Source organism: Aquarana catesbeiana, linkage group LG11 (assembly GCF_042186555.1).
Source record: "Aquarana catesbeiana isolate 2022-GZ linkage group LG11, ASM4218655v1, whole genome shotgun sequence".
Lineage (NCBI taxonomy): Eukaryota > Metazoa > Chordata > Amphibia > Anura > Ranidae > Aquarana > Aquarana catesbeiana.
This window is the reverse complement of record NC_133334.1, coordinates 53,229,276-53,338,342: the sequence shown is the minus strand read 5'-3', so window position 1 is coordinate 53,338,342 and position 109,067 is coordinate 53,229,276. Positions and strand designations below refer to the sequence as shown.

Genomic DNA, 109,067 nt, shown 5'->3' with positions numbered 1-109,067 from the left:
GCTGATTGCCCAGAGCTATAGCTGGGACTCAGCAGGGAAGATGATGGTGTCTGACTCAGCAGAGAGACCACTGTTTCCACACAAAGAACAAGGGTCTTTCTCTACAGAATACTGGCAAGGGTTAAGGCTTTTCTAAAGAAAATGTTTTGATGCATTGAATATATATTGCTGATTTAAACTTAACATTCAATTGGTCTTTAAAAATGTTGTCTACTTTGTTGCTACTTGTTACTGTACTTTGTAATTCTTCATTGAAGTGCCGTAATCCCACATGCCTGAAGGGCCACCTTTAAAAAAAAATCAAGATAATATAATGACTTACAATGAGTACAATAAAGGATTCAGGAGTAATAACCCTCTAATTACCTAATAACCTTCAACTTCAACCTGGTAGGCAAACAGAGCATTGGGGGAGTGCAGGGAAGGTGATTATGAATGGCGGTTATCAAGAGAACCTGTCACATTTTTCTTAACGCGCAAATAGATTTACTTTACAGCTGAACTATAGGCATACAGCTAAATAGTTAAACACTTCTCTGGAAATGTTTGTCCCTGAAAACATCCTTCATTATAAATGGTCAGTCAACCCAAAACTCACATTTCAAGTTTTGTTAGATAGTGGCGAGTTAAAACGCATCCCAACCCAAAACCAAAAATGTGATATACTGTAGCTTACCAGACCTCAGATGTGGTGTTTGCATTTGTTTTCTTTTTTTTTTGCAGGTGCTTTTTTCCTTTATTTTCACCCAGTGATCCTGCCAATAACACTCCCTGTACTAGGGGGACAATGCATATCAGCTATACTCTATGGAGGAGCAGTAGTGTTGTTACCCTAGGCCAGTGATGGCGAACCTTGGCACCCCATGATGCTCAACTACACTGCAGAGCGCATGAGCATCATGGGAAATGTAGTTCCAAAACATCTGGGGTGCCAAGGTTCGCCATCACTACCCTAGGCAGCTCTCCTGATTTGGGGTACCTACAAACACCTTCCCCTCTCCTCCTCTCCATTATATAGGGTGTTCTGTAATGCACAGAAGATAGCATTGTTTGAGATTTTAGTTCAGTGTAAAGAAAGTTACAAGCATCCTGGAATTCTGGAGGATAAACAGATATTTTCTATATTTGTGTTTACATAACCTTAAAATTCGGGGGAGATGTCTGAGTTCCTGAGTCTACACAGCTTTTAGGAGGGGTTCTCACTCTCCCCAATGGAGTATCTCACATAAGTGAGTACACCCCTCCCATTTTTGTAAATATTTTATTCTATCTTTTCATATGACAACACTGAAGAAATTACACTTTGCTACAATGTAAAGTAGTGAGTGTACAGCTTGTATAACAGTGTAAATTTGTTGTCCCCTCAAAATAACTCAACACACAGCCATTAATGTCTAAACCGCTGGCAACAAAAGTGAGTACACCCCTAAGTGAAAATGTCCAAATTGGCTCCAAATTGTCATTATTTTGTGTGACCACCATAATTCTCCAGCACTGCCTTAACCCTCTTGGGCATGGAGTTCACCAGAGCTTCACAGGGTGCCACTGGAGTTCTCTTCCACTCCTCCATGACGACATCACAGAGCTGGAGGGTGTTAGAGACCTTGCTCTACTCCACCTTCCGTTTGAGGATGCCCCACAGATGTCCATGTCCAATAGGGTTTAGGTCTGGAGACATGCTTGGCCAGTCCATCACCTTTACCCTCAGCTTCTTTAGCAAGGCAGTGGTCGTCTTGGAGGTGTGTTTGGGGTCATTATGTTGGAATACTGCCCAGTCTCCGAAGGGAGGGGATCATGCTCTGCTTCAGTATGTCACAGTACATGTTGGGATTCATGGTTCGCTCATTGAACTGAAGCTCCCCAGTGCCAGTGTTCTGTCGAGAAGTGACCCCCCATCGAATAGTGCCCGCGCATGCGCAGGACGGACCCCGCACTTCAGCTGATTTGCAGATCAGCTGGAGTGACGTGACTAGGGGGCTAGCGCACATCGTAGGAGGCATCTCACGATGGGAGATACCATTTCACGGCCACCATTGAAACCTATACAAACAGCGGGGGGAGACTTTAGTTCTCACATTGTGCCTCGCTGTTGTGGGGCGGCTTTACAGTGTGCTGATGATCCAGTTTTGTCTGTGTTGCAGGGCGGGTTTGCTGTGTTGAACGGCCAGTTTTGCCTGTGTGAAAGGGCAGGTTGCAACACAGACAAAACCAGCTCTTCAACACAGCCACTAGTCGCCCTCCAGCAGCAGCGATGCACAATCTGAGAACTACAGTCTCCCCCACTGTTTGTATAGGTTTAAGTTGTGACTGTGAAATGGTATCTCCCATCGAAAGATATCTCCTACGATGTGCACATGCGCCCTGGTTACGTCAGCCCAGCTGATTGGCAAATCAGCTGTTGTGCTGTTCCGTATGGTGCATGCACACTACATACGACAGTACACCAGAAGCACTCATACAGCCCCAGACCATGACACTCTCACCACCATGCTTGACTGTAGGCAAGACACACTTGTCTTTGTACTCCTCACCTGGTTGCCGCCACACACGCTTGACACCATCTGAACCAAATTAGTTTATCTTGGTCTCAGACCATAGGACATGGTTCCAGTAATCCATGTCCTTAGTCTGCTTGTCTTCAGCAAACTGTTTGCGGGCTTTCTTGTGCATCATCTTTTGAACAGACTTCCTTCTGGGACGACAGCCATGCAGACCAATTTGATGCAGTGTGCGGCGTATGGTCTGAGCACTGACAGGCTGACCACCCCACCCCTTCAACCTTTACAGCAACGCTGGCAGCACTCATACGTCTATTTCCCAAAGACCACCTCTGGATAGGACCCTGAGTATGTGCTCTCAACTTCTTTGGTCGGCCATGGTGAGGCCTGTTCTGAGTGGAACCTGTCCTGTTAAACCGCTGTATGGTCTTGGCCACCGTACTGCAGCTCAGTTTCAGGGACCTGGCAATCTTCTTATAGCCTAGGCCATCTTTATGTAGAGCAACAATTCTTTTTTTCAGATCCTCAGAGAGTTCTTTGGCATGAGGTGTCATGATGAACTTACAGTATCCAGTATGAGAGAGTGAGAGCGATAACACCAAATTTAACACACCTGCTCCCCATTTACACCTGAGATCTTGTAACACTAACGAGTCACATGACACTGGGGAGGGAAAATGGCTAGTTGGGCCCAATTTGGACATTTTCACTCAGGGGTGTACTCACTTCTGTTGCCAGCGGTTTAGACAACCACTTACGGACCGCCCGCCATTGTTATGCGTTGGCAGTTTGAAGAGGGATATCGATGTTATGGCAGTAGCTCGCTGCCATAACCCCGGTATCCTCTTCTTCAGCGGGTGGTCAGCTTTCAGATAAAAGTGGTCTCTGCAGCGGATTCGCTGCAAGATCACTTTTATCGGCGTTGGGAGAGGTGCCCCGCCGCGCTCTGGTGCCCTCCGCCGCTTACCGGAGCCACCGGCAGCGGCGGAGGCGATCGCGTCTGCTCCGGTCTGTGGTATGGAGCTGAGTGAGGGGAAGATGGCCCCCACCTGTCTCCATACCACTGCAGGGTGGAAGCGACGTTAAAATTTCACTTCCGTCCATAGCTCTTAAAGAGACTTTTTTTTTACATTGCATTTTAGTGTAAATGTGAGATCTGAGGTCTTTTTGACCCCAGATCTCATATTTAAGAGGACCTGTCATGCTTTTTTTCTATTATAAGGGATGTTTACATTCCTTGTAATAGGAATAAAAGTGATACCATTTTTTTAAAGAACAGTGTAAAAATAAAAAATAAAAGGTAAAATAAATAAAAAAAAAAAAAAAAGGGTGCCCTGTCCCGTTGAGCTCGCGTGCAGAAGCGATCACATACGTGAGTAGCCGCATAAGAAAACGGTTTTCACCACACATGTGAGGTATCGCCGCGATCGGTAGAGTGAGAGCAATAATTCTAGCCCTAGACCTGCTCTGTAACTCAAAACATGCAACCTGTAAAAATTTTTAAATGGCGCATATGGAGATTTTAAAAGGAAAAGTTTGTCGCCATTCCACGAGCGGGCGCAACTTTGAAGCGTGACATGTTGGGTATTAATTTACTCGGCATAACATCATCTTTCACAATATAAAAAAAATTGGGCTAACTTTACTGTTGTCTTATTTTTTAGGTAAAAAACTGTATTTTTTTCAAAAAAAGTGCGCTTGTAAGACCGCTGCGCAAATATGGTGTGACAAAGTATTGCAACGACCGCCGTTTTATTCTCTAGGGTGTTAGAAAAAAATATATATAATGCTTGGGGGTTCTAAGTAATTTTCTAGAAAAAAAATGATTTTAACTTGTAAACAAGTCTGAAAAATAGGCCCGGTCTTAAAGTAGTTAATGGCTGTGTGTTGAGTTATTTTGAGGGGACAGCAAATTTACACTGTTATACAAGCTGTACACTCACTGCTTTACATTGTAGCAAAGTGTCATTTCTTCAGTGTTGTCACATGAAAAGATAGAATAAAATTTTTACAAAAATGTGAGGGGCGTACTCACTTTTGTGAGATACTGTATATTATAAGAATGAATGCGGAGCAGTGGGAACACCCCAAGATGGAAGAGCAGAGAGCAGAGACTCTGGTTGTCTTTATTGCATCCCAAATCACCTTCTGGTGTTCCCAAATAATATAAAAATCCATCCCACCAGACTCCACAAAGGGTCCTTTCACACTGGGGCGGGGGGCGTTGTCGGCGGTAAAGCGCCGCTATTGTAAGCAGCGCTTTACCGTCGGTATTCGGCCGCTAGCGTGGCGGTTTTACCCCCCTGCTAGCGGCCCAGAAAGGGTTAAAACCACCGCAAAGCGCCTCTGCAGAGGCGCTTTGCCGGCGATATAGCCGCGCCGTCCCATTGATTTCAATGGGCAGGAGCGGTGAAGGAGCAGTATACACTCCGCTCCCTCACCGCTCCGAAGATGCTGCTGGCAGGACTTTTTTTACCGTCCTACCAGCGCATAGCTCCAGTGTGAAAGCCCTCGGGGCTTTCACACTGGAATTAAAGCAGCGGCACTTTCGGGTCGGTTTGCAGGCACTATTATTAGCGCAATAGCGCCTGCAAACCGCCCCAGTGTGAAAGGACCCTTAGGACAGGTTCACATCTAAGTGCGGAGCGGCTCACGCAAGGGTCCAGTGCGTCCCTGTTTGCCAATTGCGGTCCGAATTTTTGGCTGAATTTGGACCTGAAATGGACCAGAAGACACGCAGGACTCCTGTGCAATTCGCTCCGCAGTTGTCCCGGAGATGTGTGAACTCTCCATAGAGAGCTGGTCTCAGGCTTCTGACATGCAAATTGGATGCGGAGAAATCCGCATCCGATTCGCAATTGTGTGAACTCAGCCTTAAACCTGAAATATACATTTTGGCCATGCCGACCCTTTACTCCTGACCATGTTTACTGAATAGTTTTCATTGTGATGCATGCTAGATTGAGTTATTAGTGCTTAGTGTTTTCCTGGCAGTGTACGTTTATTAGCCATAGAACATGTAAAATGCACAAACAATACTTATGTTCCAATTTAATAAACTTCATGATTTGTTATAGAATGCTCGTGGTCTATTCAGACAGCATTTGTATTACAAGTCCATCTGGATCAGTTGTAACCATACAGGGAATTGTTCTCAGTGAACAAACCTGGATTCTCATACATAAGTAATACTTCAAAGTGAACACCAGGTCTGACAATGAATAATCACATTACAATATTCATTATTTTTCATACCGATCGCTATCTCATTAGTAATCTCAAATCAAGTGCAGCTGTACGATAACAGAGAGACTTTATTCCCATCTTAAGCGAACCCTACACATTACAACCTGATTGTACGATAAATGTACAATCGCTTTTACCAAAACTGTAACATGACAGCTTACCTTAATGCCCAACTGAGCTTTCAGTTTAAATACATTCCAGCTGAATCCAAACAAAAGGTGAGCAAAGTTTGTTTTCTTTAGAAAGCAGCCACAGCCTGAGTAGAAAAGCCTGTCCCCTGCCAGCATGCTGGAGAGAAGGACCCCTGCTCTCTGTGGCTAAACGGGGACCTGTATGCAGAGGTCCAACATGCTCTTGATGAGTCCGAGCTAGAGCTTTCCATCAGGAAGGATGAGCTTTGTTGATTACAGAGCTATAGGTCTGAGTCAGCTTGGGGCATTTCAGACCTCTGCAAAGGGACCACTCCTTACACACAGAGAGCAATGGTCCCTCCCTACTGCTTGCTGGCAAGGGACAGGATTTTCTATTCAGGCTGTGGCTGCTTTCTAGAGAAAGCCAATTGTAAGACTTTAAACATCTTTATTTTTGATGCACTTGAAATACTGTATATTAGCTGATTCAACGGAAACTTAATTTAGGCTTTTAAGCGTAACTCTACTTTTGTTAACCACTTCATTCCCGGCGTATAGTGAAATGACGTCCGCAGATGGGATCTCCCATCCTGGGCAGGCGTCATATGACGCCCTCCACTTCCCGCCGGTATAGGGGGCGCGCGCCCGCCCGCAGTGCCGCTGAGGAGCCAATGCACATGCCAGGCGGCCGCGACGTCTGCTGGCCACCCGCGATCGCTCCTGACAGAGCAGGAACATGGATCTGTGTGTGTAAACACACAAATCCACATTCTGTCAGGGGAGAGGAGACAGATCGTGTCTGTAATCTGTGTACAGAACACCTTCAGGATGTCATATTGAATTGCATTTTCAGAAAATTACAGTGGCTGCAGATTGAAAAGGAAAGGTAATTTTTAATAACATTCACTTACAATATGACTTGTGTAGAAATTGTACACGCTATATTATTTTTTCTTTATCTGCTATTTTTTCCACCCATGAAAGTGGAGTTACCCTTTAACAATCCACTAATTTTCTATCCAGTTGGGCAGGCTCGTATAAAGAATGTTGTACAATCAGATTGTAATTTGTATGGTCAGTTTTATAAAATGAAAACTTCTATCTCATTTAGTTCAATGCAGCATTTGTGCCTCCTGTAATGTGCTACCCTTGTGACCAGTTATATCCAGCTGTCATTTTTCAGGTTAAAATAATAAAAGGGCATTTTCTCTGGGCTCACCCTGAACCCCCGTCAATCCTAATATATACGCCTGACACTTCATGGCTCCCAACTGCTCCTCATTTGGAGGAACCTTCCCTCTTTTGGAACCAAGTCTTTGCATCCTCAAGTGTACCTTTCTTTGGTCTGATGTATAAAATGGTATAAAAATGAATTCTGTAACTATTAATAATGTTTTTGTGCATTAAACTTTTCACTCAAGCTCTAAATCATTTCATTGCTACCTTGAAAAGCCAATATAAAGAAAAGAAGGCGTGGGCACTTGGACAGACCAGCAAGAAGGGTTGGAGGACCCAACTCTATGGTAAAGAGCTTAGTTTATAAGTTGACCGTAAATTTACTTTAAGGACATGGACAAATCTGTATAACTGAAAGTATATTCACAGAAAGTCTATGAAGAGAAAAATTTCATCTGTTATTGCTCACCTCCCTCTGAAAATGCCAATGGCCTGAATTTATATCCTCAGTACTTACTGAGTCACCAACTCAGAACAAGTATACAAACCTGGAGCTCGGACTTCACTGACTGCATGCTTTTTTTCTTGAGTGATCACTAAAGACAACTAGTCTTTTCAAAAGGAGGACAACACTGACTGCCAATGTAATTATTTGATAACAGGTTCCCTTAAATCAGCCGTTCATAATCTTTTTACACCTGAGGAACCCTTGATATAATAGTCAGGTCTCGGGGAACCCCGCTAAAACCAATTTATTGGTGGTTGTGGTCAGAATGCCTCCCTTACAAACAGCTCAAAGTCATTGGGTTCATGCCACTGGCAATGCCAAGTGGTGTTGACCCCAGAACTATGAAGGCACCATCAAATGTCAATCAGTCACAGCTCAGGGAACCTCTAGCAACCTCTGTAGGGAATCCTAGGGGTTTCACAGATAGATGGCTGAGAATTAGAAAATGGAGCCAGCATTGGCTTTCTCTATGTTTTTATGGAATTGATTTCTTTATAGTGAACATGTTCTTTACTCATGCAGGGTGAACCAACAGGTTTGCTTTAGGGTGACTCTTTCAGGGAAAAAAAAAAAATAACAGAAATAAGGGCGTCCTGCAAAAAATCTGCTTTATACTCATGTCTCCGGCCCGGATCTTCCACCTCCCTTCCTTTCCAGAATTGCAGCTTCTGCCAATGTCTGACTTTCCTGGGGAATGTTGCAGATCTGTGTCCTCCACGATGCACTGAGGTTTCTTTCTTCCTTCACCCTCTACATTGCTACAGCAGAAACATTGGAGGCATGGAGCGTGGCAGGGGACACAGGCATCAGACATTCCTGGAAGTGTGGAATTCTGACTACACTGACAGAGGCTGCTGTGCTGTAATGGTGGAAGGCATGGGTCGGAGAAGAGACTATACTGCATAAAACGTGAAAACCAGTCTAAGTGACTCAACTATTCACAAAAACATAGGAACTGGGGTGCAGAAAAATGGCAGCAGGTGCTCTGGGCTGATGAGCCAAAATGTGAAATATTTGGCTGTAGCAGAAGGCAGTTTGTTCATCAAAGGGCTGGAGAGCGGTACAATAATGAGTGTCTGCAGGCCACCGTGGAGCATGGTGGAGGTTCCTTGCAAGTTTGGGCCTGCATTACTGCAAATGGATTTGGAGATTTGGTCAGGATCAATGGTGTCCTCTATTGCTGAGAAATACAGGCAGATACTTATCTATCATACTATATCAGGGAGGAGCGTGATTGGTCCCAAATTTATTCTGCAACAGGACAACCACCCCAAATACACAGCCAATGTCATTAAGAACTATCTTTAATGTAAGGAAGAACAAGGAGTCTTGGAACTGATGGTTTGGCCCCCACAGAGCCCTGATCTCATCATCATCCTGGATTCTGTCTGCGATCACATGGAGAGAGATTTGAGGCAGCCTTCATCCACAGAAGATCTGTGGTTTGTTCTCCAAGATGTCTGGATGAAACAACCTACCTGCCGAGTTCCTTCAAAAACTGTGTGCAAGTACCTAGAATAATTGATGCTGGTTTGAAAGCAAAGGGCGGTCACACCAAATATTGATTTAATTTGGATTTCTCTTCTGTTCATTTATTTTCCATTTTGTTAATTAATAAAAAATAAACTATGAACACTTCTATTTCTGAAAGTATTCTTCATATACAGCATTTTCTCACACCTGCCTAAGCTTTTTTCACAGTACTGTAGGTAAGTGAACGCTACGGAGGATGGGGAGAAGAGCGTGAACCTGTTGCTTTTATCCTGCATGGGCAAAGAACAGGTTCACTTTATTTGCAAGTCAAAAAAGTTGCTCTCATTTTGTTACTCTATAATTTCATTTATGGCACTGTGTTAAACCTTTACATATGTTTTGTGTGTCTGGCGGCTTAGTTAAAATTCAGCCAAAGGGAGCTGGCTGTGCAGATAGGCAATCTTTATAAAAGGCAGAAACTGGCAATTTCATATAAGCAGGAATTTTTATAAAAAGTAATCTTAGAATGTGCACCTAACAGGCTTTATTCTTGTTACATTTGCTACACTTTAGCAGATTTTGTCTATTTCTTGCCATTTTTTGCACAGTGTGACATTTCATGGTAATTTTTCATAACATAGTAAAAAGAACAAGCAAAATGTCAATGCAAAATAAAGCAAAAGTAACGCCAATTATTGTGCTGACCTTTACACATAGGCCTCCAAGTAATAGCAATAGTTGTTTTGTACATGAGCAATAGTATACATACAGTAGATGTTGGTAATGGCAATTAATGTACCATGGCACCACCTACTGGCCAAAATACAGACTGCAGACGTCTAGTTACTGAGTTAAAGGGCTCTTCATGATGCAGGAGCTGTTAAAAAAAGAAAGAAAAAAAATATTATTTATTTTAAACAATACACTTTCTGAGGCAACCTACTTTATAACTAAAAAAACTTTTCATTCATTTGTAGTGCGTAGAAAAATTTAATGACCCCCCCACCCACCCACTATCCTAAATCACTAGGGCTGGAATAAGCCTTCCTGTACAGTGGCTGAGCTAAATTTTTTAGACTTGGGATCCTCAGTTTTCCCAGGATCCCATGGGGATCAGGAAAGCGTCCAGAAGCTGAGGTCCAAGGTAAGCATACAGTATACTCCACATACAACTTCCAATAATAAAGGAAACCTGTTATGAAAATATGCAGGCTGCCATTTCTGCTGAAAATGCAGGCTGTCTGGCTATTCTCATGAGGCTTTGGCTTTAACGCTTTGCATATCTGACCAATAACAGTCAGTGAGATAAAGAATATTTAGACTTTTTTACGACTTTCATTTTTTTTTTTCTGCTGGATCTGGGACTTAGACATAGGGAAGCCAAGCAGCCAGGCAACTAGCGTTTTCAGAGGGAGGCCAGCAATTTTAATGCAGTCAGAAAGGGAAAACTTTAGTGGGGCAATTATCAAGTAAATTTGTAACACAAATAATCGCAAATCAGTCTGTCCCGCGGTCAGCAATGTCCCTGCGTCAGTTTTTCTGTGTATTTGCAACCAACTACATCAGATCTACAAAGGTCTGAGACAGATTTTTGCAGAAGAGCCTCCCCTCTGGTGACGATGTGTTGAGTTTGGGGACATGGCACTTTCTACAGTGTTCATTCCCTTGGCAATATCCCCTATATTCACTTTGGTTAAGTAGAAATATGATCATTATTGTTCCTTGGTATTGTTTACCCATTTTCTAGCCCCTGGTGCGGGCGAATCACAAGCTCATTTATGAACCTCTTGTTTATTGTAAAAAAAAAAACAATAAATATATTGAAACAGAAGATGAGACAGATTTTTTACTCTAAAGCAGGGGTCTCAAACTGGCCGCCCTCCAGCTGTTGCAAAACTACAAGTCCCATGAGGCATTGCAAGACTGACAGTTACAAGCATGACTCCCACAGGCAGAGGCATGATGGGACTTGTAGTTTTGCAACAGCTGGAGGGCCGCCAGTTTGAGACACCTGCTCTAAAGCCTCGTACACACGGTACGATTGTTGGCCAACCGAGCGTCTGATTTTTGTCAAAAGGGCGTGTGCCAGGATCTTGTCTTGCCTACTAACGGTACACAACTGTCGTGCCACAAACACGAACGTAGTGACGTACTACGAGGAATGTCAGCTCTTGAGCGCCACCCTTTGGGCCCCTTCTGCTAATTTCGTGCTTGGTGAGCATTGACTCCGATCATGCGTGTTTGTACTTTTGACTTTTGTGTGACGGATTTGTGTACTGACCATCCAAAAATCAGATGTCAAGCCATTGTCCGCTGAAAATTTACTAGCCCGTCATCCAACATTTGTTGGCCGACAGATTGGACAACAATTGTCATAAGGAGCGTACTAACGGTAAGATTTTAGGACAACAGTCAGTCAACAGACAATCCCCTGCCAACAATCGTACCGTGTGTACGAGGCTTAAGCACGCACGAAGGTCACCATAACCCTTTATTAGGAAATAACTGACTTTTAAATATAAGGGGGTGACAGTCCCATGGGTCCAGTTTTCTGGTTTTTGTTTTGTGGCCCCCAACATTCTGTGGTTCCTATTTTAGAGCGGCTGAGAGAAGAATTCATGACTCAAGTTGTAACCTGGTAATAAATCCGTCACACAATCTGTCTCCGCGTGTCAGTTTAGCATTGCCTTCCTATGTGACAGAATTAGGGTAATAAATCTATCCCAATATATTTTCAGTAGATACATATTTTGCGTTATTATTGCAGAATTTAATTTATTTTTTATGATTTTGACTTTTTTTTTTTTTTAACCTGTATGTGCCAAAGGTTGTTCCTAATTGAAGGCTTTATTGTCACCGGCATTCTATTCATATACATTATTCCTGTGATATTTATATATGGACGATATGGGAGGTCAGCACAGGGGCCACATTGCAGTGAGATTTGCCCATCTCCTTTTGATGGTCATATTGTTGGCATCAGCCGCACGCTTGTTTTAGGGTGAAGAAGCTGGAAGCATTACATTTCTGTTCACACGACACCAAAACATTGTAAAGCAGTCCTAACATCAAGAACATTTTTCATGTTAAGTGCATATATTCTAAATAAAATGTAAGTGTAAGTATATTGCCACTAAAAAAAAAGATGACAGTGCTCCTCCTTGCAATGCTTCATCTTTATTTTTCTCCAGAATTAGAAGCATCTTTTTTTTTTGTGTCTACCACCAGGACTGAGATGCTGGCCCAGAGATGACACAATTATAAATCGATGTGCGGTAACCTTCATGTCCTTGATTGTGTGTACACCTGTCTCACACACATCAGCCTCTTGCTGCTACATCTCTGGCCACCTAGTGTTAAAAGAACACCCAACTTGCTGCCTGTAACCCTATGACCCTATGACAATCTCAAGCTGATTAATGCCACCTACTTTGCGACCTTCCAAAAAGCTACGCTGAACGCTAAGGGGTCACTAATAATCACTGGGGGGGGGGCTAAAGAAATACTTCCTCCTGCATGTGGAAGACAGAGGACATCATTCTCCCAAACGGCTCCTCCCAGGCGGACACCTTGTTTGGGCATACTTAGGCTGGCCATAGTCGGATCGAAATTCCAGCCAAATTGTGATCCATCGATGGGCAGGCTGACGGTACTGAAGTCAATCGATCGACTTTAATACAACCAGCCTGTCAGATTTTTCTTGTGCGTTTTTTTTTTTTTTGGGCTATAGTGGTGTAGTGGGTAGCACTTTCATCTAGCAGTAAAAAGGTTTGCTGGTTCAAATCCCAACCACGACACTACCTGCCTGGAGTTTGCATGTTCTCCCTGTGCCTGCGTGGGTTTCCTCCGGGTAGTCCGGTTTCCTCCCACACTCCAAAGACATGCTGTTGGGTTAATTGGTTCGTGTCTAAATTGGCCCTAGTATGTGTATGTATGAATGTGAGTTAGGGGCCTTAGATTGTAAGCTCCTTGAGGGTAGGGACTGATGTGAATGTACAATAGATATATAAAGCGCTGTGTCAATTGACGACGCTATATAAGTACCTGAAATAAATAAGTATAGCCGCTGGCAGTGATCATTGTATTCTGATGGCTGGGAAACCTCCCTCTGTCAGAATACAATAGCGCAGCGGGAGGGATTCCTCCAACACTGACTGTGTTGATGGGGAAATTGAGCAATTTTCTTTCCTTCCACCTGTGGTCGAAGGACAGAAAATTGCATAATCTATGGCTTGCTTTAAGCTGGCCATACACTAGTAGAATTTTGTTTGCCAATTTTTCTTTTAGGATGCTTTGTTTGTCGTTAGTGGGGTCAAATTGACAGTCCGCAGCCTACATTTTTCTCGAAGGAATGAAATTCTTACCCTAAATGCGATTTTTGTTCAGGAAATTTAAGTTCAAACTGTTAAATACTTTTGAGTGACATTCGTCAACTGTACTGAAAAGAATTTTCACCAAAAATCTTCTAATTAGTCTATGACCAGCATAACTCTGAAGCTCAGGGACCAGGTGCATAAAAAATTCTTGTGTCAGGAAATAATACTGAAAAAAACCATTGACTTGTCCACTTTAATAAACCTGAACAATTTTTATCTATTACCTACAAAGTAGTCAGCATAGGATTAGGAAGAACGATTTTATTCTGATACTAATACACAGTGATATGAACACAAAGATTTGGGCCGTTATTTTTTTTCATGGATGAGGTCAGAGTTGCAATATATCACAATATAATCATCTGTCATTAAAGATGATTAAAGTCTTCAGTGATCAAAGGAAGAATATTAAATTGTGATCAGAGCCAAGACTGACCCTTACAGTTACAAAATGAACAAATAAAAAAAAGATTGCTGAGGCCTCATTCACAGACACTGAGTCCCGTACATTGTGGATGGGCCATTTGTTTTTACCTCCCTAGCAAGCAGCTGCTGTGTGCAGGTAGTCCATTTAAGCCTATGAGGATGCAGCGGCTGTACGGACACAATCACTCGTCTTAATGTGACAGAAGTGTAGGTACTGGTGAGCAGCTGTAGATGAAATATTAAGGCTCATGTCAGTAAACTACAGTATAAAGCATGTCATTTGCCATAACAATAGTTATCGGCTGTATGCTTCTCGGCCTTTTGGCTAAGATCAAGTGTAGTATCTGTTCTTATCAGTTGCCAGGAGGTGGCGCTTGCTTCCGTCCCTGAACTACGGTAAGGTAGATTAGGGGTGGTGGCGGCTATGCAAAATATGCTGGTGTAAAGGCAACCTGGAGCGGTTAGAGATAGCCGAAAGGGAAGCCTTCTGATGGGGATGGAGAACCACTGGGTCAGGCTGAAGGGTCGGGTCCCTGGCCTTCTGGCCTAGATTTGTGTGGTTTCTGCCCCTCTCAGTCTTTTGGTTAGGAAAGCCTGCCCCTTTTCGGTGTTATTGAGGGGAATTGGCCGGTACTACCGAATATAATTAGGTGGGAGCAATCGGAGCGATGATGGAGACTTTGCCAATTTGGTCTCTCCATAGGCTCTCAGTATTCTGATCTCTTCCTGGCTGGGGTGGGGCTGCATCAATCTGGGCTGTTGGTCAGGGTTGAGAGCAAAGCCTGTGGTGAATGTGCTCCTGAAGTGGCAGTTCAGGGATGCCATAATCTCACAAGTGTTAAGGAGCACTTTGAGTTTGGCACCATGGTCAATTTCACGATACACACTTTTTTCACACCTGCCTCTAGGGCCGAGCCTTTTGGCTAGGACCAGGGGAAATTTTTATTCCTGGCCGAAGGGCCGGCCGTTGTATTGCACAATGGCCACTTTCACTTCTCCCACTTCCTTCTTCCCCACTTTCTTTTTATGTATTCCTTGGTTTGTCACTTTGTTTCCTTTTGTTTGGTGTATACACGTTTGTCACTGTGTGGTGAGTAGGGTGTGGGTCCTCGGGCCTACCTTGAAAGTCTTGGGATGGGGTGAACATAGGCCTTCGGGCTTAGTTCACCCTCTCTCATGGGGTCTCCCTTCAGGGGAGCCCCACCGAGTACTTGGATGGGTCTTTTTTCGGCAGACCCTCTAGAGAAAGGGGTCTGTCTAGTTTCAGCCAGATGGACCTAGTGAAGTACCTCAGTCCCCGTCAGGGGCCTAACTCCCCGGGGGATCAGGGTAAGGTCCTTCCTAGTGGAGGACAGTGTAACACCCATTGCACGTTTTGTGTTTCACTCTTTATGTGTGTGCACTTTTTTTGGCACTCGGTGGAGTTTTTGGGCATGTTTCACACGCCACTGGCTTTCCAAAAAAAAAGTTATCGGCTGTATGTCTGTTATTTTATGCTCTCTCTGTTCTGAAAATAAGGATTCTTATAGCAAATAATAATTATTACAGATTTTTAGGTGCAGTACCTAGGAAACGGTAAAACCCAGAACCCCTGGAAACAAGAACCCTCCAGTTTTATTTGGAAATCCACTTTAAACTAGATTCCTATGCACCCCTCATAACAAAGCCCTATGAGTTTGGTACTAGCAGGTTAGGTTGTCCAAGGCAGACATGAACAAAGAATCCTTGTCTGTAAGGACTTTTAGGGCCAATCAAGTCACATGACCAGGGCCAGATTTAACATTATGTAAAGTAGGCTTGTGCCTATAGGTGGCAAAACCAAAGAGCCTGCTTTTCACCAGATATTGGCACAGTTCCATCCTCAGTAGGAGAAGAAGAAAGGAAAATACGCTGTATTACCAAAAGTATTGGGACGCCTGACTTTACACGCACATGAACTTTAATGGCATCCCAGTCTTAGTCCGTAGGGTTCAATATTGAGTTGGCCCACCCTTTGCAGCTATAACCGCTTCAACTCTTCTGGCAAGGCTGTCCACAAGGTTTAGGAGTGTGTCTATGGGAATGTTGGACCATTCTTCCAGAAGCGCATTTGTGAGGTCAGGTACTGATGTTGGATGAGTAGACCTGGCTTGCAGTCTCATCCCAAATGTGTTCTATTGGGTTGAGGTCAGGACGCTGTGCCTGACCTCACAAATGTGCTTCTGGAAGAAAGGTCAAACGATCCCATAGACACACTCCTAAACCTTGTAGACAGCCATCCCAGAAGAGTTGAAGCTGTTATAGCTGCAAAGGGTGGGCCAACTCAATATTGAGCCCTACGGACTAAGACTGGGATGCCATTAAAGCTCATGTGTGTGTAAAGGCAGGCGTCCCAATCCAGTTGCTCTTTCCTGTGACATTCCTATTAAAATAATTGCTTGGCAAAAATGAGCATTGAACCTTAACTCCCCTCTGGAACCTGAGATTTGGACACAAGTTTAAAGTAGAACTAAACTTTGAATGTTCAAGCTCTTGAAACCAACCACAAGCTGATATACCACTGGTAGTTGGTACCCAGTCATAAAAAGACACATTTTTGTTGCGCTGGGATCATAAGAATTTGCAAATAATTAAAAAAATGAATAATGAAATCTAAAAGCAGCTAACACAATATGCGAGGTATGCAAAATAGTCAATGGAAAAAACGGTATAGCGCTAATATGAAACTAAATAGTGAACTTTCAATGCTTAAAATGAATTGAATTACAACATCATTATAAAAGTCCGTAAAAATGTGAAGTAACTGGTGAAATCTGCTTGCAAAGACACCGCCACCATCACCCAAACAAACTGCCTCTTACCCTCAAGTAGAAAATACTAGCATAGTTATTTGTCCAACAACCGCTCCTGAGCAGTATGGGGGATAATAGACTGCAGCCCCTTCAGGCAGATATCAGTAAGCCTGGATGCCTTGCAATAACAGATCCTCACCAGCATGGGATTAGATAAACCAGCTCATCCACCAATGTAGTAACCCGGTAGAAAGAAGACACTTCATAGTGCAGACATCCCAAACCTCTTAATTTATTGTAAAGTTAAAAGTTATTACACTCACATGTACACGATCGAAAACAGGCTTACGAACGGCAGAAACGTCCGGCGTTTCAAACCAAGAAAATGGCCGCTGCGTCCCAGCACAAGCACAAGTCGCGTCACACGTCACAATGCACATAAAGTGCACACGACAGGAGGGGGAGTGGGAATCTTTTCTTTACCAGACCTTCAGTCTGTCATTGGAGTGGATTTACTAAAGACAAATTGGCTACAAGTGAGGGAAGTTGCACTTTGCAAGGAAACTTGCCCCAGAACTAGTGATTGTGTGACATTTCACTTAGAAAAGAATATCCAATCATGTGCAAGGAAAATAAACAGCAATTTTGCTTGCACATAATTAGATGATGGAAGTCTTCAGAGCTTCACCTCATTCACTAAGCTCTGGGGCAAATTCCATTTAGCCATTAGACCTATTTGCCTTTAGTAAATTCCCAGGCATGGAAGGAATGGTTTCCAGGGCTGCCCAACAGATGAACATCTGGTGGACTTGACATGCTCTGTGGACAGAGGTCTACTGGATGTTTTGTGAATTATTGGGCACCAACATCCCAGGAAATCCAAGTGAGGCACTTCTCACTCTCTGACCAAAATTTCAATCCAAGTTTATAAAACACGTTCTAAGAGCCACAAAGCAAACTATAATGATAGCATTTTTTTTCTCACTAGCTGAGGGCACAGTGGGAATACACTGGACTTTCTCTAATTGAAAGTTGATAGTGAAGCTAACAGACACTGTGCTCAAAAGTGCTGTGGGTTGGTCATTTGTTACTGACGTCCTTTGACAGGTTTATAAAAGATTTATGATCCTGAGTGTGCTCACCAGACATACCCTCAGCAAACCGCCAAGGCACTCTTCTTTTTTCCCCTCTTCTATCTTCTCTCCATCCCCTCACCTGTGTGAATCAGATTTACAAATCTTTTGGTCTGATTCCTGACATTTTAATTTATTCTTTACTTTATTTTTGTAGCATGTTCTGTTGGTATCCACATGACTGTCTTATGTATATTTAGGAAATATTGTGATATTTAGAACTGCTTGTACACTTCATATCCTTGTACCTAGAGTATAATTTATTCAATAAAATTATTGAACAAGAAAAATAAATGCTTGACTCAGTAGAGCATCCCTGTTCATACTACACTATGGGGGTGGGGAGCAGTAAAAGAGTGAAACAGTTATGGAAATCGGTTTGATTAAAGGGGTTGTAAAGGTTCGTTTTTTAAAATAAAAATAACAAACGTTATACTTACCTGCTCTGTGCAAGGGTTTTACACAGAGCAGCCCGGATCCTCCTCTTCTGGGGAGCCCCGCCGGTGCTCTTGGCTCCTCCTCTTCATCAGGTGCCCCCCAGGAAAGCTGCTTTTCATGGGGGCACCAGTGTGGGCGCGCTTCCGAGTCCTGCTGCTGCATCCATTGACAGACAGCAGGACTCAGCTCTGTCCCTCGAGTCACTGGATTTGATTGACAGCAGCGGGAGCCAATGGCTCCCGCTGCTATCAATCTGTCCAATGAGCAGGGAGACACCGGCTGGAGTCGCTGGGTTTGTGCACAGTGTTGGATTGGATTGGGGGGTCTGAGGGGAGCTGCAGCAATGAAGGTTTTTCACCTTAATGCATAAAATGCATTAAGGTGAAAAACCTTGAGACTGCACAATCACTTTAAAGCGGAGTTCCGCTGTTTTTTATATATTTTTTTTAAGTCAGCAGCTACACATACTTACCTGTCCAGGGCGCCTGCGATGTCGGCACCTGAAGCTGATCTATCCCTCGGCTGTCAGGTGCTGCCGCCGCCATCCTCGGTAAGGGAGTCAGGAAGTGAAGCCTTGCGGCTTCACTTCCTAGTTCCCTACTGCGCATGAGCGACTCGCACTGCGCTATCCCACTGGTCCCTGCTGTTTTCTGGGACCTGTGTGTCTCCCAGAACACAGCGCGGGGGAGGGGGTGGGAAGTGGCGCAGATACCCGCGGGTGGCTTGAGTATCTATGCCCAGAAGTGGGAGCAAAATACCTGTATTAGACAGGTTGGGGGGAACCGGAGAAGCGGAAGTTCCATTTTTGGGTGGAACTCAGTTTTAAGTATATGTAAACCCTTAGATTGTAAATCAACCCACTCAGTTTAAAATAGAAATGAAAGGTAAAACATTTGTGTATATATTTAAAAAAAAAAACAACATAATTTTTTTTTTTTTTTGTGATCACATGACCTCTATTCTCAGCTGCATAAGGGGCATACAGAGCTTGGGGGTGGAGACTGTAGGGGGCATGTCTTTCCAGTGAATGGCTGGGCAGGGGGGGGCGTGTCAGCACAAGTCTGACAATTGGAGGACAGGCAGGCTGTGATCCCAGCACAGTTAGAAAACTGACCATGACCGCTGAGATGGATGTGTTTCCATGCATAGCATGGTCAGTTTGAAATATGAAAACAAGAGGACTGGCAGGATCACCAGGTATTTCACACAAATGAACAAAGAAAACAGGATACTTTTTAAAAATAAGTACATGGTACAACTGACACATATCAGGAATAAAAAAATATTGGGGTAACAAACACTTTAATCCAGAAACATAGAACAGTGACAACAGATAAAACAATGTGTCCATTAAGTCTGCCCCAGTTTTTAAAATGTATTTATATATCATTTTGCTTTTTTTGACTTGTCAACCTACTTCTATGGGTAGTCAGCTCACCGCAGGTGACATAACGGGCGATCTGATGGGGAATGTTACACTATAACTATGTACAAACTCAGCCACCATTTACCACGCTGGGTGGGTTAGGCCCAGTGAAGCTCTGCAGTGGAGGATTACCCTGATGGTGTCTGCATGGGAACAATAAATTGATGATTAATGGAAATATATGACAAGTGGGGGATCCCTTGCAATTCCAGAATCACTATACAACTTATTAGTTTTCCCTTTGCTGGCTATGGAATTAACCTTCCATGACCACAAGTCTGGCTTGATCATTACCTTACAGATTAGCTTCTAATTTTGCTGATGAGATATCTCTGCATCTCTGGATGTGCCATGGACACTGTCCCTTCTTTTTGTTGATTATAGTAATAAAATGCCCCAAGCGCCTGAAGAAGCGTTTTTGAGTACGCGTAACACGTAGAGCTGAGCTGAATCACAACACACCGCTTTTCATACTCCACGCTTTTTGGTTTTTCATTACTAAGTAGTCTATTACTTTTGATCTATAGGTGGCATATTATATGTTTCAAGGCAACATTGTGAATAGTCAATGATTTTAATATTGTTTCAAATGTGTTTTTGTAAATAATACATTTATATACTTTTTAAACAACGTAGTTAGTGTTGTGCTTATAAAGTCGATTATCCAAATTCAAATATACCGGGACGTGGCATATATGTACCTATTTCTCGTATCCACAGTACCACTCTGTGATGATGCGAATTGAATCTGTCTATGTACTGTACAAACTCAGTTACACTCAGTTTATTACTACACAAGCTCTGGATTCCCTTACACCTGTTTATGAAAAGTCATTTTACTGCCAACTCCCTCATTTTAAAGAAAATGACAAGATCGCCTCGGGCAGCCTACAAGGTGACTTTTAAATGGTTCAAAAATGATACCTGAGCCGCCACACCACAGTCATATTTAACATTTAAGTCATTTTCTGAGCGTTACCGGTTCTACTACATCGCTGGGAAATAACAGAAGACAGAAATTGCAACAGACGCTACATTTTACCTCCATATGATGATGTTATAAGAGGACAGCTGAAGTTTAATCTGCCTATATTTTGGTTCCATGCCAAAATGCTAATACATTGTTAAATAAAACTTTCTGTTTTTCATTACGTATCTTATTTTAGACCCAGTGATGACATCATTGGGTCTCTCTGCTTATCTACGCAATGCAGACAGACCACGGCTGGAGGGAGGAGCAGGCAGGATGCTGTACATGGCTTCCTGAAAATATCATAAAAATCCTAATGGAGTGGGTTGTCTCTTGGAAGAAATTAATATATTTCGAAATGCCTTGATGGGTTGTCAGAGGAGTGATTGTTTCTTGACAGACCATGTTTTCATGCAGACCACCAGGCCTGGTCTGGCCACAGGGAACACTGGGCATTTGCCCGGTGAGCCGAGGCCGACCGGCTGCATGTCCCAGGGCCAGGACCAGGGCGTCTTTAATGCAGGGTGATGTTCTGTGATGCTACGCTGTGAGTGCCGAGCGGTAAAGCCAGATTGGACTGGATCTGGAGGAGAGCAGGGATTGCAGTGGGTGTTCAGTGAACATCTTGGCTGTGAGTGCTGGAGGAGAGAGTCAGGATCGCATCTGGAGGAGAGAGTCAGGATCGCATCTGAAGGAAAGAGTCAGGATCGCATCTGGAGGAGAGTCAGGATCGCATCTGGAGGAGAGAGTCAGGATCGCATCTGGAGGAGAGTCAGGATCGCATCTGGAGGAGAGTCAGGATCGCATCTGGAGGAGAGAGTCAGGATCACATCTGGAGGAGAGTCAGGATTGCACCTGGAGGAGAGCCAGGATCGCATCTGGTGGAGAGAGTCAGGATCGCATGTGGAGGAGAGGCAGAATCGCATGTGGAGGAGAGTCAGGATCGCACCTGGAGGAGAGTCAGGATCGCACCTGGAGGAGAGTCAGGATCGCATCTGGAGGAGAGTCAGGATCACATCTGGAGGAGAGTCAGGATCGCATCTGGAGGAGAGTCAGGATCACATCTGGAGGAGAGTCAGGATCGCATCTGGAGGAGAATCAGAATTGCATCTGGAGGAGAGCGGGGATTGCATTGGGTGTTCAGTGGACATCTTGACTGTGAGTGCTGGAGGAGAGTCAGGATCGCATCTGGAGGAGAGTCAGGATCGCACCTGGAGGAGAGTCAGGATCACATCTGGAGGAGAGTCAGGATCGCATCTGGAGGAGAGTCAGGATAGCATCTGGAGGAGAGTCAGGATAGCATCTGGAGGAGCGTCAGGATCGCATCTGGAGGAAAGTCAGGATCGCATCTGGAGGAGAGTCAGGATAGCATCTGGAGGAGAGTCAGGATAGCATCTGGAGGAGAGTCAGGATAGCATCTGGAGGAGAGTCAGGATCGCATCTGGAGGAGAGTCAGGATCGCATCTGGAGGAGAGTCAGGATCACATCTGGAGGAGAGTCAGGATCACATCTGGAGGAGAATCAGAATTGCATCTGGAGGAGAGCGGGGTATGCATTGGGTGTTCAGTGGACATCTTGACTGTGAGTGCTGGAGGAGAGAGCCAGGATCGCATCTGGAGGAGAGTCAGGATAGCATCTGGAGGAGCGTCAGGATCGCATCTGGAGGAGAGTCAGGATCGCATCTGGAGGAGAGTCAGGATCGCACCTGGAGGAGAGTCAGGATCACATCTGGAGGAGAGTCAGGATCGCATCTGGAGGAGAGTCAGAATCGCATCTGGAGGAAAGTCAGGATCGCATCTGGAGGAGAGTCAGGATAGCATCTGGAGGAGAGTCAGGATCACATCTGGAGGAGCGTCAGGATCGCATCTGGAGGAAAGTCAGGATCGCATCTGGAGGAGAGTCAGGATAGCATCTGGAGGAGAGTCAGGATCACATCTGGAGGAGCGTCAGGATCGCATCTGGAGGAAAGTCAGGATCGCATCTGGAGGAGAGTCAGGATAGCATCTGGAGGAGAGTCAGTATAGCATCTGGAGGAGAGTCAGGATCGCATCTGGAGGAGAGTCAGGATCGCATCTGGAGGAGAGTCAGGATCTGGAGGAGAGTGGGGATTGCAGTGGGTGTTCAGTGGACATCTTGGCTGTAAGTGCTGGAGGAGAGTCAGGATCGCATCTGGAGGAGAGTCAGGATCACATCTGGAGGAGCGTCAGGATCGCATGTGGAGGAGAGTCAGGATCGCATGTGGAGGAGAGTCAGGATTGCATGTGGAGGAGAGTCAGGATCGCATGTGGAGGAGCGTCAGGATCGCATGTGGAGGAGAGTCAGGATCGCATGTGGAGGAGAGTCAGGATCGCATGTGGAGGAGAGTCAGGATCGCATGTGGAGGAGCGTCAGGATCGCATGTGGAGGAGAGTCAGGATCGCATGTGGAGGAGAGTCAGGATTGCATGTGGAGGAGAGTCAGGATCGCATCTGGAGGAGAGTCAGGATCGCATCTGGAGGAGAGTCAGGATCGCACCTGGAGGAGAGCCAGGATCGCATGTGGAGGAGAGTCAGGATCGCACCTGGAGGAGAGCCAGGATCACATGTGGAGGAGAGTCAGGATTGCACCTGGAGGAGAGCCAGGATCGCATGTGGAGGAGAGGCAGAATCGCATCTGGAGGAGAGTCAGGATCGCATCTGGAGGAGAGTCAGGATCGCACCTGGAGGAGAGTCAGGATCGCATCTGGAGGAGAGTCAGGATCGCACCTGGAGGAGAGTCAGGATCGCATCTGGAGGAGAGTCAGGATCGCATCTGGAGGAGAGTCAGGATCGCACCTGGAGGAGAGTCAGGATCGCATCTGGAGGAGAATCAGAATCGCATCTGGAGGAGAGCGAGGATTGCATTGGGTGTTCAGTGGACATCTTGATTGTGAGTGCTGGAGAAGAGTCAGGATCGCATCTGGTGGAGAGTCAGGATAGCATCTGGAGGAGAGTCAGGATCACATCTGGAGGAGAGAGTCAGGATCGCATCTGGAGGAGAGTCAGGATCGCATCTGGAGGAGAGTCAGGATAGCATCTGGAGGAGAGTCAGGATCACATCTGGAGGAGAGAGTCAGGATCACATCAGGAGGAGAGAGTCAGGATCGCATCTGGAGGAGAGTCAGGATCGCATCTGGAGGAGAGTCAGGATCGCATCTGAAGGAGAGTCAGGATCGCATCTGGAGGAGAGTCAGGATCGCATCTGGAGGAGAGTCAGGATCTGGAGGAGAGCGGGGATTGCAGTGGGTGTTCAGTGGACATCTTGGCTGTAAGTGCTGGAGGAGAGAGTCAGGATCGCATCTGGAGGAGCGTCAGGATTGCATGTGGAGGAGAGTCAGGATCGCATGTGGAGGAGAGTCAGGATCGCATCTGGAGGAGAGTCAGGATCACACAGAACCTGTGTAATTAATGTGTTTGGTTTTAAAGGGATGAGGTGGCAACCCTAAGTACCCAACGCCCTGTTGATAACGAGCCGCATAGCGGGAGGTAAGCAGCAACTGCGGTCCAGACGGGGCTGACACAGACCCGCTGTGTGGCCATGCCTATGTGTCCTCTCTCAGCTCTCCCGCCCCGCCAACAATGTCATCCTATCAGTAGAGCACGGGGTGGAAGGAGCTGGAGATCTGCACAGAGAGAGGGAGTCTTTTCATATTAACAAGCAGGTAATCATCCGCTTGTTAATATGATCCAGATCTGCAGCTCCTCCCCCCCGCCCTACTGATAGGATGACATTGTCAGTGGGGGGGGGTGCTGGGAGAGGACACACAGGCTGATAACTGCCTCTGCCCTGCCGAAGGTAGGACTTTGCAGGGGGGCAGAGAAAAAAAGGGGGCACTGTAATTAGAGAGAAGGGGGGGGGCATGATTGCTGGGGGCACTGTAATGTAAGGGGGCGTTGTGATATAAAGGGAGCTGAACTGTAAAGGGGTACTGTAATCATTACAGTGCAGTCCCCTTTCAATCACAATGCCGAGGACTGACTCCGTGAATATCCCATCACCAACCGCCCCCCACAGTTGGCTGCTCAGTCTTAAATACCGGGGTCTATTTTTTTTGTCCCACCCTAGGCAGGCTGGGGAGGAAAGAGTTAGATGAAGCTGGACATCCTCCACCACTGAGGAACTGAGGCAGGATCTGACTTAAGTAGGGTACACACTATAAGAAAATCGTGCGAACAATTGTCTGATTTTCCACTTTGTTTCACAGCAAATCGGAACTGATGAATGAAACTTCGTATGAAAATTCTCCTACGACACAGGGTTTTTTTTTTCTGTCGTCTATTGTTTCTGATCATGCGCAGTCTTTGTTTTCAGATTTTTCTTGTACGAAAATTGTACAAAAAACGGTACACATTAAACGAAAATCGTCCGTTCTGTTCCCGTACGAGAAAAATTTAGAAATTTGTTCCTTTGGGAATTTTCGTATGAATAGTCGGAATCAGCTGTCGAAAGTTGTGTACACACTGTACGAAGATTCTTTGGAGGAAAACGTTCGCCTGAATTTCTTATAGTGTGTATTCCGCTTCTAATTCACATATAGTCATACATTGGGGAAAAAGCAGCGCCCCCGATCTTCTTATTTTGAAAGCAACTTGCAAACAACAATTTATTGCTTTTCCTGGTCATCTATGAGAGTAACACATTTCTGAAAGTTTGGAGCTCCTCAGCTATGTCTTTGTAATGGGATCATCCCTAAAGTAAGAATAGACCCCCACACTAGCTATACTAACAATTATATCTTCCTAAGGGTAACACCTGATGGAGCTGAAATAGTCACATTCCGGAGATTATTTATGATTTCCTTCTAATTGTTTTTCACCCGGTTACTTCTCAGTGGGTGCCGCTGCATACTCACCTCTACTGCCTATGTCTTTACCACCTACCTCTGTGACCGTGTTGTATATTGGTGTCTCTCTGAACCCCTTCCCCTTTCCTCCTGTTGTTGATAGAGTCTAGGTTCACACTAGTCAATGCTCTGAAAAGTGATCTGCAGCAGATCGCTTTTCAAAGTGCAACTAAGCAGCCACTGTCAGGCGATCCTGCCGCCTCCTAAATGCCTGATTTTTATATTTCTAATGGGGCTAAACCGCCATTTAGCCCCCCCCCCCTCCATTGACTTGAATGGCTGAGTTTGCCAGGTGGTACTGCCCACCAACTAAGCTGGTTGTGTTAAATTGTCCACCAGCAAAGCATCATGGTATTGGTATGATAAGAGCCTCCTCTGGCTGTTCAGCCCTTACATCTGTGGTTTAGGTGACCATTCTTACCACCTCCGGCCACCCATGTGAAAGAATCCTACAGCTGGCCATACACTAGGAAATTGTCAAACGAACGTTAAAAGGAAAATCTGTATGAACATTCATTTAAAATTCTCTCTACATTCAATGTCTTGATGAATGCCATTTCACTCGTGGCCACTCATTAAAATTAGAAGAAAAGAGGTTTAACCTTAAAGTACGTAGAGGGTTCCCTAGAGGGGTACTGTAAGAGAGGCAAGGATGTGGAATTCCCTTCCACAGGCAGTGGTCTCAGCGGGGAGAATCGGTAGTTTCAAAAAACTATTAGGCTCGATTCACATCTATGCATGTTGCTTTTGAGCGTTTCTGCAGTGTTTTTTGTGGTGCTTGCCGTGTTTTTGAGCAGCGTTTTTTCAGCGTTTTTGCCGCGTTTTGCATTTTTTTTCCCTTAGACTGTATAAAGTCTAAAAAAAAAAAAAAAAAAATGCCAAAAACGCAAAACGCGTCAAAAACGCTGCAAAAACGATGTAAAAACGCTGTACTTGCGTTTTTGATGCTGGTCCATTGAATTCTATTACATGCAAAACGCTGCATTTTGCATAAAAAAAAAAGTCCCTGATCCTTTCCAAAAACGCAGAGGTACAAAAATGCATTGATGTGAACATGTTCCATATGAACCCATGTTAAAAAATTCCCATGCATTTCCAAATGCATTCCAAATGCAAAATGCATCAAAAAATGCGTTAGTGTGAATGGAGCCTTAGATACGCACCTGAACAACCACAACATACAGGGATATACAATGTAATACTGACATATAATCACACACATAGGGTGGACTTCTGTCTTTTTTTCAACCTCACCTACTATGTAACTAATTTGAAAGTAGTTCAAAATGTCTGCTTTTGCGTTTAACATTCGATTTTGGAATGAATTACCTTTCCCGAACAAAAACCTCATTCACTTCTAGAGATTTGTTGGTTCAAGAATAATTGATCATCCTGTTCCTTCCAATTTACTCATTGCTGCATTGGAAAATGAATGACAATTGGACCCCACTGATGATTAGTAAATTGAATGAACAATTGTCCCTGGGTGGAGACCCCTCGGTTTGGGTCCATAAAGAGGAACTGCAGTCTGCTCACATCATTTGTAAAAAAAAAATCTTTGCCATTCTGAAGCTTCCCTCCAACCACTTTGCATATTATTTTATATATACTGTGATTCTGTACTTGCCAAATATGCTGCAGAAATCTCCCTCCGCTGCATCTGGCTGCAACCATTTTAACTGTGGGCAGCTGAAGCTGCTGCCTGTTCACTTCCAGGATTTACACAGGACACACTTCCAGCTCTGCAGCTCTCATTGGCCTTCTTAGGACTCCCCCCCCTCCCTTCCTGGCAAACTCTCATGAGAGTGAGAGAGAGCCGTGCATGATGTCATAAGCCTAGGCTTTTTTCCAAACAAGATACAGGAAGTGGGGCTGTAGAAGGTATTTACTGGCAGAAAAAAAAGTTTAAAAAAAAAAAGTTTTACTATCCAAAGTTAAAACAACAACAAGGGCAGAAGATTGAATAGATGGAAAGATGAAAAAATGACTGAAGATCCGCTTTAACTGTTCTTTCATTATCATGAGCCATACAATGAGAATGGTTGCCGGGACTTTGTCACGTCTTTATTATTATTTTTTTTTACACTGAAAAATCTTAAATAAATGGAATAAATTAAAAATGGTCTGTACAAAGGACTTCTATATCACATTGTAACCGAACTTCAAGATGTATTAAACTCAAAACAAAAAATATTGCAGATTACTAATCATTAGATGTGGTGGCTGCATCAGTTTTAATTTTTAGGATTTTTTCCCTCTGTTTTCTGATCAGTGATCTGGCCTGTAACACACCTCCTGTATTAGAGTGCCTCCACTCTGGATGAAGGAGCACAGCGTTGTCAGTCCGGGGGGGAAGGGAGTGTTAGATGGACTTGCAGATTTAAATGCACTAACAAACCCGAAGCTGAACTCCAGTTAACACTTTGTAAGCAGTTACAGCAAACAGTTGTTTTTCCTTTTGGGATGAATGTTTTACATAAAAGAATAAAAGCTGATCATTGTAACATTGTAAGCACCCAATGTCAGTGTTTAATGGTTTGTCTCAGGTCTGTAACGGCTGCAGATCTGCAGAACATCTTGTCCTGTTGAAAAACAACAGACTTGCTGGCATGATCACCGGGCGAAAATGATGGGAAAAAAAGTCTAAAAAAAGAAAACCAATGCAGTCGCCACATCTAATGCCCCGTACACACGGTCGGATTTTCCGATGGAAAATGTCCGATCGGAGCGTGTTGTCGGAAATTCCGACCGTGTGTAGGCTCCATCGGACATTTTCCATCGGATTTTCCGACACACAAAGTTTGAGAGCAGGAGATAAAATTTTCCGACAACAAAATCCGTTGTCGGAAATTCCGATCGTGTGTACACAAATCCGACGCACAAAGTGCCACGCATGCTCAGAATAAATAAAGAGATGAAAGCTATTGGCCACTGCCCCGTTTATAGTCCCGACGTACGTGTTTTACGTCACCGCGTTCAGAATGATCGGATTTTCCGACAACTTTGTGTGACTGTGTGTATGCAAGACAAGTTTGAGCCAACATCTGTTGGAAAAATCCATGGATTTTGTTGTCGGAATGTCCGAACAAAGTCCGACCGTGTGTACAGGGCATAAGAATTGGTAAGCTGCAATATTATAAATGTTTACTTTTGGGTTTAATGCTGCTTTAGGCTGGGTTCACACTGCTGCGGTGCGGGAACGCAGTGAATTTACTGCGGGTTCCCACATCGCACCAACTCGCACGGCAGTTCACACTGCCATATGCGAACTGCTGGGGAGTGTCATACAATGTTAATGACACCCCCAGTTCAGCCCGCATATCGCAATGCGAACTGACAATTCGGACATTTTCGGATCGCATAGGTGTGAACACACATGCGATCCAATTTTGGTCCGAACAAAAAAAAGGGTCCTGTGCGAGTTTGGACCGAATGCGGTGCGATATCAGCCATACTATCTGTATGGCTGATATCGCACAGCACAGACATCGCATGTGATGTGAACAGCAGTGCGCTGCGAATCACATGCGATGTCTGCCACCGCAGCAGTGTGAACCCAGCCTTAAAATCCCAAATCTTTTCCAGAAGGAGGATTTTGCATTTTATTTCATCGCTGCTCACTATACTTTTCAATAAAAGAACTACATGGACTGAAGGATGTGATATAGAAGTCCTTTGTAGAGGTGACTTTTGGTACATTTCATGGTGACCTGGCCTGCTGACTGGTCCCCCTGTAGGGACATCAATGAGGGACTTCAGGTATGGCTCAGGAAATGTCAGGAAGGTAAATCATGAGCAGTCTGTCATTATACTAGTCTTTACTTACACAAGGAGAAGGCAGCGTAGAATCCTTTGGCCTGGACAGAAGAGTCGCTATGAAAGTGAACCATCAGAGAACCGCTAGAGGATGTAAAGCTCAGCTTAGGAAGGACTCCGCATGTTCTCTTCTGCTTCTGTCCATCTTGGAAGAGGAGATAGTCATAGGAGCAGCCTTTGGACAATTCCAGGCTGAAAGGAGCAATGCGTACCGTCATCTGTGACAACACAAAACAGTCAAGGTGAACTCCAAGCAGATAGAAAAGACGTAAAGCTCTTTAATCATTAATGCATTACTAAATATATTTTTCAACTACAAGCAGTGTACGTCTTTAAATGTGACCTGGTATCAGTCTCATGCAGTCCAGCAGGGCTGAGAGAAAGATGCAGTACAAGGAGCCATTCGGTTCATGTGCTGACAAGAAGCACGCTGATAGGAGGAGAAAGCAGAGTGACAGGGAGATGTGCTCAGTGTACTGCTTATCCTTTGACTGTCCATCACAAAGGGACGGGTCCAAGATGACCTGGGCTCAGAGAATGGGAAGGGGAGTAGAAATCTTGTCAGGTTTTTTATTTTTTGTCATAATTCCCCTAAATTATTATCTTGCAAAAGCAGGAGACCTCCAAATCGGGGACAGCAAAAACTTGACAGTGTAGTGCTCACCCGCTGATTTACCCCGGGTTTGTTTTCCAGTTCAGGGTGGTAGAGCCAGGCACATGGCAACAGTCACTCTGTCTAGGGATTGCTATTCTTTAAAACGTATTGCTGAATAACTGGGATGGGATGTAGGGAGCTGTGGAATACTCCAGAGCCCTGAGCAGTAAGAAAAGGACACTCTTCACTCTGTAGCTACTCCTTGGAACAGTTGTTTCAGCGGTAGCCCCAGCTATGGACAGAACTGTGACACCATATGCAATGTCCCAGGCCAGGCAAACATTATCCTTAATGCAAAAGAGGTTGTGCATCCAATAGACTTACCTTAATGAACCTTCCAGACCGGATCCTTAGATGAAAATCCCTTGTATAGCTGCAGCAAATCCTCAGCAAGTAGCCCCCATGGATCACAAGAAGTGTTCCCCAGGGGTTATACCATCCAATGTTGTTTCCATTGTTCTCAATTCTCGCTGACAGTCAATATGGCTTTCTCTGTAGTTCCGGCTCCTGTGAACTCAGAGGGAGGTGCCGGGAGTAGTGCAGAGAGTGAGAGGTGAAGGAGGGGACTTCCAATGGCAGCACTCATCACAGACTGTGGGAGGGAGGACGTGCTTGGATAAGGAGGTGAGATCCAATGATGAGTCTGTATAAGGCATTAGTGTGATGTAGAGTGGGGGGGGGGGGGGCAGAGAGCCAGAGCATTGTGTGTATAAGGCATGTAAAATTCATGTTAGTGGTCCATGGGATTCAATATTGTGAGTTTAGTGATCTGTAAGGTCTGAAAAGTTGGCAGCCACTGCTCCAGAAAACAGGGGAAAGCAATCAAGCCTGCAGCCTGCAGAGCCCAGAACAGCCCAAAGCAATCACAAAACTAGTGATTATAGCGGAATCAAACAAAACTGAATTTGCCTACCTTTCCTAGCAGTCTATTTGGGAGGGCGCTACAACAGTAATATATCCCTTCCCCTCTCTAAACAAAAACCTGAAGTTGAGCTTTAAGAGTTGGTGTCACCCGGATGCACTAAGGCAATGAAAAGAACTGCATAGTGCTGTCAGTCTAACACTGGGAGCTTTCAGACAGGAAAAGTGAATGAGGAGGAGAGGAGCTCATCCGTAATCAGCGTCTTCATTCTGCAATCAGTGACCAAGCTGTATTGCTGTGCAGAAAAGTCAGGAGATTTTTCATCAGTTTCTGTTGTGTCTACAGGATGGGAAGTGAAGGGAAACCTTCATAGATGGCAAGAAAAACCTGACAGGGGTTGTAATCCTTCCCTATTCCATTCCTTAACCAGTCCTTAACAACCGATGGCGTAGCGTGGGTGCCTGCTGGGTCCGTGAAGTGGGTGGTGCCACGGGGTGACGTCACCATGTGACCCTGCCCCTTCCCTATATAAAAACTGTCAAATGGTGGAGCAGTAGATGGGCAGACTTCATGGATGGGGGAAATTTTTTTTTTTTCTTTTTGGCCACGGCAGTGCGGCGGACGGTGTGATTGACGATGGATTTAAAACGGGGAACACTGTTTTTTTAACTTCTTGCCGACCAGCTGCAGTCATTATACTGTGGTAGGTTGGCACGATCCCACGAGCTGTCGTAGCTATACGTCGGCTCCCTTAAAGGGGTTGTAAAGGTAAAAATTTTTTCACCTTAATGCATTCTATGCATTAAGGTGAAAAAACTTTTGACAGTACCGCCGCCCCCAGGCCCCCCGTTTTACTTACCTGACGCCTCGAATCTTCGCTGCTCGTCCTCGTCATCTTCATTGCAGCTCAGCCTGGTCGCTGATTGGCTGCAGTGGATGGATTGAAAGCAGCGCAGCCATTGGCTCGCGCTGCTGTCAATCACATCCGATGACGCGGCGCGCCGGGGGGCGGGGCCGAGTGATACAGCGAGCGGCTATAGCCGCCGGCTGTATCACGGGAGCGCGCCCGCAAGCACTCACCACCGTGCGAGGGAGCTCGCATGAAGGTGGTAAATGCTTGCGGGGAGGAGCTGAAACAGCCGCCGAGGGACCCCAGAAGACCAGGTTCGGGGCCACTCTGTGCAGAACGAGCTGCACAGTGAAGGTAAGTATAACATGTTTGTTATTTAAAAAAAAAAAAAAAAATAACTTTACAACCCCTTTAAGGGGGGGTGCCGATGCTTGTAGCCGACGGTCGCGATGACCGTGGGCCATGAACAATCGCGGGCACGAGAGGCAGAACAGGGACGTGCGTGTGTAAAAGGATTTATAAGCAAGATAGATGTTTTTTGCATGTGTGCGCTGTAATATTTTCTTCTTCTAAAAGGATTTATGGCCCGTTATCCCACATCACAGGCAGTATGGATGGGGGATTTTAACACTACATTGAATGAGGATTTAGACAGGCTTAGACCCTCACTGCCAACTACAGGAACAGCCAGGGATACTAGGCTCTCCAAACTTATCTCCTCCTTTCATCTAATAGACACCTGGAGACATAGATTCCCACACACACGCACTTACTCCTGCTTTTCACCCACCCACAACTCCATGTCACACATTGACTTTATTCTCATATCCCAAAGGCTCATACTCCACGTCTCTTATGCCGCGTACACACGAGCGGAATTTCCGTCAGAAAAAACTTGGATGGTTTTGCCTTGCATACACACGGTCACACAAAAGTTCTCTGAACTTTCGACCGTCAAGAACGTGGTAACGTACAACACTACGACGAGCCAAGAAAATTAAGTTCAATGCTTCCAAGCATGCGTCAAATTGTTTCCGAGCATGTTTGATTTTTTTGCACGTCCAAATTGCATACAGATGAACACATTTTCAGATAGGAACTTTTTCTGACCGAAAAATAGAGAACCTGCTTTCAATCTTTTGCTGGCTGAAATTCTGCCAGCAAAAGTCCGATGGAGCATACACACGGTCGGAATTTCTGACCAAAAGCTCACATCCGACTTTTGCTGGCAGAATTTATGATGGTGTGTACACGGCATTAGAAACAACATTTGGTCCCAGACTACTGTCAGACTACAGCCCCTATTGAATTACATTGAGTATTCCTCTTTATAAACCACCACGAACATGTCGTTTGAACCCGTTCTGGCTGTCACTCTTACTCGAAGACGACGAGCTTACAAAAATTTCCAAAAATTCTTTTCAAAAACTTCAGACCCTCCCAGTGTAACCTCCAAGTTCAGGGATTTCTTTATGGACCTCTACACATCCACGGTCCATGAAGACTTGGCTCCCATGGACCTCTTTCAAGAGAATATCTCATTCCCCCAACTAACTGAAGAACAGGTTAGCCTCCTTGAAAATAGCCATTGCAATAGCAAGTTTTGCCAGGTCCAAATCCCCCGGCTCAGATAGTTTACCCATAGAGTTTTACTCTCACTTCAACAAGATACTCACCCGTAAACTATTAGCCCTTTACAATGATTTGTTCGAGACCTTCACTCTACCGCTATCTATGAGGGAAGCCACAATAGTTCTTATACCAAAACCAGGCAAGCATCGAGTCATATCGTCCCATTTCTCTATTACAGGATGACAATTAAAAGTCTAGCTAAGGCACTAGCTAAGGCACTCTCCATTCGTCTCAACCAAATCAGACTCTCCCTTATACACACCGACCAGGCAGGGTTCATGCCGGGTTGCAACACCTCTTTTAATCTTTGGAAACTCTTTATCAATTTACAAGCCACACACGATAATGTTGGAACACGTGTGGTGGTGACTCTTGACACAGCCAAGGCGCTTGACTCGGTTGAGTGGAAAAATGCCTTGAGGGATATGGCTTTGGTCCAAGGTTCATTAGATGGGTCCAACTGCTATATCAAAACCCAACAGCTAAGGTGGTGGCGAATGGATGGTCGTATCCAGTGTTTGACCTCAGTACAGGCACGAGACAGGGCTGTCCACTCTCCCCACTACTATACGCTCTAGCTGCAGAACCCCTCGCCATATCTATCCGTGAAAACCTAGAGATTGAAGGATTAAAACTAGGACCCTTGACTGAAAAAATCAGCATGTATGCCAATGATACTTTATTATATCTAGCTGACTCTGGCCCCTCCCTTCACAATGCCATCCAAACAATCGAACAATTTGGGAAATTTCCTGGACTCAAGATAAACTGGGGAAAGTCCCAAATTTTACCAATCGATAGCTTGCCACCCACAGAGTCCCAAACCAACATGCCAGAGGGTTGACATAATCAAATACCTGGGGGTTCATATCTCCAGAACTGCAGCAGATTACATCTCATTGAACATCAAGCCATTATTCTCCCTAACAAAGCTAAAATACAAGCCTGGGCCCGTCTACCTCTGGGGGTATGGGGTTGTATCAATTTAACTAAAAATGGTACTACTACCCAAAGTGCTCTATGTTCTCGGGCACACCCCAACCTACCTACCCCTAAAGTACTTTAAGTCACTTGAAGCCTTTCTTAAACCCTTTGTTTGGGGGAATAATAGAAACCAACTTACGTGGCAAGCGCTTAAAAACCCAACGGACATGGGTGGTACGGCCCTCCTAGACTTTAACCATTACTACATCGCATCCCAATTATTACAGCTTTTTCACATAGACAAGACAGATAGTGCACGCTTCCTCAACTTACTATGCCCGAAATGGGCACAACAAACCACAGACCCGATCTATGCCATAACAATGGGCACAGAGACTACAGAGGCAAGAAGTGACAGAAAGTCTTTGCTGTATTAGTACAGACGTATATGGGACCTAGCCACTATCAAATTAGGACTTCCACCACACAATGACTACACCCCACTATGGCACAATAAGGGCCTACGGGAATTTCAACATATTCAGGACTCAGAGCACTGGATCAAGCAGGGAATATTCTACATGCACCATATACTATCAGATGGGGCCCTCAAGACATTTGACGTGCTCAGGGAAGAATTTACACTGCACAACCACATGTCATTCAGGTTTCTTCAGCTACGACACGCAGCCCATGAACAGTTCCCACACTCCCTTCCGCAACCTACCCCTAACCCTATTATTGCAATTATCAAGAACACAGATCCCAAAAAACTCATATCATGCTTTTATTCCATACTCAGCACACCGGTCTCCGCCAAAATAGCATACAGTTTGAAGCCTCGCTGGGAGGGAGAGATGGGACCAATGGAAGATGAGGAGTGGGAGCAGGCGATGGAAACCTGCAAGGATGCGTCCCCCAAGCTCTCAGACAGGCTGACACAAATATATATACTTCATCGGGCTTACCTCACCCCACTCAGAGTGGCTAGATACAAGAGAGGTCAATACACCACATGCCCAATGTGTGGCCTCGAAACAGGCACATTCTTTCACCTCATTTGGTCTTGTCCAAAAATACAAGGCCTTTGGAAAAAAGTTGTGACCTTCCTACATGACAATATGGGTTCCCCCCTAGCACTAGACCCGAAACAGTGTCTACTTGGGATATTTCCCGATGTTCCAGACAAATATACCAAAATATTTCTCCACAAAACTCTTTTCTCAGGCAGAAAAATCATAGCCAGAAAATGGATGAGATCAACACCCCCAGACATCACAGAATGAAAGGCAGACATAAACGCAACCCTCCCCTATAAGAGATTCCTTTACATTAATAGAGGATGCCCAGACAAATATAATAGGATATGGGGCCGATGGTTACAGGAATATGAAAACTTGTGCTAATTAATATAAAAACTCCTGATACAATCACACCAATTTTCGTAGAATGTTGTATACCTTTATTTTGTACTATGTGACAAGGACAACCACATAAGAGTTCACTGACACCAATAATTGTACTATGCATTGTATACCTACCTTAAAATAAGAAGGAATAATTATATGTATGTTGTGCTTAACGTGTATGCACTTTTGTTCAATAAAAACCTTTGTTCAATGGAAATACCACCAAAAGAAAGCTTTATTTGTGGGAAAAAAAGGTAGTCAATTTTGTTTGGGTGCAGCACCGCATAACCGTGCAATTGTCAGTTAAAGCAACGCAGTGCCGTATCGCAAAAAATGACCTGGTCATTCAGCAGCCAAATCTTCGGGGCTGAAGTGATTAATAATGGAATTGTTTTTATTACTTTTTGACACTTTTTTGGGTGAATGGGTAGGGGTACATAGTACCCCATACTCATTAACATGAGGGGGGGGCTGGGATCTGGGGGCCCCTTGTTAAAGGGGGCTTACAGATTCCGATAAGCCCCCCCCGTCCGCATATCCTCACAATCACAGCCCAGGGTTGTGGGGAAGAGACCCTTGTCCCCATCAACATGGGGACAAGGTGCTTTGGGGTGGGAGCAGACCAGGCAGACCCCCCCGCCCCAAAGCACCCCCCCATGTTGAGGACATGTGGCCCCCCGGCATGGTTCAGGAGGGGGTGCTCACTCACCCCCCCTTTCCTGACCTGCCAGGGTGCTTGCTCAGATAAGGGTCTGGTATGGATTTTGGGGGAGACCATACGCCGTTTTTTTTAATTTTGGCGTGGAGTTCCCCCTGAAATCCATACCAGACCCGAAGGGGGGACCCCACGCAGTTTTTTTCTTTCTTTTTTTTTTTTCATAAGCCGGGTGTCGGCAATTGCAACTTCGAGTCAATTTAAATGTGTTTTGACTTGTTTTTTTTTCTTTAGAAATGTCATTTTTGCTGCAGCCTGTTCTATGCATGCTACAGATACGCCACTTTACAGACAGACTAAGGGGACCCCCTGTGATGTACAAAGTATGCCGCTGTCACTAAGTGACTTAGTTAAAGCGGGTGCACATTTTATACCACCTGTCCAAACTGGTGACCACTGTTTGCTTTTGTTTTTCCAAGAATTAGCCAAAATAAAAGCCATCTTTTTTTGGGAAGGGCGTGTCCCTGAATGGCAATTTGGAAATGTGGTCACCCTAGGCGTGAAGAATTCCATATGTCCACCATATTTACCTTGTGCCCAGGAGGAGCAGATAACACCCATACACAGTCCATGGAATTGGCGTACAGAGCCGGAAAACCGGGAGAAGAGAAGTTTCCTGCTGAGCTGTTGAAGGATTCCCCACATTTTACTGCAATAGAGGAAAGGCACACAATGTGACAAGAATACACAGGACTAATAAAGCTGGCCATACACTAATCAAATTTCTGAATTCTTCATTTTAACGTTTGTTCAATTCTGGAATTATTAGTAGGATATAATCAATGTTTGTTTCGACCGCAGTGGTGAGAAAATTCAGAGAAGCAGATGGAAAACATTTTTAGAACTAATGAATTTCTAACAGGGAAGGTGGATTTCATTCAGGAAACTCTATTCATTCCAAAATGGAATGTAAAAGCAAACAAAATTTTGAAGTATTTTCAAATGACATTCGTCAAGTCTTTAAACAGACTGAGAATTTTTGGACGATTGTTTGCTTGAAAATCGACTAATGTATGGCCAGCTTTAGTGTTCAGATCCACTTTAGGACTTCAGATTCATTGGATAGCGCTATGGAATAGTATGGCATCAGAGAGAGTGTTTGTACTCACTAGTATTGTAAATTGCTGTAAAGCTGATCTCTCCTCCTCTTCTGGTGGATTCAACTCTCACAAGCTTTCCAGAGGCAACGTGGCCAATCGGGCGCACCTTTCCACAGCTCCTGGGGATAAGAACCGGTGCCTCTCTGCTCATCCCATCATAGACAATCACAGAGGCCTGGCTGCAGGCCGGAGAAGACCGAACATCGAACTTCTCAAACTGCAGGAAGACCTGGAGCAAAGAGGTGACCATTCAATCCTTTATATGGATACGGTATACTCACTGTTATCTGTAGCAAGTTGTAAGCTGACCACATGTTAAAATCTGATTGTACAATCTTTATACAATCTCATTTTAGCTGATCATACATGTTTTAGTCCGATTGCACAATCTACAGCAGACCTTTAGATTTACCAAAATGTTTTTATTTTGTCATTGACTCTAAAATTAAATTTGTGTGCATTCAATGTTCCTTTCAAAAAATACCCTGTACGTCCTCATTGATGGTGGCAACACTATTCCAGCCAATCCTCCATCTTCTGTGTTGCCGCTCTCTCTGAGCATGCTCCAATTTCTCCCAGGGAGGAAGCCCTGCATGTCTTTTCTCCCCTCCTAGCTCCCTCTTATGACACTCTTTGACTGCAGGGCAGCTCCAGCAATATGTTTGACAGCAGCTCCTCCAGAAAGCCCTTGATGTCAGATATGAAGCCGACCCCGGGCAAAGGAAGGAAATATCCCGCTGTGACATCTGCAGGACACGTCACAGCGCTGCAACTGAGTGCTGCTCAACTATCAGACAGTGAAGAGTGGAATTACATTGGGAAGATCATAATTCATAAGACCACAAAATGAAATGAACATTCATGCTGTAAAACTGCGTGTACATTCAATCTGTGCAGATGGGGACAAAATTGATTGATATTAGACTATTTTCTCTCTGGTTCGAATGATTTTTATGCACACAGAATAGATTGGTTCAGGACAATAAAACAAACATGGCCATTAGATAGTGCCAATGATCATAGTAAGTTTTTTATTATAATAATCAGCTCCATCTAGTGGCAATAATGCAGTATTTTCTGGATTCACTCTATTCCTTTTTAAATGAATTGCATTTGGCCTGGACACAGAATAGCCTTATAACATTTGATTTGGCCTCCATTCACAAAGACATGCAGTTTCATAGGCAGAATAGCTCTGCAGTTTTTTTTTTTTTTTTACAAATACACCCAATCGTTATTTATGGCTGTTTATGGTCAAAAAATTGCTCAAAAATGTACAAATGGGTTTATATCCACCTTCATTTTTTTCCATTCAAGTAGGCATTGCACTACATAGTTATTGATAAATCTAAAGATCTAAAAGGAGAAATTTTCTCCAAACTATTCAAACCTAAAAAAGAAAAAAAAAAAAGCTTTAGCTGGATTTGGCCTTTAAACTGAGCAGTATTGGAAGGCACAGGCATTGGGATGCATTTTCTGCCTTCTTTTTGCAGGTAAGTGAGTTCTGGTACAGAGTGGTGTTAAAGGAGAGTGAGTAATACTCAGTGAATTTTTGGCCTTAACTAGGTAAGTGAAAAATATGGTTCATTCGTAAATCACATTATCTGTTACCTTTCCGTCCGGGATCCGGATCAGCCAGACACAAGTGGAGACATTTGGATGAAGTTTGGAGTCCCATGAGAATGTACCGCGATGATCCGGCAGAAGGAAGCCGCACGTATCTAGAATAAAAGTACAGAAGCCTCGTTATGTCCAGAAATATACACAAGGCTTCATCCACAGATCTTATCCAAAATATTAAAAATATTCTGTGAATGGATCAGGAGCAGATGGATGACATTCCCGGAATGCAATGCATTAGTGATAGCAGGCAGACGAGTTCTATGAATGTAAGAAGAAGGTAGACGGGGGTGAGCAGCACAACTTTTATGAGTAGCAGCTGCTTCTATTCACCTTTATAGTTCCAGAGGTTCACAGCAGCAAAATAACAGTGTAGCACCCTGATGTTTAGGCAGGGTTGATCCTAAATTTACCTGCCAGGTGTTGTTATCTTGGCTCATTGTTAGGGATCAATTGAGTTCACCCAAGTCTGGAATTGCTGCACTTTTCTCTTCTGCCACTAGGTGGCTGGGTACCTCGTGACATTAGATAAGAGAAGGGCAAAGCAAGGACAGATTAGGAGTATATGGGGTATCTCAGCCAATGGGCAGAGGTTTTCTTAAATCCCTTGGGCTGCTGGGAGAACCTATATATTTGGATGGAGTCAGGTGAACATTGTTCTGTGCCACCTGGACGGCTGTCTGGGTGGATGTGTGTTGTATTGCCCGGGCTACTAGGCCAGATTTTGGGCCTATCCCGGACACGTCGGGCTGCTAGGCTGTCTGAGGGCCTATCCAGAAGCAAGAGAGAGCCGTGCAGGGTTGGGAATGCGACTTGCAGTCCAAGTGACGGTTCTGCCAGCCGGAGAACCTGTTGTGGTTGGAGGTAGAAGGGAAGCTTTTGCCACTAAGGGACCACCCACCTCATTACCAGGGACCACAGTGAGTAGCTGACGCAAGTACCAGAGCAGTATTCTCACCAACCGGGGACGGTGAAGAACTGGGAAACTTCAGCAAGTACCAAGACAGGGACCCAGCCAGCTGAGGTGACGCTTGCAGAGCAGCCTTGTGTGTCATGCCAGGCCGAGCAGGCCAGTGGGGAGAAGCTTGAGAAGTATCTGGAGTGCCAAGCTAGGGACCCAGCAAAGAAGCGGGGATGACGCTTGAGGAAGATACTAGAGTGCAGATTGGAAGAGCTCAATGAATTTGGTGGCAGTGAATTAGCAAGTCTAGTTAGTAGACCGGGAGCTCAGTGGGTTGAGAACCTACAAGAAGTGATTGTAAAGAAAGTGAAGGAGTTTGTTACAACTTGTGTTAGGTACTGTTCTAAGACTGTTGCCATAGGAGACAGCATTCCTACACATGCAGATGTGGTGTCTTGCTGGATGCCTTTCCCTGCATGGCTGTCTACCTGTAGAAGTTTCGGAGTCTGCCAAATAACATTGCAACTACCTAAAGGTGTTCTGGCTCTAAACCCTCTCCGCCAAAGTTCTGTTCAAGAGAAATAAAATCTCTTTGCATTCAAGAAGTGTCTGGAGTGTAGTGTCACTTTAAAGGTTTAGTCCAGCATAAAGTTATATTTTAGTTACAAGTGTATCCTGGTGGGCCATGGTGGGAATCTGACTCCCAATCTTCCTGTACACCTGGGATCAATGTGTGCTTCATTGTGTGTTTCAGCTCCTCCTCTTATATTCTTCATAAAATAAAATTATTAATTAAAAATGTTTTCAGGTAAAGTGGAAACCCCCTTTAATGGGCACAGCAGGTGACCAGAGAGATATCACTAGTAGACTACAGAAGCTATCAGATGTTTAAAAGCTGAACTCTGCACACTGACCACAGTGGGGCACTCAGTCGGCACTGCCACCATTCATAGAACGCCTTGCATTTTTTTCAATTAATATAAGTTGTTCTCTGATTGGATGAGGTGGAGAGAAGGAGCAGCGCTATTATGATCTCCACCTTGTCCAATCAGATAACTCCTTGCATTTATTAAGAAAAAATAAAAGATGTTCTATGAATGATGGTGGTGCTGAGTGCGTGACCCCCGGTGTTCCGTGTGCAGAGGGGAATCCGCTTGCACAGAGCCTCAGAAGGATCTAGAAGATTGCGGCTATCACTGTAGTAGCACCAAATCTTTCAGTGATTGTCAGCTTCCACAGTGATCCATCAGGTCTGAGATATACATAATTACAGCGTGCCAAGCTGGACCAATGTAAGTGTTCAATACTCAGCTGTCAGGTTTACCTCCCCAGCATCTACTGTACCAAAAACTGGAGTCTTGGTCCTGGGTGGACTGACCCTTTAAGTATTTCATGCTTATACAACTCTTTTTATTCTCTCTCAACTTAACTGCATCCATAGAGTTTGTTCATCTTCACAACATCCAGAGAACTCAACCCAACCCGCTGGCCGATCGCAGCATGAGGGTCCCCTACTGGTTCCAGGGTGGGCTTCCCAGCATCATTGGTAAAGGCAAATCTACAGGAAAACAATGAGTGACATGTTCTGAGTACCTGAGATTTTTGGATAGCCTGTTCCCTAGAACTTGATAAATGACTAAAGAACTTACTTGCCATAGTGCAGCACAGACAGGTAGTCGTAGGGCATTCCCAGGTTCTGGGTGCTCATTTTGTAGAAGTTACGTTCCTTGTCTGCAAGAAATTATGAGACGGTGTTATAATGATATCCATAATTGAATCAGACATCACCGTTTCAAAGAGGTAATATACACTAATGGATGCCATATAAAGAGAATGATGATGCTGCTCCATGCACATTCCAAGGCTGCCAATACGATGGAAGAAGACAAATTGTCTGAGATTGGTAAAGGGAGATTTATGTAAAAAGCAGATGCACAAATCCACCAGGTACACAGCCAACACCGTTTGATGAATTGTAATCAAAGAAAGACATTTAATTAGTGCCAACATATTCTTTTTATAGAACACCAATACTTTTTATGCAGGGCTTCGCATACAGTACATTCAGATCAGTCCCTGTTATCAAGGAGCTTGCAATCTAAGACCCCCATCTCATATGCACACTACGGCCAGCTTGAACAGGAGCCATCAGCATGCTTAATGAGTGTGTAAGTAAACACATGTCAGTACAGGGGGAACATGCAAACTCCATGAATATAGTGTCCTAAGTGGGATTTGAGGTGCAGACCCCAGTGCTGTAAGGTAGAAAGGCTAGATACTATGTTACAGGGAGCACAGCAGTTAAGTGGTTAGCCCTTTCATTTAGTAGCACTAGGGTCATCAGTTTGAATCCCAACCATGGCACTACCTGCCATGAGTTTGCATGTTCTCCCTGTATTGTATGTGTGTGGGTTTCCTCCAACACTCCAAAGGCTTGCTGATAGGTTGGTTGGCTCTAGTGTGTGTCTGTATGACTGAGTTAGGTACCTTAGATTGTAAGCTCCTTGAGGGCAGGGAGTGATGGAAATGTATAGTTTATAAAGTGCTGCATAATTGATGGTGCTATACAAGTACCAATAATAAAAATAATGCTGCCCTATAACACAATGCTTCACAGTGTCACATAAAAGGGCATCTCTACTCCAAATCTTTGCTTTAGATGGCGTGATTAGGGTTTGATTGTCCAGCATCACCACCAAGAAGATTGTAATAGGCAGCACTGGGCTTTTCATACAAGCTGCTTGTGTCACTTGTCCTTGGTGCTTCCTATATGTTCCTATGGGGAATTCAGCCAGTGTCCTGCTGCTAGAAAAGGTAGCACATTTGTATTTCTACAGTGCCTTATAAAAGTATTCATACCCCTTGACATTTTCCACATTTTGTCATGTTACAACCAAAAACGTAAATGTATTTTATTGGGATTTAGTGGAAGGAAAATGATAAATGGTTTTCAATTTTTTTTTACAAATAAATATGTGAAAAGTGTGGCATGCATTTGTATTCAGCCGCCCTGAGTCAATACTTTGTAGAACCACCTACATCTGCAAGTCTTTTTGGGGATGTCTCTACCAGCTTTGCACATCTAGAGAGTGACATTTTTGCCCATTCTTTGCAAAATAGCCCAAGCTCTGTCAGATTGGATGGTAAGCATCTGTGAACAGCAATTTTCAAGTTTTGCCACAGATTCTCAATTGGATTTAGGTCTGGACTTTGACTGGGACATTCTAACACATGAATGTGCTTTGATCTAAACCATTCCATTGTAGCTCTGGCTGTATGTTTAGGGTCATTATCCTGCTGGAAGGTGAACCTCCGCCCGAGTCTCAAGTCTTTTGCAGACTCCTATGCCGCGTACACACGAGCGGAATTTCCGTCAGAAAAAACTTGAATGGTTTTTCCGACGGAATTCCGCTCAAGCTTGCCTTGCATACACACGGTCACACAAAAGTTCTCTGAACTTTCGACCGCCAAGAACGCGGTGACGTACAACACTAAGGAGAGCCGAGAAAATGAAGTTCGGTGCTTCCGAGCATGCGTCAAATTGTTTCCAAGCATGCGTGATTTTTTGCGCGTCCGAATTGCATACAGACGATCGCATTTTCAGATAGGGACTTTCCTCAACCGAAAAACAGAGAGCATGCTCTCAATCTTTTTCTGGCTGGAATTCTGCCAGCAAAAGAGTGATGGAGCGTACACACGGTCGCATTTTCCGACAAAAAGCTCTCACTGGAGTTTTGCTGGCGGCATTTCCGTTCGTGTGTACGCGGCATAAAAGGTTTTCTTCTAAGATTGCCCTGTATTTGGCTCCATCCATCTTCCCATCAACTCTGACCAGTTTCCCAGTCCCTGCTGAAGATAAACATCCCCACAACATGATGCTGCCACCACCATCTTTCATGGTGGGGATGGTGTGTTCAGGGTGATGTGCAGTGTTTTACTTTTAGACCAAAAAGTTCAATTTTGGTACCCCACATGGCTTCTCGCAAACTGTAAAAGGGACTTCTTATGGCTTCCTTTCAACAATGGCTTTCTTCTTGCCACTCTTATATAAAGGCCAGATTTGTGGAGTGCAGGACTAATGCCACATACACACGATCGGAATTTCCGTCAGAAAAAACTTGGATGGTTTTTCCGATGGAATTCCGCTCAAGCTTGCCTTGCATACACACGGTCACACAAAAGTTCTCTGAACTTTCGACCGTCAAGAACGCGGTGACGTACAACACTACGATGAGCCAAGAAAATGAAGTTCAATGCTTCCGAGCATGCGTTAAATTGTTTCCGAGCATGCCTCGTATTTTGCCCATCCGAATTGCATACAGGCGATCCCATTTTTCCCGACCGAAAAATAGAGAACATGCTCTTAATCTTTTACTGGCTGGAATTCTGCCAGCAAAAGACCGATGGAGCATACACACAGTCGCATTTTCCGGCAAAAAGCTCTCATCTGAGGTTTGCTGGCGGCATTTCCGATTGTGTGTACGCAGCATAATAGTTGTCCTGTGGACAGATTCTCCCTCCTGAGCTGTGGATCTCTGCAGCTCCTCCAGAGATACCATGGGCTCTTGGTTGCTTCTCTGATTAATGCTCTCCTTGCCCAACCTGTCAGTTTAGGTGGACGGCCATGTCTTGGTAGATTTTCAGTTATGCCATACTCTTTCCATTTTCGGATGATGGATTGAACAGTGCTCCGTGAGATGTTTAAAGCTTGGGATATTTTTTTAAAACCTAACCCTGCTTTATACTTCTCCACAACTTTATCCCTGACATGTCTGGTGTGTTCCTTGGCCTTTATGATGCTGTTTGTTCACTAAGGTTCTGTAACAAAGCTCTTAGGGCTTCACAGAACAGCTGTATTTATACTGAGTTTAAATTACACACAGGTGGACTCTAATAATTAGGTGACTTCTGAATGCAATTGGTTCCACTAGATTTTAGTTAGGGGTATCAGAGTAAAGGGGGCTGAATACAAATGCACGCCATATTTTTCAATCCATTTATCATTTTCCTTCCACTTCACAATTATTTGCCACTTTGTGTTGGTCTATCACATAAAATCCCAATACAATACATTTATGTTTTTTGGTTGTAACATGACAAAATGTGGAAAATTTCAAGGGGTATGAATACTTTATATAAATAACCCCTTCCAAGGTATGGGAATTAGTGACGGGCTCCTTTCACCAGTTAACTACAGCAACTTGGTGCACATGGAGTATGTCTCTGAGCTGGCCGCTCAGCTGTCGGCTAATTGCCAGCTCTCATCTCTCTCCACAGTTAACCAGCTCTTGTGGATCTGCTAGTCAGTCCCGCCTACTTAAAGATCTCCAGCTCACTTCATTCCTGCCTTTGCCTTGGTCACATCACAAAAAACCATCTCCTGCTTTCCTGTTTAAAGACTGGCTTTGCTGACATCCCTTCTGGATCCTATCCTGCTTGCTGTTCCTCTACTTGGATCCCTGACTTCTGGCCTGGCTGATTACCCGACCTGGTTACTGAACTCTGGCTTGGCTGACTGCCCGATCCGGTTACTGGACTCTGGCTATGCTTTGACTATGCTTACTCTATTTGCCTTTTAATTTTATTAATAAACAAGTGTGATTTTACTGTACTTCTGTCTCAGTCTGGTTCATGGTTTCTGACAGTATGCAAACCTGCTGAGATGAGCTCTCTCTAGGTTGAACAAAGCAGACTTTATTGACACACCATGAGGCAGCTTGAGTAAGTAAAACCATGTTTTTTATTAATCCATAATTAAAAATACTATCATTAAAAACCTGGACACTACACCTGCTTGTTACAACTGCACTGTCCACAATATTATGCACTATGTTACTGTCTAATACTCCATGCTAATTGCATATCTCCATCTTTAGGTTGGGTTTGCACTCTGATACTATTACTCCATATGTAATGGAGGATGCCGTCTTTGGTTTTTAATCATAGCATTTTTAACTATGGATTAATAAAAATGATGGTTTTATCTACTCAAGCTGTCTCATGTTGTGCCGATAAAGTCTGCTTTGTTTAACCTAGAGCAGGGGGTAGGCAAACTTAAAGAGGTGGAGATCTACCTGAACAACATGGGAGAAGTCAAAGACCACTGGGCATGGTGTCTTCTCCTCACACCTGATTTAATCCTCTAATTGCCGTACTACCTGGTTGTAGTCATGGGTTTAAAATCAGTTGGTGAGGAGGCAACATATCGTCTCCTGAGGTGGAGTGCAGTTGATATCACTCTGCATGGGACAGGAGCCAGTACTACAGAGAAGGTACTGGCTTATGTGGCTCTTGCTCCCTACTACAACTCCAACATTACAAGTAGTCCCTCTGCATTGTACTCTGTTTGATGCTCTGGGATGGCGGGTCAGCAAGTCCAGACCGTGATCTACCGGTCACCTGTCTACGATCTACTGGTTCCTAGAGGTTCTCTAGGATATTATTCTATATTGAATTTGATGCGGCACGGTGAAGGTCTACCAATTTTTCTTTTCAGTGAATGACATATATTTAGGGTGAGATTACGGAATGGTCATTCATAACCAGGTCAATTAACAAACAGGAAATATTGTAATTAATGTACTTGTAACACAGACCCCATACCAGTCGTATAGTTTTGCCCCAGGTTCTATTACCTATGAGGTACATGGCGTCCAGGCACACAGCAGCTCCACAGTCTCAACAACTAAAACCCCAGGCGGTGAATGTCTTTCTTGAGGTTTAAAGCAGTAGTAAAGTCTGCTTTGTGATTTTTACCTACAGGTAAGCCTACAAGGCTTACCTGTAGGTAAAATGAATATCTCCTAAACTGGCACCCATTTAGGAGATATTCACACTGGATGCAGCCGGTGACATCACCGCCACATGCTCTCTGAAGGTCTAGCATAAACCCCCTGGCCACTCATAGAGCTGGAGCCCGCGAACACAGAAGGAAGATGGAAGCTCTGTCAGCAGTAACAGTGCACTGCTGGAGGGCTTTGTTTTAAAGGTATTTCATAATGTGCCAGGATGTAATGCATACTAGCGCATTATGCAATTGTCTCAAAGGGGAACTTTTTTTCCAGCAGCGCTCTACATCCATTTTAATGCTGGTTAAACTTGGTTGGGGTAGAGCGTGAGCCTTGGGATACTCCAAGCTCTCTGCTTGGGGAGCTGTGAGAACTGAGCGATCTGCGGTGTTAGATCGCTCCGTTCTCAGTGCTAGAGCTGGCGTTGGACAGATGCAGCATCGGATCAATGCTGCATCCACCTAGATAAGTATAAATCTTAAAAAACACAAACCCATACTTTCTTTTAAACTTTGCCCCACTGGATACAGAGGAGCCCATAAACTAAACTAACTAGGAGGGTGCTACATACTTACAATGTTAAAGTGTATGTAAAACTAGCACTTTTTGATTTTAGACAGACCATAGACTAGAACCTCTGTTTTTTCACCGCATACTACCGCAATGCAGTGGTGTAAACAGGCCTTGTTTTGTGATGGGGAGTGCTGCCGGAATAGCTGCCCAACACAGTCCCACTGTATCTGGTGTGAATGGAACCTTAGCGAGGATATTCCTTCACTTTGGAGAGATCTCCTCTTACTTCCTGTAGTGTCTCTGGGACAGGAAGTGAAGGGAAAGCTCCATGATGGGAAACAAAAAAAGCCTGATATGGGTCTTAATCATAAAAAATCATAAAAAATTATAAGATTTACATATACTCTAAGTTACAAAATTATGAAGGGCAGTGTGGAACTGGGAGGTATAATTTTCTACTAATCTCCTCCCACTCTGAATTGGGCAAAAGGCATCATTATAATGTCAATATAGGCACTTTTCAAAAATTTTGGTCAAGCTCCATCCCTGGTATCATGCAAATATTTTTTTAGTAAAAACATTCCTATAATAGGTGACTATATACAGCTTAATTTTAACTATACCAGCCCAACAAACAAGAGAGAAGACATGTTTTCTATTTCTTGAACTACAGCGAGTCTTCTGACTCCTCATACCACTCCCTATGTCCCCTCCCCTTACAAGAATACCCCACTTTTAAGTACACAATGGGGTTTATTTACTAAAGTTGGAAAGTGCAAAATAAGGCTCACTTCTGCAGAGAAACCAATGAGCTTCCAGGTTTTGTTACCAAAGCTTAATTGAACAAGCTGGGGTTAGAAGCTCATTGGTTTCTATGCAGAGCGGAGCCTGATTTTGCACTTTCCAACTTTAGTAAATAAACCCCATTGTGTACTTAAAAGTGGGGTATTCCTGTATTCCTCTTTGCAGAATTGGGGTACATATGTTCAGAAGAGACCAGAAGAGAGAAACGAGTAAAAAATGATCCCAGTTTGTAAACTGATGTTGCTCCTCCTTATTCTTCTGCCCCCGGGGACTGACTAATAACTGCCATTGTCATTTTGGTAAATATAGACTCACCTTTGGCCCATTAAAAATCCCATTGAAAGCATTTTCTAATAATATCTGTTTGATAGGTTCAGAAAACATACCAGTTCATCCTGCCTGAAATCTAGTAAGCGCCTAATGCCGCGTACACACGACCGGACTTTCTGGCAGAAAAGGTCCAACGGAATCATTCCATCGGATATTGCGAACGTGTGTGGGCTTCATCTGACTTTTTCTTTCTAAAATTCTGACGGACCTAGAAATGTGTTCTAAACGAACAGACTTTGGTGTGATTGTGTGTAGGCAAGTCCGTTTCAGCGGAACTCCGTCGGAAAGACCGTCAGAGTCTACTCTGGCGGAAAGTCCAGTCGCATGTACGCGGCATTACTTTCTCTGGACTCTGCCTCTGCTGCACTGTTATCAGCCCTGCCCAGTTCAGAGGATGTATTACTGGCAGGATCAACAGGTGAAAATAAAGGAAAAAATAAATAAAAAAAGGAAAACTAATGCAGCCATCACATCTAAGGACTGGTAAGCTGTAATATATGACATTTTTGTTCTTAGGTTTGGATACACTTTAATTTAAAGGCTTTATGCGTGTCTCCTCCTAAGTGATGTCATTTAATGGAAGTGATCAGAGCCCGGGGTTATCACAGCTCTGTAGCAGACACACGTTACACATCCAGCCATGGAGGTAATGGTGTTTATAGATCCCCATCACCCTGTACTATGTATAGCGCTCACTGCAAACTCTTCTATAAATAGAGGTGTGCCTATTGAAATGTGGGGGGAACTAATTAACGGCAAAAGTGCTTACATGTAACACAATGGCGATGTCACTCAACAAGACGGACTTCCAGGACCCGACTATACGCCTTGTTAGGGGACCGGCTGCTTCTGAGATCTGATTCTCATCCTGTAACTCCCAGATTGTCTCCTTTGTTTCCCATTATTGTCACATGCAGCCTTGTGACTTCCCGGTCTGTATTTCCCCAAAAAAAGAACCAGAACACTAAAATCCTAAAATATTCTGGTAGATATAATCTGTTGGCTCTTGGCTGTTCTGATCTATTTGGAGATTAGATGAATGGAAGAAATCAAGAGCCAACTGATCAATTAAAAGTACATACAGCGTATCCTTTAGGCTTCTTTCTGACTTGCAGTGATGCTCACCGTCCTCTGAAAAGCACATTTTAGAGGGCGGTATAGCAGTGTCTGACAAGCATTCGGGATGTGCTATCTTTGCCTCCTGAATGTCTGTTATTTATTTTTTTTTTACTTTTACTTTTATTTCTTTAATCAATCAGAAAAATTACTTTGCAGGACCTTGCTGCAACTGCAAGATGAGCGTTTGTCTCCATTAACTCAATAGACAAGTTTGACAGGTGGTGCTGCCCGTCAAACTCTGCATTCCAAGCTAAAAATGCTGTGGCTGCAAAGCATATTTACAGTCCTATCCAGATGCATTGTAAGTATTTGGATTGATAGCTGAGCCGCTGCTATTTACCGCCCCCTGCCCACCTGTGTAAATGAACTCTTCGGGGGATATTTACTAAAACTGGTACACACAGAATCTGGTGCAGCTCTGCATAGTAACCAATCAGCTTCTAACTTCAGCTTGTTCAGGTAAGCTTTGGCAATAAAACCTGGAAGCGGATTAGAAGATGGTTACTATGCACAGCTGCACCAGATTCTGTGTACTCCAGTTATAGTAAATATCAACCACCAAGTCACAACTATTTGACATATAAGAGTAATGGATATACAGTGGAACCTTGGTTAATGAGTAACGCTGTTAACGAGCGTTTTGAAAGACGAGCAACTTTTTTTTTTTTAAATCCTGACTCAGTTTGCAAGTGTTGTCTCGCAAAACGAGCAGAATTCAAGCTAATGTGGTGTGCAGTACCGCATTTGGCCAGAGGTGAGGGGGCGCCGGTGACACTCGGAACGGTTTGGAGCCGTTCGGAAATACTCGGAATCACACGGAAATACTCGGAAACACTCGGCAATACTCCGTTCTTGAGTGTTTCCGAGTTCAGCCGAGCTGTCCCCGAGTATTTCCGAGGCTCTCCAGCACCCCCCCACCTCTGGCCACATGCAGTATTGCTGTATGCAATAGAAGTCAATGCGGAACAAATTATCTTCATATCCACTGACCTCTATGGGAAAACTCGCTTTGATATGTGAGTGCTTTGGATTACAAGCATTCTCCTGGAATGGATTATGCTTGTAATCCAAGGTTCCACTGTATGGATTTTAATTGTTCATTTGGCACATGATTCCATCCATTCATCTAATCTGCTTAATCAGGATGGGTTCTACTTTGGTGAGTCAAACCCTCCACTTTGTGTCTCCCCGAGCAGCCAAGATCTATTCTTTAAGAACTTTCATTTGAAGAAAAACTAAGTTCCAGGTCCAGCCCTCTATTTCCTTTCTTGCATCTGATCCATTTGGAGGGTGACTGTGATTTTAAACATTGCTTGGGATGAACAAGTGGTCTATAGCTGGTCATTGCACGGCTAAATAGGAAGCAGAAAGGATGGCCTTTGTTTTAAAGTGGACCTCTCAGGAACTGTACAGACCTGAATGAACACATTGAGGGGGAGATTTACTAAAACTGGAGCACACAGAATCTGGTGCAGCTCTGCATAGTAACCAATCAGCTTCCAGGTTTTATTATCAAAGCTTAATTGAACAAGCTGAAGTTAGAAGCTGATTGGTTACTATGAACAGCAGCACCAAAATCTGCGTGTACCAGTTTTAGTAAATCTCCCCCATTGCCTACATGTTAGCAATCGTTTTTCAAAAAGCTCTAGCTTTTGTCTTTAAAAACACCATCTCTGAGCTCCATTTCAGTATTTTCTTCATCCTCCTCTCTCCCAGTGATCAGACTGTAACATTTTAGCAACTTTTTTAGCAATCACAATGTGAGAGGCTGCAGCGGGGGCTGGTCTGTGGAAGACATTTGTGAACACAGCCAAGAAATGCACAAGCACAAGCACAATCTCAGCTATTCAGTCTAGAAAGTAGACACTAAATGATGATGTAACAAAGATAATGCTGTCCTTATGAGAAGAAATATATCAATAAGGAGCATGGCAATTGTGGCCTGTATTTCAAGTGATTGTAAGGGTTTGTTTTTACATTTTTTAAAAATAACAAACATATCATACTTACCTCCACTGTGCAGCTTGTTTTGCACAGAGTGGCCCCGAACCTGGTCTTCTGGGGTCCCCCGGCGGCTCTCGCGGCTCCTCCCCACATCAGATAACCCCCTAGGAGGAGCGCTCTTCCTTCCGAGAGGGTTACCTTGCAGGCGCGCTCACAAGTCCAGCATTTGCATCCATAGACACGAATGCCGGACTCGGCCCCGCCCCCCAGCACCCGCGTCATGGGATTTGATTGACAGCAGCGGGAGCCAATGGCTGCACTGCTATCAATCTATCCAAGCAGGACACGAGACACCGGCCGCAGCTGGTGTGCTCATTCCCGTCGCACAAATTTCAGGGCTCAGGTAAGTATAAGGGAGGATTGGGGGCGCTGCTGCATTAAAAAAAAAATTTCACCTTAATGCATGGAATGCATTAAGGTGAAAAACGGCGAGGGTATACAACCCTTTTCAGTACAGGTTTCTCTAGGAATAATTCTTGGCAGTATTGAAAGAGATCCACTAGGTGTAGCTGTTTACCTAGCATTTGATATGTATAAATAACCAGAATATACATTGCCTTGAAAAAGTATTCATACCCCTTGACATTTTCCACATTTTGTCATGTTATAACCAAAAACGTAAATGTATTTTATTGGGATTTTATGTGATAGACCAACACAAAGTGGCACCTAATTGTGAAGTGGAAGGACAATGATAAATGGTTTTCAACATTTTTTACAAATAAATATGTGAAAAGTGTAGCATGCATTTGTATTCAGCTCCCCCCCCCCCCCCCCCCCCAGGCAATAATTTGTAGAACCACCTTTCCCTGCAATTACAGCTGCAAGTCTTTTTGGGGATGTCTCTGCCAGCTTTTGCACATCTAGAGAATGAGATTTTTGCCCATTCTTCTTTGCAAAATAGCTCAAGCTCTGTCAGATTGGATGGAGAGCGTCTGTGAACAGCGATATTCAAGTCTTGTCACAGATTCTCAATTGGATTTAGGTCTGGACTTTGACTGGGCCATTCTAGCACATGAATATGCTTTGATCTAAACCATTCCATTGTAGCTCTGGCTGTATGTTTAGGGTCGCTGTCCTGCCGGAAGGTGAACCTCCGTCCCAGTCTCATGTCTTTTGCAGGTTTTCTTCTAAGATTGTGAAATATGGAAAAATACTGTGCTACCAAAAAAAGAAATTGACAAGCTGCCAACACTACAATTAGACAAATTGTGCAAAGTAAATAAGAAATAAAGTGCGGCGCTAAATATGTATGCAAATGCATACACAAATAAAGTGACAGTGCAAAAAATATATATAATACGGCCAATGACTGGCACATGTAACATATATAGATAATAGAAAATTTGCAAGGATACAACCAAATAAGTGACAATATAAATCACAATATTGATCTAAAAAATTCAAATAACATATGTGAGTACAAAAAAAAAGGAAGAATGGCTTCAAGCTATAAAAAAGTTCATAAGCGGTGAAGAGTGGATGTTCTGCCAAGGTTAGCCACCATGGAAAAGATTTGCAGTGCCCCTTGGAAAGGACAGCCACCAGGGAAAGGATTCACCAACCAGTGTGTAGCCACCACCACCTGGAATAGTTGGGTACTCTTACCGGATATTGTGGGCCCTCTGCCAGCAGCAAAGTGCCAAACACGCAAAAGCACGGAAGAAACGTGAATTTCCTAGGAACCAACATACAGGAGTGCACGGCAGCAAGAATCCAACATCCAAAGTGGGTAGGCTCCCATCATCAGAAAAAGGTCATAAAGGAAAAAAATTGCCACATAGCATAAATCCTTTAACTAGAACTATTTATTGAATAAACCATGGCACTTACATCAACGTAGACAAATACAGGCGCTGTATAATGTGATCACAGGAGAGAAGTAAAAAATGCAGTATCACAGAGCAAGCACAGTACGTCCCTGGGGCAAGAGTACCCAACTATTCCAGGTGGTGGTGGCTACACACTTTCCCTGGTGGTTGTCTTTTCTAAGGGGCACTGCGAATCTTTTCCATGGTGGATAACCTTCCTAAAGGCAGAACATCCACTCTTCACTGCTTATGAACTTTTTCTAGCTTGAAGCCATTCTTCCTTTTTTTTTGGACTCGCATGTTATTTGAATTTTTTAGATCAATATTGTGATTTATATTGTTTGTATGTCACCATATATTAGGTGCCAGTCATTGGCCGTATTATATATATTTTTTGCCCTGTCACTTTATTTGTGTACGCATATTTAGTGCCGCACTTTATTTCTTATTTTCTTCTAAGATTGCCATGTATTTGGCTCCATCCATCCACCATGTTTCACGGTGGGGATGGAGTGTTCAGTGCGATGTGCAGTGTTTGTTTTCCACCACACATAGCGATTTGCTTTTAGGCCTTAGGCCTTCTTCCACATGTTTGCTGTGTCCCCCACATGGTTTCTCGCAAACTACAAATGGGACTTCTTATGGCTTTCTATCAACAATGGCTTTCTTCTTGCCACTCTTCCATAAAGGCCAGATTTGTGAAGTGCACGACTAATAGTTATCATGTGGACAGATTCTCCCACCTGAGCTGTGGATCTCTGCAGCTCCTCCAGAGTTACCATGGGCCTCTTGGCTGCTTCTCTGATTAATGCCAGACCAGTCAGTTTAGGTGGACGGCCAGGTCTTGGTAGGTTTGCAGTTATGCCATACTCTTTCCATTTTCGGATGATGGATTGAACAGTGCTCCGTGAGATGTTCAAAGCTTGGAATATTTTTTATAACCTAACCCTGCTTTAAACTTCTCTACAACATTATGCCTAACCTGTCTGGTGTGTTCCTTGGCCTTCATGACGCTGTTTGTTCACTACATTTCTCTAACAAACCTCTGAGGGCTTCACAGAACAGCTGTATTTATACTGAGATTAAATTACACACAGGTGGACTGTATTTAGTAATTAGGTGACATCTGAAGGCAATTGGTTCCACTAGATTTTAGTTAGGGGTATCAAAATAAAGGGGGCTGAATACAAATTACATTTTTCACATGTTTATTTGTAAAAAAAATTAAAAACCAATTTATCATTTTCCTTCCTCTTCACAATTATGTACGACTTCGTGTTGGTCTATCACATAAAATCTCAATAAAATACATTTATGTTTTTGGTTGCAACATGAAAACATTTGGAAAATTTCAAGGGGTGTGAATACTTTTTCAAGGCACTGCAAGGTAAAGCTAAGCAGAATAAGAAGAATAAAGCCTCTATTCTTCATTTCCTTCAGGCTGGGTTTTCATTCCTACAAGATATAACCTCTGTACTTATTTATTTAATTAATCATTAACGTATAATAATTAACAAAATGGAAAATTATAATTTTAATAAAATGGTCCAACAGAAACAATTGAGTACTGTCCATGTGTTTCTGTTGCAAGTGAGCTAATACGGTTACAATCACCTCAAGCAATAAAATGGTCTAAATATACATCTATAATAAAATAAACCTGCCCATGCAGATTTATTTAACCAATTACCTTTTTTTTTGTTTATTTTTTAGTAAAGTAGATCTTTTACTCTGTGACTTTGATGGGGACATTTTATTTCACTTCCTGTTCTGGTGACACGGCTGTGAGCTGAACTTCCTGTTTCTTGTCTTTGGTCATTTTCATAGATTTCCATACACTGCTTTGATGCTGTATTTCTTAGTGTGGCAATGTGCAGCTTTATGATTGTATTCTAAAAATGCTCTTATGCAATTATGCCATAATTACACTATAGCATAATCCTGCAGGGGACCATTTTTTCTTCTTTCTTTTTGAGTTAACTACTGCTAAGGGTGGTGCGGTTGGGTGGGCATGCACCTCAAAGCAGTAGTAAAGCCCGCTTTGTGATTTTTAGCTACAGGTAAGCCTCTAATAAAACGTACCTGTAGGTAAAATCAATATCTCCTAATCGTGCAGCATTTAGGAGATATTCACCCTGAATGCAGCCGCTGACGTCACTGGCGCATACACTCTGAAGGTCCGGCATACCGTGTAGGATCTTCAGAGCTTTTCGCCGGAAGCGAGAACTCCCGCACGCATGCAAGGTAGTGACGTCATCATGGCTCTGGCCACTCTCAGCCCGCAAACCCAGGAAGAAAGACCGGGGAAAGATGTCAGCCCTCTAAGTGGTAACAGCGTGCTGCTGGAAGGGCTTTGTTCTAAGGTAAGTATTTCATAATGTGCTAGTATGCGGAGCATACTAGCACATTATGCCATTGTCTTACAGGTATTTTTTTTTTTTTTTTAATTCTGTAGCAGTTTACGTTTGCTTCAACTGCCTATTTTTAGCATCCTCCAACCCCAATTTTAAAGCGTAGTTTCGCCTAATTTTTTTATTTAAAAGTCAGCAGCTACAAATACTGCAGCTGATGACTTTTAAAATAAGGACACTTACCTGTCCAGGGCGCCCGCGATGTCGGCACCCGAAGTCGACCCGTCCCTCGGATCTTGGGTGGAGGCACCGCCATCTTCGGTAAGGGGATCAGGAAGTGAAGCCTTGCGGCTTCACTTCCTGGTTCCCTGCTGCGCATGCGCAACTCGCGCTGCGCAATGCTACTGGTCCCTGCTGTCTTCTGGGACCTGTGTGTCTCCCAGAAGACAGCGTGGGGGGGCGGAGAAGCCGCCTGAAGTGGTGTAGATACCTGCGGGTAGCTCGGCTACCTATGCCCGGAAGTGGGAGCAAAATACCTGCATTAGACAAGTATCTGCTCCCCCCCTCCCCCCTGAAAGGTGCCAAATGTGACACCGGAGGGGGGGAAGAATCCAAAAAGCGGAAGTTCCATTTTTGGGTGGAACTCCACTTTACGGACCAGTTCACACCAAAACACAGTGTGGGAAACCTGCATTCAGTGTGCATCTCCAGCACCACGTTTAAAATGCACTGCAGTTGTGATCTGCAACAGGTGTCAATATTATGTTATTGGCACCTCAAACCAATGTCACAAATGCAGTACGTTTGCCCACATCAGATCGCATGGTACAGAAGAACCACCTGATGTGGTTGCAGTGTATTTCCAAAAGTAGTGCACACTTTTGGTGTGGTGCGATTTCAGCTTATTCAAAATGAATGGGCTGAAATTGCATTGCACAGAACTGCATGTGAATCGCACAACACATTCCTGTGCGATTCCTGGTGTGATCCGGCCCTATAGTAAGCCTTATAAAGTACCTCAGTGCTGCTGATCGATGCAAAATGCTTGATCATTTTCCGTGATAGCCAATCAACTTAGATGATCAATTCCAAATCTAAATTGATCAGAAGAGAAGCTATGGCTATTCAATGGTTTTATAGATTTAATAATTTTGAGTGAACCAGACACTGACCCTAAAAAGTGTGTGTGGTCACCATTCCATTGTCCATAGTCTAAAATAAATAAATAAATAAATAAATAAATAAATAAATAAATAAAAGGCACAGGAGAAGAGGAGGGAGGAAAGGAGCACAGCCTTGGTGCAGAATAACCCATGGAGTTGGGGGAGCTCCTCAGGATGTACCTTGGCTGATGTTCCCCCAGTTGATGCGGATGTATTTGTCGCGGTCACTGCGGCACTGCTCGTGTTGGAAGCCCAGGGAGTGGAGCAGCTCGTGTTGTATTATACCCCAGAGGAGACATTTGGGTTTTGTGAGTGATAAATCCTGAGCACCACCTACACGTCCAACATACGACCAGCATCTGTGAAAGAACAGAGATATAGGGCAATATATAGGACAGTATATAGGGCAGTATATATAGGGTAATTTTAACGACACCCCGAGTATGAAAGGGGTTAAAGCCGTTTAGGACATTCCATTTCCGAACTCAAAGGCAGCTACCGAACACTCCAATCAGCTGAACAAGAAACCCATACGAATAATTCTTCCCCCAAGTACGAGATGAGGCTCTGTACGGAGGGTCAAACAGGAATCAGATTCTTTATTAGAAACAAAATTACAAGTCTTTATATACAGTTAAAGGGGTTGTAAAGGTAAAAATTTTTTCACCTTAATGCATTCTATGCATTAAGGTGAAAAAACTTTTGACAGTACCGCCGCCCCCAGCCCCCCCGTTTTACTTACCTGACGCCTCGAATCTTCGCTCCTCGTCCTCGTCAGCTTCATTGCAGCTCAGCCTGGTCGCTGATTGGCTGCAGTGGATGGATTGAAAGCAGCGCAGCCATTGGCTCGCGCTGCTGTCAATCACATCCGATGACGCGGCGCGCCGGGGGGCGGGGCCGAGTGATACAGCGAGCGGCTATAGCCGCCGGCTGTATCACGGGAGCGCGCCCGCAAGCACTCACCACCGTGCGAAGGAGCTCGCATGAAGGTGGTAAATGCTTGCGGGGAGGAGCTGAAACAGCCGCCGAGGGACCCCAGAAGATCAGGTTCGGGGCCACTCTGTGCAGAACGAGCTGCACAGTGAAGGTAAGTATAACATGTTTGTTATTTTAAAAAAAAAAAAAAACATCTTTACAACCCCTTTAAAGAGGGAGTTCCTACCTCCTGCTCATATTACTCTAATGCCCCGTACACACGGTCGGATTTTCCATTGGAAAATGTCCGATCGGAGCGCGTTGTCGGAAATTCCGACCGTGTGTGGGCGCCATCGGACATTTTCCATCGGATTTTCCGACACACAAAGTTGGAGAGCAGGAGATAAAATTTTCCGACAACAAAATCCGTTGTCGGAAATTCCGATCGTGTGTACACAAATCCGACGGACAAAGTGCCACGCATGCTCAGAATAAATAAAGAGATGAAAGCTATTGGCCACTGCCCCGTTTATAGTCCCGACGTACGTGTTTTACGTCACCGCGTTTAGAACGATCGGATTTTCCGACAACTTTGTGTGACCGTGTGTATGCAAGACAAGTTTGAGCCAACATCCATCGGAAAAAATCCTAGGATTTTGTTGTCGGAATGTCCGAACAAAGTCCGACCGTGTGTACGGGGCATTACAATACAACTGTAACCAGAAACCTAATTAATATGAGCTAGTTTACTAAATCATTTACCCAGAATAGGTGACTCAGAGACATGACCTTTAGGACAGACTTGTGGTCACCGAAGCCACTGAGTAGACTGTCCGGCTCCTACATATATCCTGGGAGATATTGTGGATAAATATTACTGTCCCATTTTAAGTAATCCAATCAAATTCTCAGGGTTCATTCTTTTCTTGATCACCCTGCGCCCAACAGTGACTCCCGTCACAGTAATATATAGGACAGTATATATAGGGTGATATAAAGGACAGTATATAGGGCAGTATATAGGGCAGTATATAGGGCAGTATATATAGGGTAATATATAGGACTGTATATATGGCAGTATATATAGGGTAATATATAGGACAGTATAGGTTCATAGCTGAGATGTTGTCTTGGGATGAGGTTGGATCTGGGGTTAGCTGCTCACGTTCCTGTAATCCTACATATATGTTCATACATCAGTCTGGTCATGATAAGAATATTTGATGATCGGATTGTACATACAAGTCCAACAGCGGATTCTGTGTGGGATCACACGTATTCCGCCTTTACCAATGAAATGAGAAGATGGCACAACACTGATAATAAGATTAAAAACTCCACCTGCCACCAATTACATCCAATTTACTGATATGAAAGTGAAATGGTGTTTAATAAAGCGTGTTGGGTAGAATAGCTGACTGCTGACCCTGATCACAGAGAAAGGCTTTTCTATATTTATTCCCTGAGCTCATCGGTCTCATTTCCTGGATAAGGGAAAGTCTGCGGCTTTATTGCTATTTGAAATCTTTCACTGGCGTTTTGGGGATCAGTGCTTCATATAACAAAATACAGACTATTAAGATCCCTCAAACCTCTTCCCCTGTCATTATAGGGAATGTCTATAGTGTTTTACATACTATCTTTATACATGCTCAGGTTGAATGTTTCAAACATATTTTATTTTCAACCAGATAAATATCTTACATATAAATGTATCATATTTACCATGTGGAGGAAGCAGGTGGAGCTCTAGAGTCAGCAGTGAAATATATATTCTCCTTACAAGTTACATTTTGAATACATTGTATTTGATGAACCTACTACCTTCGGTCATATTTCTGATGTAATAGGCGCTCTGTAGAAAAGGTTCCCTGGTATATCGTGATAGCTGCTATATGGAAACTCCTTATTTATCTTGGAGGTTGTCTGTTGATGGTCATTAGCCTATAAATGGATACGATTGGGTCTATATTTACTGACACATAATCACACACATAGGTTGGACTTGATGGACTTGTGTCTTTTTTCAACCTCACCTACTATGTAACTATATATTGTACCAGTCTTCTGAGATCTAGATTCCAATCACTGACCAGTATTACTACTTTATATATGAAACTCCCACACTCCATATATATATATATATATATATATATATATATATATATATATATAATGGGATCCCCCCAATTCCTGATATCTGTTAGAAAGCATTGCGTAGTGATAGGGGATTGGCTGTGTGAACTGTGGTCATGATAGAGAAGACAGTGACTTTGGACATTCTACAGGAGACAGTAAGATACTGTGCACATGCCACTGGAGACATTCAAAGATAATAGGATACAGTTGGTGACTGCAGACATGAAATAAGAGATAGTCAGAGACTGTAGACATGAAATAAGATGGTCAGAGACTGCAGACATGATACAAAAGATAGCCAGGGACTGCAGACAGGATACAATATATGATCAGAGACTGCAGACATGATACAAAAGATAGCCAGGGACTGCAGACAGGATACAATATATGATCAGAGACTGCAGACATGATACAATATATGAACAGAGACTGCAGACATGATACAAGAGATAGTCAGAGACTGCAGACATGATACAAGAGATAGTCAGAGACTGCAGACATGATACAAGAGATAGTCAGAGACTGCAGACATGATACAAGAGATAGTCAGAGACTGTAGATGTGATACATTCTTTGTTTCACTTATTGAACAGATACAACAAAGTGCTTTCAGTTGAGTATTTAACAGACCACAAAAGGAGCAAACAGGAGGCGTGCATTCTTAGGGTTTACATACCTAGCCTACTGTACATATGTACTATATTATACAGTATTATATTATGTAATTACATGTTATTTCCTATGTCTTATAGATTGGTTTGTTTAAAATTCTGTGGTTTTATTGAGTTCAGTGTTCAGTATTAATGAATCGTGTTCAGTGTTATTTTTCTTGTCCAACTTCTTTTGCAATCATAGACACTGGGGAGGCCGGGGAATGGGTAGTGGTGACAGTAGAGGGATGTACATTGGGGAATGATTAACAAGTCCTGGTTTCCCACCAAGGAATATATCACAGTTATCCAGGTCATCACTCAAATGGTGGTGAAATTTACTTACCATGTACAGGCTGATTGCTCAATTAGGTTTGTCAGTTAAATAACTTTTTAGTTTATTTTTATATGCTAATTATGTAATTAACCTCTGTCTGACCGTTACATAGAAACTTAAAAGCAACATGCATGAGAAAAAGGGGGGCTATTTGCCTCTCCATTTTTTTCTTAAAGAGACACTAAATTATATCCTTATTCTTCAAAACACTCTATACATATTGATAATTGTATAACTCCTGTGGTGCCTCCTAGTCATGTATGGTACTGTGAGGTGTATCAGTGGTCTACGGTCTTGTATTGGTCTAGAGGTGCTGCTGGCATCAATGTGTGTTCCCACACTGAGGTTCTTAAAGCGGAGTTCCACCCAAAAATAGAACTTCCACTTTAAGGGAAGGTGACCCCCTGACATGCCATGTAATTTTTTTTGGGGGGGGGAGCAGATAAGGGTTTTGGCTCCCACTTCCTCCGCCACGGCACCGGACGTAAGTTCACCTCTCCCACTCCCTCTCGGCAATCATCTGGGACACGTCACAGGTCCCAGATGATTGCCCAGCCAGTCACAGCGCGCGGCTCGCGCATGCGCAGTGCGTGCCCAGCTGTGAAGGCACAGCCAGGCGCCCACATTGACAATGCCGGCGCCGCAGAGAGGAGGGGGGAGACTAGCGAGGCTTCATTACCCCACATCTCTGGACCCTGGGACAGGTAAGTGTCGAATATTAAAAGTCAGCAGTTGCAGTATTTGTAGCTGCTGACTTTTAATTTTTAATTTTTTTTTTTGGAACTCCGCTTTAATAATGATAATGTGGATGCCGCGCTGCTCCAATTTTGTGCTCAAAATAAACAATATCATAATAAGATTGACAGTGCTTAATGCAATAATTTAAACTCTTATGAATTGATGTCCAATCCATTTATACAATTATATTCACAATGATAAATCCGTATCCAACTTAATATTTCAAACATTTAAAATAAAAATGCATTAAAGTAAAATACATGTAAAATAGAGTTGCATAAAACTCTGATAACATCAAATACTTGTGTTACACTGTGCTGAGTTACAAGATAATAAAGTAAAAAAAAAAAAAATGGTCCCGTAGGTTAATCCTTATTGCATATGTCTCAGTGGGGTGCCTGAACTCTTCATATACTTTGTGCCACCCTGGTGCTCTATGATCTCAAAACTCTCATCTCAAGGTAAGTGTCATACAGCATGTATGGAATAATCCTCCCAGATTATGACGGTATTCGCCTCTTCCTCCTCCTCCTCTCTACCTCTGGGGGGCCTTCGTTAGTACCTCTTACTGGCTCCACTACTCAGAAGTATTGTGCCTTTAATGCCCCATCTAACTCATGCTGCGCACGTGTCTCGCTCATGTATGGGGAGATAGCAAATAGCCTCTTATGGTGCAGTATTTTGGTTAAAAAAAAACATTTAAAGCAAATCCAATGCACTTTCATTCAAAACTTTCAAACAAGCATCAGTGTTAAAATTCCCGGGCTTTACTTCTGCATATGAAGTCACTTTTGGTCCGCATCTGCCTCTGCTCGCCCTACGCGTTACGTCACCCGTGATGTAACATTGGATTTGTTTAAATAAACATTTTTTTACCAAAATACTGCACCACAAGAGGCTATTTGCTATTTCCCCATACATGAGACACGTGGGCAGCATGAGTCGGATGGGGCAATAAAGGCACAATACCCCTGAGTAGTGGAACCAGTAAGAGGTATTAACGAAGGCCCCCCCAGAGGTAGAGAGGAGGAGGAAGAGGGGAATACCATCATAATCTGGGAGGATTATTCCATACATGCTGTATGACACCTACCTTGAGATAAGAGTTTTAAGAGTATAGAGCACCAGGGTGGCACAAAGTATATGAAGAGTTCAGAAACCCCAGTGAGACATATGCAATAAGGATTAACCTATGGGACAATTTCATTTTTTTCACTTTACCTTTCACTTTTTATCTTGTAACTCAGCACAGTGTATCACAAGTATTGGACTTCATCAGAGTTTTATGCAACTCTGTTTTACATGTGGAAAATAATATGGGTAGGTGACAGAACAAAAAAAGGGGGAAAAAAGGGCACCAACATCCCTGTACATCAATGTAAAAAAAAAAACTCCCTTTTTTTACATTACTCTGTTTTACATGTATTTTAATTTTAAATGTTTGAACTATTAGTTGGATAAGGATTTATCATTGCGAATATAATTGTATAAGTGGATTAGACACCAATTCATAAGAGTTTCAATTATTGCACAAAGCACTGTCAATCTTATTATGATATTGTTTATTTTGAGCACAAAATTAGAGCAGCGCGGCATCCACATTGCCACTAATTAATCTATACACATTCACCACTGAGCGTTCCTGTAAGCTATTTTTCACGAAAAGTTTCTAAGGGTCCTTTCACATAGGCGGTCCGCCCAGCGGACTCCGTTTTGCTCAGCGGGGGACTAGAATGAGCAATGCATGTTAGTTGTATTGGTGTCCACTGCCCTATGCACACTACAAATCCCACAGTCCATACTTCATCTTGGAAGGAAGCAAGAGGAGGTGGCTACATTCTTACATACAGTGAGATGATGGAGAATGTAGGCACCTTCAATCTAACAGGAAGTCACATCACAGCAACAAAAAAAGGAATTTAGAGATTTGGAGGAGACAGAGCAATAGAAGGGACTTTTTGGAGTTTAGAATACACACATGAATAGATTTTATTTTTTTAAACCAAAGTTTAGCTTCACTTTAAAGTAAACCTGTGAAAGATATATAGGGGCTGTCATTGCAGACCTCCTCCAAAAAAAAAAACTGTCTGACTTTGGCCTCAGGAATATGGACACTTTCCAGCATCTGACAAATTACGAGCACATTTTCCCACCCAGGAAATTCTTAATGAATTGCTGTATGCTAGCAGTACACGGGTATACCCCATGCTAAACTGACATGTGTAACTGTGATCATGATGACTGACCGACTCACCCATCAAAAGGTCGGATTCGTAAGTAGTTTGGCTCTTCACGGCGAGGAACAAACCGCATGCAAGTCACAACTCTCACCTCCTCCATGGCAGCCTGGATGATCGCTTTTTCCTCCAATGCTATAACAAGCAACAAAGGCAAACGTAATAAATGAAGAGTTAAAGTAATAATAAGCCCTATTTTTCTCAGTTAACCACTTCAATACAGGGCATTTTCACCCCCTTCCTGCCCAAGCCAATTTTCAGTTTTCAGCTCTGTCACACTTTGAATGACAATTGCGCAGTCATGCAACACTGTACCCAAATTACATTTTTATCACTTTTTCCCCACAAATAGAGCTTTCGTTTGGTGGTATTTGATCACCTCTGCGTTTTTTATTTTTTGCGCTATAAACAAAAGAAGAGGGACAAGTTTGAAAAAAAAAACACAATGTTTTTTACTTTTTACTATAATAAATATCCCAATTTAAAAAAAAAAAAAAAATTCCTCATTTTAGGCCCATATGTATTCTTCTACATATTTTTGGTAAAAAAAAAAATCGCAATAAGCGTATATTTGGTTTGCGCAAAAGTTATAGCGTCTACAAAATAGGGGATAGTTTTATGGCATTTTTATTATTTTTTTTTTACTAGTAATGGAGACAATCTGCGATTTTTATCGTGGATGTGACATTGCGGCGGACAAATCGGACACTTTTCACACCATTTTGGGACCATTGGCATTTATACAGCGATCAGTGCTATACAAATGTATTGATTACTGTATAAATGTCACTGGCAGGGAAGGGGTTAACACTAGGGGGCGATCAAAGGGTTAACTGTGTGTCCTAGGGAGTGATTCTAACTGTAGGGGGCAGGGACTCACAAGGGGAGGAGACCGATCGATGTTCCTCTGTACTGGGAACACACCAGGGGCGGATCCAGAGCCTAGTCTCGGGAGGGGCACTGCCAGAAAATATATTTTTTTGGGGTACATCTATCGGGGAAATGGCTGGTGTTGGCGCTTCAATCATCACGGCACCATGGTTGTTATGGTGTCAGGATGATTGAAGCGCATTATTACTATAATTACATTGTTATAAAAAAATTAAATAGTTTAACTCACCATAATGCAGAATCAGTGGGAGCCCCGAGTGTGTCACTTGCCATGTCACCTGTCACCAGATGCGGACTGTCACTTGCCACGTCGCCTGCCACATGTTGCGGATTGTCACTTGCCATATCACCTGTCACCAGATGCAGATTGTCACTTGCCACGTCGCCTGCCACATGTTGCGGATTGTCACTTGCCATATCACCTGTCACCAGATGCAGATTGTCACTTGCCACGTCGCCTGCCACATGTTGCGGATTGTCACTTGCCATATCACCTGTCACCAGATGCAGATTGTCACTTGCCACGTCGCCTGCCACATTGCGGATTGTCACTTGCCATGTCACTTGCCACGTCGCCTGCCACGTTGCGGATTGTCACTTTTCATGTCACTTGCCACGTCGCCTGCCACATGTTGCGGATTGTCACTTGCCACGTCACCTGTCACCAGATGCAGATTGTCACTTGCCACGTCGCCTGCCACATATTGTGGATTGTCACTTGCCACGTCGCCTGTCACCAGATGCAGATTGTCACTTGCCACGTTGCCTGCCACATGTTGCGGATTGTCACTTGCCACGTCGCCTGCCACATGTTGCGGATTGTCACTTGCCACGTCGCCTGTCACTTGCCACCTGCTAAGGTGGTCTCTTGTGTCCCAGAGACAGGCAGCAGAGAGATGATGTAATCTCTCTGCTGCCGCAGCTGCCTGCATGGAGGGGGGGAAGTTGAACTGAAGGGATGCAGGGCGGGCGCCGGGCGGTGAGAGATGATGTCATCTCTCTGCTCCCCTGCCCGCCGGCTCCCTGATTGGCCAGCGGGCAGCAGCCCGCCCACATTGAGCGGCACATGTCAGCAGCGGCTCTCTCACCTATGGAGCCGCCCAGCGGCTCCCTCAGTCACGGAGCCGCCCAGCGGCTCCCTCAGTCACGGAGCCGCCCAGCGGCTCCCTCAGTCACGGAGCCGCCCGGCTCCTCTTTCATTCACGGAGCCTCCCGGCTCCTCTTTCATTCACGGAGCCGCCCGGCGGCTCTCTCACTTACGGAGCCGCCCGGCGGCTCTTTCACTCACGGAGCTGCCCAGCGGCTCTGTCACTCACTCACGGAGCCGCCTAGCGGCTCTCTCACTTACGGAGCCGCCCGCCCGCGGGCTCTCTCTCACACCCTGCTCTCTGTCACCCGCATCTCTCGGAGGGGGCAATTGCCCCGTTGCCCCCCCCCTGGATCCGCCCCTGGAACACACGATCAGTCTCCTCTCACTTGACACACACAGATCAACGGTCCTGCTTGGTTAACGGGCAAGCGCGGGTGCCCGGCGGACATCGCGGCTGCCAGGCACGCGCATCGGGTCCCAAATGACACGGCAGCGCGCGCCCCCCAGACAGCCAGGAAGCCCAGGACGTCATATGACGCCCACCCAGGATGGGAGATCCCTCCTGCGGATGTCATATGACTATATGTGGGATGTGAAGTGGTTAATACACTGTTACCAAGCACTGAATCATGCTCCTGTGAATTGAAATGTCCCCCTCTGTGCCAAACGCAATATCTCCATTTCCTCCAAAGCTCACTCCCAGGGTACTTCTGGGTAGCGTGGCATTAGAGGACACAGGTGGGGGGGAGGAGGACTGGCTTGCCATACAAGTAATGACGGAGAATGGATGCATGCTGAGAGTGCGCTTGCAGAGGTGACTCCATGGGGCCCTGTAAGAAGAAGATAAGTAGATGTTTTTTTCTATGTCCCCTGGACCTAAACAAGCAATTGACCATTGCAGTGCAGGCGCTGCCCCACTATATGGGATCATTTTTACGTTTGTCGAAGTTGGGCTTTAGGGCAGCCCATTTTTAGGTGGGTACCATTCACTTTTGTAAAATATAAGCTTAAAAAAAGCAAACTTTTTCTCAGTTTATTCCGATATGTATTCTTCTACATATTTTTGGTAAAAAAAAAAACAAATCGCAAAAAGCGTATATTGATTGGTTTGCGCAAAAGTTATAGCGTCTACAAAATAGGGGATAGATTTATAGCATTTTTATAATTTTTTTTTTTTTACTAGTAATGGCGGCGATCTGTGATTTTTATCATGACTGCGACATTATGGCGAGCACATCGGACAATTTTGACACATTTTTGGGACCACTGGCATTTATAAAGCGATCAGTGCTATAAAAATGCATTGATTACTGTAAAAATGTCACTAGCAGTGAACGGGTTAACACTAGGGGGCGATCAAGGGGTTAACTGTGTTCCCTGGGAGATGATTCTAACTGAAGGGGGAGGGGACTGACTAGAGGAAGTGACGGATCGTGGTTCCTAGCTAACAGGAACTCACGATCTGTCACTGCTCACAGAACAAAACACGGATTTGTGTGTTTACACACACACTTCTGTGTTCTGTCCCTCGTGCTCGCGATCGCTCGTGGCCGGCGGTCATCGCGACCATCGGCCACGAGCATCGGCACCCCCGCTGTGCAGTGGGCACGCGCGCCTGCTATCCTGATCCCGCGAGCCGACATATAGCTACGACGGTTCACGGGATCGTGCCGACCTGCCGCAGTATAATGACCGCGGCTGGTCGCCAAGCGGTTAATAATGTGTTAGGGGAATGGACAGTCACACTCATCAGCAGATGTAACCAGATTAATACGGTTACAGCTCATTAGGTGATTTTGTATTTATATGATGTGGTACATATACATTATTTCTCTAAATACATCTTTGTTCACAATATACAGTGCATCCGGAAAATATTCACAGCCTTTCGCTTTTTCTACATATTGTTATGTTACAGCTTTAGCCCTCATGCACACAGGCTGTTAAAAAAACGTTATGAAAACGCCAGTATCTTTGCAGTGATTTTTTTAAACTTTTTTCAGCGTTTTTGAGCGTTTTTGCAATAGCGTTTTTTAGCATTTTTGAGCGTTTTTGAGCGTTTTTCCGCGTTAGCGTTCTTGAGCGTTTTTTTTTTTCAAATTTTTTTTTTTTTTTTTTTCAATGGATCAAAAACGCTAAAAAACGTTGGTGAATGACGTTTTTCAGCGTTTTTCAGCGTTTTTCAGCGTTAGAGCGTTTTTACAGCTGAAAAACGTCTTTCAGAACCCACTGGTCCTGGGTTTTTTTTACAGCTTAAAAACGCCTATGCCACTTGCAGCTCAAAAACGCCTAGGTGGGCATGAAGCCATAGACTAACATAGACAGGCCTTTTTAAGCTGCAAAAAAAGCTCAAAAAAGCAGCTGTAAAAACGTCCGTGTGCATGAGGACTTATTCTAAAATGGAATAAATGAATTATTTTCCTCAAAATTCTACAAACAATACCCCATAATGACAACGTTAACCTCCTCAATACAGGGCACTTAAACCCCCTTCCGGCCCAGACCAATTCTCAGCTTTCCCTGCTCTCACATTTTGAATGAGAATTACTCATGCAACACTGTATCCAAACAAAATTTTTATCATTTTTTTCGCACAAATAGAGCTTTCTTTTGGTGGTATTTAATCACCACTGGGTTTTTTATTTTTTGCGATATAAGTAAAAAAAGAGCGAATTTAAAAAAAACAAACACTTTGTTTTAGTTTCTATTATAACATTTTGCAAATAATGTTTTAGTCATTTAAAGAGCCATTTTTATTGGCTCTTTACTCTCATCGGGGATGGGCTGTATCCCGAGGGACACGCCTCATTCCCGATCACCGCGATCTGGGCCCCCAGGGGCCCCCAGGGGCCCACAGGAGCGGCGGGAATTGAGGACGTCCACCCGGAGGGAGGACATGTTCCTGCCGGCGTCATATTACTATGGCCCGGTATGAAAGTGGTTAAAGAAGTTTGTTTGAAATCTTTGCAAATTAATTAAAAATAAAATCCCATGTACATACGTATTCACAGCCTTTGCCATGACGCTCAAAAGTAAGCTCATGCGCTTCCTGTTTCCACTGATCACCCTTGAGTTGTTTCTTCAACTTTATTGGAGTCCACCTGTGGTAAATTCAGTTGATTGGACATGATTTGGAAAGGCACACACCTGTCTATATTATGTCCCACAGTTAACAGTGCATGTCAGAGCACAAACCAAGCCGTGAAATCCAAGGAATTGGCTGTAGACCTCCAAGACAGGATTGTATTAAGAAACAGATCTGGGGAAGGGTACAGAAAAATTTCTGCAGCATTGAAGGTCCCAATGAGCACAGTGGCCTCCATCATCCGTAAATGGAAGAAGTTTGGAACCACCAGGACTCTTCCTAGAGCAGGCCGCCTGGCCAAACTGAGTGATCGGGGGAGAAGGACCTTAGTCGGGGAGGTGACCAAGAACCCGATGGTCACTCTGACAGAGCTCCAGCATTTCTCTGTGGAGAGAGGAGAACCTTCCAGAAGAACAGCTATCTCTGCAGCGCTCCACCAATCAGGCCTGTATGATAGAGTGGCCAGACAGAAGGCACTCAGTAAAATACTGAGAAAATACTGAGAAAATACTGGAAAACCAGCATTAAATCAGCAGCTACAGAGCTTAACAGAAAGGTCTCAGTGCACCATCTGCGTCTATTTTAAGGGGAAGAATGCAACCTTGCCGGTCTGTACCCAAATGGGGAGGCTTCCCGGAAGGATGGTGTGTCCCTGCTCTTTCCCTGCTTGTCTGGAACCTCTCCCTGCCACTAATTACTGTCCCTGGCAGACGAGTGACCTGCCCCTACACTACCCACATGCAAAATGTGTACCAAGCCTGGAAGCTAGGGTTATAAATAGACTTTTCCCAAACCAAGATGGCTGCCAGAGTCACATGGGATGCCAGCATTCATTCGGCTAGCTCCCCCAGTGACCCAGCAAACCATAGAAGAACCATGTTCCTCTTGACTTCCTTTCCCTCTGCAATGCCACTGTGGTTGAGCATCACCTGCAGTGGAGAAAGTAGACTGCACCTGCCTACAGGCTTCTGTCAAACGGTCCTGCTGGAAAACCAGCATTAGATCAGCCGCTACAGCCAATGGCTGCAGCACTGATCAGTGCACCCTGATGGAGGAAGGGGGGGGGGGGGGTCCCTGCTGTCAGAATACAATAGTACAGTGGGAGAGATCTCTGCATCCACATTGTTTGTGTGGATGCAGGAATGTAAGTTTTTTTTATTATTCAGCTTGAATAATAACACAGTGTGTACCCAGCTTTAGACTGTGAACCAATTCCAGCATATTTCTCCACCCTAGAAAGCCCAGGTGCTGTGTACAGCTGCCCCTAGACATGAATGACTGTGCGTGGCTGAATTTGGGTATACGCTGAAGGTATTATAAACATGAGTATAGCATAAGGGTGTATGCAGAAATTAGAACATTTTCAATTTTTTGCATATGCTCTACTAGTGTCTACGCAAGCTACACAGTATACCAAGTACAGCCACACACAGCCATTCATGTCTATGGGCAGCTGTACACAGCACCTGGGCTTCCCAGGCAGGGAATTAACTGGAATTTATGTTGTACAGGCTCAGACACCCATGTGCAAGAGGCCTAAGTTAGCCTTTACTGTCCAATTGTTTTGAATAAATATACTGTATATAAGTACCATAAATACATACATAAAACTTTGGAGCTCTATGATCAGAACTGTCTGCTATAACATGACTGGGATCTGAAGAGTAACACGTACTGTAGTTGTCAGACAATGTATACGGCACGTTGACTGTTCCGTCTTTGGATTTTGGCCATAGACAAGATTTTCCTCTACAGATGATAGCATTCCTGTTCCTTTTCACAGCGATATCTCCTTGTAGCATGAATCGGGAAGTGCCTATATGGATATAAACAATGATTGTACATAACGCTTTCCATTGCTGAGACTGAAGTACAGCCTGATGTATCAATTGAACCCACTGATACACTATCATTAGCCTTACCTTTGAAAGTCCAGATACAAGTTAAGAAAATGTTTGTATGGTTTATGTGGCAAGAAGGATCACTGGTTGGCCTACCATATCTTGAAGACTACCTTTGTGAGATATTGTGACCTGATATAGTTCCAATAAAACAGCTGTATTCGATCAGAAGTCAACTGATGGTCTTACATAACTCCAATTAGATCTTCATAATAGACAAATCAATAGGCAGACTATAGGTGTCAAATTCACATTTTCATAATGGCCTTGTGAGTGGACAGAAAGCGAATCTATCTGTTTTGTGTACATTTGACCTTAAATCATAACTAAAAGCAAAACTTTTTTCTTTTTGTGGATTGAGTGAAGGAGGATTACAACCCCATTGTTTTTTCCCCATCCTTATCCCATTGGGAAGATTCCCCTTACTTCCGGTCATATAGCCAAAACAGGAAGCGAGACAAAATCCATTGAAAGTAAGGGAATCCCTGGTTGTCACCAAGGTCACCAGAAAAATTTCCCCTTTGAAAAATTCCCCCTCTATCACCGTTCTATTGTCAACTCAAAATTTTGAATTTTCTTCCACTTTCAATGATAATAGTAAACAGGACAAATAGAGAGGGTGAATTTCCCAAACAGGGGCACAGACAGCAATAAAAACCAGACAGTTGTTCTAATCCCTGTCCAAATATATATAAAAAAAAAAGTTTTGGCCTTAGTTATACCTTAACTTGTACAATATTTATTTTCATGGTCTTTAAATGGGTTTTTTTCCAGCTATTCAAATTCTCAAAAACAAAGATCCACAATCCTAAGCTGTTTTATGAGTGTCTCCTCAAAGGGTACCGGTTATTGACTTGAACTTTCCTTAATATGCCAGTGCTAAGTGTATCTACCCCAAAGAAGAAAAGAAGGCTGGACGGCCGCACTCCTATGCAATTTCTTTATTCAAGTGCCGGATACAAAGGTGAACTACAGGTATCAGCCTACATGTTTCACACCAAGGTCGGGGCTTACTCATAGCTCATGAGCTATGAGTAAGCACCTGCCCTTGGTGTGAAACTTATAAGCTGATACCTGTAGTTCACCTTTGTATCCGGCACTTGAATAAAGAAATTGCATAGAAGTGCGGCCGTCCAGCCTTCTTTTCTACTAAGTATCTGTTTGCATACAGGGCTCGCACCCTCCACGTGGGATAGAGGCTTTTTGGAGCAGCAGGGTAAGAGAAACTGCCTTAGAGCGATGTACATGTATCTACCCCAAACTTTTATTATTAGTTGTGGATAGTTTAGACCCCCTATCAAATGTTACTTCTATCCGAAGCTCTGTAGAAAGATGTCCCATCATTTACTGTCCTGGGGACAACATCTTCACAAGACTGGTAAAAGAATCTCTACAACCGAGCCTCCAATAGAAGTAAAACCAGACAGGGGTTCTGATCGTATCCATAACTGAAAAATAAATTTGGTAAAAGCGGATGTCACAATGTACATGCGTGTGCTTTGGGTCCAAATCTTCTGTTCAGCCCAGGAATCCTCAAAGCTGTCTGAAATCAAAAAGTCCTCCTCGGCTTCACTCCAATTTTGGAGCTCCAGAATGCCGTCACCATCCCACGACCCAGTACAGCACCTCTCTATTGACTGCTGAGGGTGAAGGTTATCCAGAGCTTCACAAAAAATGTTGAGAACTGCATGTTTTATAAGTTCTGCTACAATTATTCCCATATACTTATGCATAGGTGTGCGCAGCCTATTGCATTAGGGTGTGCACCCTTGAGCTCAAACACACATGCGTGTGTGGGTATCTACATATATATGACCCCGGCACATTGAGCTCCCTTCCGGCACAGTGAAAGAGAAGAGCATAAACACTTCTCTTATGGCAGAGACGGTAAGAGGGAGATCTTTCCCCTATTTCTGCTGCTACACAGAGTGATAACACTAATGTGCACGGGGTGATTAGGGTGTGCCTGGGCACACCCGGCACACCCTGTGCGCACGCCTATGTACTTATGACAGAAATATGGGAGCTGCCATTCTTGACCTATTTTGGAAGGTGCACGCTTAATCCTGAGCTCTCCTTCACTACTTACTGATTCAGTCAGGACGAACAAGCATGCGCGTATGGTGTGCCAAGACACTTGATATGTGTATTCATGTTCCAGGTCAGTAAATCCCTAAGAACCATCTCACAATGGGGATCCTATCACTGGTAAAAACTTGCCAGCAGCAGGATAGCTTTGAAGGACACAGCAGAGAGTGAGAAAACTCTCCTGCTTGCATGTGAGTATTCCTTCTCTGGCGAATCAGGCTTTGTAGCATTTTCGGCAGAGAGGAAACAACATCTCGCGAAGAAGAGGGAGAAGAGGGAGAAACACATACAAAGCAGATGTGTCTTAGTGATCATGGAAATGATAATTTCTTGCCAGTGGCAGGATTGTTAGTGGGACATAGGCCTCGGTAGTGAAGCAATGGTAAAGATAACAACCCTGGAGAATGCACCCTAAAGCAAGTCAGTTGTTCAGGTTCCAAATTTCAATGTTCCCTTTAAAGAACATCTGCCACGAAGGTAGACACCAATCAGAAGCCTCTAAATAAAGCAACCACTCTGAATAAAAGGTCTGTATCAGTTCCTGGGTAGGGATATCATATACTATAACAGTAAAAGACATTTGGGGAAATTCACTAAAGCCCTAACGACATCTTTCTGGCAGTATATCTTTTTAAATTGACCTGTGGCAGATTCAAAAAGCCCTGCTGTACCTTTTGGTAGCTTTACCAACGTGCACAACAGATTCAGAAAATTCTTAATAGTACCACTTTTACAAAATGCCACAAATTCAGTCAGAATTACCTACAGTTCATAGATAAAGAAACTGGAGGTAATTAAGACCTACAGTAAGTGGAGTACAGAAACAGGCAGAGTGCCTGTCTCTGTACGCTGTGTAGTAGGCATCATTTTTCCCACCGTTAACTTCTCCCTTCCCCATCTGTCAATGGTTGGTAAGGATGCTGTCACCTTCACAGCTGGCAGTCTACTAGCAACCTGCAATGCTCCCAATGAGTGGAGCCTGATGGGGAAGCTGAGACTCTGCTCTCTTCTTGTGACTGACAGCAGGCAGTTGGGGGATTTTATAGCCCACTGCCTGCTATTAATGAAAAGGAGAGCAGACCTGATGGGGAGCCAGTATCTCTAAATCTCCATCATGCTCCTTCTACCCAGCTTCAAAAATCCTTGGCAGCTGCATTGTCTGTCTGACAACTGCAATGTCGGGGCGGAGACTCAGCTGTAATGAGGTCAAAGTGTCCATATGGACTCTCCAGCCTCAGTGTGCCTCTGCATGTGGTCCTTGCCTCAAATACATGTACTTGTTTCCAACAGTTACATGAATCTGTATCCCGCACCGAAATTTGTTGTGCGGTGGCACAATGGAATTCTAAAGAGTGTCAAAGACACTCTTTATGACTTCCCGATAACGTCTACTGCATGGAACTTGTATGCACCTTCACTGCTCTGGAACTAGCATGTAACCTCTACTGCCATCAGATGCTTACCTTTACCTTTAAGACACCGGTGACACCTCCTCTTTTATATAGATCATTGATAATATTAAGTTATATCCCATACCTTGATTGGATGTTAAAATGTCACTGAAGACATCATTGCTGGACTCTTGTGGAACTGCAACAAAGAAGAAAAACTAAGCAAAAAAAGTAAATACAAATGTGGAAAAAATATTGTAACATATTACCAACCTGACGTATTAACTGCTTCTTGATGATCCTGTAATGTAAAGTGATTTAATAACTTAATTATGTTACCTGTACAGAGCATGCCGTTAGGTGACCTAACATGAGTAGTCTTCTACCTGCACATAAGTATATACATATATATCCAAAAAAATATTTTTTTAGTTTTTGAATAAGAGTTTTTTTCTTCTGTGCCCTTTTGGGAAGACTTCACTTCCTGTCCCAGAAAATGCTACCTGAACATGTTTTCCCATAGGAGGAACTCCCCTCACTCTGGTGACAACTCTAAAATTTTGGATTGCTCATCACTTAATCAATGGTCAGCAAAGACAAACAGAGAGCGTGAACCTATCCAGACATCAATAAATGTCTCACTAATGTTCCAACTGTTCCCCACCTATAACTAAAAGACACTTCTTGGCTATACATACACTTTAATGCTACAATGAGTTGAATACTGCTGGTCTATGATACACGGGAAATTAAGCTCCTTCATAACAAGAGAAAGAAAAGAGAACGAAAAGATGGCAAGACTAGCAATCAAATGTTTCCATTTATAACCTGCATTGTAAAAAACAAAAGTAGGAAATTGGGAAGGACAACACAGACCCTATTATGCCTATTGTCTGTATAAATCAGCTGTAGTATGGGTTTGATGATCTAAGCTTCCATACAGTATACTGCAGCATGCAGAGTTCATAATACCTGTATTGGATCTCCTGTACACATGGCTATCAGTATGCCTGGGAGTAGAAGGGACGGCAGGTCCATGGTGGAGGACACCTGCCACACGGTACAATAATCAGGGTATTTCACAACTGACTTTATACAGTGGCTGGGGGGGGGGGACGTGTGCGATGGGCGTTTAACAGGCAATCCCCACAAGGGAAAATAGAAAAGGGGGGCTAATTGTGTACCAGGAATTTAGTGCAGTCTTTTTTTTCTGATTCCTTTTTACTCAGAGCCAGGAATTCTAATATGCTAATGCTGGCTATACACGGGGACATTTTTTAACAACTAAATACTTTTAACCAATCAAATAAACATCTACCAGATTAATGCGAAACTTTACCCATAACAACTTGATAAAAATAACGTTCTTTAGCAAAGAACATACATTCCACATTAACAATTATGCTACCAAAATTAGTGTGCACTGTAAATTGCCTCCAGCATTGCTCCTGTTTGTTCTTGCTGGAGTCTGCGATTTTGCTGAAGCCCAGTAGCCCCTGAGCAGCAGCAATTTTTTAGGCTGTCAGCAGAGTGGCCTCTTCAAATTCGGCACAGTGCCTAAAAATAGAGAGCAACTGAGCATGTGCAGAGCAGGGTGAGACAGTATTACTTGATTTTAAACAGTATAGGCACTTGTTTTTAACGTTTTATAATAGCTATACCTGCAAAAGGGCCAGCCTGAAGTGATCTAGTAGGACTTTATTTTCTGACTATAGTTCCACTTTAAGTCCTTTTGCACATGGACATAATAATTTACTGATGGTTATACGCAGGATCTTGCTGGCAGAGAGGTCCTGAGTGAAAAACAAAAATCATGTTCCATAAAGACCTTGAGTAAAATTCTTCTTTATCCTCTTCTTGCTGCCAATGTTGCGATGTACATGTATATGCGCGTATATACATTGCATCCGGAAAGTATTCAAATTGCTTCACTTTTTCCACATTTTGTTATGTTACGGCCTTATTCCAAAATGGATTAAACTCATTTTTTTCCTTAAAATTCTACAAACAATACCCCTTAATGACCATGTGAAACAAGTTTGTTTGAAATCTTTGCAAATTTGTTAAAAATAAAAAACGAAGAAATCACATGACTGCTGAGGTGCAATAAGCCCAGGTCCCAACCATACCACTTGTCATACCTTACCCCTTCTTCTCATCCAATAAAAAACCACATACAACCATTAACGTTGGAAAGGGCAAGGCCACAGCTTTATTTAAATCAACATTAACATTAACCTTTAGGACCGTGCCAGTCACAGTTGTACTGTGAGCACTCAACTACAAATGTAAAAGGGAGATGAAGGAGGGGCCTGTCCTTACCATCAGTGCCGGACCGGCCGTCAATCTCCCAATTACCATCCGGGCATCAAAGGGGTTCCATATTTTCTGGCAAGGTCACCAAAACCGCCACCAGCCAGTCAGTGATCCACTGACGGGCGCCCCACCGCAGCCAGCGCCTGTTCCACCCCCCTCTGAAGTCCCAGGTTGAAAATGTCCATGCCAATGTCGTTAAGATGGACACCATCCCTCCTCAACAAGTCATTGTTATTTCCCTCCAAATCTTTATGACGGACAACGACCCCCCCGATCCTCCGAACAAATTTGGACACTTGGGCGTTGACCTTCCTCCGAAAATTTTCTAAACAGGGTCCCGGAACTTCTCTAGCCCAAATAGAACGAGGGACAATCTCTGACCATACGAAAGTCACGCTGGTAAACATCGCCAGGCATTGAGCAATATCGCTCTTTATGGCAGCAATTAGGTCCACGGACCGGGTGTAACCTACGTCATTCCCGCCGGAGTGAACCACAAGGACGATGTGACCGGACACGCGGGTACGAAGGTGCCAACATTCCCACAGTACCTGATGCCAACGCAGCCCGCGCAGGCCCAGCCAGCGAATCCTTGCCACTTCTGAAGAGAGTCCCAAATTTCTCCCATATTTTCGGATCCCTGCGCGACGAGCCGCCCAGAAGACAAAGGAATCGCCCAGTATCCATACTTGAGTCGGGGGGAAACCTGAAATTAACACAAAAGGTGAGGGCGAACATACAACGAAAAACGAGACGACTCCCATCTACCCAGCCGCTGAAGTTCCGTATCGGAAAACCCTAAGCCAGAAGCGGCGGTGGCAGCGCCTATGCGAAATGAGTGAGTCGAAAAATCGCCCGCTGGTAAGCCTAAAGCCTCGAGGCAAAAACGAAAAACTTTTAAAAATTGGAAGCGACTCAAAGAGGAGGAGTCAGCGTGCACAAAAAACGTAGGGGATGGGGGGCGCGCGGAAAGAAAATTAAAGGCCAGAGACACAGGACAGAATGGGCCGCCACAGTGGTGCAGCACCACTCGGCGGCCCCTGCCAAGACTGTCAGTCTTAGAGGAGCGCAATAAAATGGTGACACTGCGCTCCGACAGGGCAACATCCTCCGATCGAATACCCCCAGTGGAAGACCTGGATTTCGCCACTAATTCCCCGATGCGAAACGCCCCAAAAAACGCCCATGAGAAAGCTACTTGGAACAGCAAAATCTCAAACTCGGATGAGCACACCTTCGGCAACATAGCCAAAACATCCGATAAGATCTGTAAAGAAATGGGGCGCCTGGAATCAGGCAGATGAGTGATGCGTTTCCAGCCCCTCAATATCCGACGCACTGGAAAGGCTTTTGTGACATCCCCCCATCCCAGGAGCTGAAACCAAAAGGATAAGGCGGACATAGCCGAAGAGACAGTGGAACCCGACACTCCCTTATCCTGTAACTGGACCAGGTAAGCAAATAATATCAAACGTCTATCATCCGGAGATGAAATAGAGAACTCACCGCCCGACGCTTGTGACCACTCGTGCCAGACCCGACAATACGACGCCCACGTCCGCGGAGAAAGCGACGACCGAAGCAGTTCTAACAATCCCCGGAAACGAGGTTCCATAAGTGGGCCGGACAGGGGAGGCCCTCCAGCGAAGCCAACGGAGCCAGGGAACGAAAACGGGGGTACTGTTGGCGTGAAAGAGCATCGGCAATGTCATTGGAAATTCCCGGAACGTGTTTTGCCGTAACATAAATGTTAAAATGCAAACATCTTAAAACCAAAAAACGCAACAGTGACACAACCGGGGGGGAACTGGCCGATTGCTTGTTCACTACCTGCACTACGCTCATATTGTCTGACCAAAAGATCACCTGACGATTGCGCAACTGTTCGCCCCAAAGCTCCACCGCTACAATGATCGGGAAAAGCTCCAAAAGGGTGAGATTGCGCAATAAGTCCATGCGGGCCCATGAGGCCGGCCAACATTCCGCAGACCACTCCCCCCGAAAGAAGGCACCGAAACCACAGGAGCCTGCCGCGTCAGTGTACAACTCCAGCTGTGAGTTCGGTACCTCCTCCTGCAACCAACAAGACTGTCCGTTGTAGGATTGCAAAAAGGTTAGCCAAATGTCCAAATCCGCCCGCATGGGCTTGGTGATCCGAACGTGCGGGGCCGTAACGCCCTTCGTGGCCCAAGACAATCGCCTGCAGAAAGCCCTCCCCATGCGTATAACCCTGCACGCGAATACTAGGTGCCCCAGCAGAGATTGTAGCTGCTTCAGCTGCAGTTTTTTGGACCCTTTCGCCAAACGAACCAGGGATAGAAGCCTGGTCAGCTTCTCCCTCGGCAGGCGAAAAACCATAGCCACTGTGTCGATCTCGATGCCCAAAAAAGATAGTACCGTTACCGGACCCTCGGTCTTGTCCACGGACAGCGGGACGGCGAAACGCCGACAAACATCTTGAAAAACAGAGAGCAAGCATTGACACTGCCCACTGTCCGAGGGACCCACAAAAAGGAAATCATCCAAGTAGTGCAGCATGGACTGAGACCCGGCCTCCCGGGCGACTACCCACTCAAGGAAGCTACTGAATAACTCGAAGAAGTAACACGAAATGGCGCAACCCATAGGCAGGCACATATCGAAGAAATAGCTTCCCTGAAAGTAGCAACCCAGGAGGTGGAAACAATCCGGGTGGACCGGGAGAAGGCGGAAAGCGGATTCAATGTCCGCTTTTGCCAAAAGAGCGGAACGCCCTGCTGCCCTGACGAGGTGAAGAGCCTTATCAAATGACGCGTAATGCACCCGCGATTCCTCGCGATCAATTCCGTCATTGACAGAGGAGCCGGAAGGGTACGATAAGTGATGAATTAAACGAAATTTACCACTCGCTTTTTTGGGGACCACGCCGAGTGGGGACACCCGCAGGTTGTGGAATGGGGGAAGATCAAAGGGGCCCGCCATGCGCCCCATCTCCAGCTCTTTCTGGAGTTTCTCGGCCACTACGGATTCAAATTCCACAGCCGATTTTAAGTTAGCCGACATGGTAGGAGCGTCCGACGGGGAAAACGGTATCCAAAAACCTCGATCCAGGCCATCCTTTAGGATCAGGGCCTCCCTACGAAGTGGGTACCGGTCTAGCCAGGGCAACATCTCTAGGACGTTCACCGGCGTCCTCCGGCTTAGGAAGGTCGGTCTTGGCTCCCGCTCTGGAAAATGTCTGTTTTCCCTTCCTGAAGCACCGGCTGGAGGGGTGTGCACCCCCACAGCTAGAGCACTCATGCCTGAAGCGACAGGCGGAGTACCACTTACAGTGACTTTCGTTGAAAAGCCAACAAACACCTTTTTTGGAGGCGGCCGACGCTCCGGGTTGAGGAGCGCCGACCGCGGACTGAAAGGACGCTGGCCTATGAGGGCACATTAGCAACAACCATAGGCTACCATCCTGACAGTCGAAGCGAAGCTCCTTGCGCGCCGCCATCTTCTGTCGAAACTGGGTGTCATACTGGAACCAGCATTGACCCCCATAAACCTTGTACGCTCCCCAGATAAGGTCCAGGTAGCACAACAAGGAGGTCGCCAACTCTGGGTAACGCTCGCAGAGCACACCTGCGTAGGCACAAAAACCTTGCAGCCAGTTCCCAAATGTTCTAGGAAGCTGCTTGACCTTATCGCCCTGTGTAGTGACATCTACCCGCCGGGATTTGTCGACCGTTTCCCTGTCTGACGGAACTAGAGCGAGGAAATCAACGAAATCCCGACGCCATATTCTTTCCTTCGTCTCCTCCGGTATGTGGGAACCCGTGGGAGCTACAGCCCACAAGGCCCCTCCGGAAGGAGGGGAAAGATTTGCCGCCGCACCCGAAACGCCCATACTAGAGAGAACCAACCTAACCACCGACGCTATACGGTCTTCAGGGCCCGATACGGAATCATCAACTGACCTCCCCCAAATTAATTCACAATCATACTCACTGATCCTTGGGGGCATCACCGATGACGGGCGATCAACGGGCGAGGCGGTGTCCCATGCGACTCCGGAAGACTGCAGGTTGGAACGGCCAGCACCGTGAGGAGCAACGGGGCCGTGTATGTTCGGGCCGTCTCGGCCGACTGATAGATCCAAAGGCGGGGGTCCCGCCACGGACACTGAAGGGTCCTCTTGGCTGAGGGCAGTGACTGTGCAGGTGCAGGAGCGTCTCTGGATTCTGACCGGCTGATCCAGGGCGGAAGCTGCCGCCAGCCCGGATCCAGAATCTCCCGCCCAGCCGGGCGCAGGGAGACTGGCGTTACCCGCCATGTTGACCACGTAGGAGGGGTTAAACCCCGGTGACTGGCGGGGGGGAATCCGCGAGCCCTCCGCCCGACCGGGCACTGGAGGGCGTCCGAGAGCACGGGGGGGAATGGCATCCGTGAGGGCTGAAAAACCCGCACCCGCCCTGCCGGGCGCAGAGGGGGCACAACCCATCCGGGATGCTAAATGGCATGGCGCGGCCTGGGTCTGGGACCTGTCCCCCACCCGTCCGGGCGCAATGGGAGTCCTGCCCTGTGAAAAGCCCGCTACCGATGGCCCAGAAGCCGCCGAGTGCCCCGCCCATAGAGGCGCAGGGGGACCTTGCGACCTGGCCACGTCTGTATGATTCCCGTCCCGAGAAGAATTACCCCCCACCCAGCCGGGTGCTGAAAGGGCCGCGTTTTGCAAGGCACCCTGGCCATATGAATCCTGGGCCAGCTGCGACCCCGCCCAGGAGGGCGCAGGATGAGGCAGCCCGCACCCATATGCTCCCCTATGATTGCCCCCACAATCACCCCCCGCCCAGCCGGGCGCAGAGGGGTGCTGGGCGCGTGCATTTTCTGTGTTGTGCACGGCCAGTTCAAATACTCCCGCCTGGCTAGGCGCAGGGAGTGAACTGGCCGCTAGGGGGAGCCGGTACCGAGCCGAGGCGCCGCCGCTGCACACGCCTCCGTCCGAGGGATCGAAAGCCGCCGGAGCAGGCGAGCAGCTCCGGCCCCCTCCAGCCGCCCTGCGAGAGGACAGCCTGGCCGAGGAGCGGAGCGGCCGCACACCCGCCGCCCCCCCGCTGCTAGCGGGGGCGGAAGCAGGAACTATGCAACGCGAGGCCGTGGGGCGGAGCGCTCCAGCTCCATCCAGGCCTCGCGCCATACACAGGGAAGGGGAGGGGGGCGAGGGGGGGGCTGCTGAGCGGGGGCTACGAGAACGGGGACACCGAGGGGGGGCCGCACGTCATTCCGGATGGCTGGGGAAGGCGACCGACGAGGGGGGGCACGCTGAGAGCGGGCGGCCGACCCCCGCTCCCTGGCTGCTGGAGCCCTGGGAACCCGAACCGGAGAGGGATGGATGGGGGGAGGAGGGGGGGAGCAGTGAGAGGCCGCAGAGGGGCTGGGGCTGAAACGAGAAGGTGGACGGGCACGTCTGCGGGCCCTGCGTCCATCCGACACGGGAGGAGGAACAGGGGAAGGGTCAGTGGAAGGGGCAGGAGAGGGCACCCCAGGGGATAAGAGGGCAAAGAGCCAGTCAGCCTGACCCCTGAGGGCCAGCTCACGGACCTTAGCCAGGAGGTGATCCGTGTCCATAGCTGGAGCCACAGGGTCAGGTCCGAGCTCTTCCATTCTTCCGTCCGAAAAGGACCATAATCCCCTGGGGTGCCAAACTCCTGAGCTCAGGCCCAACCCTTTTCCCCCTTTTACCAATCCTGAGTTATAACAATTTTCCTGCAACTCCTCCCTGGTCATGCCCCCATCAGTCAGGGCTCTCTTTCCCGACGGGCTCAAGAGGCTCTCATGTACATAAATATTCACAGCCTTTGCCATGACACTCAAAATTGAGCTCAGGTGCATCCTGTTTCCACTGATCATCCTTGAGATGTTTCTTCAACTTGATTGGAGTCCACGTGTGGTAAATTCAGTTGATTGGACATGATTTGGAAAGGCACACACCTGTCTATATAAAGGTCCCACAGTTAGGAGTGCATTTCAGAGCACAAATCAAGCCATGAAGTCCTAGGAATTGTCCGTAGACCTCCGAGACAGGATTTGTGGAGGCACAGATGTGGGGTAGGGTACAGAAAAATTCCTGCGGCATTGAAGGTCCCAATGAGCACAGTGGCCTCCATCATCCGTAAATGCAATAAGTTTGGAACCACCAGGACTCTTCCTAGAGCAGGCCACCCTGCCAAACTGAGTAATCAGGGGAGAAGGGCCCTAATCAGGGAGGTGACCAAGAACCCGATGGTCACTCTGACAGAGCTCCAGCGTTTCTCTGTGGAGAGAGAAGAACCTTCCAGAAGAACAACCATCTCTGCAGCACTCCACCAATCAAACCTATATGGTAGAGTGGCCAGATGGAAGCAACTCCTCAGTAAAAGACACGTGACCGCCCTCCTGGCGTTTGACAAAAGGCACCTGAAGGACTCTCAGACCATGAGAAACAATATTCTCTGGTCTGATGAAACAAAGATTGAACTCTTTGGCCTGAATGGCAAGCGTCATATCTGGAGGAAACCAGGCACAGCTCATCACCTGGCCAATATCATTCCTACAGTGAAGCATGGTGGTGGCAGCAGCATGCTGTGTGGTTGTTTTCCGGCAGGAACTGGGAGACTATTCAGGACTAGTCAGGATTGAGGGAAAGATTAATGCAGCAATGTACAGAGACATCCATGATGAAAACCTGCTTCAGAGCGCTCTGGCACGTTAGACTGGGGCAAAATTTATCTTCCAACAGGACAACAACCCTAAGCACACAGCCAAGATAACAAAGGAGTGGCTACGAGACAACTCTGTGAATGTCCTTGAGTGGCCCAACCAGAGTCCAGACTTGAACCCGACTGAACATCTCTGGAGAGATCTGGAAATGGCTGTGCATCGACGCACCCCATCCAACCTGATGGGGCTTGAGAGGTCCTGCAAAGAAGAATGGGAAAAACTGCCCAAAAATAGGTGTGCCAAGCTTGTAGCAACATACTCAAAAAGACTGGAGGCTGTAATTGGTGCCAAAGGTGCTTCAACAAAGTATTGATCAAAGGCTGTGAATACTTATGTACATTGGATTTTCTTCCTTTGTTATTGTTAATAAATTTGCAAAAATTTCAAACAAACTTCTTTCACGTTGTCATTATGGGGTATTGTTTGTAGAATTTTGAGGAAAATAATTAATTTAATCAATTTTGAAATAAGGCTGCAACATTACAAAAATGTGGAAAAAGTGAAGCGCTGTGAATACTTTCCAGATGCAGTGTAGTTTGTGTATACAGGCATATGCACTTCAATTTCTGCACGAAAACATAACATTTTCAAATAATTTCTGCTTTTAATCATTGCGGCATTACGGATCTTTATACAGCTGTGTGCATTGTCCCATAGATGACTAGATTATGTACCTGTGTTCAGAGCTGTACAAATACAAAAAAAAGCTATATTGTTATAAACGTTGCTTTTTTTTTTTCTGTGTGCAAGAGGCTTACCATGAACAGTTTATCTTGATGGCTATCTATATGCAGGGCCATCGACAAGGGGGTACAGACAGCCCTCCTGTATGAGACCCAGGTCCCATCGGATCAGCAAGGGGGCCTGGCAGGGGTTGCCTGTGGGTATCACAGTCCACAAACTTTCTAACCACGGGTTGCAGGAAAGAAAATCGCTCAATTCCTCAATCAACACAGTCAGTATGTTGATGGGAGAATCTCTCCCGCAAAGCTATTGTTTTCTCCCAGCGGGGGGGGGGGGGGGGGCACGGGGAGCCGTCACTGCCAGGCAGCGGTGGTCCGTACACAGAGGGTGCATGGGCGCCGCCTCCCCTATCCATGCATCCTAATAGGCTTCAAAAAAGGGTGGCCTTGGAACGCAGAGCATTGCGCTCCGAGCCCACCCAGTTGTGTGATGATAGCAAATGAATTTTCTCTATTTTCACACTAAAGTTCCTCCCCGCCAATTAGAAGGCGGGTTGTGAAACCTGTTTCCCGATTGGCCAAAGAGTCAGGCGATCCTATTTGATGCCTAGCGCTTTGGTGGAAGAGGAGACACACGACGGAGGAAGCATGAGGAATGGACACTGAAGAAGAACCCACTAGCGCACTGCTGCCAGGAGAGCACAATAATTATTGCTAGTGGCTAATGTTGCTGGAAATAATCGTATGTTAAAAATTCGACATACAGGCTGCACCCAAGTCGATCTTCTGCTTCTCCCAAAATACTGTACATAGCAGACCCTTAAAAGACAGTGCATGTTCTTTTTTTTGTGGTTTTTATTTTTGGGTAGAAGTTGGATAGGGTGAGCCTAGAGATACTTGACAATGAGGACTCTAATTCTGTACTATGACTTCAGGGTGAAGGCATCCCCTCTGAAGTGTAAAGCTGAACAGTAACAAACCGGAATCCCTCAACAGGAATGCAGTCCTGGATATGGAAAGTAGTAGCTAGTGATCTCCCAGGACTCACTGAAGGTTGGTACTCACTGTCTCCTGATCTCCGGGTAGCCACGTGCAGGGTCAGTCAACTTCAGTCCTCCAGCAGCCTGTGTCCTGAATCTTTTAGCAGCTTCCTAAAAAATGCTCCAGGAGGACAGAACAGAGGTCCCCAAACCAAACTGTAACTTGGACCCCATAACAGTGCTTGCAGCTTTAGGCAAAGCTCCCAGGGATGCCACAGCCCTCAGGTTGGGTCTTACTCCCCCAGGACCATGACATAGTTGCCAACATTGTAAAAGAATTTATAGGGACACTTATTTTGCATGTAGGTGTCTTATTATAATTAGGGGTGGGGCATTCATTTGTAGGCGTGGAATAGCTGAGAAAGAAAAATGCTGCGTGTGGGGGGCGAAAAACAGGTGTGGTTTAAGCGAACTATTGGGTGTGGCTTAAAGGGGCATGGCTCAAAGGGGTGTGGTCAGAGTCTGAGATGAACAAGGGATGGAGGGAGAAAGAAAGGGAGAAAGAGGGACGGAGAGAGAGAAAGAACGATAGGGTGGGAAGGAGAGAGAAGGAAGGAAAGAAAGAGGGATGGAGGGACAGCAGGCCCAGATCCTACACCACAATAAAAATGTGTATTCCAGAAAGTTTAATGATCAGCAGATAAAGATACTCCAAACACCTGGTGTTAGCACTTCAATCATCCCGGCACCAAGGTTGTTATGGTGTCAGGATGATTGAAGCGTATTATTTCTATTATTACATTGTAATATAAAAGGAAATCATTCAACTCACCATAATGCAGAATCAGTGGGAGCCCTGAGTGTGTCACCTGCCACCAGATGCCATCAGGTGCCCCCAGCGGAGTTCCTCCTTACATCAGGTGCCCCCAGCAAAGTCCGTCCTTACATCAGGTGCCCCCGACAGAGTCGGTCCTTACATCAGGTGCCCCCGGCAGAGTCCCTCCTTACATCAGGTGCCCCCAGCAGAGTCGGTCCTTACATCAGGTGCCTCTGGCAGAGTCGGTCCTTACATCAGGTGCCCCAGGCAGAGTCGCCCTTCCTTACACCAGGCGCCCCCGGCAGAGTCGCCCTTCCTTACACCAGGTGCCCCCCGGCAGAGTCGCCCTTCCTTACACCAGGTGCCCCCGGCAGAGTCGCCCTTCCTTACACCAGGTGCCCCCGGCAGAGTCGCCCTTCCTTACACCAGGTGCCCCCAGCAGAGTCGCCCTTCCTTACACCAGGTGCCCTCGAAAGAGTCGCCCTTCCTTACACCAGGTGCCCCCGGCAGAGTCGCCCTTCCTTACACCAGGTGCCCCCGACAGAGTCGCCCTTCCTTACACCAGGTGCCCCCGGCAGAGTCGCCCTTCCTTACACCAGGTGCCCCCGGCAGAGTCGCCCTTCCTTACACCACTGTCTATGCCCTCTCATCGGACATGGGGTGGAGGGTCAGTGGCACCTACAGTTCCCGGCATTCTCCGTGTGGTCAGTGGAGAGGGGAGGGGCCTCCGATTCATGCAACCAATCGGCTTTAGTGTACAAGAGAATTGTCGAGAGAAGCCGATTGGCTGCCCCTCCCCTCTCCACTGAACACACAGGGAAATAGTCCTCACCATGGCGGACATGTTTTTGTAGCCCGCCGGCCGTTTTTGCCAAAAACATTCCCGAATTCCCGAGACAAAGGCAAAATCCCGGGAATTTAATCGAATCGAGGGTCCCAAAATCGTGATTGTCCCAGGAAAAGCTGAACTGTTGGCAAGTATGCCATAAACGCTCTACTCTGGTCTCTGGCCTAATTATGCTTCCCTCTGCCTCCTGCTGGTCACCTGCCATATTGACCAGAGATTGGCTGAGAAGATATTAAAGGGGTTGTAACGGTTCGCGTTTTTTCACCTTAATGCATCCTATTCATTAAAGTGAAAAAACATCCGACAATACCGCCCCCCCCCCACAGCCCCCCCCCGCCTTACTTACTTGAGCCCCTAAACCTACTGCGCTCGCCCCCGATGTCCTCTTCGCCGCTCAGCCTGGCCGTTGATTAGCTAGAGTGGATGGATTGAAAGCAGCGCAGCCATTGGCTCATGCTGCTGTCAATCACATCCAATGATGCGTCGCGCCGGGGGGCAGGTCCGAGGGATACAGTGAGCTGCTATAGCCACCGGCTGTATCACAGGAGCGCGCCCACAAGAACTCAACACCATGCGAGAGAGCTTGCATGAAGGTGATTAGTTCTTGCAGGGAGGAGCTGAGACAGCCGCCGAGGGACCCCAGAAGACCAGGTTCAGGGCCACTCTGTGCAAAACGAGCTGCACAGTGGAGGTAAGTATAACATGCTTGTTATTTTAAAAAAACAAATTTTTTTCCTTTACAACCCCTTTAAAGTTATATTTAAGGCAAGGTTTTAAAAAAAAACAAAAAAAGCAAATATGTTATACTTACCTGCTCTGTGCAGAGAGCAGCCCAGATCCTCCTCTTCTTGGGTCCCTACCAGCGCTCCTGGCCCCTCCCTCCTGCCAAGTGCAGGCTGCTGTGCGTGTCCATTTAGACACAGAGCTCGGCCACGCCCCCTTCCTCTCTGGCTTACTGGCCAATGAGTAGGGAGAGTCCCCAGAGAGCCAAGGCTCTTGGGCACACTGCTGGAACGAGATGGGGCTCAGGTATATGAGAGGGGGTGCTGCTGCACACAGGTTTTTTGTACCTTTTAACATAGAATGGATGAACGTAAAAAACATTGAGCCTTTAGAACCACTTTACCATTCAGGCTGGGGTTACCATTCTCCCACCCACCATCTCCCAGGGTCCCTTGGGAGACAGGGGTAAGTAATCCAGCCCTTACCTATAGAGCCCAGATCAGACCTAACTAATCAAATAATGCTCTCCCTGCTCGCAGGGAGGTCAAAAACTAAATTTTACAGAACAGTAGCTCTATGGGGCAATGCACATGTAAATCAAGAGTTCTGGGTCAGAGATCCTACAAAGATAAGCTCTGCTTTAACTTATGTGCAAAAAATACAAAAAAGCCTCTGGCAGGAAAAGGGCTCATTCACATTTGAAGTTGGGGGGATGGGGGTAAAACCTCTTGTGTTGAGCCACACTTTTACCCCCCACCCCCCATCTACCACTTTAGCCGCAGAGGCAGTGACCGGGGGGGGGGGATGTACACATGCCGAGGAAAGGATTATGCCCCCTGTCGCTTTCAGCAGCTGTAGTTATACCTCCCAACTTTTTGAGATGGGAACACGGGTCACCTAATAGCAAAAGTATGTAGGACACACCCCCTGTCACTCCCACTTAAAGGACAATTATATTTAAAAAAAAAAAAAAATTAAAAATGCAACAACTGAAAAATTGGATGAAAGGTTTAGCACTGGGAAACAGTTTTTGAAAGCTAAAAAGTGCATTTTATGTACACCTATATAGATCAGACCAAAATGAGGGACAAATGAGGAGGAAAGAGGAACAAAGGGACTTTGTTCCAGATCAGGGACAGTCCCTCAAAATCAGGGACAATTGGGAGCTATGACTGTAGTGCCTGCTGCCCACAATCTATGCAAGTGAATAGGGCTGCTCTGAAATGCATACAGTTGCGGCGCGCTAGCGCAACAACGAATGGGTTAAAGCAGGCAGTGCGGAGGCAATACAACACCACCTTAACAATTGTCAAATACTCTCTGAGTATTGATAGTGGGGGTTGACGTGGAATTCGGCGGAGGGTGATTTGTTGGGCAAATGGCTGGTGTTAGCACTTCAATCATCACTACACCATGCTTGATATGGTGTCAGGATGATTGAATCACATTATTTCTATCACTACATTGTAATATATAATGAAATAGTTCAACTCACCATAATGCAGAATCAGTGGGAGCCGTGAGCTTGTCACTTGCCACGGTCACCTACCACCATATTCAGCGTGTCACTTACCACCTGTAGCCTGCCACCAGATGCAGCTTGTCACTGTCACCTGCCACCAGATGCAACTTGTCACCATCCCCTGCCACCAGATGCAACTTGTCACCATCCCCTGCCACCAGATGCAACTTGTCACCATCGCCTGCCACCAGATACAACTTGTCACCATCGCCTGCCACCAGATGCAACTTGTCACCATCCCCTGCCACCAGATGCAACTCGTCACCATCCCCTGCTACCAGATGCAACTTGTCACTATCCCCTACCACCAGATGCAACTTGTCACCATTGCCTGCCACCAGATGCAACTTGTCACCATCCCCTGCCACCAAATGCAACTTGTCACCATCCCCTGCCACCAGATGCAACCTGTCACCGTCGCCTGCCACCAGATGCAACTTGTCACCGTCGCCTGCCACCAGATGCAACTTGTCACCGTCGCCTGTCACCAGATGCAACTTGTCACCGTCGCCTGCCACCAGATGCAGCTTGTCACCGTCGCCTGCCACCAGATGCAGCTTGTCACCATCGCCTGCCACCAGATGCAACTTGTCACCATCCCCTGCCACCAGATGCAGCTTGTCACCGTCGCCTGCCACCAGATGCAACTTGTCACCATCGCCTGCCACCAGATGCAGCTTGTCACCATCGCCTGCCACCAGATGCAGCTTGTCACCGTCGCCTGCCACCAGATGCAGCTTGTCACCGTCGCCTGCCACCAGATGCAGCTTGTCACTGTCACCTGCCACCAGATGCAGCTCGTCACTTGCCACCTGTAGCCTGACACCAGATGCAGTGTGGCAGTGCAGCCCGATGTCTGACAGACCACGGATCAGTAACGGTCTGTGGCCCAAAGGGTTGGGGACACCTGCATTAACCAACAAAACAGCAACCTTCACTTCTGTAATGTGATTTATTGTGTAATGACATTGTAACAGAAGTCCTAACAAGGTGCAGCAGCTTCCCAGAGAATACAACTTTTCTTTACAATGATTATTCTTATTGGTACATTCATGGAGGGCAGAGAGGAGGACATATGTCACCTCAACCAGCACCCCCCTCCCCCCTCCACACACAGTGCTGAGCCCCCACTCTGCCCTCTCTCTACTATACACAGTCTATTGCTTCTGCCAGCAATCAAGATGGCGCCTCGGGAAACAACACCGGTTCTCTAATTGCGAATGTGAACTCCCCCAGGCCTGTGCAGAGGAGGGAAAATGTGGTCTGTGTGGGATGAAGCAGAGGTGAGGGAGGATGGGAACTGAGCTGTGCTATAGAGGGAGGCACATGGCCATGTGGGAATACAAGCCACCACCAAGGCTGGCAGGGTGTGCTATGACTGTTGGTTCCTCTGCAGCCAGAAAAATTACTTCTTATTGTTTGTAATGTATGGAGTGTGGAGGAGTCAGATCCTTTGTCAGGTGTTTATCTCTGGCTGTGTCAGTGTCCCCATTGGGGAAGTTTGCCCCCACTTCCTGTGTTGGTGATTCCTGTCATGTCCTAACATTGGGGAGCTTCCAGGGACAGAAGTGAGGGGAAATCTCTGTAATGGGTGATGTGGACAGCATTTCCCCCCATACAACATCTAACTCTTCCTCACCCCACTGTATACAGAACATAAAGAGACCCCGTCACCACCTGATCACATGGCAGGGACGCTTTCTGTAGAATATCATATTGGGGACAATTAACTGACCAGCATGTCTGTGGAGTGGGGGGATAGGGACCAAGATGTGAACCACGAACCCCACCTACTAATCACTGATCTGCCCATTTTACTCCAGGAAGAGTCAGTTCACTAACACGGCCCTCTCCTCCCTTACATGTCAAAGCCCTCTCCTCCTTTGGGGTCTTTTTCTCTGTGCTGGCCCAGCTCCTCCACCCTTACTTAAGGATCCCTACATAACATTTTATAAAGCAGTGGGGGAGTGAAGGATAAGTATTGATTTGAAGGGGTATTCTCTAATGGGGCCAATTTTTCACTGACACTCAATGGTTTAAGGAGTATCCCCCCTCCCGAGGGCCACTATTCCACTGACATCTATGATTTAAGGGGCTCTTTTTTTCCTGTGGGCCACTATCCCACTGATCCCAATAATGTGGGGGCTTTTTTCCCCTTGGGCCCACTATTCCCCTAATGATTTGAGGATATTCTGCCCTAAGGGCCACTATTCTTCTGACAGAAGATTTGGGGGCCTGTTCATCTCTTGGGGCCACTATTCCACTGTCAATGATTTAGTGGACTATGCTCCTCTGGGGCCACTGTCACACTGACCTCAATGAATGAATGAATGAATTCATTCATTCATTCATTCATTCATTCATTGAATGGGTCGCGGTGACTGCGTAACATGAAGGTAAAAGGCTCCTGCACCATTTTCAGAACGCAGCAGCCTGGAAATGACATGAGGCTTTTGCACCATGCGATTTTCCCCATGATCCCCTCAAACGCACTGCGTTTTTAGATGTGTGGGGGTGCCATTAAGAATGAATGGCAGCCCCATGCAGTTTTAAACAGCAGTGCGTATTATGTTCGGTAAAAGGTGCGATTCCCCCACCCACAAGTGTGAACAAGGTCTGAGGAGCCGCTCTTCCACTGATAGCATCAATCTGGGGGGCTGTTCTCCCCTGGGGGGCCACTATCCTATTGATTTCAATGATTTGGGGGATAATTTCCCTTGAGCCCACTATTCTACTATCACCAAAGATTGGGGGTTCAAATTCTCCCCTGGAGCCCATTATTCTATTAAACCCCAAAAAATGGAGTGCTATTCTCCTCTTGGGGCCACTATTCCACTGTCAGTAGTGATTTGGTGGCTATGCTGCTCAGGGCCACTATCCCACTACCCTCAATGATTTCGGGGACTATACTCTCTTGTGTCTCACTGTTCACTAGATGTGCACCGAAATTTTGACCGCCGAAAATTATCGGCCAAACACTGTGTTTTTTTTTTCATTCGGGCGATAGCAAAAAATAGCTGATACTGAAAGGGGGCGGGGTCCGCTCTGGGTGCCGCCCATTGCGGGAGTGTCACCCTGGCGCGCTCCAGTCCTCCACTCCTTCCTCCACCCCTCCCTCCTTGCCATGATCTCTGCATGTCACGGAGCTGAATTGTCTGGCCATAGTAACAATGTCCCGCCTCCTGTAATAGACGGCACACTGATCCAATGGCGGAACATTGAATCAGTGTGACGTGATCACAGGAGGCGGGACATTGTTACTTCGGCCCGGGCAATTCAAACCCTGCTCTGTGACACACGGAGATCGCCACTCTGATCCGGGCACAGGCAGGCTACATATGACGGGCACTGGTGAGGCTGCTGGGCACAGGCAGGCTGCATATAATGGACACTGGTGAGGCTGCTGGGCACAGGCAGGCTGCATATTACGGGCCCTGGTGAGGATTCTGGGCACTGGTAGGCTGCATATGACGGGCATTGGTGAGGCTGCTGGGCACAGGCAGGCTGCATATGACGGGCACTGGTAGGCTGCATATGACGGGCCCTGGTGAGGCTGCATATGACGGGCACTGGTGAGGCTGCTGGGCACAAGCAGGCTGCATTTGATGGACACTGCGAGGCTACATTGATCTCTTGTATCATGTCTGCAGTCTCTGACCATCTCCTGTATCATGTCTGCAGTCTCTGACTATCGCCTGTATCATGTCTGCAGTCTCTGACCATCTCCTGTGTCATGTCTGCAGTCTCTGACCATCTCCTGTATCATGTCTGCAGCAGTCTCTTATCATCTCCTGTATCATGTTTGCAGTCTTTCCTATATACCATAGCTCACTCCATGCATCCCCCATACACTCTCCTATACACCATAGCACACTCCATGTGTCCCCCATACCAGGGGCGGATCCAGAGCCTAGTCTCGGGAGGGGCACTGCCAGAATATACCTTTTTTTTGCTGACAATTTATAGGGGAAATGGCTGTTGTTGGTGCTTTAACCATCCCGGCACCATGGTTGTTATGGTGTCAGGATGATTGAAGCGCATTATTTCTATTAATACATTGTAATATAAAATGAAATCATTCAACTCACCATAATGCAGAATCAGTGGGAACCCCGAGCGTGTCACTTGCCACCGTCGCCTGCCACATTTTGTGGATTGTTACTTGCCTGCCACCAGATGCAGATTGACACCTGCCACATGTTGCAGATTGTCACTTGCTACGTCAGCTGCCACTAGATGCGGATTGTCACTTGCCACACCTTGTGGATTGTCACTTGCCACGTCACCTGCCACTAGATGCGGATTGTCACTTGCCACGTCATATGCCACTAGATGCGGATTGTCACTTGCCACGTCACCTGCCACTAGATGCGGATTGTCACTTGCCACGTCATCTGCCACTAGATGCGGATTGTCACTTGCCACGTCATCTGCCACTAGATGCGGATTGTCACTTGCCACATCATCTGCCACTAGAAGCGGATTGTCACTTGCCACGTCATCTGCCACTAGATGCGGATTGTCACTTGCTACGTCATCTGCCACGTCACCTGTCACTAGCTGCGGATTGTCACTTACCACGTCATCTGCCACCAGATGTGGATTGTCACGTGCCAGGTAAGGTGGTGTTCTGCTTGTCTCTTGTTTCTTTGTCCCAGAGACAGGCAGCAGAGAGATAATGTAATCTCCCTGCTGCCCACGCTACCTTCACAGTGAGGGCGGAAGTTACTGCAGAGATGTGGGGGCGGTGAGAGATGATGATTGATTGGCCGCCGCCCCCACGTAACAGGGGCGGCGGAAGAACGGAAGTCTCAGACAGTCTGCCTATTACTCCCTCCAGTCTCCGGCCTCCAGCATGATGAGCATCTAGTGTCGTGTCCAGGGCTGCTGTCACACTGTCATGTCAGTCGGCTCTGAGTCTGAGACTCGAGTCCGACCTCCGACGTGACGGTGACTCACTCACTGTGACTGACCTGACGTCACTCATTGCTAACGCCAGGGCCGCCTGGCGTCAAGCAACGAGTGCAGGGAAGAGGCTCCACCCACCTCCTCCTGGTATTCCTTCCTTCAGTGTGAGTGACCGCCGCCGCCCGTACGTACCACACACATAGACGCGAGTCTCTCTCTTGGCGCCGCTGATCGGCACATGTGAGTGAGAGACTCGGGCCGGCAGCGGAGCGGCAGGAGACAATGACATTTCATCAGAGTGTGCTATTATTTCGGGGGGCAATTGCCCCCCCCCCCCGGATCCGCCCCTGAGGCCTTGTTGACTCCTCTCCAAATGTAGTGTTTATGGTTGTGGCCAAAAAGCTAAATTTTGGTCTCATCACTCCAAATGACTTTGTACTAGAAGGATTGAGGCTTGTCTCTATGCTGTTTGGCGTATTGTAACATTTGCGTAGTAATGGCTTTCTTCTGGCGACTCGACCACGCAACCCATCTTTCTTCAAGTGCCTCCTTATTGTGCATCTTGAAACAGCCACAAAACAAGTTACTGTTGCCATTATGATTTAAAAAGAGTAAACACAGTTGATTGGTTCCTCTGCTTCCTATGCCCTGGGTGGGCACAGACTACCAAGCATCCTTTTGTGGCAATAATAGGAAAAGCGGGTGGTGCGGGAAGGATGAATGACCGTAGGTCTCTGTTATATCACTATAGAAGGGTATGGGATATAGTCTCTACTAAGCTTAACCTATTATCACCCCATTAATTCACTCCCCTGTGGCATAACGCAGCATTACCAGAATTTCACTCAATCCCGGATTGTGAGATGTGGAGCTCTAGGGGAATATTCTATTTGTCTCATATTATTTACGATAGGACATTGAAGACCTTTGACTGACTGAAATCTGAGTTTGCACTCCCAAACCAAATGTTCTTCAGGTACTTACAAATCTGCCACGCCTTCCGCACACAGTTTTCATCAGATAGCATCTCCTTAGCTAACAACCCCCTAATGGAAGCAATAAAATGCCCCGACCCCAAGAGATTGATCTCCCAGTTTTACGGCATGCTATCGCTTCCATAGGCGACCGTGTCAGCATATGCATTAAAGACTAGATGGGAGGGAGAGTTGGGACCTGTGGAGGATGAGGAATGGAGCGAAGCCTTAGATACATGTAAATTGGTCTCACCTAAGCTGTCGGACCACCTTACTCAGGTCTTTATAATGCACAAATCGTATCTCACACCATTCAAAATATTCAGGTATAAGCCAAATCTACCCACTAGTTGCCCAATGTGTAGCCAAGCTACGATGTACATTCTATCACCTCTATCACCTGGCAATGCACTAAAATACAGGCATTCTGGACACAGGTGGTACAGTTCTTACATGACACCATGGGCTCCCCTATAACACTACAGCCCAAACCTTGTCTACTGGGAATTTTTCCAGAGCCGGAGCTGGATAAGTTCACAAAAATATTTCTGCACAAAACCTTGTTCTCCGCGAGGAAGGTTATAGCTAGAGTATGAATGAGACCCAGCCCACCTTCGCTTTCACACTGGATAGTGGAGGTGAATAATACACTCCCTTTTAAGAAACTTGTCTACTCCCACAGAGGGTGCCCCTCGAAGTATGATAAAATCTGGGATAGGTGGCTTAAGGCCTCTGAGACCCTAATATGATACGGAAATGGTGCAACAGAACTCTTCTGATGGTAACAGCACAGTACACATTCAAGTATAAGACCTACTGTACTTGTTAGCAGCCATAATGTCTCATGCGCATGTATGTATTGTTAAGAGACGTTGTTATGGGATAACTGAATTTGATGCTGTTTATTATGTCAGAGATTTGTCATGTACACTTCCTACTTGTATGTTTTCTTTTGTTCAATAAAACTCACGGAAAAAAAAACACAGTTGATTGATAATAAATGGCTTCAGCCAAACACTAACCATGACTGAAAGAAATGTTTTTGTGTTATCACTCTTATTCTCTGAAAAATGTCCAGGAAATCATAAATTCTGCCAGGGTATGTAAACTTATGAGCACAACTGTATATAAATGTGCAGATTGTATTTTGTGTATGGTGTGGCCTTTGTCTGTGGATGTAATATCCTAAAAAGATTCACCTTATAGTAATGTACTGTGATACGGGTGGCATTACAATGATGCCGCATACACACCAGCGGACTTTCCAGCATACTTGGTCCGGCGGATCAGAGTCTGCCGGACAATCCACCCGTGTGTAGGCTCCAGCGGACTTTTCCTAGACCTAGATTTGAAACAAGTTTTAAATCTTTCCGTCGGACTCAGTTTCTGGTGGAAAGTCCGCTCGTCTGTGTGCTGGTCCGACGGAAAGCCCGCTCGTGTGTATGCTGGTCGAACGGACCAGATACGACGCGAGGGCAGGGTATTGCAGCTATCTCCGGCTGGACTGCTGTCTGAGGGCTCCGTTGTGACTTATATAGGCGGAGACCCCGCCCCTTATGATATCACAGTCCCTGGGCATGCTGGGACTGTGACGTTTTTGGGGGCGTGGTCACTGGGTGATGTTGACCACGCCCCCTAAAACGTCACAGTCCCAGCATGCCCAGGGACTGTGACATCATAAGGGGGCGGGGTCTCCGCCTATATAAGTCACAACGGAGCCCTCAGAGAGCAGTCCAGCCAGAGAGAGCGTCGTGTCAACATCTGGAGAAGAGAAGAGAAGACAAGAAGCCCAGAAGCCCAGAAGTCCGGACCTCCGCTGGCAAGAGAGCTACCTGAAGACAGCGGTGGAGCCGGCCAAAAAACTGGAACACCGGGAGAAGAGGCCGGAGAGAGCGGAGAAGAACCAACCGGACGCCGGGAGGAGATGAACCGGAGGGACCCCCGAAGCCGGAAGAAGACCCCCGAAGCTGGAGGAAGACCCCTCCCGGAGCTGTTTAATAAATTATTTTAAAAACCTGTGTAGTGTGTTTTATTATTGACACTTTTTCCCTAGGTGAATGGGTAGGGGTACCATGTACCCCATACTCATTCACATAGGGTGGGGGGGCCGGGATCTGGGGGCCCTCTTATAGGGGGCTCCCGGATTCCAATAAGCCCCCCGCCCGCAGACCCCGACAACCAATGGCCAGGGTTGTCGGGAAGAGGCCCTTGTCCTCATCAACATGGGGACAAGGTGCTTTGGGGGAGGGCGCCCCCCCTCCCCCAAAGCACCCACCCCCCATGTTGAGGGCATGCGGCCTGGTACGGTTCAGGAGGGGGGGCTCGCTCATCCCCACCCCCTTTCCTGACCGGCCGGGCTGCGTGCTCGGATCGGGGTCTGGTATGGATTTTAGGGGGGACCCCACGCCGTTTTTTTCGGCGTAGGGGCTTTCCTTTATAATCCATACCAGACCTAAGGGCCTGGTATGCACCGCGACGGGGCTCGCAAGGTGTCAATCTCGCCAATAAAAGCGGCAAGATTGACTTCCTTTTCTAGTCCCGTCGCACCTGAGTCACGTTCAAAATGAACGGACTTGTCCGTGTGTGGGCAAGTCCGTTCATTCTGAAAGTCCGCCGTAACTCCAGCGAAAGTCCGTCGGAAAGACGGGCAGACTTAGCCCGCCGGAAAGTCCGGTCGTGTGGGGGCAAGTCCGTCCGTTTTAAAGTCTGGCGCACCTGGCGGACAAAGTCCGTCAGAAAGTGAGCCGGACCAAGTCTGCCAGAAAGTCCGACCGTGTGTACGCGGCATGAGTGTTATTAGGCAGGACAGCTGCACTCCAGTAGCAACCTTTATTTTACAAAAAGTCCCTAAGGCTAGGTTCACACTATGAATTGCCTATGAATCACACAGGAATGTACACTGCATTCCTGTGCAATTCACATTTGATTCAGCACCGTGCAATTTGAACCTACTCAATTGCATGGGCTCAAATCTCAATGCATTGCACCAAAGTAGTGTATGCACTACTTTTGAAAATGCACTGCAATTGGATCGCATGGTAGTTTAGTCAAGCATGCTGAATTTGAGACCTGAGTAGGATTTTTTTTTGTCTTAGGGTAGGCAAATGTAGGCAGGCCTGGCTGACAGCCAGACCTGTTTGTTTTGATATGGGCTGGGTGTGGCTCAGGATAACAGCTGGTGACTCACAGGCAGCATCACTGAGACCTCCCTCTTCTTTCTAGAGCTTTCTGGAAGGTACTGGAAAGAGAGAAGGAGAGGAGAGGTGGAGCTGCCTGGAGTGTTCTAAGGAGCCTTGACCAATCCCCAACTTGGATTGGCAGGGGGCAGGCCTCCTTAAATACCCAGGGTCAGCCCAGCTGGGGAGGAGTTGTTCAGACCTTGAAGATGGAATGCTAGGCTGTAGTGGCCTTTGAGGGAGCTCCCCAGTTGGGGGGGTTGTCCTTAAGTCCGGGGCTCGGGTGCGGACGAGACCCTTCAAGCAACCATGAAGGACTCTTGGAAAAGAGACACAGGAGGAGCAAAGAGGACAGCAGGAGAGAGCATTGACAGACAAGTCTTCAAGGAGAGGGAGAGGAACAACTGGTCACAGCCAGGGGGGCTGGGGAGGCACGCCTGAGAGGACTGGGAGCATGCAGTCTGGGATGGGTGCAGAGCCAGTGAAGTGGCCTGTGTTGTCAAGGGCAGTGGAGAAGGGCAGCTGCAGCCAGGAGGGCTGGCAGGGCCTGAAGATGGGTTACTGGGCTTAGTAACCAGAGATAGAACAGCTAGCACCACAAACTTTCTACCTGCTACACTATAGGGGCCCGTGGTCCCTGCCTGCAAAAAGCTGTTGCTAAGGCCTAGTTCACACCTATGCATTTTTCAGTGAGTTTTCAGTTTTGCAGAAACACACTACAGTCTATTTAACATTGTTTCCTATGGATGTAGTTCGTTTCTCTGCATTTTATGGAAAGGACCAGGGACCTTTTTCTGGTCTTTGGTTCCATAGACTTCAATGAATCAAAAACGTGTAATGAAAAACTCAAAATGCACCTGGTGAATGCAAACTGCAACCTGTATACGTGTGAACCAGACCTAAGGGCCTGGCTGAGTCAGAGTCAGGCTAACCCCATTGTGCAAGCTGTGCCTGGATCATTAGAGAGAAAGCGATGTGTAGGAGAATGGAGCGAACCTTAGAGAGGAAGCGATGTGCAGGAGAAGAAATGGAGTGACCCTACTGGACTGTACATAGTTGTCCCAAGCAAATTGCTGTTATTTCCACTGGGTATCCCATATTTCCCATACCCCATCCAAGTTCAATCCCCTCAATAAAATACAAAAACAAAGCTGTCGGAGTGTTCATTGTCTTGGAGTGTCTGGAAGTGAATTCCGGGCTGGGCAGGGTGACAGGTGGGCCACATTACTTAGCAGGCCCTATGGGGGTACCGCTACATGTATTTCCCGCACCACGTTCTAGTGCAAGCCGGGGCCAAAATAACAGCAATCACAGTGAAAGTTTGAGGAAAAAACTGTTAATGTGTTTCACACTGAACCAGTGCTTAACAATGTGTTATGGCTGTGTTAGGAGTAAGCGCTAGTTCAGCATGAAACGCATCAACTGTTTTTTTCCCCCTACGTTTACTGCGATTGCTGTGTTTTTTTATAAAATAAAGGTGGCTACTAAAGTGCAGCTGTCCGGAGTTTCTATTTTCTTATATTGTACAGTTAGGAGCTGAGCCAGTAGTCTGTGAATTTAAGTGGCAGATGTATTGGTCGGATAAATTCACAATCTTCACCTCAGCCAATCAGAGGAAGCGTTGTATATTCTTTGATAAAACACAAGTCTTCCTGTGAATGGCTGAGCAGTGCTCAACCTAACTCGATTTTGTTCCAGGAATGGAACATTCCCACTTCCGGAACATAGAGCTGTATATTGTATGTAGCTGATTCTACATACAGTTTCTATAGCGCTGACAGTGAGTGCATCTGTTACAAAAGCAAATAGTTTGTTTGGGCCAACTTGGCCCAAATTAACTATTTAAAGTCATTGTGAACGTGGAGTTAGGCTTTAACCCCACGACTGTGCCAGTGGTGATAGTGTAGTCTGCTCTTCCACCTCTATCCTGTCTACAAGAATGGCCATCAGGGGATGGACTGCTGAGCCAAAGAACCAAGTGGACGCAAGGTTTGTGAGGGAGGCCCAGAGCATTGCTGGCTCCTTCTCACATGGTTAGGACAGATTATGTTATGTTGATCGCCATCAGGAAGTTATCTGCAGCATATATGTGGTGAAAGGCCTTTGGCCACCCTTATTTGTTTCAGATTGCAGTCACAGGGATTTGCTGCCGCCAGTAGAGTTCTGACTAAAGGGGACTGCATACACTAGGCTGTAGATGACATACACCTGACTCCTGCACTATACTGTACAACAGAAGCTGGCTGCTCAGCAGCCACTATTAATTAAGTTTTTCTTCAATGTAACTGAGTGCAGAAAAGCATAGGTAATGGTAGACTTTTCTTTTTACAAATCAATGGGTTGAGGTTTGTCTGTTGGTCTCTTGCTTGTAGCACAGTAATTACGGCACATTTTTTGGGTACAAGGACTGTAGCATATGTTACTGTGTACATAATGGAGTTGATTTACTAAAGGCAAATGGACTGTGCACTTTGAAAATTGCAGTTGCACTCTGCAAGAGCAGTTGCTCCAGAGCTTAGTAAATGAGCAGAAACTCTTTTGACTTGCATTATGAAATAATGTTCTTACAAAAATGCTGTTTTTTCAATTTATTTTCCTTGCACGTGTTTGGGTGTTCTTTGCAAAGTAAATCTTTAGCTCATTTACTAAGCTGCTGTGGAACAACTGCACTTTGTAAAGTGCAGACTCTCTTTGCCTTTAGTAAATCAACCCCAATGAGTAGGGTCAAGTTTAAATCCCCTCTCTCTTTTAGCACAATTTTGGCACACCCACAATTTGTCACAATTTGGCAGGTGTGTTGTCTAATTATTGTTCCGTGGGTACGCAACACTGAACCCCCCCAGGAAAATAAATTATCTACGGCCCTGGACACATTAGACTAATGGTGATTGATAGAGTGCGTTAATACAATATGAAATGCTGTATTTCTTATGGAGCACTGAAGAAGCATTAGCATCCTTACAGCTCTGAGTAGTGCAGTTTTAGGATCAGATAGTCTCCAACATTTGTGAGACTACTGCTTTTTATTTCCATTACAAAGACCTGTTCCATTGCACTTCATAGTATATACTGTATTTTGCTATCAACATTATTCCCTGTGGAAGAGAAAGTGTGATACTACAACAGTAATCAATTATATACAAATTGTACCTAAAAAATAATATAAAAACAAATGTTCTTTGTAAAGGGAGTGGAACCCAGGACCTCACAGATGCTGGCAGCAGCTCGGATAAGACATGAGATTATTCTTAAACTATAGAATATTCCTGGTGTAATTTGGGCAATACAGTCATTGTGTAGGGCATTATAATAGGAATGTATCCATGAAAAGCTTAGAGATACTTTTTTGGGAGCATCATAGCACTTTGCCAAATGCAGGACTTTAAGGAAACTTGTCAAAGACCGAGTGCTCTAAGGCCGCGTACACACGGTTGGATTTTCCGACGGGAAATGTTCGATGTGAGCTAGTTGTCGGAAAGTCCGACCATGTATATGCTCCATCGAACATTTGCTGTCAGAATTTCCGCACACAATTGTTTGATAGCTGGTTCTCAAATTTTCCGACAACAAAACTTGCAGGAAAGTCCGATCGTGTGTACACAAGTCCGTCGCACAAAAGTTCACGCATGCTCTGAATCAAGCAGAAGGAGCTGCACTGGTTATTGAACTTCCTTTTTCTCGGCTCGTCGTACGTGTTGTATGTCACCGCGTTCTCACGTTAGGAATTTTGGGCCAACATTTGTGTGACCGTGTGTATGCAAGACAAGTTTGAGCCAACATCCTTCGGAAAAAAACCCACAGTTTTGTTGTCGGAAAATCCGATCATGTGTACGGGGCATAACTATCAAGGAGTATCAGGACATAATGTAAGAATAATTGAAGCAATAAAACAGCAACCAAAATTAGTATTGTTAAAATTCTTTATTTAGAAAAATGATAACAAGTATAACAAGTTTTAAAGTAGAATGCCAGCTAAAAGTTTTTTGTAGCTTATCAATGTCAATCGCAGGGATTGGGGCGGCCAAAGCTCCCACTTTGCTTAGGGACCCATTCTGCCTTAATCTTTTCCTGCTTTGATAATGTTGCCAATGCCCACCTGTCCTGATGACAATTACTCCCACCATTTGTCCTGGTGTCACAGGGACAGGAAGAGAAAATAACCTTTCCCAATGAGGTCACAGACAAAAATAAAAACTCAACAGAAACTTTGACTTTTCCCCACTCTATCCGGAAAAAAAAATGGAGTTAGGCTTTAACATTTTATAAACTTTAGAAAAGCAGTTTTAACCAGTAGAAGAAATGTTCCAAGATTAAATTGTCATCACTGCAGGCTGAAATTGTAGTTTTAGTGTTCATTAGGTTTGTTCATCATTCTTTCTTGTAGAGGAAAGAAAGGACAAGGGCCATCATGTTGAATTAGGGACTGCACAGTCCGCGCCCTGGAAAATATGTACAAGAATTATAAATGGCTTTATGACAAAACAATATAAATTTAAAAGAAAAAAATATTATTTTAGCGACTTCATGTCCTTTTGTTGTGGTGTGAATACATTTAGTATAAAATAAAGTGTTTGGAGTTATGGGAGGGGAACATTTCTTAGACAAGTCTGCTAAAACATAATGTAAACAGCATTTAGGTAGATGATGATCATAGACCAATCTGTCCGGTTGCAGTTGGATTTTAAACATTTTTTGGGGGTGTTTTTCTACTCTTACCACCACTTCTCCTTTTAATAAACAGGCATGCTAGAAAGGTCTGAGTGCACGTGTTTATGGGTCTTAAATCATAAAATGCTTTTGGTGGTCAAGATAAAACCAACCAGAGTCAATGACAGTTGGTTACAGATGAGTGAATATTGGAAAATACCATAATTTCTTCCATCAGGCATATCAGTTGAAAAGCAGTCCAAAGGCCCAGTGGAATAGAGTGGCAGTAGGCCAAGACAGCTTGGGCTCTCTGTTTTTTTCTTATGGGAAATATTTTAACATACGCGCCAGTGACCGTAAAGAAATTCACCTTTCCTTCACTCTTGCCCCACCCCTTCCATTCCAAAATGCTCATTCCCTCTGGGTATGGGGGAGCATGATGTAGTTGTTCACACCAGCAGCCAATCACTAGGCCTGAACATTGTCACATGATGATGGAGATGACATCATCACTCCCTGTGAGCTAAGTAAAGCTACTGTAGGCATACACTGTTCGTTTTGCAGGATGAACAAAACAAATTGAAGAGGTTCCCCCCATCCACACTTTGCAGCACTGATGGATAAATCTCTTACTGCAGGTGTTGGATATTGACCAAATTGGACGCAGCTGCTCTTTGGTCAACAATTTTCCCTCCAGGCTCTTATGATTTTTTACATACAAGGCCGTTTGGCTGGGAGTGTTGGATGTTGAGGTTACTGAATGCTGTTTGGCAGTATATGACAAAGTCTGATTAGGTCCCCTATCCTTAATTTCCCCCAGGCCATCTTTCAAATCTGTGCTTTCCATGATCACAAATGTCCTTTTTATTTAGAGTATATCCTACAATTTCTACTAACCTGTTTTCTGCGCAGAGCACACATTCACTGCTGTAGGTGTATCCGTCTGTCCCACAGATTGGCTTATCCTCATACACACATGGATCGGCGTACCTAGAACACAAAGGCTGAACCGGTGTTAACTACTTCTTTAACAGTAGTGCAGGTCAACTGCAAACAGTTGAAAGTTAAAATCAATGTATAGTCATCTAGGTCAGCTTAATAAATAATCAAGATTTATTTTTTAAAAGCTCTTGTTTTTAGTTTGTAATTATATTGGGTATGGGCCAGTCATGTTTTCTCATTGCATATTTAGGTTTTGCTTCCAAGTTTGCAGTGCTACTTAAAGTCTGTGAATCAGCTGAATTACTGAAAAAATGTACTTCCTGTGTGGCTGATATTTTTTATTAATAGTTGTAATATCCTTATCCCTCCACTGGAGGCTCTGACATTTCTCCTGCAATATTCTTATCTTTCCACTGGGAGCACTGATATCTCCACAAACTCCGTTGCAGATTGATGATGTCACAACGACATCACCTGGCTCCTCCTCTTGTCCCTACTTAAACAGCCGACGCCATTTGCTTGACGTCCATGCTAAGAACCTGATGCCAGGTAAAGATCTCCAACAGAAGACTGCTGTCATCTCTCTCTATTGGGCCGGTCAGAGCCACGACTATCATCTCTCTTTTGGGCCGGTCAGAGCCCCAACTACCATCTCTCTTTTGGGCCGGTCAGAGCCCCGACTATCATCTCACTTTTTGGCCGGTCAGAGCCCCGACTATCATCTCACTTTTGGGCCGGATAGAGCCCCTCCAACTTCCACTTGTTGGGCCGGACAGAGCTCCTTCCTCTCTAGTAGTCAGAGACTTTCCTCTGCCCTACCCACAGTCTACTTTGCCCAAAGAAAACCTTACCTGTTCCTTTCCACATAGGAGACCAGTACATCTCTCAAGAAGCCACTGGGTGACCCCATCTCCAGGAATCCACGCACTGCAAGTATCTTTACGTTTCCTATAAACTTTATCCCTGTGTAGTGCTAAAAAGCTTAAGTTGCCTCTGAAGCTCCCCGTCGTGGCAGTGTATTACCACTCTAAATAAAACTGATTGTATTTCCAAACTTATCTGAGTCTTCCTACCTGATAGCTGTTAAGGTTAAAGTTAACTGTTAAGAATATAGTATTCATAGACTTCCGAAGCTGGGATCCACACAATCCAACATAGTTCACTGCCTGAAGCATTACAATAGTTGTGAATGGGCTGCCTTATTGCAACGCATGTTAACATGCATGTTGTAACACACTGCAGAAGTTTCAGCACAGTGGCGAAGTGGTTAGCACTTCTGTCTAGCAGCAATAGTCATTGGTTTGAATCCCAATCACGACACTACTTGCACAGAGTATGCATCTTCTCCCTGTGCCTGCATGGGTTTCCTCCCCCACTCGAAAGACATGATGGTAGGTTAATTGGTCCTAGTATGTGTATGTATGAATGTGAGATAGGTACCTTAGATTGTGAGCTCCTTGAGGGCAGGGACTGATGTGAATGAATAATAAATATGAGTAAAGAGCTGTGTAAGTTTATGGCACTTGATAAGTACCTGTAATAATAAAATAATAAAGTGTGATGCCAGCCTTAACATGTATCTCCAGCTTGCCATGCAGCTGCTTTGAGATAAAGAAGAGGAGCCAGTACAGGCTAATTTCACTAAGTTCTCAAACCTAAACAAAAATACTGCTTTAATTTTTTTTCTAAGACAAGCGGAAATGCTCATGATCACTACCTAGGAAGGTGGATGGTCCACCTTGGATGCAGCCACGTTGAGTGTCTCGTTTACCGCATCCCACTGCTACATTGTTCACAGCTCTGCAAGGCCACCCTTGGCAGCCCTGTCAGAGCCTAGATACAGAGGAAGGACAAAGCTGAAGAAAGTTCCCCAAACCTCCCCCTCAGTTCTGATGTTTCACATGACACCACCAAGGGGGAAGCTTAGCAGATCTTCCCTCACTCTGCCGGGAGCCAGTGTATTGAAGGTCTGGTAATTGTTTTAGTGGAAGAAGTGAAACTGATGGGGAAAGGGTGCGAGATTTGTTAGGGGGGAGGCTTGTTGGTGGAGGGGGGTTGGCTAGTGGGGCTTTTGCTAGGGGAGGTGAGATTTTTGCTGGTAGTGGATTTTTTCTGGTGAGAGTTTTGCAGGAGAAGGAGGATTTTAGCTAGTGAGGGGTTTTGGTGCAGGGTGGTTTGCTGGTTGGCATTGTTTTATGCAGACATTTTTGTGTCCATTTGTTGTCCACATACTGTCACAAATTCCAGTTTGTTGTCTTATCAAAATTGCCTGTTTATTGTGGCCCTGTTTCCCATCTGCTGCTCACATACTGCATGTTTGTGCATTTGTTACCTGCATATTGTCCCAGTTGGATGTTTTCTTATGTGTACTGTATATTTGCTGCCTATTGGCTGCCTTGCATATTGTAGCAGTTACCCGATTGTTGCCTGTGTATTGTATACAATTGCATATTTGTTGCCCATATCGTCAGGATAGCTATTTTTTGCCCATTTATTGTGAAGTCACCCCAGATTAGAGGCTCATATTTCTATATTGTGGTATCTGTAGACCTATCACTATCAAAGCACGTCATTTTATTATTATGTTTCGCCATGGGGAGCTATGCGCAATCTTTTAAAAGCTTCAGTTTTATTTCAATTAGCATGCAGATATTTTCCCCCCTTTTTGTCATGGCACACTATAAGCTGTGCTATTAAAGTCTCCATTTAATTTTACTTTTTTTTTTATTTAGATAAAGATAATCTTTTTCCATTTTTTGGCCCATTAATATTATTTATTTAATTTATGTGATCACTACTAAGTATAGCCATGGCCTCAGGTAATCTTTAATTGCTCACTGAGGGCTATATCAGGTATTGAATTGGGAATTAAACTGGTCTGTCACTCAACACATTCATGTCTTTCTAATAGCAACATTTTTCTGTCCTTTATCTTACCACTTGTGGTTTCTTCAAACTCGGTGCTGTAAATACCAGACCTGCAGGAAGAAAATATGCAATCTGGTATATTAATGTATTCTTTCAGGTACATAAAAACTCATTTTTTTACCTTGTTGTAGGCATTAAAAACTATACTACTAGTACAGTAGTGGAGGGCTGAAATCTGTCTTTATAATAGTCTGCATCTGGTGGGATTTCTTGCTATGTCACCAACATAGAACCCGAGAAACAATTGGAACAGTGGGTTGCAAATTGATGTGGCTGAAAGCTGGTGGAGAGCTTCAGAATTACTTCAAAATTGCCAGCAAAATTACCAAGATTCTGGCCAGCATAAAGCGAACACCCAAAAATTAGATGGAGATCAGAATGATCTATCCTTAAACATACGTAATCGTTCCAAGCAAATGTACAGAACTATGCTCTAAGATAGGAGCCAACAACCTAAGTCACATGTATTGTGCACACCCAAAGCCATTTTCAGTTGCACCTATCTACAAAAGTATTTGATATTTCTCATTAAATTTATTTTGTAATATTTTCTTGAAAAAAAATAAAAATGTATCATAAAAAAGTAACTCTAGTAATTTCTGTAAAAATATCTAATTCATGGTGTAGGAAGCTTACAAGGCAAATTCTTATTAGTTTGAAAAAGGTAGCCTAGCCTTTGCATTAATCTCATTCATTTTAAGATATATACAGTACACATTGTATATATATATATATATATATATATATATATATATATATATATATATATATATATAAAATATATATATTTTTTAAACCAAACATTTTATTGTAGAGAATCTTCTCGATCCATATGTTGTAAATGAAAGTGATTGATTCGCCACCAACCAACGTTTAGTGAAAGTCATATTCAGCCCTGGTTCACATTGGTACGATTTGACATGTCAAATCGCATGTCAAATCGGCGGCAATTGCTGGCAATGGCACCATCCTAATCGGTGCAACGCTGCATTTGCAGCACCGCACCGATTTCAAAAAGTAGTTTCTGTACTACTTTTTGTGATTTCGGGCTGCGATGTACAGTGACATCTGCACAGATGTCTCTGAAATTGTGGCCGAAATGGGGCCTGACATGCGGGAGTGAAATCGTGCGAGTTCAGCTGAACTCGCACAGCTTCATTCCCTCAGCTCAGGGTGAACCTGGGCTCACTGCTTTATAATAGGAAAAATGGGGTGAGTGGCGCTACCTTACTGGCTGTCAAGTGAGGGAAAATCAAACAAAAATATATGTAACCAAATATATCTGCCTATATGGGAAAGAAGCTTGCCCCAATAGTGCAGACAGCGTATAATCATAACAGGACATCTCTGGTTGTCACAAGGTGACCAGAAACAAAATTCCCCAATGGATTTTTTTCCTTCTATTTCTGTCCAAATGACAACTCAAAATTTGGAATATTTCTTTCACTTTCACTCTTGTGAACAAAGGTCACCAGGACAAATAGAGAAGGTGAATCTCCCTGATAATAAAAACCTGATAGGATGGAGAGGGATTAGAAAACAACAACAACAACAACAAAAAATGCTTTCAATGCGTTATATCTAAATGTGTAAAAGGTTGCTGGCTGTTACTGCAGGCAGACACCCCTGGTCTCTGCAGTGCAACAGTGGTCATCTAGGGAGACCCACTACATGCAGGTGCAATGGTGTGCGCACGTTGCTTTTTGGGCAGCCTATTCATTTCAATGGGCTGCCCAATGTACGAAAACTACACCAAAGAATTGCAAGCACCTTTTTCTTTTCTTTTTTTCCTGCCGCACCAAAACACATGACACTCACAAGTATGTGCCCAGTTTTATGTTGGGTGCATCAGCAGAGGTCCATTGGAATAAAGCTCAATTCACTGTTCTGTTAATGATTTATATTTAACATAACTGTTATTTAGTTTAATGACAGTCAATGAAAGCTGAAAATAGCCACGCTGATAAAAATAAAAAGTGTTCTGGCATATAACAGATGTGTTATTGTTTCATGAAATTAACCTGATCAGATAATTATCAGTCAGAATAACTCATATTCCCAAATTTCTTGCAAAAAGTAGTCCAAAGAAGGGAAAGCAGCCAAGCACAACTCTCCTCCCCTGTCACAATCATGTGACTGTGGTAGATATCTTACCTGTTCTGAAACTGCCACAATTTTGCTAACAGCCGGCTCTCCTCTTCCTCCACTCTCTCCTCCTCCAGGGGTGATCGCTGGGAGAACAGCTCCCATTCAAACCCGCCTACCGGCGGTGCTCGCCCCCCACCCCCCGCTCCGAGGCCACCCACACTCGCTAGCAATAATTTTGCACTCGCAAAATGTGAGTGGAAAATTGGAGGGCTGTATATATATAAAAGGTTGTGTGACTTTGATTCAAAGTGACCTTGCTAGTGTGCATGTGTATACGTTTGTTGAACAGATATGAGATAGAAAGCTCCTGTAGGGGCAATAGATAATAGATGGAATAAATGACACTTTGGGGTTGATTTACTAAAACTAGAAAGTGCAAAATCTGGTGCAGCTGTGCAAAGAAACCAATCAGCTTCCAGTTTTAGTAAATCTGTCTCTTTATGTCTCAATGACAATGAACACAAAGACAAA

At 45.2% G+C, this 109,067-nt stretch overlaps 2 protein-coding genes and 1 non-coding gene across 3 annotated transcripts in view; 1 reads left to right on the top strand and 2 right to left on the bottom strand.

Annotated features, from left to right (window-relative positions):
* Positions 1–14,139: 14,139 nt before the first annotated feature.
* LOC141113046 (U2 spliceosomal RNA) lies at positions 14,140–14,322 on the top strand. The gene has a single exon (XR_012236702.1). It is a non-coding gene; the product is annotated as a U2 spliceosomal RNA (small nuclear RNA).
* Positions 14,323–29,251: 14,929 nt separating this feature from the next.
* On the bottom strand, positions 29,252–75,300 carry LOC141111702 (hatching enzyme 1.2-like). The gene is made up of 12 exons (XM_073603849.1): positions 75,235–75,300; positions 74,536–74,563; positions 74,408–74,461; positions 70,558–70,698; positions 63,834–63,951; positions 56,981–57,159; positions 41,567–41,648; positions 41,348–41,475; positions 39,008–39,117; positions 37,406–37,625; positions 36,827–36,945; positions 29,252–29,467 (listed from the first exon to the last, which is right to left on the bottom strand). The coding sequence occupies exons 1-12, from the start codon at positions 75,298–75,300 to the stop codon at positions 29,252–29,254; spliced, it is 1,461 nt and encodes a 486-aa protein (XP_073459950.1).
* Positions 75,301–101,833: 26,533 nt separating this feature from the next.
* LOC141112955 (serine protease inhibitor Kazal-type 1-like) overlaps positions 101,834–109,067 on the bottom strand; it is a 7,569-nt gene continuing 335 nt past the window's right edge. Inside the window, exons 2-4 of the mRNA XM_073606049.1 lie at positions 106,458–106,498; positions 103,476–103,582; positions 101,834–102,370 (exon numbers count right to left, since the gene is read on the bottom strand). Of these exons, the coding sequence (XP_073462150.1) occupies positions 102,277–102,370; positions 103,476–103,582; positions 106,458–106,498 (242 nt within the window). The 3' untranslated portion in view covers positions 101,834–102,276. The remainder of the gene's footprint in view (positions 102,371–103,475; positions 103,583–106,457; positions 106,499–109,067) is intronic.

Excerpts from the sequence above, each read along its gene's own strand:
- LOC141111702 (XM_073603849.1), bottom strand. The coding sequence starts at position 75,300 with ATGGACCTGCCGTCCCTTCTACTCCCAGGCATACTGATAGCCATGTGT. Across the intron at positions 74,564-75,234 it reads GTACAGGAGATCCAATACAG|GATCATCAAGAAGCAGTTAA; the intron begins GTATTATGAACT and ends TTTACATTACAG. Across the intron at positions 29,468-36,826 it reads CTGCTCCTCCTGGGCACAAG|ATGACGGTACGCATTGCTCC; the intron begins GTAAATATGGTG and ends GTGTTGTCACAG.